Source organism: Elgaria multicarinata, chromosome 6, assembly GCF_023053635.1.
Source record: "Elgaria multicarinata webbii isolate HBS135686 ecotype San Diego chromosome 6, rElgMul1.1.pri, whole genome shotgun sequence".
Classification (NCBI taxonomy): Eukaryota; Metazoa; Chordata; class Lepidosauria; order Squamata; family Anguidae; genus Elgaria; species Elgaria multicarinata.
In genome coordinates, this window is record NC_086176.1 from 13,099,540 (window position 1) to 13,220,708 (window position 121,169).

Genomic DNA, 121,169 nt, shown 5'->3' on the forward strand with positions numbered 1-121,169 from the left:
ATTCAGCAGATAAATCTTTTCCCACCACTTCGCTTCACCTGCTTAATTCCTGTGCCTTGGACTGTTGCTAGGGTTACCAACTTTTCCATTTTTTTAAGTGGCTCCTGCTCCTAAGCCTTTTAACTGCAACCAGATCAGCTGCTGCAAAAAAGTTGGCCTGCTGGTTCCTGCAAATGAAGCTGCTGCAAAAGAAATAGGAGCAAACCAGGCTGTTTTCTCCTGGTCACTTGGCAACCCTAGTTGCTTTAAATGCCCAAGAGTAGGGCTGATAAACCTAGCAATCCTAGTTTGCCAGTCTGTCTTTGTATACTATCCCCTCTTGCAGCATGGCAACCCACCCACAAACCATGCTTTATGACTCACTTTCTTAAATTGTCAGGGATTATGTAAAACAGAAAAGGCAAGGAGGAGAAACAGCCTCTGATTTTGGCAGAAGGAGCATTGGGTTTTCTCTCTCTTTGGGTCAAGAATAATATTAGGAGAAAAGCCAATGATCAATGCGTACACATGATAACTTCCTTGTTCTCTGCTGTAACTAGGACAGCTTGAAGCAACATATTACCTGGTTTGCCTGTAAAAACAACCCAGAGTATGGACTGTTCCCTTACCCAGAATTTACCCATGATTTGTCAGCTGTATGAGCAGGCAAAATGCAGATTTCTCCACTTTCAATTCCTGAGGTGTTTGATTCCATCTTCCTTCACCTGTTCCCTCCATATATCCTAAATGTGGCACTGTAGTACTGGCACGTAGAGCAGCTGGGTGTTTTACCTCACTTGCCTGCCACCTCTGTAGTTTGGCAAAACAGCCCTTGGTTCTGGATTTGCATGTAATGACAACCCATAGTTTAAAAACCCCAAAAATTCACAAGCCAACAACCAACATGTGTTGATCATGGTTAACAAACCATGATTAACCCATAGTTCCAGGTTCACACATAACAACAACCCAGGATTCAACAACACATACTCAACCCATACCCCAGGTTGTTGATACATGCAAACCAGGTCATTGAGCAGCACCAGTGTAGCACTATGAGACCCAAGAGGTGTGGCCCCGGAACACTTATGAAAGCACACAGGATACCAGAAACAACTCCCCCAGCTCGTGCTAGACATAAACAGACTTTGAGCTTGGATGTCAGCCAAGCCAGCCCCAAAATTGCTGGAAATGTACGATCTGAAGTGGTCCAAAGCTTGTTGGGAATGCCTAGAAGTTCCTCATTTAACTAATTTTCAAGGTATTTCAATAAGTTCCTTATTTATTTATTTATTTATTCATTCACATTTTTATACTGCCCAATAGCCGAAGCTCCCTTGGCGGTTGTGTAAGCAAGATATTATTAATCAATATATTCTCTGGATTTGGATCACAGATACACAATTCTATACATCTCCTGAATTAGGAAAAGGAACCCCCAAAGGGTGGCAAACTTCCCTCCCTTCCCTGCTCTCCTGCCCTTTTAACAGCAAACTTGATACCCTGAGCTTTGAAGCAGGCAAAGTTTTCCTCCACCGTTTTTATCTCCATGCCTAGGAAAACTTCACCTGCTTAATTTCGGAGATGCCCTGGTTGCTCCTCGGAGAGGCCCCGCAGGAGGAGGAAGAGCAGGGCTGATCAAAGCCCCCCCAAGGTGGACAGTTCTAGGCGCAAAACTTCCCAGTTCGCCCTCCTCCGCCAGCAAGCATCCTCCTTACGCACCCTGGCATTGCCAGGGCCACAGGGCGGGGACCCGGCCGTTTGTGCCAGGCCATGAGCCAGGAGGCGTCCAGCTTACCTGGGGCAAACGACGCGCCTCTGCGTGTCCCCCCACCCCGTCTGCGGTGCCACCTCTCCCACCCACCCCGTTCCCAGCGGCCGGCAGGAGAGGAGGAAGCAGCAGCTATTTTTAGGCGCGCTGCTGGCTGTTGCGCCCGGCCGGTCCCCTTGTGGTGGCAGCAGCCGAATGTTTTGGCCAGATATGGCTTGAGCCGCTGCGGCGGGGGCTCTCGGGAATATACACGAGGGGTGGGGGAGAAGGAGAGGGGGGGGTCCCACAAGGCTCCCTCGCGCGCGTCGCCACCGCGCCCGCTTCCCTACCTGCTCCCGCGCCAGGCTGGGGCCCTGCTGCTGTCGGGAAGAAAGGGAGACGCGCGCCGCTCGGGAGACGCGCGCCCCGGAGAAGAGCCTGAAAGTTTACGCAGAAAGGAGAAGCGCGGGGGGCTCCCGCCCCCTCCCACCGCGGCTGTCACTCAGGCGGCCCGAGGGGACGGCGGACGGGAAGGCCGCCCACCCCCCGCTGCACCCAGCGACGCGCTCCCGCCCTGCCCTGCCCTGCCCTGCCCAAGCCGAGGCAAAGCGCGGGGGCGGCCGAGACAAGCCGGAGAGCTCGGGAAAGCCACCCAACGGCGTGTGGTCGAACTCTGCTGGAGGGTCCACGGCCGCGCAGTCCCGCCGGAGGAAGTGGGGTTGGGCTGTGACTAAGCTCATTACTTCAGCCCGATCCTGTCTTTACTTCAATAGGCCCTACGCTAGGGTGACCATATGAAAAGGAGGACAGGGCTCCTGTATCTTTAACAGTTGCATAGAAAAGGGAATTTCAGCAGGTGTCATTTGTAGATATGGAGAACCTGGTGAAATTCCCTCTTCATCACCACAGTTAAAGCAGCAGGTGCCCTGCCCTCTTTTAAATCTGGTCACTCTAGTATAGCTCCTGCACCTTTAACTGTTGTGATGAAGAGGGAATTTCACCAGGGTCTCCATATATACAAATACCTGCTGAAATTCCCTTTTCTATGCAACTGTTAAAGATACAGGAGCCCTGTCCTCCTTTTCATATGGTTACCCTAGCGTAGGGCCTATTTAAGTAAAGACAGGATCGGGCTGAAGTAATGGTCACCCTACCCTACGCTCCTCCTCTAAGTATGCAGAGCTGCCAAATTTAAACCAATTCCTATACCCGTTTGTTTCTCCTGTAAGGCCTCATCCGCACCGAGCAGGATATTCCACTATGAAAGCAGCATATAAAAGGCAGGAGCCACGCTATTGCTTTACAGCAGTATTGAAGTGCACTGACAACTGTTGGGGCCCATTGACTCATACTATACACCGCTTTCATCCCGCTATATCCGGCTTGGTGTGGCTCCCACCTTATATATACCACTTTCATAGTGCAATATCCTGCTTGGTGTAGATGAGGCCTATGGCCTAAGTGTTGTGTGAATAGGATTGCAGCCTTAGGGTTGTTGTATCCAACCTTAGCCCTACTCAGACTAATTAAAATGAATATGACTTAAGTTAGTCCCTTTCATTTTAATGGGTCGTATAGCTAGATAGATAGACATACTTAAAAGCGCTATATAAAGCTACAAACAGCCTACATAAGGTCAAGAATATTTTGTTTGTACATAATCATACTCCATCATATTCAGGTTTAGTACTGATCAGGTGGTGCTACCCAGGAATTAGGGAGGAACACAAATTTAGGTCCAAAGTCTCACTCTCCATTCTATTCATTTATTTGTGTCACTTTTCTACAAGCCAGGATACAGTCCCAGGCCATAGCTAGACCTAAGGTTTATCCTTGGATCATCCAGGGGTCAAACCTGTTCATCTAGGTGACACACAGGGGATCCAGTGCTCAGGTAGGGGCAAACCCTGGATGATCCCAGGATAAACCTTAGGTCTAGCTGTGGCCCTAGCCTGTGACAACTATTCTCAGGTATATAAGCGATATATAAAGCTAATATCACTAAATCAACTCTGAATAGGACTACCATTGGATAGAGTCCTTGGTTTGGAATCTGGAGTACAACATCTGCTGCCTGGAAGATGTTGACGTTATTTAGGGTGTAATCCTGTGCATGTTTAGATAGAAGTAAAGTCCTACAACTCCCAGCATTCTGCTGGCATGGAAATTTATAGCAGCATGAGCATGCAGAAACTTTAAAAGCAATGAAGGATTATTGTGAACCTAGGAAAAAAATAAGAACGTAAGAAGAGCCGTGCAGATCAGACCAAGGGTCCATCTATTCCAGCATTCAGTTCACATAGTGGCCAACCAGCTGTGGACGGAGACCCACAAGCAGGACATGAGTGCAAACAGCACCTTCTCTGGGTACCATGAAGACAAAATGCAGTGCCCACCAATTGTTGAATGCCCCTGCCAAATCCAATGGTCTGTGAACAAAAGGACATTTGTTGGAAGAAAAATGCTGCTGCGCAATATGAAGGACACTATTGTTGCTTATGAAGATTATCCCATAGAAGACAACACAGCTCCAGGATTACATGGGAGTGGATAATGTATTCCCTATGTGTCCCCCATCATCATCATAATTTATTTTTTACCCGCCTCTCCACTTGGATCAAGGAGGGGGCTTTGCCAGAGGATAGGCAGGCAGGAGCTAGTAAAAGGACACTGGGGACAAGGCAGTGTCTAAAAAAGCAGGGCTCCTCTTGTCACAGGCATCACCTCTTGTGATGCCTGTGACAAGTCTCAATGATGGTGGAAGGAGCAGGGCCACCCCAAGACATACTAGAGTGACCAGATACAAAAGAGGGTAAGGCTCCTGCAGCTTTTAACTGTTGTGATGAAAAGGGAATTTCACCAGGTGCTGCATACATACAAATGACACCTGCTGAAATTCCCTTTTCTGTATAACTGTTAAAGATACAGGAGCCTTGTCCTCCTTTTCACATGGTCACCATAGTTAAGAGAAATAGAAAGAAGCATTTCAACCTGTAAAACAGATACTAAGCGTCATCCGACCCGGGTGGGGGGATCATAGTCCCCTACTGTCACTTCTCCACCCCGGCTCCTGTCTCACAATACTTCCTCTTCACAGATAAGAAAGAGAAAGTAAACAAAGACCACATGGCCCATTCAGGGGCTATTTTTATCATGCCACTTTTCCTGCACATAGCAGGAAATGTTGGCACATTCCGTTCCCCCCCCCCCCCAAAAAAAAGTTGGATTTGGAGGATCTATGTTGTGGTGGCAAGGAGTGGGTGTTAACTGTTCTGGCGTAGCCCTCTCCTCTCTTGGCGTGAAATGAAACCCTTCCTCACAATTTCAGAAGTCTGCATCATTGGAGATCCGCCTCCCCACCCCATGAAAATCGGTATTGTCCCTGTAAAAGCAACAGTTATGCTTGTTTGTGTATACACTGGGAGAAGGGGATTGTGTTGAAGGGGGTTACACTTCTCTCCTGGGGCGTGTGTGTGTGTGTGTTGAATAGAAAGAGCTAAAAGTTTTCCAGGAGGCATGTGCAGAGCAGCCCCCATCCCACTGCTAAGCGCTGATTCTTTGCAAGTTCAGAAATATGCATCTTCAGAGGTCCACCTCCCGCAACCCCACGTGCAACTCAGTATTGTCCCTGTAAGAGCGTCTTTGCAGCTATGACCATGCTTCCCAGCCATGCAATTTCCCTCATGTCTGAAAACAACAGTAACACTTTTCTCGTATTAGGGGGATTAAATGGAAATGGGTTGCTTCTGCTCACATCCGTTGCACACACCCCTCCCCATTGCCCACCTGCTTAGGGCATTCCTGAAATTCGGAGCCGAGCAGGACAGGAGAAAACACTCCCAACTGATCCACGTCAGTACTGACATCAACGCTGCACTGCCCAACACCCGCTCACACAAAGCAGGACATAGTGTGATGGAAGGATTACATGGGGAAGTGATGGCGGTTTCATCACACGACCGCCATAAAAATCCTGTATTTTCCACATAGCAAAATAACACATGAAGGGGCAGGGGGGAAAGAGACATGAGACAACAACTGCATGGTGACGTCGACGTGTAAAGCTTGTGGGAAAACCAGTGACCAAACTGTGATGAGTGTAGTGTGGTGTAATGGCTAAAGTGTTGGACTGGGAGTCGGGAGATCCGGGTTCTAGTCCCCACTCAGCCATGGAAACCCACTGGGTGACTTTGGGCTAGTCACAGACTCTCAGCCCAACCAACATCACAGGGTGGTTGTGAGGATAAAATGGAGAGGAGGAGGAGGATTATGTATGCCACCTTGGGTTGCTTAGAGGAAAAAAGTGGGATATAAATACAAAATGCAATGATGATCGCACGAAAAAACGCCCATCTGAAGATGCCCGCTGTCTACTATGCTGCCATGATCCAGAAAATTCCTGTATGCTGAGTGGTGGTGGGAGGAATCAGCAGCCCTCCGAATTTGTTGGACTACAGTTCCCATAATCCTTGGTCATGCTGGTTGGGGCTGACGGGAGTTGGAGCGCAACCACAGATGGAGAGCCACAGGGTCCCCCATCCCTCCTGTCTGCAAGATAGACACACACAACTAATACGCTCGCAAAGTATATACACACCCAGAATGTATTTGCTTTTGTCTGCCTGCTACCGCCAATAAACTGTTTTGTTTTATCTTTTTATTTTTCTTTATACAGAATGTAGAATAAGAAAGTGCCAGCAGAACATCTGAAATTGTTTTCTCACACATGCCAGCAGTAAACATGGCAAAATGATGCCAACTCACAGCAGCAACAGCAGAACAGACAAAATTGTCATTATCGTAAGGTCAGCTACAGTAGTACAGCAAGGGCGGATCCACACTTAAGGTTCGGGACGCCCTGACGGCGCATTAGGGCGTCCCGAAATCGATAATGTGAACCCTACCTTAAGCGTTGCAAGAAGAGGCGGCGGAGGAGGAGGAGGAAGAGGAGGAGGCCGCCCCTCGCGGGGACGGGATAAAGAGTAAACTGCGCCCGGCGCCTTCGCCGGGCATTCAGCTGCCGCCCACCTACCCGCCGGCCTCCTTTTGCCGGCGAAAGAGTCACCCGGGGCCCACCCGGGTCGGAGAGCTCCGCGGAAGAATTTAGAAAATCATAGCAAGTATCCCACAAGAAGTATAACTTGGTCATCTTTGTCATCATGCAAGTCTCACTGCATCAGGGCCAGCTTTTCTACAGTTCATACTTCGTCGTCAGTGACTGTTCGCTGAGCCCAGGGAGACTATTGTGTATGCTCTGTAGGCCTACAGTATGGCTCCACTTCAGCAACGGAGCAGTCAGGCAAATCAGTGCTGCAGCTAATCCTTTGAATGAAACTCTGGTCTTTTTTTTTTTTTTTTTTTAATTTTTATTCATTTTCAACACTATATAAACATAGATAAACATTTCCAAAATATAACTGAAACTAACACAATAAGAAAAAAAAATACATCAAATATCTGCTGCATACATATTGAATAATTGTTGAGTACAAATATCAAAAACTATTACATATGCCTTATCACTCTACAACATCTTCATTCTTAACATAAATGTGCACCCCCCACCTCGGGATCATTCTTGAGTCCAAAATCTAATCATTTCTTCTGCTGGTGGTTTCCCACTTCCCTTAGTAAACACGAACACTAGGAACTGTTTCCAGATTCCTTCGAACTCATTTATTTTAGTTACGCCTTTTCTCCACTTAATATTACATGTCAGTTTATCATTAATGGCTATGTCCCATACTACTTTATACCATTCCTCAATAGAATATTCCCCTTGGATCTTCCAGTTCCTAGCTATCATCAATCGTGCTGCAACCAACAAACTCGATATCAGCTCTATAGTTCCTTTTCCACACTTTATATCTTCAAATAGTGACAGCAATGCTATTTTTGGTGTTTGTTCTATTTTCATTCCCACTATTTCTTCAATTTCTGAAAACACCATCTTCCATAATCTTTGTACATATTTGCATTGCCACCACATATGTAAATACGTTCCTTTTTCCCCACATCCTCTCCAACAATTTGCTGAATGTTGATCACTTATCTTATTCAATCTAACCGGGGTTAGGTACCACCTCCATAAAATTTTAAAATAATTCTCCGTTATTCTTACTGATAAACTTCTCAACACTCTTTGTTTCCATAGTCCCTCCCAGCTCTGTCGCCCTATTTGTATCTTCAAATCTGATTCCCAAATCATTTTCTCTGTATTCTCTCTAAACTCCTTTTCTAACAATATTTTATATATTTCACTCATTAATCCTTTTGAAACTATACTACTTCCTTTTCCTTTCTCCTTACTTACTACTAATTCTTCAAACCTCGTCATCTTTCTGCACATTCTATTATCTTTAATCCACTTTTTATTCCATTGCTCTAATTGACCATATTCTAGCCAAGATAGCTTCTTCTCCTTTAACAAATTTTCCATATCTTCTCTTGTTTTAATATCTCTTACCCAATCCTTTAATTTTATTTTATTTTTCTCTTTTAATATTTTACATAATCTACCCTTTAGATCCTCTGGGAAATTCTTTAACATTATTATCGGTGCTAAGGGAGAGTTGCTCGGAAGCAGCTTCCCTTTAAATTTACTCCAAATTTCCCATTGAGTCCTCAGGAGTGGATTATCTATACTTCCAACCCACTTTCTTCCTCCATCTTTAAAAAAAACATTCTCCAGATTCATCTCTACCTTACTTATAATTTTTTCTTCCATCCAATATAAATCTCCTACTCCCATAATTGCTTCTACAACATGTCTTAATCTATTTGCTACGTAGTATAATTTTATGTTTGGGAGACCCATTCCCCCCTTTTTTTGGCTTAGGTACCAATTATTTTTATTCACTCTTGCTCTCTTTTCTCCATTACAATATTTATTAATAATATTTTGCCAACTTTTTATCTCGGTTTCTGATATTTTTATAGGTAACATCCTAAATACAAAATTAATTTTAGCTAATATCTTCATTTTTATCAAAGCTATTCTCCCAAACCAAGATAAATTTAATCTTTTATATTTTTCCAATTTCTCTAGTACCTCCTTCTTTAACCTCGTTAAATTTTCCCTTTCTAAATTCTCTAGATTTTTTGTAATTTTAATTCCCAAATATTTAATCTCGTTCTTAACTTTCAATTCCATTCCCTTAACTTCCCAATCCTTTTCTTCCCTCTTAGTATAGTTAAACAACATCATCTCTGATTTAGACCAATTTATTTTTAACCCTGTAATTTCCTCAAATTCCCTCAACTGATATTTAATTCTTTCTAATTTTCTTAATGGATTCTTAATGGTCAATAAAGTATCATCCGCAAACATGTTTAGCTTTATTTCCCTTACCTCTCCAATTCCTTCTAATTCTTTATCCTCCCTTAGTGCCTTCGCCAAAACTTCTATAACCATTACAAAAAGGACCGGCGAGAGCGGACATCCTTGTCTTGTTCCTCTGGCTAGTCGTATCTTTTCAGTAAGTCCGTCATTTACCACCACTACCGCCGTATTTTGGGAATATAGCTGTTCTATTACATTTTTAAATTTATTTCCAAATCCCAATTTATCTATAATACTCTTTAATGCCTGCCAGCTCACACAATCAAAAGCTTTAAAAATATCTAATGCCATAATACCTGCCTTAATATTTGCTTTTTTTATTACATTTATTACATTTAAAACTCTACCCACTAAATTATGCATATGTCTTCCTACCACAAACCCACATTGATCTGCTCCTATATATTCTGCCAAGAATTTATTTAATCGTTTGGCCATAATAGATGTAAAAATTTTAGCATCTTGATTTATTAAAGAAATAGGTCTATAAGAATCGGGATTAGTCAAATCTTTATCTGGTTTTGGGATCAGAATTATCACTGAATGTTCCCATGATTCAGGTATCTTCTCTCCTGATAATATCCTATTATAAAGTTCCATTAATTTTGGAACTAGACAATCTTTGAAGACCTTATAATATTCTGGACCCAAACCATCTGCTCCTGGTGATTTACCCACTTTTAACTTATCAATAACCTCTTCAACTTCTCTTTGAGTTATTACTGACTCCATTAACTCCTTATATTCTGATTTTATTTCCTTCTTTATAAACCTTCCAATATACTCCTCCACCTTTTCTTGTTGAATGTCTTTACCCTTGTACAATTCCTGATAAAATTCCTGAAAAATTTTTATTTTAGCTTTCATTGCATGACAATAATTCCCTCGGCTATCTTTCAACGTTTCTATCCCATTCCTCCCTTTTTCTTTTTGTGTGAGCTTGGCAAGCAACCTCGAGTTCTTATCACTATTTTCAAAATATTCCCTTTTCATATACATTAAATTCTTTTGAATCTCTTCTATATTTAAATTTTCTAATTGTTTCTTCTTAGCTTGTATTTCCACTAATTTATATTTATCTTTACTTCGCCAATATCTTTCCTCCAAGTTTTTAATTTCTATCTCTAACTTTTCCTGTTCTGCACGTTGTTGTCTTTTTAAACTACATGTTTCTCTAATACAGATTCCTCTTGCTACAGCCTTCATGGTGTCCCAAATGACTGACTCAGCTGTTCCTCCTTTTTCATTAATTTCCCATGACTCCGACAGTTCCTTCCGAATTTTATCTACTATTTTATTGTATTTCAATATCTTTGTGTTCAACTTCCATCTATATGCCTCTTTATAATCTTTCTTAACTGTAAATTCTAAACTTAACAAGGCATGATCAGTTACTTTTATTACCCCCATTTCCATTTTACAAATCCTCGTTGCAAAGTCTTTTGAAACAAATATATGATCTATCCTGGAGTATGTATGATGAACTGGGGAAAAATATGAGAATCCAGGCCTATTCCCGTTAAGTAAGCGCCACGAATCTAAATAATCATTTTCTTTTATTAATTTATTCAATATAGTCATATTGTTTCTCTTTTCAACATTAGTGGGATTTGACCTGTCTCTTTTATTATCCATAACCATATTAAAATCCCCCGCTAATATAACATACCCCTCCTTAAATTCTTCTATTTCTTTAAACAACTTTATAAAAAACTCTCTATGCCTCTCATTTGGGGCATAAACATTAATCAAAGTATAGACCTTTCCCTCAATTTTACCTTTTAACATAAGATATCTACCCTTATCATCCTTTTTTACCTCTTCTAATGTAAACCCACTTTTTTTTGAAATCAAAGTGGCCACTCCATTTTTTTTTTATGTCCCTAATGACTTTTCATAATAGGCTAGCCACTTTAATTTTATCATATTCGAATTCTCGGAGCCTTGGTGTGTCTCTTGGATCATTATAATATCTGATCCCTCTTTATTAAGCATTTGTTCTATTCTCTTCCTTTTCACGACTGCCCCTAAACCTTTAACATTGAGTGTTGATACCTTTATCTTTTTATCCATAATCACCCTTTTGAAATCTCTTCCGATCCCTTGTGCTCAGCAGTTCAAACTTGCTTACATAAAAACACAAACTCCATACATAAAACCCCCACCCTCCTACCCCAATCCCTCCTCCCCTACCTTCCCCCCCTCCCCACCCCCCCACTCTAATCCCCCCCCCATATCCCCGTGAGTCTAGTACTCCAGCCATCTACTTTAAAGGGGGAGGGGGGAGGCAGTGCTGTGCCTGGCCGGCAGGTTTCTATATTAGCATTTTTATTTGCAATTATCTCCAAACATAATTAACAATTCTCTTACTCTCCAGATGTCCCAGCCTCATTCCCTCCCCCACCCACTCCAGCCCCATCTGCTTCCCCATCCAGACCCAGCCTCTTCAGCAAATCTTTACCTTGATCCAATGAGGTTACTCTGTGTTCCCTCCTCCCATATATAAATCTTAAAAAAAACCGGGTAACCCCATGCATAAGGAATTTCATTCTTCATTAATGTTTCCATTATTAGTTTAAGACTACTTCTCCAATTTAATGTACGTTGAGAAAGATCATTGTAAATTTACACTGGTTTGCCTTTATATTATATCTGATTCTTAAATCTCAATTCTTTCATAATTTGCTCTTTTTTATAATAATTACCAAATTTCACCAAAATGTCTCTTGCCCCTTTGTGGTTTTGCCCCCCCACACGATGGACTCGATCCGGATCCAATCCGTCTATTGATATATCGGCATCAGCTCCTTGAACCAGTTCACGATGATTTCTCTAAGATCTTCTCCCTGCGACTCCTTTAGCTGCTTTATTCAAAAAGTAGATCTACTAGATTAATCTTCCGAGGCAATCGATCACAGTACCCATTCTTTAAATTGTATATTAGTTGATTTCTCAAAAGCCTCTTATTCCTTCTGGTCCAAGTCCGCTTTAGCCTCTATCTTTTTGATCTTATCCGAATTTTCCACCTTTTTTATCCGCTAAATACACAATTAATGTCTAAATTCACTCATATGCTGATCCATTTTTTTAAAATATAACAATGTTATTTTCAGCTATAATGGGCCTGATCTCCATCAACGAGGGAGGGTTACTACCACTTTCTCCTCCTTCAGTCATATTTTTTCTTTATTTGGTATTGTATCCAAAGGGACTGGGTCTTTATCTTCCTCCTCTTGCTCAACTCCAGGGGCTGTCCTTTCCAGGAAGGAGAGGCATGCCAAATTATGATTTGAAAGTTCCTTTTTTTTTTTTTAATTTGAAGGTTTCTTATTTTTTTTTTCTTCTTTTTTTCTTTTTCTTTTTTTGTATATTAAGCTTTGCCCAACTTTTGATCTTTCTTTTAATGTTAGGCATGGGACTCTTCTGGGTAGGGCATAAATCTTAGAGTGTAACTCGCTTCCTTAGCAACTTATGCTGGCTTCTCTGTTATATATCAAACACTTCTTCTTCCTTCATGAGGGGGGGGAATATCCAGTTCACAACAGCATTCACTAGAGGGGATCAGTTTAATCATTCGCAGCCTCTCAGCTTCCCACATCTCCCTCACCGAATGCCGAATGCAGCTTCTTCCACCTTCTCTCCCCCCCTTCTCACCACGCCAATAAATCCAATCAACAACTTCCACCTTACAAAGCCAGCATTTCAATCTTTCCCATGTGAGATAAGAATGAAAGGTTATAACACAAATCAATGTCCAGCAAGCATAAATTCCTTCTTTTTAAACTGCGTCAGTGTTACTTTCGGTTTCGATAGTGTTGCCGTTTATACAGACATTGTATTAAATATCAATCATCTCACCTCCCTTCTTCAAATCTCTCAGCTTTTCCAGCTCCTGTGACTTTTATAATCATTTTCTGTCGTTTGCTCAAAGATTTATGCCCATTAGAAGAGAGATAATTGCTTTTTCCGGCAAACGCCGCTTAGAGCCTCAGAAGAAACCCGCCATTACTCAGGCGGCCAGCTCCGCCCCCTGAAACTCTGGTCTTGACTTTCTGATTCTCTGGAGACCAGGGTTGTTCAAAAGCGTGTAGAGCACCAGCCATCTTGTCTTGGCTTTGTGTGACACCCTGAAATCTACAAGAAGACACCAGCATTTTATTTCTAAGAAATACAGCATCATTCCCCCCGCCTTTTTTTTTTAAAAAAAAGCAGGATAGAATCTGCCTGAATATGTTGGGGGATCTGACTGGCCAGGGTGAAACACACACACCTTCCTCCATCCTGGCCAGCATTTAACAGAATTTTAATCAGTGCAAATAGTAGGTGAAGTTTTTTATGACACAGAAATTAACATAATTGCCTGATAATGTCAAAAAATCAAATTGCTATGAAAGGCATGAAGCAAAAGGCTGATAATTTTTTTTTTTAGTAGTGCTAAAAGTATGCACAGGCCTAAAGATTCTTTGTATTTCAGTTCGTTTCAGATATATGTGCGTCTCTGTGTATGCTGCCTGTTTATATGTTTGGATATAGATGGTTTTTATAATGTATCTTTAAGGTACACTGCCCAGAGAGCTTCAGCTATAGAATGGTAATGGTAATAAATTAATGCCTTTGTTTTTTGCTTCCCAGAATTAATATTAGTGCATTTTTTAACTTACTGTTCTTGGTTTGTTCATCGTCACCATCAAAATCTGATGTAAAGGAAGGAATTGCAAGCAGATATCAAGCAAGGTCTCTAGGACAGACACGCCTGGGATATGGTGAAAGTGCTAAGAGGAGAGAACCAATCAGCAAGCAGGCCCCTCTAAGGCCCGGCCACCATCCGCAGACTAGGGAGATTCTGAGGAGAAATTCCGGCTAGCCTTTCAATGGGGCTTTCTACAACTACAGGTGTAGAGGGAGGGAGAGGGGGCGATCCCGGACTTACCTGCTTCCGGGGTCGTCGTCCTCTGTTCACATGTCTGCGCGACATCCCTGGCGTGGCGCCCATTGTGGCTGCCATTTTGTTTTGTTTTTAAGATTGCATTCCAGTGAAAATTAAGGTAAAAACAAACAAAAAAATCTGTCCGTCCCCCGTCCCCCCGATGGGCACGGACCTCATGAAGTGCTCCGTGCCTCGTACCCATTTCCTGCCTCCTCGTGTTTACTGGCAAGGAGGTGGGACAAAGCTGGGATGGGTGCACACATTGTTTTTTTTAAAAAAATGTAGAGAAGCTCACAGCATTATTTTGTCAACCTGCTTGGGAAGGGTTTTGTGACATGGTTGGTGACAATAGGGGACCTCCCTCTTATTTATTAACTGGTGCCCTCCAGATGCTTCGGACTATAACTCCCATAACCCTGCAACCAGTCCTTCTGCTAGCTCTACATTTTATTTTTTATATCCACTTGCTTTATGTGAAGGAGACATGCGAAGACCTTTCCTAATGCTTGTTCTTTAGACAGTGAATAGTTAGTAATTCTGCCCTCCCAATCCTCCACCTCCCAAAGACTGCCTTCCCGCCGCCAAGGCTACTTCTTCCTCACTGTAAAATTTGGGGATGGGATACCACGGCACCATTGCTGATTTCGTCTACCAGTAATTTTCTTTCCTGACTGGAACGCACGAGGACACTTCAGGGATGGTTCAAACAGTATCAGAAATCGGATGTGTCATTTTTCTCCTGGGCAAAAAAGCAGTCCCACACTCTGAGCCAGTTTTTAGTTTGTTATATGTTAATTCAGCCTTTGGGAAATGGTTTTATATGTCTATGTGCATTACTAATATAAATTAATTATAATGTATCTAGTACTAGTCAATTTAGACTGCAATCCTATAGACACTTACTTACAGAGTAAGCCCTAATGATCCCAGCAGGGCTGACTTCTGATTACTTTTACAATCCCACTTACAGGAATCTGGCATGTTTTTGGGACAGTTCAGAATCCTTGGTTTCTAGGGAAACTAATCAAAGAATCATGGAATAGCAGAGTTGGAAGGGGCCTACAAGGCCATCGAGTCCAACCCCCTGCTCAATGCAGGAATCCACCCTAAAGCATCCCTGACAGATGGTTGTCCAGCTGCCTCTTGAAGGCCTCTAGTGTGGGAGAGCCCACAACCTCCCTAGGGAACTGGTTCCATTGTCATACTGCTCTACAGTCCTTTCATCTTCTACAAAGGAGGTTACTCCTTTATCTTACAGCTTGATTTGCAGGTTGGCTGTGGCAGCTCATCCTAACTAGGGTGACCATATGAAAAGGAGGACAGGGCTCCTGTATCTTTAACAGTAATATAGAAAAGGGAATTTCAGCAGGTGTGAATCGAAGAGGGTTCATCACAACACTTAAAGCTGCAGAAGCCCTGCCCTCTTTTGTATCTGGCCACTCTACTATAGCTAGTGTATAGGGTGGCCATATGAAAAGGAGGACAGGGCTCCTGTGTCTTTAACAGTTGCACAGAAAAGGGAATTTCAGCAGGTGTCATTTGTATATATGGAGAACCTGATGAAATTTTGTCTTAATCACAACAGTTAAAGGTGCAGGAGCTATACTAGAGTGACCAGATTTAAAAGAGGGCAGGGCACCTGCAGCTTTAACTGTTGTGATGAAGAGGAAATTTCCCCCGGTTCCCTATATATACAAATGACACCTGCTGAAATTCCCTTTTCTATGCAACTGTTAAAGATACAGGAGCCCTGTCCTCCTTTTCATATGGTCACCCTACTAGTGTAGCTTTAACTGTTGTGATGAAGAGAGAATTTCACCCTCTTCAATTGACAGCTGCTGAAATTCCCTTTTCTACATTACTGTTAAAGTTACAGGAGCCCTGTCCTCCTTTTCGTATGGTCACCCTAATCCTAACTCCTCTACGGTCAGGAGAACTTGTCACCAAACAATAGCAGATTACAAATTTCTTCCCATGACAGTGAAATGAAGCCAGTGAAATGAAGTCCACCCACATTCTCCATTCATGGTAGAATGCCTACAGTTTTACTGCTGTTGCTTTATAAAAGTAGCAGGGAGCCTAGTCCACATACGAATGCAGTGTGTCCCCGTGCTTTTATTCCTGCCCCTAGTTCTGCTTCAGTAGCTGTTTCACCTCTGCCTTGTAAATGTCATAGTAGCAACAAGCCCCTAAAATAATCGATAAATGCCCTGGCATTGCTAGCATGGCAGGAATACGCTAAATCTAGTGTAAAGCTCACTCTAAATCTTATTGGGATTTTTATTTATTTGTTTTTCAAATACTCAGCTCAGGGGCTTGGAACAGAACTATTAGCACAGTGGTAGAGCACATGCTTTACTCACAGAAAATCCCAGACTCAATTCATGGCAATTCTGTTAATGGAAATCATAACTGGGAAAGATTCGGCCTACGAAGATCCTGGAGACCCAATACTGGGCTCAAGAGACCAATAGTTTAACTCAAACTAAGGCTTCTTCAGATGCTTTCCTCAGAATATACTACCCAGTCAGCTCATTAATACAGCAAGCTGTTTATACTTTCCCCGAGGCCTCAATATTTAACAATAAATATTCATTCCCCAACAAGGTTGTAAATCAGAGGGTCAAAGTTCTTTTTACCAGATGTGGCATTTGGCAGACACTCTAGAAAATGAAGGGTATCTTCACTCCAAGCCAATTCACTGGTCTTGAAATCACTGAGCTCTGTTTTAATGTAAAAGAATTGTGGTTTGTTAATGGCAAGTTTAGACAAACCAGAGATAGAGATAGAGATAGATTCATTCCTGACTGCTAATGAAAATAAACACCCTCTTCCCCAACCCATGTCTGACACAACATTGCAAAGGGCAAGTAGAACGCCAAGCTCAAATTTACGATGCAAACTATTACGAGGTTTTAGTTGTTTGAAATATCCTCCATCCCACCCTGTTTAGAGGGAGAGAGGACCAAAAGGCCAGGTTTTAAAAACATGATGCTGTCGATTCTCCTGAACCTCTCAGTGGCTTTCAATATGTTGTCTGGGCTGGGAATTGGAGGCACTGTGTTGCAGTGGTTCCTCTCCTACTTGGACACCCAATTCCAGAAGGTGGCACCGGGGGATTTGTGCTCTGTGCCTTGGCAACTATGCCATGGGGTTCCACAGGGCTCTATTTTATCCCCTATGCTGTTCAACATCTGCATGAAAGCGCTGGGAGAGGTTATCTGGCAATGTGGCCTGAGGTGTATTCAGTATGCAGATGACACCCAGCCCCACCTCTCTTTTTCATCAAATGCAGGGTAGTCACTGGCTGTTCTGAATCGGTGCCTGGGCACAGTAATGGACTGGATGAGGGCCAACAAACAAACTCAATCCAGATAGGATGGGGGTACTGTTATTGAGTGGTTCGTCTGCCCGGCTAGGTGATGTTCAACCTGTTCTGGAGGGGGTTGCATTCCCCCTAAAAGATCAGGTCCATAGTTTGGGGGTGCTCTTGGACCCAGAACTGTCACTTGAGACACAGGTGGGCTCAGTGGCATGGAGCATCTTTTATCAATTTAGACTTATATACCAACTATGCCCTTATCTGGACAGAGATAGCCTAACTACAGTCATCCGTGCTCTGATAACCTGTCTGGATTATTGTAATGCTTTATACATAGTGCTGCCTTTGAAAACGGTCCAGAAACTCCAGCTGGTCCAAAACAGAGCAGCGAGATTGTTAATGGGGACTGGCCAATGAATCCCCATTACGCCAGTACTTTTTCAGCTGCAATGGATGCCAGTCCATGCCTGGGCCCAATGCAAAGTGATGGTATTAACATTCAAAGCCCTAAACAGCTTGGGGCCAGGTTATCTGAAGGATCGCTTCCTCCTCTATGGACCTACCTGGACCCTAAGATTGCCTTCAGGGGTCCTTCTCTGTGAAGTGGGTGGCTACCAGGAAGAGGGCCTTTTCTGCTGTGGCACCCCAGCTGAGGAATGTGTTCCCTAGAGAGGTTCACTTGGTGCTTATGTTGTACTCCTTTTGGTGCCAGGTGAAGACCTTTTTATTTGTCCAGTATTCTAGCTTCCAAGTCTTATAGCTCTGTTGTTTTAAATTTGCATTTTAAATCTCGGCATTGCTGCTAGGTTTTATTCTGTTTGTATTGTGGTTTTAGGCTTCCGTATTTTATATTTATGCTGTACCTTGTGTTTTAATTTTTATGGACTACCCAGAGAGCTTTGGCTATTGGAAGGTATCGAAATAAATAATTAAATAAATAAATTGAAGTGTTTTGAACTACATCTGTACCAAGTTTCAAGTTTCTGTGGGGGGAAGGAATTGCAAGTCAAAACAGGGACATGAAGTATAACCCAAACTTGGTTAAGGTTCTTCCACACTATCTTGAAACACCACATTTGGTTCTCATATGGTAGGCACGTAGCCTTCGTTCTGAATACTGTTAATGCCTGCAATCGGGACATGTAATGGTCAAAATATAGGACATCAGCTTATCTTTAAAATAGAGGCAGCACTCAGGGCTGGAACAAGCCAAGTTGTACATTTGATGAAACTGTAAGCGTCCCGTTGCCCCTTCACACTCTTGGATTGGAGGAGACCTGCAGTAATTTGGACTGGAGCCTTGGAGTGGAAGAAACCTGCATTGAGTTGACCTTCTTTACCAATACTGGAGCTGGACTCTTACTACTGCTCAACATCCCAGTTTGCCTCCTTATCGCTAGCACCTGTGGTACAATTTACCTGTTCCTGTTGGCTCAATAATGGCAACATCCACGGTGACTCTCTGCCGTTTTCGTTTCCTGTTTGCGCTATCAAGGATGTGGCAGAAGCAGACAAGGACGGGGTTTGTGTGGTAGTGGTCCAGGAACAGCATTTGAACCCAGATACTGAAGCCTGCAGTGATAAAAGGACCATTTCTTTGTTCACATCAAGTGTTGCTTCCTGTTTCCCCAGGGTTGAAGCCCAGAGTCATTTTGTGGCCAATGGATGGAAATGACAGGCTGTTCTGTCTGGAAAGCTCCACGTAAAGCTTTTGAGAACCCCTCCTGTAAAGCCTTCAGAGATCCCAGGCACTTACCACTATCGAATGATTCAAAGCCCATTGGCATTACCGGTCTGTCTATCCGTCCCACCAGCCAGGCTCCCAGGATGATGCTGTAGAACAGTCTCTTCAGGCAAGACATTAGGCCCACCACCACCGAGTGGAAGAATAAAAAGTAGCTGAAGTTCATGAAGGCTTTCCTGCAAGGAAGATATGTCCGAACTGAAACATTTCATACTAATTTCCCACTCCCCACAAATTTGGGGCAAAACGAGGTGAACATGTCATAGCTGTGGACTTAAGTATAAAGATTTATTCTATTTAGATTTGAAGACAGACGTCTCTGCAATCCAAGTGTGCTAAAATATTCAGGAATGCTTAGGATTCCTGCAGGTAGTTTAAGGAGCTATATCATTAAAAGTTGATATAAATTTTCCAGCTTATAATCTGCTTTGACTGTGAAACACTCCCATGCATCCTGCTTTAATTGTGCTTCTTAGCCAAAAGAACCGACGTATTTTACTACCCCTTTAAGAGTGAATCTTTTGTTGTTCTCTGAGCGGCCACTGGGGGCGCAGGAGGATGATTTGATACGTTTCAAGTACAAATTAAACAAATGCTTACATCTGCGTAAGTTTTAAAGATAAAGACATCAAAATTGGCACAGTAATAGATATTAAGAAGGGTTTTAAGCACACCAAATTTGAATCAGATTGGGTCATCCGTTGATTTTTAATGATTTTTTACATTTCTCCCCCTTAATCCCTTTTCCTGGTATGCAAAGGATCTTAGGAGCCCCACCGCCCGGGGTGTGATTTAGCTAACAACAACAACAATGACGACAGCTTTACGCTATGGGGATAATTCGAGGGAAACAGGTACGTGGGATGAAGCTAATAACCTCTGGTGGGCTGCCTTCCACCTCCTCTCAGATACAGGGATGGAAACACAGCGGAGGTGGGGCTCTTTCAAATAACCGAGGCCCAAATCGTTTGGAGTTGTAAAAGGTTAAGACCAACATGTTGGACAGTGCATTCCGACGCACTCTTACCTGGAAGTAAATCCCATTAAGCACAATAGAGCTTATTTCTGACTGAACAAGGATGGGACTGTTTCGTAAATGAATGCATGTGCAAATGAGTAATGCTAGCCTTGCCAAGGGCAGCAAATCTCAGCCTGCACAGTTTTATATTTGTTCATTTATTACATTTATATACCGCCCCATAGCCGAAGCTCTCTGGGCGGTTTTGCTAGGTATCCTTCAACGATGAGAGCCAGGAACTGGAAAAACCTTATTCAAGGAAATGCATAGCTGGAGGAGCATCACTTCTAGGCACTAACCTGTTACCAAGGGCCAAAGGCTTCTGCTTGTCTTTCGGCAAAATCTTTGGCTGAAGAAAAATCCGAGCGACAGCAATAAGCTCCACTTTCCCGATAACTGTGATGATGATGAAGGAAAGGCTAAGGGACAGAAGACAAAGAAAAAATACTGTTTCATAAGCAAAATAAAAGGAAGTGGTGGGAAAACCTATGAAAAACTTCTGAAGTGTGAAACTGGAGCTGTGTACACAGTTGTTTCCTGGACATGCACATTGCTTCTTTTGATCCTGGCATACAAGCATATCTTAGAAAAATCTCATCGACACGACATACCGCACAAGGATTTACAATGGCAGTCCGTCCACATCCACAGTACAGTCTTAAAAGCAGGCGGATGATGGAGACAACTGTCCAATGCTCCCCAGACCATAATGATGGGGCCTTTCGTTTAGTCCAGTTGGTCTCTAGCCAGGCTGCCTTGCAGGAAATGACAGTTGTTGTGTGACTGAGTGGCTTGCGTCTGTCTTCTAGCTTTGCCCAAAATTATCAACCTGGCAGCTTCTTAAAGGTAGGGAGAGCAAAGCTGTTCTTGTGACAGCTGGCACTTACATGACCGTTCCCCACTTGTTGAGAAGTTCCATCCACTCGCCGCGCTTCATGGGCAAAATCAAAATATACATAACGATCATCCCAAATACCCATTGCAGCAGATGTATGATCAGGTACCCTAGAAAAGGAGGGGGGAAAACACTGTCAACAAAAGGGGGGGAATGGGGCCCCATCCCCACCCCAATAACTTATGCCAAATGCCCACAAAACTGGAATACACATACCCCATACTGTATATGCAACTTCACAAGATATGAATTTTCCTAGTGCAACCTGTTGGTGTAAAACAATCAAAACGTATTTTTAATGCAGGAATCCCAGAAAAATAATGCAAAAATAAAACATACTGATGGGAATTGCAGTCCAACAACATCTGGAGGGCCAGAGGTTGCCCACCCCTGATTTCTGTCAATGTACTGAAGGCATGTGGGTCATGCAAGTGTTATATGTAGTTTACCCCAGCCCAGGATTTTCACAAGACCAACCAGCCTCTTCATGTTTTCATTTCAGAAGCGACTGATACCCATATTAGTTGCTTACAAAATCCTACTGTCTGGGGATTATTAATCTCCTGCATATCTCAGCCCTACTACAATATCCAGCCTGACTGCAGAGCAGGGATGGGCGGAAGATAGAACTTGATCTAACGGCTTTCATTTTTGAACATGTGAAGGAGCTGTGTGAATGGGCAGGGCTAGCACCACCACCCCTTGATCATGGGGGTTCCCACCCCCAGTCTGAAACCCGACATATAATGGAGCCACCCACCCTTCAAACTCAAGTTGATCATGTGTTGGCTTGGGAGCTTTACTGGTGGTCATCAAGAGGGCCCCATGCCTTCTGCAGCTCCTTCAGGTGTTCCTAGATGAACGCTTGAAGAACGCTACTGGTGCACCTAATTGCATGTGTTCTTCATAGCTCACCCAAATGCAAAATCACCCATATGTCGGGCAATATATCAGAGGGGTTGCGCACCGTCATAGCTTCTTATTCTCTTGCAAATAGTGAATACACAGATTTTGTATTTTTGATATCTGTCAAGCACCTCTCAGAATTATAGTTTTCATTGTAAGCTATGGAGTAAATTCTGAAGGCTTTCAGAAAATCATAATTTATCTTATGAAATGAAATTACTCCATGATGAACTCCATGCTTTCTGTCCATAATCACATTTTTTTTACTCTGCCTTTATATCTATTAATCTTGATTCTAACTCTAATAGAGGGGTGAAGCCTTAATTGGTCTTGGGACCAGATTGCCCCTCTGGACTGATATGGTTTGCTGGATGATGTCAAGAGGGGCAGGGCCCCCTCCACTGATACTGCCCCCACCCAACTTACTTTTCTCAGTGGAGAGAGAAGGGAATGGGCCCGGCTCCTCCAGGTGCCTGCCAAGTTGGGTGCCTTCTTTACCTACTGCACACTATCTGATTGGACCGGCATTGAGTGCGCAAAGGGACCCTTGGCTGGCACTTGGAGGAGTGGCTGTGTATCTCCTTTGGCACACAAAGGGGAATGCCTGCAGAGAGGAGGGTGGGGTTAAGAAGGAAGCCACTGTGGGCTGGAGGAGGAACCTCCATGGACCACATTCAGTCCACACGTTGGAGCTTCCCCCTCCGTGCTCTAGTGAAAAGAATGCAAGTTGATGGTTGACTCAAACAGAATCCAGGTCAGCAGTGGGACATTTTTCAAGGACATGGAGAGAAACTCACCACACTTTGAGAAGATGACACTGTAGAACATTTGGGCAGAAGGTAGTGCTTCTTCCCTGACCGCAATGACTTCATGTGTTTTCTAGAGTGTAAAGCATTTAAATGGTTTTTAAAAGATATTGGTTGCACTGAGACACATCAAAGCCCTCACACCCTTCATGCCCTCCTTTTCACTTCCTCTATGTCCATAAGGCACTGGATGGCGTGTCAGTCTCAAACTTAGTATCAGCAGTCAGATACCTTAAAAGTGGGGAAGGCAGCCTGCTGCCCTGCAGATGTTTTGGATTACAAGTCAAAGCCCCAGTCAGAATCAAAATGGATTAGGAATTGTGGAAGTTGTAGCCCAAAACATCTGAAGGATGCCAAATTGTCCGGATTGCCTACTCCACTTAAAGCATTAAAAAACATCAAAGCAGGAAGTGCACATCCATTGCCTAGGACCCCTTTGGGTGTGTGTGTGTGAAACACTTTAAAAATGGTTGCACTGGTACATATCCAAATCTTCCATGGCCTCCATCTCACTTCACTTAGAGCATTACTGCCCTCTTGGGGTAATAGTTGTGTGGCTGGATTTGTGTGCGTGCACATGGAGGAACAACTGCATTGTGAGACTAAATGAAAATCTTCATCCATTTGTTGAGATGGCAAAGGTCTTGAACCACAGGGTGGCAGAAAACGTATTGTTCTGTTGAATGGTCCTTTTGCAGGAAGTTGCCGCTGGGTTGCGTTCAGATGAAGATTTATTGTGGAATCACCATGGCTTGTTCATTCACATTTTATGGAGGATCCACACGACAGTGACGTCCATTTGTAATCCTCCGGTGTTTTCCCAGTGCTGTTTCAATCTTTTTCTTACAGGAAAAAGGCTGTCTTTTTTTAGAAGTACAGATGCGTAATGCCGTCTCCAGAGGCATAGATGCCCTTAGAGCTACTCTTCCGTCTTTTTTTTAAAGAAGTGTTGTTCTGAGGCAGGCAGCAACTCTCGAGCAAATGAATCTATCATAGCTTAGCTCACACTCAGGGCATGTCTACACCAGTGGGGTGGAGGGAGATGATCTCGCGATATGCTGATTGCGAGATCCTCCCCCTGAGTCTACACGCGGCACATGATGTCCCAGGAGGAAGAGGATGTCATGCCCATATTTTTTTTATCGGAAATGAGATCTATTTTCTGCCCACACCTAGCTTGCAGCAGAAGAACAATTATTTATTTGTGCCAGGTGCACAATTACAGTGCAGCTATTCTACAAAGGAAGAAAGTGATCAACCATGGAAAAATGGCTGGGTGAATTGATCTGGCAAGAACAAGGACTACCTTACCCCATAACATGTAGCCACATGGCTCGGAAGCTCTTAAAAAAACAGCAAGACATTGGAGGCAGGACTGGCCCAAGATGTTTTGCTGCCTGAGGTAGGGTGACCATATGAAAAGGAGGACAGGGCTCCTGTATCTTTAACAGTTGCATAGGAAAGGAAATTTCAGCAGATGTCATTTGTATATATGGAGACCCTGGTGAAATTCCCTCTTCATCACCACAGTTAAAACTGCAGGAGCTTTACTAGAGTGACCAGATTTAAAAGAGGGCAGGGCACAATGCAGCTTTAACTGCTGTGATGAAGAGAGAATTTCCCCAGATTCCCCATATATACAAATGACACCTGCTGAAATTCCCTTTTCTATGCAACTGTTAAAGATACAGGAGCCCTGTCCTCCTTTTCATATGGTCACTCTACCTGAGGAAAAGAACAAAATGTCGCCCCCTCCTGTTTCAGGTACAAAAGTTGACCAGACTGGCAGTTGGATCTTTCTTCGATACTAGCAATAGGATAGTGGCAATGGGACAGCACAAGAGCTTAGGGGTCAGAGGGCAGGCTGTGAGGCACACAGCTCTGTCTTCTATAAAGTGCTGGTTATCACCTTTAAAGCCCTACATAGTTTGGGTCCAGGCTACCTGCAGGATCGCCTTCTCCTGTACAATCCGCCCCGCACACGCAGGTCCTCTGGGAAGAATTTCCTTCAGCCAACCAAAACTAGGCTGACAGGTATTACCCAGAGGACCTTCTCTTCTGCTGCTCTCAGAATGTGGAATGGCCTGCCGGAGGAGATTCGTCAACTTGGCAGTCTTTTAACATTCAAGAAACCTATCAAGACTGATCTCTTCCAGCAGGCCTAGCCAGGGGGATTTTTAGGATGGTTTTAGGATGTTTTAACAATGTATATTATGTTCTTAATTCAGTTTTATGTATTTTATATTTGCTGTTCTTCCCCGCCTTGATCAAAATGGAGAGGCGGGGAAGAAATAATAATAATAATAATAATAATAATAATAATAATAATAATAATTCCACCCCCTCCCAAGATCTGCCTCCTAAGAAGAATAACTTACTCTGCCTGACTGGAGGAAATAGTAAGCAACAGAAAATAAGGAGTCAGAATGAAACTAGAAGAGCTGATGTAACATATGCCTGTTATTATAATGTATATGCTTATATTGTTAAGTTTAACCCAGGTAAGATAAAGTTAATAGTATGCCAGAGGGTGCGTGAAAGGTGAGAGGGGCTTATGTGTGTGAGGATTCCAGGGTTACATAAAGGGAGATCTGACAGTCAGATGGACAGGACTTAGGGACTGAAGAAACAACTTCTAGGACCAAGCATTGATTAATATTAATATATATCTTTGTATTGTGAATACATCTTTCTTTATTTTTTAGACTATAAACTCCCACATGTTAACTGATTTATTACATCACTATTCTTAAATCTATCTCCTTGTTATTTCTCCTGTAGTGGGTTGAGGGAACCAATAAGGCATATTGGACGTCTCTGGAACCCAGAGAGAGGGAGAGGGCTGAAACTTGGGTGTCAGTAGGGCAACTGATTCAGGTGAAAGCAGGCATTCCTGAGGGGTTTGCTTCTCAGCTTCTGAGGTAGAAACTGGAGGAGGAGGAGGAGGAGGAGGAGAAGGAGGAGGAGGCATCGTGGGCAGGAACATCACAGCCAGCAGACAGGCTGTTGGCAGATGGAGCAAAATGAAGGATCAGCTAGGAATCATAGTTACCTCCAAAACTGAAATGGTGGAGGGGTTGCCCATGCAAGTGGGAAGGGGGCGAAGGAGCACACAACCCCACAGGATACACCCAGACACCTAATTACGGTTTGACGATAATTAGGCACAGGGCCTCCATAATCCAAAGTACATCCATACCTGTAGCAGATTAAGATGTGAAACACATAAGTCATGCTTGTGACGAAGGAAATAACAGTGGTGAGAATCCAAACACCTGTGGAACAAGCAACCATCATATTTATTTAAAGATCTTTTTCTCCAGCCTCCACAATACCATCCTGAATGTAATCTAACTTCACACTCATTAGAAAATATAAAATGACCTACACACTCCACAAATACCTTTTCAGACTTTTTTTTTAACCAATGTGCATGGTAAGTATTACTAATGGACATCTAAATGTTTCTACCGTCTTGTCATTCTGAAATGCTGCAGCTTCATTCTTTAATAATTCAATTATAAGGATGTTACCAAGCTTTGAACTTGGACTTATATCTTCAGGACCATCCTTTTAGGGAAGATTTAGGCCTCATCTACACCAAGCAGGATATTGCCCTATGAAAGCAGTATATAAAAGGCAGGAGCCACACTACTGCTTTATGGCGATACTGAAATGCACTAACAACTGTTGGGGGCTCATTGACATGTACCATATACTGCTTTCATACCACTATATCCTGCTTGGTGTGGCTCCTGCCTTTTATATGGTATGAAAAGAGAGACTGGCTCTGGTGCTGTGTAGAATGAAAAGTCTTTTAAGGTATTGTCAAAAAATAAGATTTTTATTTAAAAGGTTCAAAAAGCTCAACCTTTCGGATGTCAATATTCTTCATCAGGAGCTACAATCAAAATATAATACAGATACCATATAAGTATACAAAAAACTACACTCATATTTAAAAGAATATAAAACATGATTTTTCTCAGAGGTTTTGTTGCTGTACTATAGTTTCTCAAGACTATTACATTATTTTCTTGCCTAGCATTATGTAATCAGTACCTTTTATCTGCTTATTGCTTTCTAGCTCTGCTAGATTATAGCACAGAGCATTCTTATGTAATTAGAAACGGGCACGTATCTAGGAAAGGAATTGCATCACATTGGTAATTCAAAAGACTTAATAACGGAAATAACGTTTAGAACAGTACAACGAAACCTCTGAGAAAAATCATGTTTTATATTCTTCTAAGTATGGGTGTTGTTTTTGGTATACTTATATGGTATCTGTATTATATTTTGATCGTAGCTCCTGATGAAGGATATTGACATCCAAAACATTGAGCTTTTTGAACCTTTTAAATAAAAATCTTATTTTTTGACAATACCATAAAAGACTTTTCATTCTACACAGCACCAGAGCCAGTCTCTCTTTTCATATCAGATAGTGGTGCTTTTTCTCCTTCCCCCCACGCCCTCACCTCCTGCCTTTTATATACCACTTTCATAGTGCAATATCCTGCTTGGTGTAGATAACCCAAAATAAAGGCCACACCACATGCCTTCAGATTTGGCCATGTTAAAGTGATAGGAGTTGTCAACATTCAAAGAAAGAACTTGCCCGTCTAAACAAGGAACACCTCCACTGGCAAAAACATCAGCATGAGAATAATGGCACCACATCTCAATGCTCATGACAACAGTTCTCATAGAACAGAAGTATAAACCAAATCACATACACTAACCATCTGGCTCCCGGCAATTTTTTCTCATCTATGCATACTATGGCATCCCTTGACTTGGCTTTGATTCAAATCTTAGGTTTATACGCTGGGCACTTATTGGGGCCAGTACAGGAGGAAAGAAGAGAACGGGAGACAAAACATGTAAATGTATATATTAAGAAAAGACCTGCATTCATACCTGTGACAAAGAGGAAAAAATACATTTTGGACTTAACTGTGAATTTCTCTTCTTCTCGAGGGAAGAAGGGCAGCCAGCATGGGGAAAGGTACTTCCTTCAGGGCCAGGAAGGAAGTATCCTGATTTGAATTGGCAGAGGAGAAAGAGGAGTTTCTCCCCAACTCCCCAGATAACTGAGATGAGAGCTGTTGCTAACAGTGAATTAAAATGTGGGCTGGGCGCTGGGGGATGACCGCAGACAGAAAAAAGCTGAGAATCATCAAGAAACATACAATGAGAACAAACTGCAGTCTTGAAAGTTAGGTGCGATGGAGAGGAAGTCAAGAATGCTCACCCTATTCACCCTCCCCAGTCCCAGGGCTTAAAATACAGAACTTCATAGAATCATAGAATAGTAGAGTTGGAAGGCTATAAGGGCTGTCGAGTCCAACCCCCTGCTCAATGCAGGAATCCACCTTCAAGCATCCCTGACAGATGGTTGAAGGCCTCTAGTGTGGGAGAGCCCACCACCTCCCTAGGTAACTGGTTCCATTGTCGTATTGCTCTAACAGTTAGGAACTTTTTCCTGATGTCCAGCCGGAATCTGGCTTCCTGTAACTTGAGCATCTATAGATGAAAAGGTACCAGCAAAGGAGTAACCTTCACTGCTTTCCTTCACTGAAAAAGTTAACACAGGTCAGTCCAGAAAGGGAGGAGGGCAGATAGTATGGGAATTCAAAAAGCAGGACGTCCTAGGAAGTCAATCTCCCTGAGGCAAACAACCCCTCCAAGGCCATTAGACCTCTGGAGCAGGACCGGGCAGATCTCAGACTTGCAACTTTAGGTTTTGTTTCTTACAGAAACACAGCAATTCACCAATTGGAGCGTGGTGTAAAATGCATGCACTTAGAAGAGTTAAAAGAATTCTGAGCCAGAGTAAAGTGTTCGGCACCTGAGCCAATCTGCCTTAGACTTTGGGGCCTCCTTCTGATATTCTACCAGCAGGGATTCTATTTCCCCTCCTCTCCACCCAAGGAAAAAGGGAATAGGACCCCTGTGGCAGCGATTAAGAGCATATTCCTTGTTAATAGTTGACCATACATGTTTTTGCCTACAATATCTATTGTGATCAGGATATTTCCATATGGTCACATTCTGTTAACAGAACGTTCAGAGAGTGAGTGAAAGGTCGGAGGATTCTGAGGTTTTAAAAAGGGTGAACTGACACAAATTCAGACAGGATTAGGGATTGAAGCAGTGTACATCTAGCAAGTGGGATTTTGTGATAATGGAAACCAATTAATCATATTGAGTGTCTCCTTTGACCCAGAGTAAAAGGGCTGAAGCTTTGTGTGTCAGTGGGGATAACTGACCAAAGTAGAACCAGACATCCTGAGGAGTTTTTCAGTTTCAACAAGGAGGAGCCGGGAAAAGGTGTAACCTGGGGGCAGGAACGTCACAGGCGGCTGCTCTGATCTTGGTGAAGAAGGAATTGTTTCCTCGCTTTATCTAGGGTGACCGTATGAAAAGGAGGGCAGGGCTCCTGTATCTTTAACAGTTGTACTGAAAAAGTAATTTCAGCAGGGGTCATTTGTATATATGGGGAACCTGGTGAAATTTCCTCATCACCACAGTTAAAGCTGCAGGTGCCCTGCCCTCTTTTAAATCTGGTCACTCTAGTATAGCTCCTGCACTTTAACTTTTGCGATGAAGAGGGAATTTCACCAGGTTCCCCATATATACAAATGACACCTGCTGAAATTTCCTTTTCAGTACAACTGTTAAAGATACAGGAGCCCTGTCCTCCTTTTCATAGGGTCACCCTACTTTACCTTCTTTTGTGGGTTTAAAGGGGGCAGGCTCAGCATAGGGAAAAGGCAAGCTGGGCTGGAGCCGCTTCATGTGATGAAAGCGGGAAGTTATCTGCGGAGCAGGGGGTGAAGCTCCTCCTCCTCTGTTTCAGGCTTGGATACTGCCATCCTGGCCCTGGAAGAGGGGCTCTTCCCATGCTGCCTTTCTTCCTTCAAGGAGAAAAAGGAAGGGTGTACAACAGCTACTGTGTGCTATCCACACCTTTTGTCTAGAGCAAGGATGGAGAACATGTGATCCTCCAGATGTTGTTGGACTGCAATTTCCATTATCCCCTCACAATTTTCTATGCTGCCTACGGCTGATGGGAGTTGCAGTCCAACGACATCTAGAGCAGCCTTCCCCAACCTTGTACCCTCCAGATGTGTTGGGACTGCAATTCCCATAATTCCTAGCCAGTAGGGCCATGGACCACATGTTCTCCATCCCTGGTCTAGGGACTATGTTGCTAAAAGCTTTCTCACCTTTTCTTCACATGCCAGCGTATCCCGATCACATACCAACATTATTTTAGATTTGGAATAACCTAAAATCATGTCTTTACCTTCTGCGACATTGCAAAATTCTTCCAAACTACTGAATAAATCAGTTTCATTCAAGCTTATGGGCAAATATAAAATTAATATCTCGCCTACAATAAATTCGGCCGCAGCAAACTGCAGGACAAAGGGAAGACAGAAACAATGGCAAGTTTGAATATCTCAAAAGAAAATGGTAGGATAAAACAACCTATTAAGTTCACCTGGTCTAAAATACAGTGAAATAGCTTTATATTTCTATATCTGGAAGTAATAAAGAAATTATTCAGAAATAATTGTGTCCCTCTAGATAGGAAGGAAGATATTTGCAGACTTCCTCAACCTCATGTCCTCCAGAAATGTTGAACTTATTAGATTGTAAGCCTATGCGGCAGGGTTTTGCTATTTACTGTTTTACTCTGTACAGCACCATGTACATTGATGGTGCTATATAAATAAATAAATAATAATAATAATAATAATAATAATAACTTCAATTCCCATCACCACCAACCTGCCATGGTCAGGGATGATGGAAACCGTAGTCTAAAACATCTGGAGGATGCCAAGCTGGAGATGGCTGTAATATAGGATGCTCTCTCAGCAGACACTGGGATATGCCCACATCATGCTATAGCCCATCATGGGTGACCAGCCACGCAGGGTGGGTTGTTGTGTGACTTGTTTGCTCCGTGATCCCTCTCAGTCATTTATTCAGTATCCCAGGTGAGCTGGCAGCAGACCCATCTTGTCTGCAGCCGTCCCCCTCCCTGACTCTGAGTGTGATCTTGATTGTGGTTCGAGCCCCCATTTTTGTGCAAAAATGAGACCAAGGTTTTTTTTTCCACTTCCCCAGGCCCAAGGAAATTTGCACTTTAAAAAACAACACTTCTTCAGTTTTCCGCAGATGCGCAACACCGAAAAGTCAAACGATGCTGGCCTGCTCCTCTTGGACCCATGTATGTTGCACTTGGCAAACATACCCGGAGGGGGGGGTGTAAGGGGCTAGCTTGTATTGAGTGCCCTTACCTGTAAAGACCCCTCAAGCCACTTTGTATTGCATCAGAGGTATTTTTGTTTGGGATATATCATTAAAAACTTGGGAGAAGTTTATTTATTTATTATTTATTTATTTATTTACAATATTTATATACCGCTCCCCATTGAAAATTTCAGAGCGGTGTACAAAACAAAATGAAAATAAAAACAGAATAAAACACTTAGATTTTCAAAGAAGCAAATACAGTGACTCATGGCTGGACATTAAAGAAAGGCTTCCTGGAATAATGATATTTTCAGGAGGCGTCGAAAGGAGTACAAAGTTGGCGCCTGCCTGACCTCCAGAGGCAGGGAATTCCACAGGAGGGGGGCCACCACGCTGAAGGCTCTGCCCCTGGTGGGCTCTAATCGGAGGATGGATCTAGGATGGATCCACCAGGAGCAGGCCCTCGGATGACCTCAGTGACCGGGCAGGTTGGTAGGGGAGAAGGCACTCTCTCAGGTATCCTGGTCCCAAGTTATTTAGGGCTTTGTACAAGAACCTTAAACCTGATTCCATGCACATCCGCTTTACCCTCAATAAATTAGAACTCCGTAATTTAAACGGGCTCCACCACACTGAAACTAGGTTCTAGCCGAGCAAGCTGCTGATTTGAGACCAATGACCAGTAGACACCACTTTTGGCACCCGCCGGGCTCCCTGCCTCTCCTGATTTTTATTTCATTTCTTAAGATTTGTTTTAATTTCACTTTTTAATAAACCACAGGACACTGGCATGCTGCAAAGTGAAGTCCTGCCCTCCAGCTCCATCTTTATTTGGGTTCAAATGCGTGGTTTTGTGTTTTGGAGCTCAGATCTCACCTCTACCTTGTATTTAGGATTTTGAGAAAGTTACTTTTATTTTAGTCTCCCCAGTTTGCCTTCTGAAAAACGGGTGCTTTCACCCAAGCATGTAGTCATTTATGAAAGAGCAAGCTGCCCCATGGAAGCCATTTTGTGAGAGTGCCTGCAGCATTCCCAAAATTCCAAATCTGCCCACCAAACCAAAAGGTTTGGGGACCCCAGACTTACCATATAAAGGCATATGATGACAAGCACAACTGTACTGATTATTCTGCTTGGGAATTTAAAGTAAGGGTCCCATTCATACAGCTTCCTCCAAATCCAGGATTTCTGAGCTGGCCTGTTGACACACAAACATATATAGCAGCTGGGTAACAATTAAAAAAAGGATGTTCCAAAGCCATGCTGATTGCTCTGAATAGTAGTGGAAGGAAGCCCATCTCCCTTCCTTCCTCAAAATTTCAGACACGCAGAGGAAGACTGCGATTCCTGTGTTTCCACAACATGACAACACACACTAAAAGTTGAGCATGGGTTGAGTGTGGATTGTCACTGAGCCATGGGTTGTTGTTAAACCATGGCTTCGGCTATTGGACGGTATAAAAATGCAATAAATAAATAAATAAATAAATAAATGGTTGTCCGAACCCAGTCATGCTAACAAACCATGTTTTGTAACCACAAACCCACAAAAATAACCCACAGTTCGTTGTGAACCGAGTTGTTTGTGGTTAACCATGGTTTATTAGCACAGCTGGGTTCACACAACACAACAACTCACAGTTCAACAACAGCCCACAGTTCAACAACAACCCACACCCAACCAAAACTTGACCAACCAAAAGTTCCTTAAATGTGGGTTGTTGTGTCGCGTGAACCCAGTCATTGTATGAACCAAACCTTCTTGTTGTGGATGTCTTTTGCTCTCTGTAAAGGGAGTGGCATATGAAAGGATAGCCATTAATCAGGAAACACAAATTGGGGACGGGGGAAGGATATTGGGGGTCAATGTGTTCCTTTTTTTTTTTTTTTTTACAAAATTACTTCTGCCTAGATTCTTCAGAGCAAGTAGAGCTGGCACAGCATTCACAAACCATGGAAACTCCTTCACCCAACCTTGTCATTCTATGGTGAATGAGCCTAAGGACTCTTCCCTGTGCTGGAGGAGGGCAGCGGGAGGAGCTTGCTCAGTTGGACACTGTCATCAGATCAGACATGAAGATATTCTGCAGTGTTCTCTTTCAACTGGAAAGGAAAAATGCCCCCAAACCAAAAATGATCCTCACTCCAATGGAGGCTTCCTCAACAAGTGCTGGACATACTGCGCCTGATGTCCCTCCATGAATGAAGCCTCCTCCTGCGTGGGTGAGAAGAGAACGGTCACGTACGATGCCAGGAATTCAACGTTACATTTGCAAGACTCAATGCTCGCTCAATCACAGTTCTAATTTAGGAAAAAAGATGTACTATATTTATTTATATATGTTAATTTTCCTTCTATTTGGATGTATCTGACATGTAGAGCACAAACATGGAAATTATATTTGACTTTGCTGGGTCATGTGGCTGACAGGAAAATCTGTGGGGTCAGCACAAGCGGCACAATATTGGGCGGTATAAAAATGTAATAAATAATAAATAAATAAATAAATAAATAAATTGTTCAGAACACAGCTGTGATCTGGGACAATTCTCACACTCCCATTGGTGCACTGTAGCACCTGGCTTGGAACCCGAGAAACTGTCATGGGGATGTGCCCTCAAACAAGGGTGGGTAGAAAGTCAATCTTCAAACGTTATGGAGCAACTCTCAGAAGCTTCTTCCACCATGGGCAATGGTCAGGAAACCTTGGAGTTGAAGTCCAAACCCTCTGGAGATAATTTCCTGCCCACCCCTGCCCTAAGATAAGGCAACCAAGCCAAATGAGGAAAAGTCAAGATGGCTTTGTAAGGTTTTAAAAAGAGGCAAAATAGGCATAAATGATTATCACGACAAAATACTCACATTGACAGGTTCTAGCCCACATCGAACTCTTAGTGCTTCCACAAAAATGACAAAGAATTGTCCCAGCAGGAAAAGCTGGCACACCAGGGAAGGCCAGACCAGAATGAATGTGCTATATCCTCCCACAACCTACACACAGAAAACAAATTTATCCACTAGCCTCCATACCCACTTTTGCTCTGCAAACTATGTTGCTACAAAAATAAGACGACGTGTACCTGTGAATCTGTCTACCGCCACAGTGCCAAGATCACGAAATCTAGATACCTGGAAAGCTGGCATGCATACTAAGACGACCCTAGGGGTGTGTACTTATGGGTTATTTTGTGTTTTAAATGCATTAATTGATTTTAATTAATTTTAATGTGTCCATGCTACAAAAGCTGCAGTAACATTTTCAGCCATTAGGGGCAGACATCCATAATTGGCACCTAACTTTACAGTCCATAGAGTTTGAAGTCAGGGAGATAGAAGGGGCTCTTCTACACCAAGCAAGATATTCCACTATGAAAGCGGTATATAAAAGGCAGGAGCCACACTGCTGCTTTATAGCGGTATTGAAGTACACTGCAGGATCTATACTACTGCTTTATAGTGGTACTGAAGTGTACTGACAACTGTTGGGGCCCATGACACCTCTACACCAGGCAGGATATAACACTATGAAAACAGTGTGTCAATGGGCCCCAACACTTGTCAGTGCACTTCAGTACCACTATAAAGCAGTAGTGTGACTCCTGCCTTTTATATACCACTTTCATACCACTTTCATTCTGGAATATCCTGCTTGGTGTAGATGAGCCCTTTGTGACAGGACAGAGTTATGTATTTGCCCCTTACTGTGGGACAGTCCCCCACCCAGAAATGGAGTGGGGAGACCCCTTTCTCATATATATCATTAACTAGATGGCTACTTCTCCATTTGCGCAGAGTCCTCAGGAGAGGGCCATTCACAGCAGAGAAATGTAAGGGGTGCTTAACTCTCTCCTTTAAGACTCTCTGGCCTTAGCTAGACCTAAGGTTTATCCCGGGATCGTCCCTGCCTGCTCCTGGGATATCCTGTGTGTCATTTACATGAACAGGGATGACCCCGGGACGATCCCGGGATAAACCTTAGGTCTAGCTAAGGCCTCTTATTCCCAGCAGGGGGTTTATCTGTTTCTGACATGTCAGAGAGAGAGGAAACTGTAAGGGTTAGATATGATTCACTGTTCAGTCTGTAAAAATGGGCTAACGTCCTCCCATTTCTAAGGACCGTTATCACATGTAGATACTGTTTATTGAGCTTCATTTCACCCCAGACACGAAATGTGCATCAGCATCGGAAAGACCCCTTCCTGAAACCCTGGAGAACCGTCACCAGTCCGTGTAGACAATACTGAGCTACGTGGACCCAGAGTCTGTCTTAGTACAAGGCAGCCTTTGCCAAGCAGGTCCCCTCCAGATGTGTCGGACCCCCTCTAGAGGATAACGGGAGACATAGTCCCACATGTCTGAAGGAATGCCAGGTTGGAGAAGGCTGGTACCAGGTAAACAGTGGGGAGCATAGCTGTAAACTGAAATCAGGTACGTGTGCATGAAACTGTAGACACTACACCCATTCTCGTTGCACATGTGGCTAGCAGTGAGGTGGGACGAACTGATGCATCGGAGAATTAGCAGGCACAATCCTACCCCTCTCTGTGCTCAATGAACATCTGGGGGGAAGGAGTGCCATGGGTGCAGCCCTCTAGATTGGCCCTCTCTACAGCCATCTCCCTTGGGTCCAGTGTCTACTTCCAGAAATGAAGGATCTCTCCATGGTGCTCTCTCGCCCTCTCAGATGAACACGCATGCACAGGCTTCTTCCACAGGCTGCAACCTTAAGTTTATATCACACTTTTTTGCGGGGGAGCTTAAGGCTACAGGCATGGAGGTTCACAGGTGGTTCCGCCATCCAGGCATGGACCAGACCCTGATCTGTTAAAGCTTTAGGAAGATTTTTGTATCTCGCATCTACTGACTAGGCCTTGAAGCCAAAAATGTCCATTATGAAACTACTGTAATTATCACATATACATGCACTTACGTCTTCCTCAGGGCACTGTGCAATGTCTATGACCATGACTGTCAACCTGCCAAAAAAAAACCAATAAAAATACTGGAGTTACTGTATTCCTAAGGTGGTGCCAGGAGCCGCAGAACATGCGCTTGTCCTTTTGTTATGCTAGACCTCCGGTGCAAAACCCCCACAGTCCTCAAACTGGATCCACATTAGTGCCCACTCAGTGTCCTCTCCACATCCTTGGCCAGGGATGCACAACCTTTTTGTCCTCAAGGGTTCCATGCAATGCTGGCTCAAGGCCACCTGCACACACAGACTAGCAATCCTGATACAGACGGCTTTTTCCTTGCCGCTAGCAAAGAAAATCTCCTGTCAGTCTCACCAGCAGCAGCACTCAGAGGGCAGGCGTCACAGAGCCCCAGAATACATTCTCAGAGGGCTACAGACTCCTTTCAGAAGGAAGTCACCATAGCGAATTCCCATCTGACAGGATGCTCACAGGGAAAGTGACTGATCACTGGGGAGAGGGGGATAATGAGTTTATTTTATTTATTTGGTACATTTATATCCCACTTTTTCCTCCAAGGAGGAAAAGTGAGGTAGGTTAGGCTGAGAGTTAGTGAGCTTCATTGCTGAATGGGGATTAGAACTAGGATCTCCAGAGTTTATTTATTTATTACATTTATATCTCGCCTTTTTTCCTCCAAGGAACCCAAGGTGGCATACATAATCCTCCTCTCCATATTATCCTCACAACAACAACCCTGTGAGGTAGGTTGGGCTGAGAGTCCGTGAAGTTACGGGCGTTTGGGAAGAGCCTTCCTATTCTTCTTGAGCGGACAATTGTCTTGCTTAGTTTGCATAGTTTTGCCTAGGGGGAAGTTTCCAAGAGATTAGACTCTCTTCAAGTAGAAGAGATGTTTGTTGCTTAATAAAAGCTTTATAGATTACTTAGCAAGCCTCGTAATTTGTGCTCATCAAAAGCAGGAGTTTTCTGAGAAACACAACAGCTTGTCCCCTCAAGAAGAATAGGAAGGCTCTTCCCAAACGCCCATAACTTCAGAGAACCTGGTGTGGAGGCAGGTTCTGACGCAATCCTAGTCGGACCGACTTTCTCACACCTTCCTTCCGCTCCATGCGTTTTAGCATCGGGATGCTCTCCTCTGGAAGAAAGCTCACTTCCCACTGAGTGTGTAGGATTTGGCCTTGAGGAGATAAGCTCTGGAGAGGGCTGACCCCCAGCTGGGGTATCGCCTGTGAGAGCTTCCTCCCCCACTGGTACAGGCTGGCTGGTGTTTTCTAGTTCTGAATCTGATTCTGATTGATTACCTGAAACACCTTCTCCCAAAACAGGGGCAGTAGGGTTAGACATGACACTCTCTATGCTCCCAGAAAGAGATTTTATTCCAGTATATGTGGTAATTTGCTTACCAATTCCAAGATCATTGCGTTATCCTCAGCACTGCCTTGTTGATGGTCAATGTAACTACTTTGCTTTTAAGTAATTTTCACTGTCTGTGGATTTCATTTCCTTCTAACCTTACTGCTCTCCCTCCCCTCCTGCCATAAACCATGTGTACCTATGCCTGCAAATTTAGAGCTTCTCTACATGAGTGATTTATTGCACGCTCATGATTGGCCACTCACAGAAGTTTGTGGGTCTTTTACGTGATGCCGTCAACCTCCTGTGCTTCCCCCCACTTATCTCACTTTTAAAAGGATTACAGATAACGCACTATTTAAAATTCTTGCAGGATATCGTATGATGTCCCCAGTGTGTAAATTTGGCATTGCACTATAATAAGACCATTAGATGACACTGTTTCATTTAACTTTATGGAGCACTGCCCAGAAGAGAGGTTTTCAATTACGAATCACGTGGTCACCATTGAACAGTGCACGCAGAAAGACCAGAGGAAAAAAAAGGCTGGTAAAAGTGCAGTTTTTTTCCTTAATGGAGAGACGCTCCTCGGATTACACTGATGAAGTGGACTCTAGTCCACCAAAGTTTATGCCATAATAAATGTATTAGTCCTTAAAGTGCCACAAGACTCTTGCTTGTTTTCACCACCAAACAACTATCCATCCACCCAAGCTCCTAGCTGCTTTTAAGCAGTAGCACATTATTTATTCTGGCAGCATCTGCTCTTCCCAAATAATAATAAAGGAGGTTCCTAAAAAAACTAAGTGCTGTCAATACAAACGACGACAGTATGGTATGTGATGGCACCTTCACATCCACAACAGCGTGGAGAAAATGTCCTCCTGTGAGTCTCCAGTGCTGTCTGACTCACATATTTTCTGGCTCATAATGCTCTTATCCCTGGCAGTTCTGATCCAGAAGGAAGTCCACAGTGCAACGCAAACCTCCCGAGAAGTTGCAGACATAGCAAGACAATGCTGTGAACCCTGAACCATTTTAACACTATTTGCTCTCTGGCAATAATCACTACGATGCACTTAGGTTCTCTTGGGAAGACATGCCTCCCACAATCCCTGCCATGCTCATGAGTATCATTAGCAAACCAGAATCCCCAATTCATCCTCTGCTCACCAGGCCGCTGTGTAAAGAAATCCTAGAGTGGCTCCAGTCATCATATAACTTGCCGAAAGGCAGACAAAGAAAGGGTATGAGGAAATGCCCACTTCCACGGCGATGAGGAGAACCCAGAATACTGAAGAAGAAGGAGAAGGAGAAGGAGGAGAAGGAGGAGGAGGAGGAGCTGTTCATTCTGTTCTCTGAGGCCCTTTCTACACCTAAGGATTATCCCAGGCAAATGGAGGGATTGTCCCTCTCTGCTCCCGGGATCCCCTGTGTGTCATTTGGATGCACAGGGATGATCCCGGGGGGAAAAGGCAGGTGTAGAAACGGCCTGAGAGTTTTAAATAATCCATAGTTACTCCACATTGAGGCCTAGCATTTACCATAGGATAGGGTGACCATATGTGAAGGAGGACAGGACTCCTGTATCTTTAACAGTTGCAAAGAAAAGGGAATTTCAGCAGGTGTCATTTGTATATATGGAGAACCCGGTGAAATTCCCTCTTCATCACCACAGTGAAAGCTGCAGGAGCTACACTAGAGTGACCAGATTTAAGAGAGGGCAGGGCACCTGCAGCTTTAACTGTTGTGATGAAGAGGGAATTTCACCAGGTTCTTCATATATACAAATGACACCTGCAGAAATTCCCTTTTCAATACAACCGTTAAAGATGCAGGAGCCCTGTCCTCCTTTTTATATGGTCACCCTACCATAGGATAGCTTACTGCCTGTCACTTGAAAAAGTTATTCCCTGAGAACTGGTCAAGGCTTCATTCTCACAGTTGCTAGGGAAAAGAAATATACAACCAATTAACTATGAGAAATAGCCGTACACTTGTGATAAGCTAGTATTTGTTACAATTACTCTTAGCTCAAAAGAATCAGGCATTCACAGTCAACACAGGCCCCTTGTTCCTGCCCAAACCCTACACCAATTGGAGCATACACCCTGGTACGAATTTACTCTAAGACTACAATTGGCATCTGAGCCCCTCCTCCAAGTGCTTCCCCTGGGGGAAATTCGGAGGTCAGAAATGAAGGAGAGGGCCTTCTCCGTGGCAGCACCCCCACAGTTGTTGAATGCTCTTCTCATTGAGGTCTGCCTGGCAGCAATTTCGTCATCCTTCTGCTGACAGATTAAAACTTTCCTCTACTTCAATGCATTTGATAGCATATGATAAGATCCTGAGATATATCCTTTTATTGTTGAGAGTTTTAAATTGTTTTGTATTTTTCCCCTATTATGTTTTAAATTGCCATTTTAAGTTTTCAATCTTTTGTAAACCACCCAGACAGTTTTTGGTTATTGGGCAGGAGAGAAATGTTAACAACAACAATCGCAACAATTTCTTCCCCCAAACCCTTCAAAATGGCAGTCATAATTTCCAAGGTTGAAGGTTTAGGGCTTCTGCACTACCACAAACACATAACTGTGGCCTTTAGGCTCCATGTGGTCCCTACAAGAAGGCCAAATAGATTCCTGCACTCTCTGATCAGATCATGGAGAAGGAGGAAGGTGAAGGATGAGGGGGAAAAGCAGCTCATCTTCATCTGTGGCACTGTTGGATAGATTTATTTATTTATTATTGCATTTATAGCCCGCCTTTTTTCCTGCAAGGAACCCAAGGCGGCATACATAATCCTCCTCCTCTCCATGTTATCCTCACAACAACAACCCTATGAGGTAGGTTGGGCTGAGAGTCTGTGACTGGCCCAAAGTCACCCAGTGGGTTTCCATGGCCGAGTGGGGACTAGAACCCGGATCTCCCGACTCCCAGTCTGACACTCTAGCCACTACACCACAGATGGCTGTTGATTGGTCCTTACTGAAACTGCAGCTTCCACCTGTGGGAGGCCACAGCCAGCCTCACCCTCATTACTGCAGGTAAGGGAAGAGGGCAGAAAGCTGGCTGTGTCAGTGACATGGCCAGGATAAAGGAAATGGGATTATTCTTTTTCTTTGGGGCAGGGAAAAGAGGGGAGGGGATTAATTGAGGGCAGGTGTGTGTGGTAAATTAATTGATGCTACCAGCAATCTAGGCCCAACCTACACAGCCGATTTAATGAGGAGAGAAAGCACATCAGGGTCGTTTGCAACAGACGATGCTTTTGCCAATCCATAACGCCAGTCCTTTTACAACTTCATTGGCTGCCAGTCCAGGTCCAGGCCCAATTCAAACTGCTGGTATTATTATTATTATTATTATTATTATTATTATTATTATTATTATTATTATTTATTTATTTATTTATTTATATAGCACCATCAATGTACATGGTGCTGTACAGAGTAAAACAGTAAATAGCAAGACCCTGCCGCATAGGCTTACAATCTAATAAAATCATAGTAGAACAATAAAGAGGGGAAGAGAATGCAAACAGGCACAGGGTAGGGTAAACAGGCACAGGGTAGGGTAAAACTAACAGTATAAAGTCCGAACAACATCAAGTTTTAAAAGCTTTAGGAAAAAGAAAAGTTTTTAGCTGAGCTTTAAAAGCTGCAATTGAACTTGTAGTTCTCAAATGTTCTGGAAGAGCGTTCCAGGCGTAAGGGGCAGCAGAAGAAAATGGACAAATCCGAGCAAGGGAAGTAGAGACCCTTGGGCAGGCGAGAAACATGGCATCAGAGGAGCGAAGAGCACGAGCGGGGCAATAGTGTGAGATGAGAGAGGAGAGATAGGAAGGAGCTAGACCGTGAAAAGCTTTGAAGGTCAACAGGAGAAGTTTATATTGGATTCTGAAGTGAATTGGAAGCCAATGAAGAGATTTCAGAAGTGGAGTAACATGGTTAGAGCGGCGAGCCAAGAAGATGATCTTCGCGGCAGAGTGGTGAACAGAAACCAACGGACTGATGTGAGAAGAAGGAAGGCCAGAGAGAAGAAGGTTGCAGTAGTCCAACCGAGAAATAACCAGTGCATGAACAAGCGTCTTGGCAGAAGAGACAGACAAAAATGATCGAATCCTGGCAATATTATACAGGAAAAAAACGACAGGATTTAGCTACTGCCTCAATATGAGGAATAAAGGAGAGCGAGGAATCAAATATAAAGCCAAGACTACGAGCTTCCTTGACTGGAGTAAGCGTGACATCATTGACAGTAAGAGAGAATGAGAGATGAGGAGAAGGTTTAGGAGGAAAAACAAGCAATTCAGTCTTCGCCATATTAAGTTTCAAACGACGATGAAGCAGCCAAGCTGAGATATCTGAAAGACATGCCGAGATACGATCGTGAACATCAGGAGAAAGTTCCGGAGATGAAAGATATAATTGAGTATCATCGGCATACAGGTGATATCGGAGGCCATGAGATTGAATGAGATTACCCAAGGGCAACATGTATAAAGAAAACAACAACGGCCCAAGCACCGAGCCTTGCGGAACCCCTACTGAAAGGGGAAAAGAGGAAGACGAGCTGCCATTAGCCAAAACGCTGAAAGAGCGACCCGCTAGATAGGAGGCAAACCAGTTATAGACAGAGCCACAAAGTCCAAGATCATGAAGGGAATCTAAGATCATGATCAACCGTGTCAAAGGCTGCAGTTAGATCAAGGAGAATAAGAACGGAATAAAGGCCTTTAGACTTGGCAGTAAGAAGATCATTGGTGATCTTAGTAAGGGCTGTTTCAGTGGAATGCAAAGGACGGAATCCAGATTGAAAAGGATCCAGAGCAGAGTTACTAGAAAGAAAATCAAGACAACGAGAGTAGACCACACGCTCCAGGATCTTTGAAACAAAGGGCAACAAAGAGACAGGTCGGTAGTTAGACAGAGATAGCCTATCAAGAGTAGGTTTCTTGAGAATAGGAGAGACTGTAGCATGTTTAAAAGCAGAAGGAAATGAACCAGAGGACAGGTATTGACATTCAAAGCCCTAAATGGTTTGGGGCCAGGTTATTTGTAGGAACACCTCCTCCCATATGTACCTGCCCGGACCTTAAGATCATCTACAGGGGCTCTTCTCCGTGAGCCCCTGCCAAAGCAGGTGGCTACTAGGAGGAGGGCTTTCTCCGCTGTGGCACCCCGGTTGTGGAATGAGCTCCCCAGAGAGGTTCGCCTGGCGCCTACACTGTACTCTTTTCGTTGCCAGCTGAAGACCTTTTTATTCTCTCAGTATTTTAACACTTAATTTGAACTTAAATTTAAATTTTACTGTTCTAACTCTGTATTTGAATCTTATATCAATTTTGCTGCGTGGTTTTATCCTGGTTGTACTTTTGATACTGTATTTTGTATCTGTGTTTTTAACCTGTTGGTAGTTTTATTATGGTTTTAATTTTTGTGAACTGCCCAGAGAGCTTCGGTTATTGGGCGGTATAAAAATGTAATAAATAAATAAATAATCACCCCACCATTTTTTACTGGAAAATGCACATTTTGGGGAAATAATTTTATTTCTGTGACCTGGAAGTGACTTAGTCCAGGGATGCGCTCCCCCCCCCCCCCGATGCCCTCTTTTTGGACACAGGCTTCTTCATGACTCCCTAGATGATGCTTACCCTTAGCCCAGTCAGGAAGTCCCTCTGGGAAGTAGTCTTGAATGAACAGGAACATTCACAAGTGTACAAAATTATGCATGGTATGGAGAATCTGGATAGGGAGATATTTTTCTCCCTCTCTCAAAATACTAGAATCCGGGGTCATCCCATGATGCTGATTGGTGGGAGATCCAGGACAAATAAAAGGAAGGACTTCTTCACAAAGCGCATAGTTAAATTATGGAACTCACTACCACAAGATGTAGTGATGGGCCACCAATTTGGATGGCTTTTAAAGGGGGTTGAATAAATTCCTGGAGGCGAAGGCTATCAATGGCTACTAGCCCTGATGGTTGTGTGCTATCTCCAGTATTCGAGGCAATAAGCTTGTATGCACCAGTTGCTGGGGAACATGGGTGGGAGGGTGCTGTTGCACCATGTCCTGCTTGTTCATCCCTGACCGATGGCTGGTTGGCCACTGTGTGAACAGAGTGCTGGACTAGATGGACCCTTGGTCTGATCCAGCATCAGGGCTCTTCTTATGTTCTTATTTACCCATTGAGAATCTGTAGCGTCTTTTTCCCATTGAAAAAATTGGAGCGGCACAGTTTCAAGCCTTCAGAATCGTGTATTTCCTGCTTTACCCCCATTGTGAGCCTGTAGCATCTGTTTCCCACTGAGAAAATCAGAGCTGCGCTGTTTCCTCTCTATTCACAGAATACAGCTCCATGCAATCAGGCAGGCTACTTCACGCGGGGCTTGACTCGTTCACAGAATGCAGGCTCTTTTAAGAGCAGTTTCACTACTCCAAAACTGGGCGCTTGGGCTCTGCTCTTTCATTTAACTTTGCACCATTTAGCGGTAGCGCAATCTCACGGCACCGTAGTTTCACCCTTGCACCACTCCGCAGCACTGCATTTTCACTCTTTCATTACTTTGCAGTTCCGTGCTTTTGTAATACAGCACCTGGTGATAGCCAGAATGGACTGTCATTTCTGTGGAGGAAGGAGGCTGACAGGAAGAGGTGTTGGTTACACCAAGGGGCTTGACGCCGTCATAGAATGCAGCCTCTTTTCTCCATTCACAAAAGTGCCATTTTAATCTTCAATCTTTCATATCCCAATGGTGGACGAGAGGGGAGAGGTGTGGGGTTAAACTATGGGGGCTTAATTCACCGCTTCCAATTAACTTCCCTGAGCAGGGGAGCATGGACATGGGCTGGGAACAAGCCTCTCTTATTGACATTCAGTTCTACTCTGCCCGCCCAACCCCAAGTACGGGGGTTTCAAGCGCTATGTGTGACCTGTGAAAAGTGGGTTTTTAGGTACAGTGTACTCTGCATTTTTGCTTCATGTGTCCTGAAAGAACAAAACCAATTTCATGATAATCTGGATAATACCCAGAAGCACATCTCATTCCGTTTTCATGTAGATGACTCCCTAGATAAGGCTTACCCGTAGCCCAGTCAGGAAGTCCCTCTGGGAAGTAGTCTTGAGTGAACAGGTACATCACTTTATCTGCAGTTACTCCGAACGCAAATCCAAGTGACCATCGGTTGTTGAATGAGCTGACAAAATCAAAGGGTCTGCAAAGTAATAAGTGAATCCTTAGGCCCCTGGGGAGCAATACTGAATCCATTAGAGTAGATATGGGCAACCTGTGGTCATCCGGACTGCAGTTCCCATGATCCCCTACCATTGGCCATGCTGGTTAGAGCTGATGGGAGTCACAGTTTCCCCACTCCTGCCTGAGAGAGTATGTTCCCCTTACTTCGAAACGATTAAAATAGCTTTTCATCACTAAACCTAGAAGAATAGATTGCTGTGGGAACTCTTTGATTCAGCCACTTTCCCACTCCAGGGTAAAACTCCACATTACAGCTGATGTGTACCGTTATGTATTGTTGCTCATGCTTCAAGTGCTGATTTTGAAACCCAAAAGGAAACCAGCAAGCTATTTGAGAAGAGCTGTGTAGAGGGGCCCAAAGAGTTGCTCCAGGTAAGGGTGATCATCCGGATGAAAGCCTTGTGGCAGCCAAAACAGCACTGTGTGTGAACATGGGGTGAAGGATGTCAGCACTGCCCATTCTTCCAAAAGGGATTCATCCAAGTTAGAATACACATTTCATGGCCAGGGGCCCAAACGCCAGAACTGGGTTGCATTTACTCTGCGACATCTTGTCTTGCCTGGCTTCAGGATCTTGGACAAGATGGCAAACTGGAGAACCCACTGGAGGAAACCTGCCCAGGACCATCGGAGAAGCACGCTCCCACCTGGCCTTTGCTATAACAGGATCCTGCAGCCAGCAAGAGCTTGGAAGCCGGCACACCAAGGCTCTGCTCAGTGCCAATGTGGTGGTTTCTCTTCCCCTGATAAAGCAGGAGGAGACTACTCTGTTTGGATGAGAAGGGCAGTGCCTTGAGTAGGGTGACCATATGAAAAGGAGGACTGGGCTCCTGTATCTTTAACAGTTGTATTGAAAAGGGAATTTCAGCAGGTGTCATTTCTATCCATTCAGCACCTGCTGAAATTCCCTCTTCATCACAACAGTTAAAGCTGCAGGAGCCCTGCCCTCCTGACCAGATGCAAAAGAGGGCAGGACACCTGTTGTGATGAAGAGGGAATTTCACCGGGTGCTGCAGGCATACAAACGACACCTGCTGAAATTCCCTTTTCTACACAACTGTTAAACATACAGGAGTCCTGTCCTCCTTTTCATATGGTCACCCTAACCTTGAGTAGGATGCCAAGTCTGTCCCTCCTGCAAACACAGAGGCACTTTCACCCAGAAAGGGGCCTACTTTTTACTTTGCTGTATTGATACATCTGTCTGTTTAGAGATGATTTAAAGCCGCAGCAGGAAAGGTATTCTCCAACTCACGTCAACATCCCGACACATCCACTGAGGCTGGGCAATTTTTCATCTAAACAACATCTTCTTGCTCTCTTTTCAAGGCAGGCCATAATTATGATGATGATGGCCTGCAAGTACAGAAGAAGAGCCAAGGGGGTAGTGAAGGCATCAATGAATCTTTAGAAACAAACGCAGAATAACCAGAGTCAACAATTCAGTTTGCTTCTGCACAAACTCCATAGTACTGTAGAATAGGTAATGCTGGAGAGGCAGGTAGATTATACACCACACCTCCAAACTGCCTTCAAACCTGGTGAGATTAGTGCTGCGACAGGCTAAACCAGAAATGTTGTGCTACAATTATTATGGAAGCTCTAACGATTGCTAAAATCTACCATTAAAATTCACATCCCCTCACAGTGGGGGGCAATGGCAGTGAATCTGAACACCAGCAAGTTTCTCCAAATGGGATTCATATGTCGAAGTGCGTGCTTTAAGTGATAAACCCCAAGCAAACAATAATTATCAGTCAGCTGGGCTACTTACTGATGGAACAAGTGAATAATGTAGAAAAGTCTCCATTTCAATTATTCCTGCACAAGTGCCATTTTGGGAGGGGTCGCTGGCCCTGTTAAAGAAACACAATGGCATATAAAGCATTTATGAGGTAGGTACAGACAGATTTAAGCACCCTCCTCAAACCTGTTCGCAAAAACATGCTCTTTTAAAGAACCATCTTTGTCTAGGGGGGAATCCGCACGTCGTTCTGAGATCGCTTCTAAGTGACCCTAGTGCGGCGTGAAAGCGAGCGTGTAACTTGCCTTTGGAAGAGCCAACGAAGAGACGTCCCTCCTGCCGCCGCCGCCGCCACCCAACTCCCTCCTCGCCGGCTGGGACGGAAAGCTCGGGGGAAGAAGGTGGGGTGGAGAGCTTCTTCCGCTCTCAACCCCGCCTTCTTCAGCCGAGCTCTCCTCGCCAGTCGGCAAGGAGGTCTGCGGGTGGCGGCGGCGGGGGGAAGGACGTCTCTTCATCGGCTCTTCAAAAGGCAAGTTACATGCTCGCTTTCACGCCGCACTGGGGTCGCTTAGAAGCGATCTCAGAACGACGTGCGGATTCCCCCCTAGGTCAGCCATCCCCAACTTTCAGCATGCCCCACCCAACCTAGAGCAAACTTCTGATAGCTGAAACACACTAAGGCCACAGCTAGACCTAAGGTTTATCCTGGGATCATCCAGGGTTCGCCCCTGCCTGAGCACTGGATCCCCTGTGTGTCACCTAGATGTACAGGTTTGACCCCTTATGGCCTTAGTTAGCCTGACATGACAACCCACCCTGGAGAACAAGCTATACAGTGGCTGAATTCGGATGACACACTAATCAAGGGGGGGGGGATGTAATAGGAGGAACATTGAAATCAACCGTTGATTAGCGTGTTATCCAAACTCAGACAGTGTGGTTTATTTGCGGAACAACCCAAGGTGAGCCTGACAGATGATCGAGGTTTCCATGAATTCCTCCTCCCTCATTCCCCTTCGGTCCTCCAGCTGTCTCCAATATGTATCCCAGGTGACTTTGTGGCAGAACCCCTCTTCTCTGCCTGTCCCATCCTCCTCCCCACTCCAATCGCCACCCGAGTTGTGTTCCCTGGTTGTTGTTGTTTTTGTGGGGGTGGGCTGCACATTTGCACATATGGGGATGGAATATTTGCTGTTGTTTTTATTTTTTCAACCTAGGAATTTGCATCATCATCATCATCATCATCATCATCATCATCATCATCTCTCTTTTCTCTCTAGTGGCGGTTTTTCTAGATGAACATGATGGGCTTTGCCAAGTCATGCTCTTTTACTGATTTAGCAATTTCCTGACAATTCAATATGTTTTAAGTATGGCTTCTTCCCCCAGTTACATTTCCTCCTACCCAGTCAGGCCTTGTAGGACAAAAGGGTTTCCATTTAGGAATTACAGTGTGTGTGTGTGTGTGTGTTCAAACTCTTTTACTCAGAGACACTGAGTTATAAGGTGCCCAGGCTGGAGGCAATTTAGACTGATCTCAAACACATAATACTCTGTGTGTGCATGTGTAACACAGGGTTGCAGTTTACATTAAAACCCAGCCCAAAGCAAATCACACTGTTACAGCTTTGCTATTCACATTAACCATGTCTCTATGGAGACCATGTCCTCAGCAGGGGTTTAATGGTGGCTTGTATGCAGCAATGTTGCAGACATACCAAGCAGACTACTTGGGTGTTAGTCCAGTGCTAATCTCAGGAACACTAAGGCTGCACTATATCCATTTGCCTGGGAACATGCCCTGTTGTACCCAATGGGTCTTACTGCTGCATTGATATGCATACGATAGGGTGACCATATGAAAAGGAGGACAGGGCTCCTGTATCTTTAACAGGTGTATTGAAAAGGGAATTTCAGCAGGTGTCATTTGTATATATGGGGAACCTGGTGAAATTTCCTCTTCATCACAACAGTTAAAGCTGCAGGTGCCCTGCCCTCTTTTAAATCTGGTCACTCTAGTATAGCTCCTGCACCTTTAACTGTTGTGATGAAGAGGGAATTTCACCAGGTTCTCCATATATACAAATGACACCTGCTGAAATTCCCTTTTCAATACACCTGTTAAAGATACAGGAGCCTCGTCCTCCTTTTCACCCTAGTATAGGATTGTCCTGTAAGAGGTTCTAACATATTTATTTATTACATATCTAATCTGCCAATAACTAATGTTTTCTGGGCAGATTACAAACAGTAAAGAAACTAAAATGCTGTAGAACAGTTAAAAACATAAAATGCAATACAAATATTTAATGCAATATAATGCAAAACAACAAACAGCACAGGAATTGATAAAACAGCCAACATAGAACTAGGTTTCTAAAATGCCTGGGAGAAAACAAAGGACTTTCTCTGGTGTCGAAAAAATAACAATATAGGCGCCAGGGGAGTTTATTCCATAAATGGGGTGTCACCACTGAGAAAGCACTGTAGGTCATGAACAAAACCGAAAGATGAGAAAATTCATGGTTGTATGTTTCACTACAGAGATCTGTGTGCATCAACTAGCCAGTTTCACTTAGTGGGACAAACGCAGTGTTTCCCAGGCTTCTGAAACATACCCAAACTGCTTTTTCTCTGAATTAAAAGAGGAGGCAAACTGCACTCTGACATCGTAAAACCTTTCCTTTTAGAGCAGGAGCCGGGACTTGCAATGATGGGAGTTGTAGTCAAACACTTTGGAGGGCACCAGGTTGGGGAAGGGCTGCTCTAAACCAAAAAAAGAGAAGTAGTGGCCCTAAGTTGTTCGTCATCAGTTTTCCACAACCCCACAGTCACCTCTGCATATCCTATTCTCCAGCCTGTCCTCATGGTTTATATCTGCTTTGGGAGAATGAGAATTTCACTGGTACTTTCTGCCTCCTTAGGGAGGAAGTGGTGTTAAAAGCTTATGAGCCTGAACTCCCAATTTCCCTGCTTTTTGGAGTTTGGTTGAGAACTGTAGAGCCTTTAACGATGTTTTGTAAACCGTAGGTTTTTTGTTTATTGAATAAAGTCATCTGGCCCTGAAGAAATTTCGATGTCACTGTAGTGGCAGATTCACATGAGGGTTCCAGTGCCCCATCTAGCCACATTTAATGTAATAGATGATGATGATGATGATGATGATGATGATGATTTATTACATTTATATACTGCCCCATAGCCGAAGCTCTCTGGGCGGTTTACAAAAGTTAAAAACACTGAACATTGAAAAGAAATATACAAAATTTAAAACCATAAAAAGCATAAAATACAAACAAAAACAGTCAATATCCATTTAAAAACAACTATTCTGGGGTCAGTTAAAGAACTCAGCATATGCTGTTAAATGCCTGGGAGAAAAGTCTTGACCCAGCGCCGAAAAGATAACAATGTTGGCGCCAGGCGAGCCTCATCAGGGGAGATCATTCCATAATTGAGGGGCCACCACTGAAAAGGCCCTCTCCCTTATTGCCATCCTCTGAGCTTCCCTCGGAGTAGCCACTCGGAGGAGGACCTTAGATATCGAGTGTAGTGTACAGGTAGGTTCATGCTGGGAGAGGCGTTCCATCAGGTATTGTGGTCCCAAGCCGTGTAAGGATTTATAGGTTAAAATCAGCACCTTGAATTGGGCTCGGAAACATACAAGTAGCCAATGCAAGTGGGCCATGATGATAATTTTGTGGATCCATTTCAGTCAATATGGCCTAATGACATAGACAATGTACTTGGGAGTCATGCAATCATCTATGTGTCCTTTTGATCCCTGTCCTTCATGGCTAATTTTCGCTAGCTGCTAGGGCTTGGCTGGGTGGCCCTAGGTGTGGTTAATGCCCCATTACGTGAAGGATTGCTGCCTGAAGCTTTGAAGGAGGTCTTTTACCAATGTCGTTGCTACACCAACTATGGCTGTTCCTGGATTATGATTTTAGCCACAGTGGTGCAGGTATTGGTAACCTCCATATTGGATTCTTGCAATGTGCTCTATGTACGGCTATTCTTGAGCTTGGTCTGGAAGCTGCAGCTGGTGTAGAACGCAGCGGCCGGGCTGCTAACTGTGGCCTCTTTCCACCAGCAAGCCACGCCTTTGCTAAAAGCACTGTACTTCTTAAACCTCATCTCTTCACATGGTGTGACCCAGCCACTTACGGTTGCAGCACACTGTAGAATGTGTGAGTTTATGGCTAATTGTGTTGTTTTTATTGTTATCTTTATTGCTGTTTTGATGCATTTTATGTTCACTGCTTTAATACTCCTATGAAAAGTGGTATATAGACATTTGAATAATAAATCAATAAATAACAAAATTACCGTATTTCTTCGATTCTAAGACGCCATCGATTGTAAGACGCACACTAATTTCAGTACCACCAACAGAAAGAAAGCTTTGATTCTAAGAAATAATAAACGAACCCGCGATTCTAAGACGCACACCCCGTTTTTAGAGATGTTTATATGGGGGAAAAGTGCATCTTCGAATCGAAGAAATACGTTACAAAGACCTGGACCACTATCCTAGACAGCTCTATGAACGGGTAGGGATGAATGTTGAAAACAACAGCAAGTGTTTTGATTCCCCCCTCCCCTTTACTTCCAAAAATCACTTTGCTGAACCGATTGAAAAGAAAAGTATTTATTTATTTATTTATTTATTACATTTTTATACCGCCCAATAGCCGAAGCTCTCTGGGCGGTTCACAAAAATTAAAACCACAGTAAAACACCCAACAGGTTAAAACACAATTACGAAATACAGTATAAAAAGCGCAACCAGGATAAAACCACACAGCAAAGTTGATATAGGATTAAAATACAGAGTTAAAACAGTAAAATTTAAATTTAAGTTAAAATTAAGTGTTAAAATACTGAGTGAATAAAAAGGTCTTCAGCTGGCGACGAAAGCAGTACAGTGTAGGCGCCAAGCGGACCTCTCTGGGGAGCTCGTTCCACAACCGGGGTGCCACAGCGGAGAAAGCCCTCCTCCTAGTAGCATGACTGACTATATTAGAAACATTTAAAACAAGTTGGGCTGCATGTGTGCTCCCCTCAGGCTGGGCATATGAAGATCTCATATGTTTCAGAAGTGACTAATGCATTCAGTCTGCAACAGCCCACCCCAACCTGACACGTTTCCTCAGTCCTCAGCTAGTATGAAGACAATCTCCACCATGGGATTGGAGTGGGGCAAGATGCTTCCAGATGTGGCTTTTATTGTGCAATCGCATCGCCTCACCGTTGCAATGTTACCAGCAACAGCAGGAGGAAGTCTAGCTGCCAGGTTTGCACGTAATGACAACCCTGAGTACAAGCTAAATTGTGGGTTGTCATTGACTCATGGCTTGTCATTATGTGCAAACCTTACACTATGGTTTAACTATGGGTTGCTAGCCACAAACAACCCACGGTTTGTTTTTGGGTTGTGAACTCTATGAAAGATATTACAGAACTGTGGAATTTGGATTCCCCCCCCCCCTCATGGAGCAATGTGGCTACCTTTGCTTTTGTAGTCTAATAAATGATATACATAATGGGACCTAACAATTTCATATGTAAAATGTCCATTCAGAGACATCCTTAAAACGCAATATCAGAGGTGTATGAATTTATTTTGAAAGTACGTAAAGGTGAATCTAGCCTCTGAAAAAGGAATGTAAAGCCCACTTTTTAAAAATCTGTTTATTGGGACAACTACCAAACAATAACAACCTGCACACTGGAAGATAAAAAGCCAAGTAACCAATTGACAAGAGGGAAATTAAATGTTCAGGATTAATCAGTCTGTAATTGAAATGAAAGATGTTATTAAACAATGGTGTTTTCAAAAGAAGAGAAACTAATCAGACTGCTATGCCTAAAGTTAACCAAGAACTGGAAGCAAGTAAACTGATTTTATTCCTATATATTTTATATTCTTTGGTTGAATATCAACGTGTGATCTTTTTTCTGGCTCATGTTTTGGTCGTAGTAATCAAAATTAAAGATTGGTTGTTTTATTATGGTTTTAATTTTTGTGAACCGTCCAGAGAGCTTCGGCTATTGGGCGGTATAAAAATGTAATAAATAAATAAATAAAATAAGAACATAAGAAGAGCCCTGATGCTGGATCAGACCAAGGGTCCATCTAGTCCAGCACTCTGTTCACACAGTGGCCAACCAGCCATCAGCACAGGGATGAACAAGCAGGACATGGTGCAACAGCACCCTCCCACCCATGTTCCACAGCAACGTGAATGATTAAGGGGATTAAATATAAGAACATAAAATAATTAAACCTCTAGATAATATTGCTATTTATTTTTTGATCCTTGGACAGTCTTAAGAAAACACTGATGGCCTTACAGTAATACAGCTTTAGGTGAATGAATTAATCTACATCCAAATGTAGGCCTGAATATCGGTAAATATTTTTTTAAAAATAGATATATTGATCAATAATTATTATTTATTAATACCATCCCACTATTCTACTGAGGCCTGGAGTACAGCAAAATCATAAAAATGCAAACAATTTCTAAAAGTAATAACAAACACAATCAATAGTAAAACAAAACAAAACTACTGTATCTACGATATCATATCACAGACGTTATATATATTACTGTTTTACTGCCTTGTCCTATATGACTAGGGTGACCATTTGAAAAGGAGGACAGGGCTCCTGTATCTTTAACAGTTGTGTTGAAAAAGGAATTTCAGCAGGTGTCCTTTGTATATATGGAGAACCTGGTGAAATATCCTCATCACAACAGCTAAAGCTGCAGGTGCCCTGCCCTCTTTTAAATCTGGTCACTCTAGTAAAGCTCCTGCAGCTTTAACTGTTGTGATGAAGAGGCAATTTCACCAGGTTCTCCATGTATACAAATGACACCTGCTGAAATTCCCTTTTCTATGCAACTGTTAAAGATACAGGAGCCCTGTCCTCCTTTTCATATGGTCACCCTATATATGACCATTAGCTGTTGTACAACCTCTCTTCTCCCAGGTTCTGCCCTCAGGGAAACCATAGTTTGCCGCCAAACGAGGGCTTCTCAAAACGAGTGATTTATGGCACGTTCCTGATTGGCCACTAACAGAAGTTTGTGGGTGATGTCATTAACAGCCATGCCATCTCCTGTAATTTGCTGTGTGGTTTTATCCTGGTTGTGCTTTTTATATTGTATTTTGCATTTGTGTTTTTAGATTGTTGGTTGTTTTTATGCTCTTCATGATTTTAATTTTTGTGAACCGCCCAGAGAACTTTGGCTATTGGGCGGTATAAAAAATGTAATAAATAAATAAATAAATAAATAACAACACACAAACTTGCCCTGTGTAAAGATGGCTCTCAGCTATAAATCTTCCACTAGATGGTGCTGTTTTATTGAGTTGAATGGAAGATGCAGAAAGCTCCATCAGACAAGCGTTTTATTTCTGGTTCCTGGGCACTCACGGATTTTCACAGGTCCCTTTCACACTGTCTGCCTCTCATGTGCCTCCCGCCCCTTCTAGCCTTCTTTGCGCCACAAAAAAAACCCACCCCAGTAAGTCCCAGTTATTTTAAAGACGGAAGTTGCCGCTATCTCCTGCTGTGTGCAGGAGAAACATTGTTGGATGTTTTATTATGTTCTTAATGGTTTTAATTTTTGTGAACCGCCCAGAGAGCTTCGGCTATTGGGCGGTATAAAAAAGTAATAAATAAATAAATAAATAAAAAGCAAAACTTTGGCCTGGAGATGATGGCAGTAATTTATTTATTTATTTATTACATTTCTATACCGCCCAATAGCCGGAGCTCTCTGGGCGGTTCAGTATATTGTGTGGGTTCGGGTAATCCAAGGCTTCTTTCAACGTGCAAATGCCCAGTTCATTATTTATTATTATTATTATTATTATTATTATTATTATTATTTATTTATATAGCACCATCAGTGTACATGGTGCTGTACAGAGTAAAACAGTAAATAGCAAGACCCTGCCGCATAGGCTTACAATCTAATAAAATCATAGTAAAACAATAAGGAGGGGAAGAGAATGCAAACAGGTACAGGGTAGGGTAAGCAGGCACAGGGTAGGGAAAAACTAACAGTAGAAAGTAACAGTAGAAGTCTGCACAACATCAAGTTTTAAAAGCTTTAGGAAAAAGAAAAGTTTTTAGTTGTGCTTTAAAAGCTGTGGTTGAACTTGTAGTTCTCAAATGTTCTGGAAGAGCGTTCCAGGCGTAAGGGGCAGCAGACGAAAATGGACGGAGCCGAGCAAGGGAAGTAGAGGCCCTTGGGCAGGCGAGAAACATGGCATCAGAGGAGCGAAGAGCACGAGCGGGGCAATAGTGTGAGATGAGAGAGGAGAGATAGGAAGGAGCTAGACCGTGAAAAGCTTTGAAGGTTAACAGGAGAAGTTTATATTGGATTCTGAAGTGAATTGGAAGCCAATGAAGAGATTTCAGAAGCGGAGTAACATGGTTAATATACTGACAGGGAAAGAAGATCTTTGCCATTATATTTGAGCACAGGTTATGCCAAAATAAGGCTTTGGCAGAGGCATGATTCTAGGGCATCTGGAGGGTGTGTGCTCATCTGACAAGGCTGTATGATGGCGGGGTGGTGGTGGCAAAGCTTATTCCAGGATGCAAAAATCCAGTGTGTTGGTCTGGGGGCATTAACGCCGTGTGCAAGTCCCTTACACAACACTGGGGGCTTCTTCTAGGGGACAGTCTCCACATGGCAAAGGTGTGTGAGAAAGGGGGTAGTTCTGCTCTTACTTGGGGCAGCAGAGGCATTCAAGCTAGTCCGATGGAGCTTATCGTATCATGCATGGAATTTTACAGGGGCGGGGGACACAATGGAGACATCACCTTCCAGTAATAACCTTCCTTCCCCTATTTTCCCAGCAGTTTTTCTCTTTTTTTCTTACCAGAGAAAAAAACCCTGCAAAACTGTTGAGGAAAACAAGAGGGAATAACTGCCCTGTGCATTTGAGTGTTAGCGCTAGGAGTAGGGTGACCATCTGAAAAGGAGGACAGGGCTCCTGTATCTTTAACAATTGTATAGAAAAGGGAATTTCAGCAGGTGTCATTTGTATATATGGAGAACCTGGTGAAATATCCTCATCACAACAGTTACAGCTGCAGGTGCCCTGCCCTCTTTTAAATCCGGTCACTCTAGTATAGCTCCTGCAGCTTTAACTGTGGTGATGAAGAGGGAATTTCACCAGGTTCTCCATATATAAAAATAACACCTGCTGAAATTCCCTTTTCAATACAACTGTTAAAGATACAGGAGCCCTGTCCTCCTTTTCATATGGTCACCCTAAGTAACAGTGACATCATCAATGTGTGTTGTGAGATCACCAGCATGTATTGTGACATCATGTCACTTCTGATAGCAGTTTAGATATTTTTTTGCTGAGGGAGGATAAACATTGCAGAGTTATATTGACTGTAACAGTCAGCTAATCTGACCCCAAATCACCTGGAGATGGGCTTCACTGGACCTTTACAAATAAAGTAGTGGAAATGTAACACAGGAGAAACAAGATGACAGCAAGCAAGTCGTAACAGGTATTTATTTAAATATCTTCTCCTGCAGCTTTAACTGTTGTGATGAAGAGGGAATTTCACCAGGTTCCCCATATATACAAATGACACCTGCTGAAATTCCCTTTTCTATGCAACTGCTAAAGATACAGGAGCCCTGTCCTCCTTTTCATATGGTCACCCTAGTAACGGAGGACACTTAGCAAGGCTACTGATCATATTGAAGTGGGCACTGCTCAATTGTAGAAGGCCTTTTCCCGTCCCCTGCTAACGAGTCCGGATTGGCGAAACGTCCTCGCGGATTTCCTCCTCCTCCTCCTCCTCCGCAGCAGCAACAGCCGCCCTCGCCGCGCCACGCCCAACCCCGTCGCCGGCGGAGCGGTTTGGCTGCTCCAACTTACCCACTACTTTCCTTGAAACGCCACATGGTCCTGCTTCACCAGCCTGGACTTCACCAGAAAAAACGATCGGGGAGGTAGGGAAGAGAAGAGAAGAGAAGAGAAGACGCCGCCGATCGCCCCGTTTAATTTGGGATCGGAGCCCAGCCCAACCCAACCCTTCCGCGCAAAGCCGTTACGCTTTCACCCTCCCTCCCACTGGCGCATCCTTCCTCTGCGTTCAGTAATCGCAGCCTGCCTCTCTCTCCCCTGAGCAGTCCGATCCAACCCTTTTAGAGATTTCGCTTCCCTACCAGATGCCCTCTGGGGAGAAGCCAAGAGAGATGACCTCCTTTAAAAAAGTGCCAGACTTTTTTGCGCCCTAAGCAAGGTGAGCTATTTTCACACGCACACTCAAAAAATGCCAACTTTGATTTTTAAGAACATATGTTTCCTGGAAAAAAATAAGCACAAAACTTGAAACTGCTAAATTTATTTTAAAGTTCAAGAAATACGTCATGCCAATTATAGCAAACAAATTGGAAAGGAACGTCTATGGGTCTAAAATGCATTATTTAACAGGAATATCACCTCCAAATCATCCCCCCCCCCAACTCACATGCGTGTGCACACACACACACACACACACACTCGGCATCGCTCACTCCAAACGAACACACACATGAACACATGCATTCGCTCAAAGACCCCATGCACCCCATTCACGTTCCAGAAGTCCGAACGTGGAGCCACCCATCCCAGCATCCCTGGCTTCACTTCAGCTGGATGGGCACGGGGCACCATCTCACCTGCCCAGGCTCAGCTGAATCCTCGGGCCAGCTCACAGCCAATGTGCGTGAGTGCTGCGCTATGCCTGCACCCCTCTTAGCTTGGCGCTCTAGGCGGCCACGTGAGTGGCCTCTATGGTAGCACCGGCCCTGCTCCTTTACATGTGGAGTCTTTTTAAAATATTAGTAGTAGTATTTTTTATTGTAAGTTTCAACGAAAACAAAAACAATAAAACAAATAAAATTTTAAAAATGCAAAAATACTTGTTTCAAATATTACAACATTTTACAAAAGAAAAAAAAGAAAAAGGCGTAAATCATACATAAACTTCAGTTATATATCCAAATGGAAGTCCATTTGTGAATGGAGCCTATATACCACTCTTTCAAATGTTGCTAGCGTTGTTAGGTGTTCACTCCATTGCATTATACGAGGTGAGCTTTTATCTTTCCAATGCTGTAGTATCAGTCTTTTAGGGGTCAAGAGAGCATGAAAAATCATTTACGCTGACCATGTGTTGCATTCCAAGAAGCAGGTACATAATTTAAAAGAACAAGTACATCAGAAAATATTAAAGAGCTTTCCAGTACAAAGTTTATGAGTCTGATAATTTCCTCCTAAAAGGAGGCAACTCTTGGGTATCTCCAGAACATATGAACAAAAGAAGCATTATCTGTATGACACCTCCAACAATTAGCCAAGTTAGACAAACGTTTGTTAAGGAGACATTGTTGTGTCCAATAGACCCAAACCAAACATTTTTTGTTGAATACAACATAACCGGAGGTCCATAGATTTATCAGATACCAACGCAAAAATGGCAGCCCATTGATTAAACTAAATAGGACATTCCAATTCCCTTTTCTACTCCTGCTGGAGCCCCTATGTATTGTATTTATTCATTGATAATAAGTATTTATAAACATGAATCATGGGCTGATCTACCTGGTCAGCTTCAATAAGCGTTTCCAACAGCAAAGGAGACTCCAAGGTAGTAAAAACCATGGGGCCGAATCTAAATTCTAACCAAGGTTACAATTGCAAGAGCAGTAGCAGGCAATTCGAATTTATCTTGCAAAGTGGAAAATAGCAAAAACTCATAATCAACTCTCAATAATTGATCCTCAGTGAACATCATTCTGTCTGTCCAGGTCCACCGCAAAACCATTTTCTAATTTTTAAATCTGGATTTCCCCATAAAGTCAATTTAGCATGGGAAAATGGGTCAAAATGTAATTGGCGTGACTGTCTCAAATATCATTCTGGATGGATTTCCAATTGAGTGGTATAAAACACTTCTCTATAAAAAGGACAGAGAATGTTTTATACCACTGAATTGGAAAGCCATCCAGACCAGGTGATTTCTCAGTGTTCGTATTCAGAATTGCATTCTACAGGAGTGGTCTGCGCATGTGAGATTTGGGTGTGTGAGTTGGAACGCATACATATTCCCCTCTTCAGCTCTTTTGCCCCAATGCATGGATAGTGGTGGTCCGGGCACGCAGGGAGGGATGTGACCAAAAGTGGTGTCAGCAAGCTCAGCTTTACTCTCTCTCCTGTTCACCTTCGATTCAGCAAACACAGGCCCAACTTCGGACCTACTTCGCCCCTTTCCCCAAAAACTTTCCAATATGGTATTCTGTCCAGTTATTCTCTCCTCCCCTTCAATCCCCTTTCCCCTCCATTTTCTCAGCTTTCAACCTACTCCACTTTCTGTATTGCACACTCCTTCTGTTCTGTCCCCATAGGAAGTGCATGATAGGAAGGCAATCTTTCAGTCTACTATGCCGCCATGTTCCAGAAAATTCCAGTATGCTGGTGTAGGGCAGCGGGAAACAGCAGTCCTCCAGATTTATTGGACTACAATTTCCATAATCCCATAATTCCCATAAATTTGTAATTTTGCATTGCTGCTGTTTTTATCTGGTTGAGCTTTTATATTGTATTTTATATTATGGTTTTATACTGTTGTTTTATACTTTGAATGGTTTTAATTTTTGTGAACCGCCCAGAGAGCTCCGGCTATTGGGCGGTATAGAAATGTAATAAATAAATAAATAAATAAAATAATCTGTGACCACTGGCCATGCTGGCTGGAGCTGATGGGATTTGGAGTACAACCACATCTGAAGGGCTAAGGGGTTCCTCACCCCAGCTGTCTGCCTTTGCAAGATGGACATATACAACTAATACACTAGAAAAGTATAAAGACACCCACAGTGTATTTGCGTGTCTGCCGACCACCACACACAGTAAACATGGCCAAGTGATGCCAACTCATATCCCATTTCAGTGAAATGTACAATCACAGAACAGACAAGATCGTCATTGTAGCCTGGGCAGAAGAAAACTCCCAAGCGTAGGAGGGGGAAAAAGAGGGCATTCTTCTGTGATCTTCAGAGACCATGCAGATCTAGCCAAAGGCAATGGCTTGTACACAATTGGTTAGCAATTCCAGCAGCCGGACAGCCAAACGTTTGGGATGGGGTGAAGGTGCAGACTCTCATGGCTTATAAAATACTGCAAATACAATAGACGTCAATTTAGAAAACCATATGAAGGAGAGGTCAGCAAATAGCCAGCTAGCTGGGCATTTTTGTCATCACGCGCACCTCGTAACATCAGGGCCAACAACTCCACAGTCCATATCCTGTAGTCCAATTGTTTGTGCTCTGAAGGATTTCTATATGGCTCCATTTCAGAGGCGGAACAAGTCAGGCAAATCCGTGCTGTGGCCAGTCTGTTGAAAACCCTGGCTTTAGCTTCCGGATTCTCTGGAGAGTGGGGTTGTTCAAAAGCGTGTAGAGCAGCAGCCATCTTGTCCTGGCTTTATGCGACACCCTGAAATCTAGAAGAAGACACCATTAAATTTCTAACTATCAGAGCATCCGCGTTGCCCAAATGTCTTCCCCTTTTTCATCACAGAACAAAGTGATTCAGTACCCAGAAAATGTATTAGAAATCGGTGTAATGTGGGGGCCGTCATGACAATGGTGTCCGGGAAAGCTGCCAATAGACCAGCTAATTGGACGGAGATACAGACGTGGGCAGCGTACCCAGACAAACTCCAAGAATTCAGCCACAAACTCAGCAACACACGGTGGAGTTTGTCTTTATCTGTGCTATGAAATAACACAGTTAACTCTTTAAAGTTCAATCAGGATACAAGGTCAACACAATCCGAAACAGGAGTCAAGAGCTTTCGCCAGGATGCTCAGTTAATCTCTGGCAAGTTCCTGTTGCTTCCCAGCTCTCTAAATACCCCTCCCTGGCAGCTACAGGTGTTCCCTATTGAGTTGGCGTCTAGTATAAATACGCAGAGATCTGCGCCAGGCTTCCTTTTCCACACTATGCTGTCTAAACAACTGTGCATGTAAGCTTGTTGTTTCTCCCTCTGTGTCTTCTGAATTGGCCAAGCTCCCTGCTGGTTTAATCACCGGCACACTGGTACTTGGCTCTGCTTCCCCTTCATTCTCTGAGTTGGCCCCACTGCCAGCTGGCACCAGTTCAGCAGCCGTGACACTAGCCTCTGCCTGGATCGGTTCTGCTTCCTCCTCCTCTGAGTCCATCCCCAGCAACTCTTCAGAGGGCCTAACAAATGGCACCTTGCCACTGCAAGCCCTCAAAACCCCGCACTTGCACTCCTGTGGGTTTGCCCCCACGCTAAGGAGCGAGTGTGGGGTTTGCGTCTGAAGGAGCCGCAGCCACACCCATGCACTACTGCACAACAGCATGTTGGTGCACGGGCGCCATGGTGCGTCCGCGCCTCTCCCAGTTTTTTTTTAAAAAACTTTTTTTACCTTTATGCGCTTCTCCGGCGTGTGCGTCCTTCTGTCCACGCCAGAGAAGCGCGGAGGCATTTCAACGGCCATTCGGCTTGCTAGACCGCCCCCTCCCCCCTGTCCAGGCTGATGGTGACCAATCAGGAGCAAGGCGACAGACACAAGACCTCATCCCACGTACCTGTTTCCCTCGACTTATCCCCTACAGCGCTAAGCTGTTGCCATTGTTGTTGTTGCTACCGGGCGGCTAGATCCTTTGCATATCAAGAAATGGGTTTAAGGGGGGAAATGTTAAAAAATAATTAAAAAATCAACGGATGACCCAATCCAATTCAAATTTGGTATGCTTAAAGCTCTCCTTAATATCTATTACTGTGCCAGTTTTGGTGTCTTTATCTTTAAAGTTTACGCAGATGTAAGCATTTGTTTAATTTTTCTTCAAATCCTGCTCCTGCGCCCCAGTGGCCGCTCGGAAAACAACAAATGATACGCTCGAAAACTAGTAGCAAAATATTGCACTTCTTTTAGTTAAGAAGCGCAATTAAAGCAGGATGCATGGGAGTACTTCACAATCAAAGCAGATTATAAGGTGGAAAACTTCGGAGTCCTTTGCACGCAATTTGCAGTGATTGCACAGTATAACACTGGTGTGATAAAGCTCACAGGTGAACTGACGTCGCCTTGCTCCACAGAAAATAGTAGGGGTGAGTCCCCAACTTTTTAAAATTGGATCTTCAGAGGAAAGTCCTGGGATGGCTTTGCAAAGGCTGTTGCGTCATATAAACGCCACAGCGCTACTGCAGACCCACCCCAGGGCTTTCCCCTTTTATAGACAACCCCGTGGTTGTACCAACTAGCCACACTTCTCAAGCTCCATCAAATTCCAACACCCTTCAAAGTTAGAATACAGACTGGATAAGGGAGAGATGTCTTTAAAAAGTAGGAGGGTATTTGGCTGAATACCAAAGGGGTCTGACCAGTCAGGGTGAAACACAATTATCCTGCCATGCATTTAACAAAACTTTAATTTGTGCAAATAGTAGGCAGAGCTTTTTATGGCACAGAAATGAACATAATTGCCTGATAATGTCTCCAAATCAAATTGTTATGGAAGGCATGGGGGTAGAAGCTCATAAAAAAAGAGTATGCAGTGGCTCAGAGACTCTTTGTATTATGTTTCAGTTTGAGTTAAATATGTGTGTGTCTCTGTGTATGCTGTCTGTTTATATGTTTATAAGTAGATGGATTTTATAATGTATTTTTACGGTTTTAATCTTTGCAAATTGCCCAGAGAGCTTCAGCTATTTGACAGTAAGGTTCTTCCACACCGTTATGAAATGTAACATTTGATAGACACATCGTAGTCACATCGTACTACAAATGTCTGCAACTGGGACATGTAATGGTCAAAGTGTAGGACATAAGTTTAGCTTTAAAACAGAGGCCAGCACTCGGGGCTGGAACAAGCCAAGTTGTACACGTGATGGAACTGTGAGTGTCCCATTGCCCCTTCACACACTTGAGTCAGCCTTACACCAATACTGGAGCTCGACCCCTCGACTTCCTGGCATCTCAGTATGCCCCATGACTGCTAGCACCTGTGTTACAGTTTACCTGTTTCCTTCAGCTCAATTATGGCAACATCCACAGTGGCTCTCTGCTGTTTTCTTTTCCGGTTTGCACTCTCAAGGAGGTAGCAGAAGCAGACAAGGATGGGGTTTGTGTGGTAGTGGTCCAGGTAGAGCATTTGAACCCAACTACTGAACCCTGCAGTGGAATAAGAATCATTACTTTGTGCACATCAACTACTGTTTTCTGTTCCCCCAGAGCTGAAGCCAGAAGGCTTCTTTAGATTAAGGGGAAATCATATTTCCTTACCAGGCTTGTGCTTCCTGCTTCTCTTGCACAATCGTAATGGGGCTGCATTGCACAGGTGGAGAGGGGTGACTGTGATGTCCAACTATGTAATGTCAGTTATGGTACAGGTTGGTATGTATATTTATGGTAATGTTGTTTATGTCCTTTGTGTAGAGTTAATAAGGTAAGTTAATTAAGGGGGAAGCGGGGAGAGAGAGTGAATGGAGTGCTGGTGTATGACTGGTGGAGAGCGTGAAGTGAGTGGGGTTTAACAGAGGGAGGAGTTAGATTAGACTAGGAACACATGAAACGTTAATTTCAAAGCCAGTGTGGCGTAGTGGCTAAAGTGTCGGACTGGGAGTCGGGAAATCTGGGTTCTAGTCCCCACTCAGCCATGGAAACCCACTGGGTAACTCTGGGCTGGTCACAGACTCTCAGCCCAACCCACCTCACAGGGTTGTTGTGAGGATAACATGGAGAGGAGGAGGAGGATTATGTATGCCACCTTGGGTTCCTTGCAGGAAAAAGGCGGGATATAAATGCAATAATAAATAAATAAAGTTGTTATTCAACACACAAATCTTCTTTACCTTCTAATGTGTAATTAATAAATTATAAGTTCTTTTGTTCACAGCATACAGTGTGGAAACTTTCATTACAAGTAGTCTCTTGGTGAGACCAAAGGTATTAAATAAAGGTTGTATGATGACAGTGATATTAAGGGAGAGGTCAAGCCTAGTGGGGAAAACAATTTTCGTTGGACTGGGTGTGAATGTGTATAAAGGGAACGGTTAAAATGTAATGAGAGACTCCTCTTTTACACAGCTCAAATGGACCCATAGTCTGAGAAGGATTCCCAAGGGGAATGACAGCAACCATGAGGTCTCTAATTGAAAACTTCCCCTCCTCTCCATCCTTATAGCATTGAATGGGACAGCACCCTCCAGTGGGTGCTTTGTAGTACAAGTTCCCCTGTAAACGGCAGAAAATCCTGAGATATTTCCGCAGAATAGGGTTATCACAGGTCTTGTTTTTAAACCGCATTACCGGGGGAAGGCATGGGAGAGGTGCAGGAGGTTGCTGAGATCGTCAAAAGGACCCATGAACTTCGATGAGTGGCCAGTCACGAGCCTGCCTTATTTCGTTCGTGTGAAGAAGCCCAGAGTCATTTCCTGGCCAATGGATGGAAATGACAGGCTGTTCTGTCTGGAAAGTTCCCCACAAAACTTTTGAGAACCCCTCCTGAAAAGCCTTCAGAGATTAAGGACTTACCCTTATCACACGATTCAAAGCCCATTGGCATTACCGGCGTGTCTATCCGTCCCACCAGCCAGGCTCCTAGAACGATGCTGCGGACCAGTCTCATCAGGCAAGACATCAGGCCCACCACCACCGAGTGGAAGAATAAAAAGTAGCTGAAGTTCATGAAGGCTTTCCTGCAAGGAAGATATGTCCGAAATGAACCATTTCACAGTGATTTATCCCCACCCTTTGCAAATTTTGGGGCAAAACAAGGTGAATTTGTTTTGGGACTGAACTAAACATAGTTGTGGACTTAAGCATAAAGATTCATTAAGTTTACATTTGAAAACAGATGTCTTTGCAATCAGAACATGCCAAAATATTCAGGAATGCTTACTGATTGTTCCTGGAAATAGTTTAAGGAGATAAATTACACCGGGAGCAAATTACAGTATTGACTGAGGCTTCAATTTCTTTAAGTTGAAGAAGCTTTTTTGTAGTTTTCCAGAAATAGGAAACTAAATTTATGTGGGGCGCTAGATGACCTGACCCCCTGTGGGCAGAATGATGCCACCCAGCACACTGGCCAGGGCAGCTACTCCTATTGGGTGAGGACAGGGTGGAGGAAGCCTCCTTTAGTCTCAACGGAAACAGCGAGTACCACGCTAAGGGACTCAACAGACACTTGCAAACGTGTGCAGCCGGCTTCGCTCCTGCTTGTCAATCCCCTGCGTGGTGAACGAGGAGGAGGAAAGTGCACTCAGACGGCACTTACAGGAACTACTGCAAGCAATGGCTGAATTTGCAGCCACCACAAGGGGATTCCTTTCCCTGCCTCCTTCCCAAGTCCCGGGTAGGCTCCACACCAGGGGGTGGAGCTTGGGGAAGGGAGTGGGTGGGGCCCATGGATCTCCCTGATCTTAGTCTCCTACTCTAACCACCGCACCACACTACTTGGTTTTATTGCCACCTGATCTGCAGTTCAGTGCTGCATCATTGACAGTGGATGTTTTAAAAGCAGCATATAATTATTTACCTTTCAGATTTATAGCCTGACTCTCAACAAAGAGATTCCTGGGGCAGTTAACAAGAAAACCCATTATGAAACAAAATAATGATAGATTTTAAAAAAAACCATTAGAGGAACTGCTTGTGTGGGCTGGCACCTTTGCCATGAGCCAGTTCCTGGGTCCACCTGCAGCTCCTTCCTTCCTCTCTGTCGGAAGGGATGAGGCCGGAACCTGGACTCTATCCCTGTTATAGGAGAACCTACGGCCCTGCTAGATATAATTAGACTACAACTCCCACAAGCCCTGGCCATGCTGGTGGAGCTGATGGGAGCTGGAAGTCCAACAACAGCTGGAGGGCCACAGTTTCACCACCTTTGCCTTCTTATCAAAGGCACTGCTAGGGCCAGCCCACCAGGCGCCCGTCCAGGCCCCACAGCCCTGAGGGCCTCCAAATACCACCCCCAACAGCCAGCCATACCACACCAGGAGAGGTGGGGCGCACTGTGGAGTACGGCGCCAGTCCCACCTGGCATCCTCATTTCCCCAGAGGGCCTCCTCACGTGGACCCAGAGGCGCTCTGGAAAACCACGGTGCCGGGTGCAACAACCGCAGCTTCGCTGTGCAGCGTGCCCAAACTCTTCCCTGGCTGGAGGGGGAAAGAAGGTGCTGCTGATTCTGAGTCTGTATGGGAAGGGGCAGAGAGTGACCTGGGGGAGACTGAGCAGAGACAGGGGAGAAGAAGCTCACTACAGAGCTTCCAGAGAAGATATTAAAATGCAGGACTGGAAACACAGCGGAGGTGGGGCTCTTTCAGATAACCGAGGCCCAAATTGCTTAGAGTTGTAAAAGTTAAGACCAACATGTTGGACAGTGCATTCCGACGCACTCTTACCTGGAAGTAAATCCCATTAAGCACAATAGAGCTTATTTCTGACTGAACATGCATGGGATTGTTTCGTAAACGAATGCATGTGCAAATGAGAAATGCTAGCCCTGCAAGGGCAGCAAATCTCCCCAGCCTGCACAGTTTTCCTAGGTATCCTTCAACGATGACAGCCATGCAGTGGGGGGGGGGGAAATATTCAAGGAATTGAAGAGCAGGAAGAGCATCACTTCTAGGCACTAACCTGTTATCAAGGGCCAAAGGCTTCTGCTTGTCATCCGGCGAAATCTTTGGCTGAAGAAAAAAACTAGCAGCAGCAATAATCTGGAGTTTCCTGATAACCATGATGATGATGAACGAAAGGCTACGGGATAGAGGGAAAAGGAAAATTACTGTTTTATAGCCAAAATAAAAAGAAATGGAGTAAAAGCCTACTGAAAGACTTTATAAGGAGACTTGGGAAATTCACTCTGGGAGCCCCAAGTCCTGTGCTTTTGCAGCTTGTGGCAGACTAATTCTTTCCAATGATCCATTTCTTTCGAAAGCTAGGATTGAAAGAAAATCTGGAAATGACAGAGAACTGTGGATTCAGCCAGAGCCTTCCATGCTTTTCTCCCTACAAGATTTCCTGCTGCCAAAGAGATCTGAAATGATGGAAACATCTGAAGTGGGAAACTGGAGTTGTGTACACAGTTGTTTCCTGGATATGCTTGTTCCTTCTTTGGATCCTGGCCTACAACCTTATCTTAAGAAATCTCATCCACTCAACATACCACACAAGTCCCACATCCGCAAGGCAGTGTTAAAATGCAGGCAGACAGTGGAGACAATTATCCAGTTCTCCCTGGTCCATAATGACGGGGGATTCAATTTCATCCAGTTGATCTCTAGCCAGGCTGCCTTGCAGGAAATGGCAGTTGTGTGACTGAATGGCATGGGCCTGTCTTCTGCCCATGACCCAAACTATCATCCTGGTGTCTTTTTAAAGGGAGAGAGAGCAAAGATGTTCTTGTGCACTTACACCACTGGGCCCCACTTGTCCAGAAGTTCTTGCCATTGACCGCGTGTCATGGGCAAAATCAAAATATACATAAGGGTCATCCCAAACACCCATTGCACCAGATGCATAATCAGGTAGCCTAGAAAAGGAAAGAAATGCAGTCAACCAAAGGGGGAGGGGAGATGGGACCCCACCCTAACTTCTGCTAAATGCCCAGAATACAGGTATTCACATACCCCATAGTATGTATGCAACTTGCCAAGAAATGTATTTTCCAACGGCTACCTGTTGGTGTAAAACAATCAAAACAGTTTTTTTTTAATGCAGGAATCCCAGAAACATAATACAAAACTAAAACACAGTCATCATAGCAACATTTAAGGGGAAAACTCAACATGACTGCAGCATACCTGTACATTAGAATCGGGTCACTGCAATTCCTTTCAAGGCGAGGGGATGGAATTTAAAGAGCAGGAGAAGATGGGGTGCTGAACCCGTCCTGCCACGAAACCGCTTTTCCACAGACATTTTTTCTCCAGGCGAGGCCCTGAGACTGGAAGGCTCTGCAGCAGAGATAAAAATGGCTGTGTAGAAGCAGTTTCCAAGGACAACGAGGAGGGGACGGTTCCATACCCAGCCCACCCTTGCTGCACCCAAACTTTGCCCCACCAGTTTGCTTTACCGAAACATTTGCACAATGCCCATTCATGGATTGGTTTTCTTCGTTTACTCACTGCATGTATATCAGGCGTGGGCAATTCGTGGCCCTTCAGCTGAGGTTGAATGACAACTCCCATTATCCCTAACCATTGGCTATGCTGGTTAGGGCTGATGGGAGTTGCAGTCCCAACTGGGTGGCACCAGGTTGGGAAAGCCTGTTCAACACCATCCCAAGGTCCAGATGGCAGCCTTTCATGGACCGGATTCTGCTTGTGGGTTGTGAGTTGTTGATCCCTAAATGAATCTATTCTGCTAATGGAACTTTCTCACCTGGAGGGTTGTCTTGTCTCCCCGAAAGCATGTTGGAGCATGCATTTTAGCAGTGGGTAGGGCCAGAGCCCAAAGTGGGTCACCTGCACTCTCTCACACAAGGTCTCCATTCACACACACACACACACACACACACACACACACACTCCCCAGCTGATTCATGCAGATCTGGTAAGGGGGGAGGTATCTTCATTGCCTCATGCCATGCTGAGTGGGGAGTTTCACCCTCTCCATCCAGGGTGCCACAATGAGGATGAAGACTAGGCCCTCTCCCTGCCTCTGCTGATCTGCACTGGATCAGCTATCAGCTCAGGAGCAGAGGGGTTCCAATATTCATCCCCATTGCAGGATGGGAAGTTTTAGACCTCTCCGTTCTGTGTGCCAGAGGATGAAGAGCTGGGCCTGAGATCAGGGAGGGAAGGGGCCATGGCCTTGGGGCCAGATTGGGACACCTCACAGGCTGCAGTTGGCCCACAGACCAGAGCTTTCCCATTCCTGGCTCTAGAGCAGCCTTCCTCAACCTGGGCTGCTCCAGATGTGTTGGACTACAACTCCCAGAATGCCCCAGCCAGCTGCTGGCTGGGGCATTCTGGGAGATGCAGTCCAACACATCTGGAGTGCCCCAAGTTGAGGAAGGCTGTTCTAGAGGTAATTCTCTTCCAGCAGATACTTGATCCAGAGGGAGAGGTGGATATTATTATTATTATTATTATTATTATTATTATTATTATTATTATTATTATTCCATTTACAAATGTAGGATGCCAGCTTGCTCACATCTAGCCATCTTTGTGAACAGGAAATACACCTACAATAGATGTGTGTTTATGTTAGGGGCGGGGACTGGATATTAATATCCCAGATGGCTGCTGACCCAAAAATAAATATAGTCTTCTAGTTACATCAATACTGAACCTCGGGCCTGTATCAAAACCTGTAATTCTTGGCACAAGGCACTTTTGTCATTGTTCCTCACAGTGAAAACTGTGTGAAAACTTCAGACTCTGGAAGAAACTGTGTATCTTGAACAAGCTTCCACCCCTACCTTACCTATTTTATATGGCTTATCAAAGGGACTAAGAAAGGCTCAAAGAATCTGGTTGACATATTGAACATTACAGATATAAAAGAGCTCTTTGCCATTCTTCTTGGAGATGTTGTTCCCAGGGTGCCCAGATTTCTGGCCATTTCCTTGCAGAGTATATTGTATTTATTTATTTATTTATTTATTTATTTTAAGGATGGATTGTGGGGTAAAACCAATTTCAATCAGTCCTGTCTTCAGTTTAAAACAAATTGGGGGGGGGGGAGGGAGGAATTCTTCTGGAGTTTGTAAATATATATATATAAAGGATGTTTCTAAAAATCCCAACCAAATGTGAAGAGTTCATTACTGGTTCTATATAAATAGCTGTGTAGGAAAATGCCCATCAAGCACTAGAAACCAGTTTCCAGCTCCAAACTGAATAACTTAAAATGGTGTGACTAGGTGCTGTCTAAGTGCTGTGCTGAACCATTTGTTTTGCCCCATGAAGTGGTGACATGCCAGACTGTCCATAATCTTTCAATTTAAAAGCTTGCGGTTGTTTCCCCAAATGCAAAGGTGTAAAGAGTCCATGAAGCCCACAATTATAGTGTATCAGGTCTTCCTGGCTGCCCCTTCCACCACTGGAAAGCAATGCATAGTGACTGGGTGGAAGAACCACAGTACGCCTCTTGCTTTGGCACTCAGTAATGATGTCATCAGATCCAGACTATGGGCTCGTCTACACCAAGCAGGATGTTTCACTATGAAAGTGGTATGAAACTGATTGTTTTATTGGGGTAACTGCTAGCTTCTTTTCCTCAATCTCTTTCCTCACTCCTTTTCCCTCCCCCAACCCTTCCCTGTCCCCAATGCTTAGCTTTTACTGACCAAGGCCTTACATGTTAGTCTTAGTGGTGTTAATAAACCTGCTTTGGTCTGTAATGTGTGTTTGTGCTTTATTCTTGGAACATCTGGCTCATCCCGGTTGTGGACAGGGCTAGGGAGGCGGGTTGCCTGGAAGTCTAGGACGTTTGGTCCAGGAGCCTACCTAGCAGGGACGTCAGGTGGACCCTGACTTCCATTACAGAAATAAAAAAAAAAGAAATACACTGAATTTAAACCTTCTTTACACCTGCTGCACACCATCCTGATTGGGCTGGCATGCAGTGCGCGAAGAGTCACTTGGCCAGTGATTGGAGGAGTGGCTGTGCATTCTCCTTCTGCACACACAAGGGAATGCAGAGAGTGGGTGGGGCTTAGGAGAGAAGCCACTGTGGGCTGGAGGGGGAAGCTCCATGGGCCACATTCAGTCCACAGGCCGGAGGTTCCTCCTCCGTGCTCTACTGAGAGGAATGCAAGTTGATGGTTGACTCAAAACAGAATCCAGTTAAGTAGTGGGGTATTTTTCAAGGACAAAAACTCACCACACACTGAGAAGATGTCACTGTAGAACATTTGGGCAGAAGGTAGTGCTTCTTCCCTGACCGCAATGACTTCATGTGTTTCCTAGGGTGTAAAGCATTTAAATGGTTTTTAAAAGATACTGGTTGCACTGAGACCCTGCATGGCCTCCATCCTACTTCCTACCCCTAACCCTAACGAACAGCCCTGATTGGAGGAAATAGTGGGCAAAGAGCAGAATGCAACAGAAAAGAAGGAGTCAGAATGAAAATAGAAGAAAGAGCCAATGTACAAGCTGGAGGAAAATGAAAGATCAGCTAGGAATCATAGGCTTCTATAATTTTATTTATTTATTGCATTTATATCCCACCTTTTTTCCTCCAAGGAACCTCCTCTCCATGTTATCCTCACAACAACAACCCTGTGAGGTAGGTTGGGCTGAGAGTCTGTGACTGGCCCAAAGTCACCCAGTGGGTTTCCATGGCCAAGTGGGGACTAGAAACCCAGATCTCCCGACTCCCAGTCCATCACCTTAGCCACTACACCACACTGGCTCTATAATCCAAACTATATCCATACCTGTAGCAGACTAAGATGTGAAACACATAACTGATGCATGTGACAGAGGAAACAGCAGTGGTGAGAATCCAAACACCTGTGGAACAAGCAACCATCATATTTATTTAGATATCTTTTCCCCTCTAGCCTCCACAATACCACCCGGACCACCCCACAAACATTTTTTCAGAATTTTTAAAAACATGTGCATTGTAAACATTACTAAACGGTCTTCTAAGTGTTTCTATTGTCTTATCACTCTGAAATGCTGCAACTTCTGTCTGTAATCATTCTGTTATAAGGACATTACCAAACTTCAAACCTGGGCTTGATTCCTCAGAACAATCTCCCCATGGAAGGTTTAGATTACCAAAAATATGCTATGCTAAAGCAGAAAGGGATGTCAACGTTCGAAGAAAGAACCTGCCCTAAAATCAGCAGCATGTGCATCAGAATGAGAATCATTCCACATCTCAACGCCAATGACAGTTGGAAACTCAGGCCCATAATCCAAATCACATACGCTTTCCGTCTGGCCCCTCATCTACACATACTACGGTATCTCTTGATTTGGCCTCTGAGGGCATGGCTACATGAAAGGGATGGAGGGGGATGATCTCGCGATATGATGATCCCAAGATCCTCCCCTTCAGTCTACACGTGGCGCGCGACATCCCAGGAGGACGGAGGATGTCGCGCCCGCCATTTTGTATTTTTTGTTGTTGTTTTGAAGCATGGGCACTCGAGTGCAAAAGTAAGTCTTTTTTAAAAAAAATTTTTACTCCTGCTCCCTCCACCCCACCCCCACGGAGCTCCTGAGGAGCTCCGCGCCCCATGCCCAGGTCCCGGATCCTTGCGGTTACTCTCGAAGAGCTGGGACGAAAATGTGACGCCCGGCCACATGTCCCACGGTCTCGGGATCATCCCAAAACTGTGAGAAAAGTCAGGATTAAAGGTAGGGCAATATCCCAGGGAAAGGGATCATCCCTTCCTGCTCCCGGGATCCCCTGTGTGTCATGTGGACGCACAGGGATGACCCCGGGACAATCTCCGGAATATCACCCTAGCTAGACATGCACTGTGCCTGGCCTTTCACTCAGATGTTAGGTTTATACGGCCTATAGCCAAGCTCAGGATCAACCTAGAGCAATTGGGAGCAGAAATGTAGGAGAAATGGAGTATTCCTACTCCGTAATTTTCCATTGGACACTTCCTCCTGGTAAAGGAGGAAGGAAGGAAGGGAGTGAGAGAGAGAACATGTGAATGTGTTTACTAAGAAAATACTTGCATGCATCCCTGTGAGAAAACGAAAAAGAGAAATTCTGGACTTATCTGTGAATTCCTCTTCTTCTCCAGGGAAAGAGGGCAGCTAGCATGGAGAAAGGTCCCTCCTCCACAGCCAGGAAGGAAGTCTCCTGAATTTAATTGGAGGAGGAACTTCTCCCCAGATAACAGATGACTGAGATGAGATCTGTTGCTAAATGGGGGTGGAGTAGGGGTCAGCTGACAGATAAATGCTGAGAGTCAAAAAGAAACATACAATGAGAACGAACTGGAATCTTGAAATTTAGGTAGTATGGAGAGGAAGTCTAGAATTGGTCAACCTACCCCACCGCACCCCTCTGCAGTCCAGGGCCCTAAAATATAGAAATTGAGCATCCATAGAGGAAAAGATACCAGTGAAGGATGAATCTAGCTGTGCTCCTTCACTCAGGAATTTAACAGGTCAGTCCAGAATTTCCTTTTCTCCTCTATAGGGGAGGAGGGCAGATAGTATGAGGCATTCATAAAGCAGTACCATATTTCTACGATTGTAAGATGCCATCGGTTGTAAGATGCACACTAATTTCAGTACCACCACCACCAACAAAAAAACCCTAAGACACACCCGCGATTCTAAGACGCACCCCATTTTTAGAGATGTTTATATGGGGGGAAAAGTGTGTCTTAGAATTGAAGAAATATGGTATATCCTGTGAAGTCATCTCCCTAGGTAAATAACCCCTCCAACGGCATTACATTTATGGACATTGGATCCTCTCGAACAGGAGTGGTCAGATTTCAGATTTGTGACTTCAGTTTTTGCTTCTTACTAAAACACAGAGATCCATCAACATGAGCCTACTGCAAAACACAGAGAATTAAAGAATTCTGAGCACAGGACTTTCCCCCACCTGAGCACCAGAACTAAATGGAGCTCATACACAAATCCACTGCTGCTCAGCTTACCCTAACCTTTCATCATTTCAGCAATATCACTGATGTTGTGTTGTTGCTATTATTAAACAACTGGGAGCCAGAAATCCTTGCTGACCTGAAAATCACCCCGAGATCTACCATTTGATCCAGTTCTACCATCTGCCCACCTCTTCTCCAGAGGACTCAGGCCATAGCTAGACCTAAGGTTTATCACTGGATCGTCCAGGGGTCAAACCTGTTCATCTAGGTGACACACAGGGGATCCAGTGTTCAGGCAGGGGCGAACCCTGGATGATCCCAGGATAAACCTTAGGTTTAGCTGTGGCCTTAGTGACCAAACACTATTTCAGCTGAGGCAAAGGAGACTATTTTGCAATGCCTGTTGGAGAAGGCATGCAGCTGGCCACCTGCATATCTCCTCCAGTGTTCCCAGAGGACCACAGAGGTAGCATCTCTCAGAGTGGGCAGATATGCCTTCTGGAACTGACATATTCTTGCCCAAGGTGGACTTTCTGAAAATGATGGACTAGTCCTTCGGCAAGGCATTTGATGGCTTTGCAGACACCCAGGGTATGCCATTCTTTCAAGGGAGAAGACAGTCATGGGCAAAATGAGATTAGGACACGCTCTTGAACTCTGTAGAGGAATAAACGGATTTTGGGAATAAAAGATGGATCAGGCCTGAGAATACATTTTTCTTTTCGAAAGATGCATAGCCCTTTTTCAACTGACAGTGCTCCCAATCTAGATACACAGCATGCCAAGGTGACCACCATCAAGTCAACCATTATCAAGGTCAGGAACCTGAGAATGGAGGAGCCTAGATGTTCACATGGAGGATCACACTGAGATTCCAGGTTGGGACTCTGCGGACGGGAGGATTCACAATTAAAACTGCCCCTGAGAACCTTCAAATGTTAGGACTGGGCGTGGCAGAAGGAGTGGTCAAGTCTCCTGGAATACTGAGAATAGCCAAAATCTGTCGGTGCAAAGGGTTGGGATTAAGTATCTATGACTTGAGACAAATAAGAATATTTAGCAGATCTATGGCACCAGTACATGATGATCTTCAAGGTTGTGCCATAAACTCTGTTATCGAGGAACATCTGGAGTAGAAGGTGTATCTCTGCAGAACAGTCTTGGGAATGCTACATCAGTCTCCAAGCAGTTAAGCACACTATCTATGGGTTGCGATGGGCTGCTGGACCTTGAGAGAGAAGGTCTAGGGCTTTTGCATGTCAGGGCCCAGTAGGGCCAGAGGCAAATGGAGTAATCCAAACTGACCAGTGGTCAAAAATCCAAACAATAGACACAGATGAAGTGGTCTAGGACAGGCTAAAAGGCAAGTTCCAAAAAAGGGAGGCAAAGGCATGGGGTAAGACAAGACAAGGCAGAAGGAATCTTTTTGGCATTTTCTTTCATGGACAAGTTGCTCATATTAAAAAAAACCAAGCTAAGAGCAGCAGCCAGGCACCTCTCCATCGTGCCTGGGTCCAGCTCCAGCTGAGAGCCCCGTCCCTCCTGCTGCCAACTGTCACTGCTGAACTTTGCAAGTAAGAATGTAGTGCCTGAATTTGCTTTTCTTTCCTCCTCCTCCTCCTCCCTCCCAATCCCCTTTCCTTTTGCGTCATGTTTTTTAGATTGTAAGCCTGTGGGCAGGGACTGTCAAGAAATATTTTTGTAAGCCGCTGTGAGAGCCTTTTTTGGCTGAAGGGCAAGATAAAAATGCTTAAATAAATAAATAAATAAATAAGAGCAACAATTATATAAGGCATCCATCTGTTTGGGTCAGCAGTACCAATTTTGGCCATTACGTGGATGGCACAGCAATGCAGCAGACTTCCGCAATAGTGGGCTAATGAGGAATACCAGCTTGTCCTGCCTGGAAGCTTGCATGTTGCACCTAGCAAACATACAGGATTGCAGTTGAGGATAACATGTTAATCCTCACCACCCATTTTTCGGAGTGCCCGCAGTTTCCCGTCTCCTTCAAGATTTCTGAAACCACTTTTAGTTTGACAGTGGCCAAACCAGAAGTAGCTTCAGTGATATTTTCCGAGAAGTAGGGTGGGCATCTAGTTTCATATGAAGCAGAGGGGAGGCTGGCATGGGAAGGGGTGGGCTAGGTTGAGGACCCCTACAAGGGTGCAATTCTCGCTTAAAAGCACAGGCAGCCCATTGGGAAAAGGGTAATTCTAAGCATTCCCCCCACCAAAATTACCCACTTCCTACCTGGATCCCCTGTGTTCCCTCTCTTCCTGAGGAAGGCGACTGGAGCTACCAAAATCTTGGTGAAGACCCTGAGAGCTGAAGAGAGGCTAAAGGATAAGACACAGAACTAGATTTGTTAGTTCCCATTACTCAAACGGAGGAACTTGCAAGAATTCCGTAAGATGGGGATGAACAGATACATTTGATGAGATCCATTGAAGCCAAGTGCTTCCCTTTTTAGAGAAAGAACTGAACTGACCAAAGGGTCTACTTGTGAAACACATGCTAACTAGGTTATGGTTGATATGCTTGAGATCGAAAATGGATCACTTTTCAATGAAAACTGTGGAAGAATCTAGGACTCATCTCTGCAATAGCAACCACTTTAATTAACTTGATTTCCTGAAGGTGGAGATCCACTCTTGTTTAGCAACATTGCTAACCGTGGATACTGGTAATTTCCTTTTGGCAATTTCTGGAAGTCCAGGAACACCATTTGCTGGATCCACTGATCACTGGTTAGGATCCTCCAAGCATCTGTGAATTCTGTGTGGTGACTGCAGACGAAGATATCCGTGTTGGTGGAGAGATGATAGTCATATGGAGTTGGGTATTTTGTTGGAGAATTCGAAACAAATTTGGGCTTTCTCAATATTTCTCTGTCTGAGCATGAAGTCTCTAGCGAGCTCCCCAAGGATGAAGAGGGCTCAAAGGACTGAAAGGAATGGGGTTGCTTGGCCTTCTTTCCCTCTTCCCTTGCTGCATTAGGCTAAGTTTTCTTTCTGTCTTCTGTTTCCACCAAATTACCCCCAGAAGGTCTCCAAACAGCTTTAAAAGGAGCATGTGCCAGTTTGGTTTTTGACCTGGCATCCCCCCTCAGCTGTGGAATCAGTTTCCATCTAGTGATGTCAAAGGCCAAGGAGCACACCTTGCCCTGTGGAGGTTCCAACAAGGCCTGTGGCAGAAAAGCTGCAATGAGGGAGATCCAGCAGAGATAGTCCCTGATTCCTTTGTCAAGGTTATTCTTTTCCAAACCTTTGTGAAAGCAGCCCTGGCAAGGACAGAGGCAGTGAATGAGGCCCCAAGGGCCATAATCAAAACCTTAAAGCATCTTTCCTCAACCTAGGTGGGAAAGGCAACCTTAAAGTCTCTGTGCAGTGCTCATCTCCATCTGAAGGAAAAATGCAAACGGTACAGCAGCCACCTCAAGACTGAATAGACAGGTCTTGCATAGTATCCTCTGGAAAGAGCTAAAACCTGTCCTAGGAGCAACGGTGGGACTCGGCTTTAGCTTTAGTCCATTACCAAGCGATGCCACAGTTTTGTCTAGAGCAAGAATAGAGAAAGCGTGCTTCTCTAGATGCTGTTGGGTTGCCACTCCCATTATCCCTCACCATTTTCTATGCTGCCTGGGGCTGATGGGTTTTGCAGTCCAATGACATCTACAGCAGCCTCCCCCAATCTGGCACCCTCCAGATGAGTTGGGACTGCAACTCCCATAATTCCCAGCTGGCATGGCCACAGGCCCCATGTTCCCAATCCCTGGTCTAGGGACTATCTTGCTAAAACCATTCTCACCGGTTCTTCCTATGCCAGTGTTCTCCCAACACATAACAACGTTATTTCAGATTTAGAATAATATATTTAAAAAAAAAACATGTTTCTACCTTGTGTGACATTAACAAATTCTTCCAGAGAACTGGATAAATGAGACATTTCTAAGACGGTCATCATTCTGAGCATCGGTAAAATGAAAATCTTGACACAAAGAAATTCGAATGCAACAAACTGGAGAACAAAGACAAGACAACAAAGATGGCAAGTTTGAATAGCGCAAAAGGAAATGAGAAGATAAAACAAGGTGTTAAGATTGCCCGGGATAAAAGATAACACGTCTATATCTGGAAGTAGTAAAGAAAATATTCAGAAACAACTGTGTCTCTCTACTGAATGATATAAAGATAGTAACAGCCTTTCCCAAACTGATGCCCTCCAGACCTTTTGGACTTCAATTTGTATTACCATCAGCCAGCCATCGTCAATTTTATTTATTTATTAATTTATTATTGCATTCATATCCCGCCTTTTTTCCTCCAATGAACCCAAGGAGGCGTACAACCTCCTCCTCTCCATTTTATCCCCACAACAACAGCCCTGTGAGGTAGGTTGGGCTGAGAGTTTGTGACTGGCCCAAAGTCACCCAGAGGGTTTCCATGGCCAAGTGGGGACTAGAACCTGGATCTCCTGACTCCCAGTCCAACACCTTAGCCACTACACCACACTGGGTCTCGCCAGTGGTCAGGGATACATCTGGAGGATACCAAGCTGGGGATGGCTGTATTATAGGCTGGTCTCAGCAGACACAGTCTTTAATAGGTAAAATTAATACCACTAGTGCAGTAATTTAATACCTTTAGTGAGAAAATATATAATTTGTTTTAAGAACAAGAGGAAGGCGTGTTGCAGCAGTTTTTTTGGGGGGGTTTACATTGTTATAAACTTGGGGGAAGTTAAATAATAGAAGAATTTCAGGTACATCCTCCTTAGCTTCAGTAATCAGACCTCCGTTATTTAATCTGCCCTCCAACACATTGATCCTAGGTTCTAGCCAAACAGCTGATCTGAGACCAGACAGTGCTCAGGCCAGCTGGCTCTCAGTTCAGGTAAAGTGATTATTAGAATACTTTCAGTTCAGCAGCAGATGCATCAGCAGTTGTTTTGACCAATAACTCTCATCAGCCCAAGATAGCATAGATAATGAGTAATGATGGGAGATGTAGGCCAAAACATCTGCAGGGCCACAAGCTGCCGACTCCTGCTGTAAGACAAGCAAGAATAATGTCATTGCTCAGAGAATCATGTCATGCAACTCCTTTATTTACCACTGGAGCCTCCAACGTGGTGCCCACGGGCCCCAATGGGCCCATAGACACCTCTCTCGGCACCTGCCAGGCTCCCTGCCCTGACAAATTTTAATTTTATTTCTTCAAATTTGTTCTAATTACACTTTTAGAAAAACCACGGGAGACTTGCATAGTGCAAAGTGAAGTGCTGTCTTCCAGCGCCATCTTTATTTGGGTTCAAATGAGTGGTTTTGTGCTCTGGAGCTCAGCCCCACCTCTGCCTTGCACTTAGGGTCTTGAAAAAGTTACTTTTACTTTAGTCTCTCCATTCTGACCAAATGTGGTAGCCATTTTATAAATGTGCCCATTAACCCAAAAAGTTTGGGGACCCCTTACTTACCATATACAGGCACATGATGACAAGGACAACCGTACTGATTATTCTGCTTGGGAATTTAAAGTAAGGGTCCCATTCATACAACAGCCTCTGAATCCAGGATTTCTGAGATGGCCTTTTGGTAGACAAAAATATATAGCAGCTGGGTGACAATAAAAAAAAGGATGTTCCAAAGCCATGCTGATTGCTCTGAATAGTAGTGGAAGAGAGCCCATCTCCCTTCCTTCTTCGTAATTGCAGAAATGCAGAGGAAGACTGGCATTCCTGTCTTTCCTCAATGGTTGGGTTCACACAACATGACAACCCACACTAAAGGCTAAGTATGGGTTGTCATTAAATCGTGGGTTGTTACCATAACATGCATCTTTATTGCGATCCATAGATCCATGAAAGAATCGTGGGTTGTTGTTGAATCATGCGTTCTTGTGTTGTGTAAACCCATGGGGTATTATTATTATTATTATTATTATTATTATTATTATTATTTTATAATAGTTTTTATTCTTTTCAATACTTAAACATACATCAATACAATAACAAAAAACCAACATAATACATAAATATTGAGTAACCTTAATAACATATTTTCTAATTAAAATGTTAACACAATCATACTTAACATAAAAGTGCATCCCCACCCCACCCCGGGATCTATTCCTGTTTCCAAAATCTCATTGTTTCTTCTGGAGGTGGTTTCCCACTCCCCTTAGATAAAACATATTCTAGGAACTGTTTCCATATTCCCTCAAAATCATTCGTTTTTATTATTCCTCTTCTCACTTTTATATTACATGTTAATTTATCATTAATAGCAATGTCCCAAATCTCTTTATACCAATCTTTTATATGGTAGTCCCCTTGAACCTTCCAGTTCCTAGATATCATTAACCTTGCTGCCGTCAGCAAATTCGTTATCAATTCTTTTGTCTCTTTATTACAATTTAATTCTCCATGTAATGATAACAATGCCACTATAGGTGTCTCTTCAATCAAACCCATGGTTTGTTAACCACAAACAACCACCGAAGAGAACCTATGGTTTGCTGTCGGGTTGTGAACTGAGTTGTTCGTGGTTAACAAAGCAATGATGGAGTGGAGAATTAACAAGAATGCACGCTTTTCCTGTGCTCATGAAGATGAGGCCTGGGTTCATACAACACAACAACCCACAGTTTAACAACAACCCACACCCAACCCATACTTGACCTTAAATGTGGATTGTTGTGTTACGTGAACCCAGTTATTGTGTGAACCAAACCTTCTTGTTGTGGATGTTTTTTGCTCTCTGTAAAGGGAGTGGCATATGAAAGGATAGCCATTAATCAGGAAACACAAATTGGGGACGGGGAAGGATATTAGGGGTCAATGTGTTCCTTTTTTTTACAAAACTACTTCTGCCTAGATTCTTCAGAGCAAGTAGAGCTGGCCCAGCATTCACAAACAATGGAAACTCCTTCACCCAACCTTGTCATTCTGTGGTGAATGAGACCTTAGTTAGACCTACCTCATAGTCCACGACGGAGGAGGGAAGGTCTCGCCTTGTGATTAACGTGAGATCCCTCCTCTGTTTACATGTGAGGCACAACGACCTCAGGAGGAGAAGTGTTGCGCCCGCCATTTTTTTTAAAGACACAGGAGTGCATAAATGCTCGTGTGCTGAAGGTAAGTTTTTTTTTTTAATTTTAATTACTTTTCCCGCTCTTCTCACCCTACCCCCGATGGGTGCAGTGCTCCTGAGGAGTGCTGCGCCCCATGCGCGGCTCCCAGCTCCGTGTGAGGAATTGCGCGGAGCCAGGTCAAACTGTGGCAACAGGCCACACATTCCGCGGTCTCGGGCTCAAGCCGGGACTGTGGAAAAAGTGGGCCCAAAGGGGAGGGCGAGATCCCGGAGCAAGGAAGGGATCATCCCTCCCTGTTCCCGGGATCCCCTGTGCATCATGTGGACGCACAGGGACGATCCCAGGTTTCGCCCGGTCTAGCTAAGGCCTCAGTCTAAGGACTCTTCCCTGTGGTATGTGTGAGCAGAGCTTGCTCAGTTGGGGGTTGTCATCAGGTCTGACATGAAAATATTCTGCAGTGTCTCTTTCAACTGGAAAGGAAAAATGCCCCCAAAACAAAAAATGATCCTCACTCCAATGGAGGCTTCCTCAACAAGTGCTGGACATACTGTGCCTCATGTCCCTCCATAAATGAAGTTTCCTCCTGTGTGTGGGAGAACAGAATGGTCAGGTACGATCCCAGGAATTCAACTTTACATTTGCAAGACTCGATGCTCCCTCAATCACACAGTTCTAATTTAGGGAAAAAAGATGTACTATATTTATTTATAGATTTTCATTTTACTTCTATTTCGGTGCCTCTAAAATGCACAGCGCAAACATGCCAATTAGATTAGTCTTTGCTGGTCCACATGGCTGACAGGAAGCGCTGCAAGACCAGCACAAGCATTGTAATATGCCTGGACGCCTCCCTGCTCAGAGCACCGCAATGATTTAGGACAATTCTTACACTTCCATTGGAGCACTTGGAACCTGATCAACTGTCATGGGGATGTGCCCTAATACAGGGATGATCAGAAGGTAGATTGCCAGATACTTTCGACTTCAATTCTCAAAAGCCCCAGCTAGCATAGCCAATGGTCAGGAATCATTGGAGTTGAAGTCCAAAACATCTGGAGATCTACTTCCTGCCCACACCTAAGATAAGGGGAATCAAGCCAAACAAGGAATGGTGAGGATGGAATAGTTTGATGGGAAGGAACCACTGGCTTCATCCAGACAAGGCTTTTATCTTGACTTTGCCCTGCCTCATTCACAAAATTTTAGGGTGCAGGGGTCTAGAAGACCTCATCTTCCATGTGTAATCCTCCCAAGTTTCCTCACTGCTTCCTCCATCTTTTTTTCTTATCGCAGAAAATCCATTTTGGGGGGGGGGGGAATTGAATTCCTGTACAATGCCCTCTGACTGCTAGCACTAAATGCTGAGTCCTTATTTGAAATTAATAGCAGTTATACAAAAGTACATTTTGTATAGCAATTTTAGTTCAATGTATAATCAGGAAATCCTTGGAGAAACTGGCAAAGAAGCTTCCAGGAAACTCTTCTGCGGTGTTAAAAAAAAAATAGAGGGAGCAAGGAGGAGTAAGGGGTGGGCGGGGTGACATTAGATTTTGGGAGATGACTGTTAAATCTTCCCAAAAATATTTTATGCCAGATTTGGAATGTTCCTAAAATTGCTGACTTTAAACAGAGAAAGGCCAAAAAAGCAGATGGGAAATGGATAATATTGCAGGAGCTGTGCTTGTTTTGTATAACACTGTGCTAATCTTCAAAATCCTCACTGTCCTTTTTAGGTCAGTTGCTGAGGTCCAATTTTATTTATTTGGGATGCAACTCAGTCTTCTTTTCTTTTCTTTACAATATCCCCCCTTTGAAGTATAGCACAGAATCTTAAATGGTTTGGGCAAGGTTTGAAAAAGAGGTATAATAAAGGTTAGCACAAAATACTCACATTTACGGGACCTAGCCCACATCGAACTCTTAGTGCTGCCACAAAAATGACAAAGAATCGTCCGAGCAGGAAAAGATGGCAAACCAGGGAAGGCCAGATCAGAATGGTGTTGCTATATTCTCCCACAACCTATGCAGAGAAAGCAAGTTTATCCAAGGCACTTGCACACTAGCCACCATACTCTCTCATACTCTGCAAACTATGTTTCTATAAGGCATACTGAGGGGACCCTAGGGGTGTGCACTTCTGAGGAGGGGGTGGACCGGTGAGTAGAACGGTGGCCAGAACACCCACGCTGCCTTCCGCGTGGGGATTAGCCACTGCCACTCCAAAGCAGCAAAATTGCAGGGTTTTTGAGGAAGTGGTGGCAACCTGGCACCATCAAGGCAGCCCCAGGGCATCAGTTCCACAGGCCACAACCTTATGTCTATATCTCACTTTTCTTATGGGGAGCTGAAGGCCACAGGCATGGGGGTTCACAGGTGGTTCCACCATCCAGGCATGGACCAGACCCTGAACTGTTAAGCTTTAGTAAGATTTTTGTATCTTGCATCTACTGACTAGGCCTTGAAGCCAAAAAAGTCCATCATGAAACTACTCTAATAATCACATATATATGCACTTACGTCTCCCTCAGGGCACTGTGCAATGTCTGTGACCATGATTGTCACCCTGCCAAAACAACAACAAAGGGGAAATACTGGAGTTATTGAGTCCCTAAGATGTTAGTAGGAGCCACAGTATATGCGCGTGTCCTTTTGTTATGCCAGACCTGTGGTGCAAAATCTCCATCTCACACAGTCCTCAAACTACCACCCACACAGAGTCTTCTCAATATTCTAAGCCAGGGATGCACCGCCTTTTTGGCCCCAAGGGCTACATGCAATGGTGGCTCAAGGCCACCTGCACACAAATGCCCACAGAGCCAAGCAATCCTGATACCGGTCGCTTTTTTTCTTGCTGCTAGCAAGGAAATGTCCTATCAATCTCACCAACTGCCCTCCTGTGTCAGAGGGCAGGAGACACAGAGTCCTAGAATACACTGTGGCTTCCATTCTGAGGTTAGAGCTTCCACTCAGAACGAAGTCACCACAGCAACTTCCCTTCTAAGAGGATGCTCACAGGGAAAGTGGATGATCATGGTGTGTGTGTGTGTGTGTGTGTGTAATTGGCAGTGGTAGTGGAGGGAGGGAGAATTTATTTATTACATTCCCACTTTTCCTTCAAAAGCCAAAGAGGGAGTACATGATCCCCTACCTCTCCATTTTATCCTCACAACCACCCTGTGAGGTAGGTTAGGCTGAGAGTCAGCGAGCTTCATTGCTGAGTGGGGACTAGAACCTGATCACCTGAGTCCTGGTCCAGCACTATTATCAGTACACCACATGAAGGACGAGTCTATACCAGCCATTTATTCCAGGATAATATCAAAGTCATCTCTACCAGGCCACATGACGCACAGCTGAGGCCGCTGTGATCTCAGGTCTACCCCTCAGTCATTCAGGCTTATCGCTGACTGCTTTTGTAGCAGGTTTTTTTTTGGCTGGTGTGCTCCTCCTTTGCAAAGCTGTTGCTCTTTGGTGTGAGATCCTGGCTCAGCCAACCTGCTGTCAGGGGCGTGAACATGGGTATTGGCTAGGGTGACCATATGAAAAGGAGGACAGGGCTCCTGTATCTTTGACAGTTGTACTGAAAAGGGAATTTTAGCAGGAGTCATTTGTATATATGGGGAACCTGGGGAAATTTCCTCTTCATCACACCTGTTAAAGCTGCAGGTGCCCTGCCCTCTTTTAAATCTGGCCACTCTAGTATAGCTCCTGCACCTTTAACTGCTGTGAAGAAGAGAGAATTTCACCAGGTTTTCCATATGTCCAAATGACACCTGCTGAAATTCCCTTTTCTATGCAACTGTTAAAGATACAGGAGCCCTGTCCTCCTTTTCATAGGGTCACCCTGTATTGGCGCATTTCATTGCCGAGGTGTTTTTTAATTTTTTTAAACAAGTCTCTGCACAGGAGCACATTTTCAACACAGTACCTATCCTCTGTTGTGTTGCTGTGTATTTGCACTGGTGCACATCTCTCAGGAGTTATAAAAAAAATAATAACTCTGTGCCCCGTACCCTTCTGACTAGTCCTGCACACTTCTGCCAATACACATTTGGAACTGTCGTAACAAGGCACACGTTCTCTTGCAACGGCTCTCCTATTATTGTTGTTGTTGTTGTTGTTGTTGTTGTTGTTATTCATTACATTTGCATCCTGCTTTTTTTCCTCCAAGGAACCCAAGGCAATGTACATAATCCGCCTCCTCTCCATTTTATCCTCACAACAACAACCCTGTGAGGTAGGTTGGGCTGAGAGCCTGTGACTAGCCCAAAGTCACCGAGTGGGTTTCCATGGCTGAGTGGGGACTAGAACCCGGATCTCCCAGACTCCCAGTCCAACACCTTAGCTACTAGACCACACTGGCTTTAATCGTGGGAAACGTGGGTGGTGTGTACCCTGTGAGAGCCGCTGGGAACCCTCACGATCAGCAAAAGGGCTGTAGGCGTAGATTCTGACTCTCACCAGAAGTGACAGGACTGGCAGCAGTGAAACTTGTAGTAGCTGCAACTACTACCGCAGTAAAGCAACGATCACGACGCTGCCCTTAGGTTTTCTCGTGCAATCCCGTTATCAGACTAGTATCAGCAATAAATCCTCTGCTCACCAGGCTGCCGTGTAAAGAAATCCTAACGTGGCTCCCGTAATCACATAACTTGTTGAAAGGCAGGCAAAGAAAGGGTACGAGGAAATGCCCACTTCCATGGCTATGAAGAGAATCCAGAATACTGCAAAAAAGATAAAATGTGTTCTGTTCTCTGACAGTTTTAAATAAACCACAGCTACGCCGTATTGAGGCCTAGCATTTTCCATAGGATACCTCATTGTCCAGCACTTGAAAAAGTTAAGCCCTGAGGACTGATAAATGCTGTTTCACCTTCAAGGCTTTATTCTCACAGTTGTTTGGGAGAAGAAATAGAATCATAGAATAGCAGAGTTGGAAGGGGGCTACAAGGCCATCGAGTCCAACCCCCTGCTCAATGCAGGAATCCACCCTAAAGCATCCCTGACAGATGCTTGTCCAGCTGCCTCTTGAATGCCTCTAGTGTGGGAGAGCCCACAACCTCCCTAGGTAACTGATTCCATTGTCGTACTGCTCTAACAGTCAGGAAGTATGTCCTATGGAGATGGTCAGAGGCTGATGATTATCCAATGCAGGGCAGCTGGAACATGGATGAGACCCCCACTTCTGTGTGTGGTAAATTAACTGAGGCATGGAAATCAACTAAAGAGGAAGAGTTTGGGGAGGATATGGATGTTAAATTAATTGGGATTGGGGGTGGTGAAATGAATCTAAACAAATTTATTTGGGGTGGGATTTGTGTGGGAAATTAACTGGTTTGGTTTCTGTAAAATGGCTGTTGTGTTGTAGCAGCAAATGTGAGAACAAAAATGCTGTTGGGGGCCCTTGCCGCACCGATGACCTTGGGCAATTCACTCATCTTTATCTGGTCCCATGGTGGGCAGCCTTTGGGGCTTGGGGGTTTCATTGGCTTTCACAGAACCCTTCAGGACTGCACAAGTGAGTGAGGCCACAACACACACAACACACACATCACACACACACACACACACACACACACACACACGCATAGCGTATCGCTCAGAAGGGGGATAGGCTTTAAACTCCATCCCGCACCCTCACCGGCAATAATCTGGATTGCTGGTTCCCTGCTGCTATTAATTATGCTTACTCTTCGCCCAGTGAGGAAGTCCATGTGGCTGGTAGTTTTGAATAAACAGGAACATCACTTTATCTGCAGTAACTCCGAACGCAAATCCAAGTGACCATCGGTTGCTGAATGAGCTGACAAAATCAAAGGGTCTGCAAAGTAATAAATGAATCCTTAGGACTCTGGGGAACAAGAGTGAATCCTTTAGAGTAGTTATGAGCAACCTGTGGCCATCTGGATGTTGTTGGACTGCAATTCCCATGATCTCTTATGATTGGCCATGCTGTGTTGACCTGATGGGAGTTGCAGTCCAGCACCATCCAGAGAGGCCTGAGTTTCCCCACTCCTGCGTTGAGAGAGTATGTTCCCTTTAGTGATAGTTTTTCATCACTAAACCTAGAAGAATAGATTGCTGTGGGAACTCTTTGATTCAGTCACTTTCCCACTCCAGGGTAAAACTCCACACTACAGCTGATGTGTACCGTTATGTATTATTGCTCATGCTTCAAGGGGCTACAACTGCTGATTTTGAAACCAAAAAGGAAAATAGCAAGCTATTTGAGAAGAGCTTTGCAGAGGGGCTCAAAGAGCTGCTCCAGGTAAGGGTGATTATCCGGATGAAACAGTCAAAACAGCACTGTGGCCATAGCTAGACCTAAGGTTTATCCCTGGATCATCCAGGGGTCAAACCTGTTCATCTAGGTGACACACAGGGGATCCAGTGCTCAGGCAGGGGCGAACCCTGGATGATCCCAGGATAAACCTTAGGTCTAGCTGTGGCCTGTGTGTAACCATGGGGTGAAGGATGTCAGCACTGTCACCTTCCCATTCTTCCAAAATGGATTCATCCAAGTTAGAATACACATTTCGTAGCCGGGGGCCCAAACGCCAGAACTGGATTGCATTAACTCTGCAACATCTTGTCTTGCATGGCTTCAGGATCTTGGACAAGATGGCAAACTGGAGAACCCACTGGAGGAAACCTGCCCAGGACCATTGGAGAAGCACGCTCCCACCTGGCCTTTGCTATAACAGGATCCTGCAGCCAGCAAGAGCTTGGGAGCTGGCACACCAAGGCTCTGCTCCATGCCAATGTGGTGGTTTCTCTTCCCCTGATAAAGCAGGAGGAGACTACTCTGTTTGGATGAGAAGGGCAGTGCCTTGAGTAGGATGCCAAGTTTGTCCCTCCTGCAAACACTGGTCCCATTCGGAAGACACCTTAAATCATGGTGAATAAGGCTTTTTGCCTTATTCACCATGGTTAAGGCTGTGGTTTAAAGTGTCTTCTGAACAGTGCTGTTGTGACAAATCTGGAAAGTTGCCTACTTTCACCTGGGGATTGTCCTTACTGGATTGGTGCACTTGTCTTTTTAGACATGATTTAAAGCTGCAGCAGGAAAGGTATTTTCCAACTTACATCAGTACCCCAACACGTCCATTGAGGCTGAGCAATTTTTCATCTAAATAACATCTTCTTGCTCTCTCTTCAAGGCAGGCCAGGATTATAATGATGATGATCTGCAAGTAAAATAGTGTCAAGAGGGTTGGGAACTCAGAGACTTCAGAAACGAATGCAAAATAAGGAGACCCAACAATTCAAATCTGGAAGTGTCCCACTAGCCCAGAGGATCCTCCAACGCACTGTTCTCCAGATGTATTTGACTACAACTCCCATCTTCCCCAGCCATAGTTTCATATAATTTTTATCTGGAAAATGTAGGAGAACAGTGTACAGTGGTATAGTTTTGCTTATGCACAAACTCCATAGCACTGTAGAATAAATAAAGTTGTAGGGGCCAGTAGATAATGGACTATACACTACAACTGCAAACCACCTTCAAACTAGGTGAGATTAATGCTACAGCAAACTGAATCAGAAATGTTGTGCTACAATTATGAAAGCTCCAAAAATTGCTAAAACCCACCATTAAGACATACATCCACACACAATGTTTGGGAGCCTGTAGACGTGAGCAAACATGCTCAGCTCCTGACTGCTTGCTCACTTCCAGTGCACGAAACAACCCAGGAATGCTCCCTCCCTGGTTTGTTCTTTATGATGTCTGAACTCAGAAATCTGGGTTATTAAGGGATAAGCTGTATAATATGATACATGGAAGGCTCAATATTTTACGTTGTCAATGTCCTATTTAAAAGTTTATGCATATTGATTTTATTATTCATTATATAAAAAAATAAAGCTTGCATTTTGAAAGTGTAGGTAACAGTCCAATCTGTGATTGGAACCCACCCATCCCTATTGAAAATATAGAGAAAAGGGGGGCAGGGAGGTGAATACCACTTCACCCATGGGGCCACTACCACCACTTGCCCTCTGGGAAGGATCCCAGGAGAGACAGGGAATACCACCCAGAGCCTGTTCCCAAAAGGCCACCTTTCACCATCTGCCCTTTGTGGAAGATCCTGATCACTATGGGATGGGGAAATCACTTTTTTTTTAAAAAAAAAAAATGTTACTTGTTACTGATTTTATTAATGTTACTTGAAAGCTAACTCAGAAGGATTTGTAATCCGAAAAGCGGGATATAAATAATTTTAATTAATAGTAAATGAATTAATTAATGAAACCAAGCATAACTGAAGGACATGAAGAGATATCAAATTTCCACATCATTCCATGCGAAGGCTGGCTTGTTCTGTGGTTGAATGCTGGCCTCTTTTATGAGGTAAAATTCATGCCACACATTTCTATTGTTCGATGAAAGAATGTCTCGTTTTTAGACTTTTTTTGTACCGTGATTCAGAATTTTAACTCTTGCTGAAGGAAATATTGTGAGTAAAATTTAAGACCCCTTATTTCCTGGGAAAGATGCAGGAATCTCCAGAATTTTCTAGTTAATTCAGGGGCTTAGACTACACATTATTATTATTATTATTATTATTATTGTTGTTGTTGTTGTTGTTGTTGTTGTTATTATATCCCGCCTTTTTTCCTCCAAGGAACCCAAGGCGGCGTACATAATCTTCCTCCTCTCCATTTTATCCTCACAACAACAACCCTGTGAGGTGGTTTGGGCTGAGTGTCTGTGACTGGCCCAAAGTCACCCAGTGGGTTTCCATGGCTGAGTGGGGACTAGAACCCGGATCTCCCGACTCCCAGTCCAACACTTTAGCCACTACACCACACTGGCTCTCATATACCAAATCCCTAGGAGGCGTGGAAACACTCTAATAATTTTAATAGTTGTATCAGTTTCTCATTCTGTCATTTTGGACCTTTGGTAATCAGAAGTTGAGAAAAGCAGACTAGTCATTTTCTCTGTGTGACAGTGATTTGGGAGAAGCATCCAGTGAATCTGAATAACAGCAAGTTTCCCCTTATCCCAAATGAGGTTCATAGGTCTAGAGGTTCATGTGTTAACTGTTAAACACTAAGTAGTCAATAATTATCAGACCGCCTACTTACTGATGGTGCAACTGAATAATGTAGAAAAGACTCCATTTCTACTGCACCTTCACAAGTGTCATTTAGTAAGAAGTTTAAGAACCTGTTAAAAAAACACACACACAAAGCCAGACAACAAATTAATGAGATAGTTATAGATAGATTTCAGCAACCTCAAAACTGTTCGCAAAAAGCTGCTCTTTTAAAGAACCATCTCTGCTAGGAATGTCTAGACCAACGTTCCCTAACCTGACTCACCAACAACTCCCAGCATGCACCAGCCAATATATCTCGAAGGCATCATGTTGGAAAAGGCTAAGCTAAAGTAAAAGTCTGATAGCTGAAGCACACTGACTCCCACTGAAATAGCAAGCTCCCTACAACCAAGAACCAAGAATAGCAAATACAACACTACAGAAAACCCCCCACATCATACAAACAATAAAATTGAGAAGCAATGAACTAAAAAAATAAGCAGAACCAATAGAATCAGTTAAAATGCCTGGACAAATAAAAACATCTTGACCTGGCACCAAAAAGATTGTAATGTTAAGACCAGTTGAATTCCCGTAGATTTCCAAATATTAAGATTCTGAGGTGATAAATTCGTCCATGGACAGTCTTGGTGGATTGTGAAATGCCACCTTCCTTCTCAACATAATACCTGGCAGCTAGGCAAGGAAACAGAGAAAGTGACAATGGACCCGCAGAACCCTGTCTCTTGTGGGCCAAGAAACTACCATGCAGGTCTCCTCAATGTCTAGCAGGGGCGGAGAGTGTGTGGCCTTCCAGATGTTGTGGGACTACAATTTCCCTCTGCTCTAGCCAGCATAGCTAATTGTGAGATGTGAGGTGAATTGCAGTCCCACAACATCTGCAGGGCCACACGTGATGTATAGAAATATGGAGGTAAACACGCAGGTGAGCCCTTCGTTTAAGCACTGAACCAGGTGCCACAGAGTTGAAGTCAGAAGCAGAGCAAGAAGCTCCAGGACTGGCAGGGAAGGCCAACTTCCTTATAGAGAACGCTCTGATGATGAAGTTTGGGGGGACCCAGAAGGAGAGCCTGAAGCAGGGACCCAGGGCCTGATTCCTGTTTGCCATGGTTAATGCCTCCATGCCCACAGCAGATGATGCCTTCACGGCTCTCTATCGGTATGAGCATCAGCGACTGTTCATCATCCTGTATGACGGACTCTCTTATAATGCCCCGATTGGACACAATTTGGCACCTTTCAGCAGCGTTGGACTACAACTCCCACCATCCCCAAATGACTAGGGATGGTGGGGGTTGTAATCCAACACCACTAAGGGGCGCCAAGTTGGGGAAGGCGGCTATACAGCCAGGCAGAATGAAAAAGCTTTCTTGTCCTTGGAGTCTGGCCATTCCCATAAGCTGTCTAAAGTGCTGTAAGGTGAAACTCCCACACCCGATGGTAGGAGTTCTACCCGTCGCACGCAGGGTACAAATGAATGCCAGCAAGGCCTAAGGTGGCTCCCGTGCCTTCTGTATACCCAGTTAAGACTTCCTGCTGCCTTTATTTTCAGATCTGTATTAACTAGTACCTCAGTCAGCAGCAGTCAACAAGCCGCACAAACAACCGCTATTCAACACGCTGCCAATTTGGAACCCAGGGTTGCAGATTACATTGAAGCCCAGCCCCAAACTACATTGTTACAGCTCTGTTATTCACACTAACCAGGGCAAGATCTACACTACTGCTTATAACGGTTTATAATGGTTATGACAACTGTTCAGGCCCAGGACACATCACATATACAGTTTTCATACAATTTTAAAAGTGTTATATCCTCCTTGGTGTAGATCGGCCCCAGGTCTCTATGGGGGCCATCAGGGGTTTAACCGTGGTTTGTATACAGCAACATATAAAGCCAGGCTATTTTCGTGCTATTCTGGTGCTTATCTCAGGAACCTTGAGGCTGCAGTCTTATACCCATTTACCTGTGAGTAAGCCCTGTTGTATTCAATGGGACTTACTGCTGTGTTCAATATGTATAGGATAGGAATGCCCTGTAAGAGGTATGAGTCTCCAACGTATTTATTTAGTTATTACATTTCTAATCTGCTCAATAACTAATGTTCTCTGGGTGGATTACAAACAGTTAAAACACTAAAATGCCATAGAACAGTTAAAAATATACAATACAATACAATACAATACAATACAATACAAATATTTAATACAATATAATGCAAAACAACAAACAGCACAAGAATTGATAAAACAGCCATAAAAATCTAGAACTAAGGGCCTTGCTAGACGAGGCCTTAGCGCGCTTTGAGACCCGTTTTCCCTGCTGTGCGTCCAGATGACGCACAGGGGAATCCGGGCCCAGGCTGCACTGAGGCCTCCTCTAATGCGCCATAAGCGAAGTTTCTTATGGCAGCACTGAGGCCTCAGGCCAGAGCTGCGAAACGTCTAGGAAGGTCCATGGCTTTTTGCATCAACTAGCAGGCCAAACCCTGTGTTTCCCATACTTCTGACAGATAGCCAATATGCTTTATTTTTCTGAATTAAAAGTGGAGGCACACTTCATTCTGACGCCCTAAAAGCTTTACTTTTAGAGAGGGGGGGCTTGTGGCCCTCCAGATGTTTGTTCCATTCTAACTCCTATCAGTCCAACCTAATCGTTAAGAATGAAGAGAGTTAAAGTATGGTGACCAGATGAAAAGGAGGACAGGGCTCCTGTATCTTTAACAGTTGTATTGAAAATGGAATTTCAGCAGGTGTCATTTGTATATATGGAGAACCTGGGGAAATTTCCTCTTCATCCAACAGTTAAAGCTGCAGGTGCCCTGTCCTCTTTTAAATCTGGTCACTCTAGTATAGCTGCAGTATAGCTCCTGCAGCTTTAACTGTTGTGATGAAGAGGAAATTTCACAATGTGTGACATGCATACAAATGACACCTGCTGAAATTCCCTTTTCTATGCAACTGTTAAAGATACAGGAGCCCTGTCCTCCTTTTCATATGGTCACCCTAGTTAAAGCCAGCAACCCGAATCAAGCTCGGAAGCATATAGGCCATAGCTAGACCTAAGGTTTATCCCTGGATCGTCCAGGGGTCAAACCTGTTCATCTAGGTGACACACAGGGGATCCAGTGCTCAAGCAGGGGCGAACCCTGGATGATCCCAGGATAAACCTTCGGTCTAGCTGTGGCCATAGGCAGCCAGTCCAAGTGGGTCAGAGTCAGTCTTTTATGCTTGGATCTTCTAGTCCCTGTTATCAATCTGGTTGCCACATTTTGCAGAAGCTGCATCTTCTGAACCATCTTCAAAGGCAGCCTCATGTACAATGCATTGCAGTAATAGCAGGGGGACTTACGGTTTTCAAGTCCATTGAGAACAGGCAAACACTTCCTTTTTATATGTATAGAGAGAAGATTAAATCATCTGGAGGTACTGTTGAAGGATTGTTCTTATAGGTCTTAAATTTAGTGCTAAGGTCAAACCAGCCGTTAGATCTGAATTATTTGGTCAATGATTTCCTTATATTTTTAGTTGATTGAGGATCTTTTAGCTCCTTAACCAGTAGATTATAGTGGTTTAGAATTCCATGGGAAGGATTCACTGTGAGAATGGAGCAGCAAATCATGAATAAAATATCACTTGTAGCATCAGGATATCAAAATTGGATAAGTAATTAATGAAAGAATGTGAATTCCATACTGCAATATTCGAGATGGGAAGAGAAATCTCCTTGGGAATTAGGAAGTCAATTCATATGCTCTGGGAGAGATTCCATTGTCGACGTTGGGTGCCTGAGCTTTACTGTGGCGACATGTTTAATCAAATGGAGTGCATTTGAATCCGGACTCCTCTGTGCATGTGAAGAGTGGTGGCATGGTGGGTGGGCTGGTGTCCATACAAAGCCAAATGTTCATTGCAATTGTCATATTCCATGAGTAGAGCAAATTGGGGCATCAGGTCACTTTGGTATATCAGCATATCTGTAGCTTTTATTTTATTACATTTATATCACACCTTTTCTCCTCCAAGGAACCCAAGGCAGTGTTCATAATTCTCCCCCACCCCCATGTTGTCCTCACAACAACAATCCTGTGAGGTAGGTCCAAAGTTACCGAATGAGCTGCCATGGCAGAATGGGGACTAGAACCTGGATCTCCTGATTCCCAGTCCAATCCACTAGCCACTACACCACCCTGGCTTTAATGGTGTTTGTGATAGTAGACTACAGCTACCTTTGTGAGGTATCTCACTATCGAAAGAGTTCAGATCACTTTGCTGAATATCTGTCATTTGCAGTAGGGCCACTGCCACACTAGTTTTTCCAATTGGAGTAGGAATTTGTTTGCTGATGGCACTATTTTAATAAGTAGGGTCCTGCTGCAAGACATGTTCTCTTAGAGATTCAACAATAGCACTTAGGGTGGCCAAGCAGGTTTTTCCCATCTGATGTTGAGTTCAGTGAGGCACATCTGATCCATAATAGAAGGGGTGCGGTCAAACAATTTAAGAAAGCAAGTGTTTATCCATTTGTCTACTGTAGGCAGATGGGTAGGTCAATAGCTATATCAGAAAAAAAAGCAGCGAGGAATAATCTGAAACCACTACCAGAAGGGCTTTCGTTTTAAATAACATGTGGATTACAGGTTTTTCAAATGTAATCAGAAGCCCCTTTCGATCAAATTTAGAGGGAAGCCAGTCTATGACCCTTTTCAGATGACACACAAAAAACCATGGTGGTCAAGCATTTTTAGCTACATATCACAGCTTAGCGTGTCATGTGAACCATTCCTAACCATGGTGGCTACATAACCACAGTTTAAACACCCTCACTGACCATTTTCTGCAAAAGGGTAAGCAGTTTGAACAGGGCCATTAAGGCCTTAGCTAGACCTAAGGTTTATCCCAGGTTCGTCCTGGGGTCATCCCTGTTCATGTAAATGACACACAGGGGATCCCAGGAGCAGGCAGGGATGACCCCGGGAAGATCCCCGGGATAAACCTTAGGTCTAGCTAAGGCCTAAGTGTTAAGTGTACAATGTGAAACTAGCATTTTAGCAATTGACTCAGAGATTATGACAGCCCCACACATGGTCCATCTCTTCCTATTGGCTCTGATCAGGGCAATTTGGAGCAGCATCTGTGATGTTTGCAGAATCTGGGCACAACTAGATCTGTTCAGGTTTCTGTCATCTGTCCTTGGAGTCAGGGGATATCCAGACTTTGGGCTCATCTACACCAAGCAGGATATTCCACTATGAAAGTGGTATGAATGTGGTATATAAAAGGCAGGAGCCACACTAATGCTTTATAGTGGTACTGAAGTGCACTGACAACAGTTGGGATTCATGACACATCTAAACTAAGCAGGATATAACACTATGAAAGTAGTATGAAAGTGGTATATGGTATGTGTCAATGGGCCCCAACAGTTGTCAGTGCACTTCAGTTCCACTATAAAGCAGTAGTGTGGCTCCTACCTATTATATGCCGCTTTCATAGTGCAATATCCTGCTTGGTGTAGATGAACCCTTTGAGGCAAAGATTTCCTCAGTCTCAAAGAAACTAATTTGGTGGCCAGAACCTGCAGATTTTGAATATGAGTCTGTGGGCTGATCCCAACTTGAGAGTGGGATTTTAGAAGCCCCTTGAGGGCCTCCCCAAGAATATCCATCTTGTTGCAAATTGCCTATAGTTTATTAATGAAATCTATATGAGTTTGAGCAGTATAAAGGTAGTCGTTTCTGAAAAAGAGTCTTTTAGGAGAGTCAAGGCACTGCTCAAAGGGGGTGGGGGTCATTTTCCAAACCCACAGAAGAGACTTCAAACGGGTCAGGGGGAAGAGTGGTCTGGCCTACCAATGAGGGAGGAGAGTTGAGTTCTAATGCTGAACATCTGTTTCTGTAGTAAGAGTGACAGGTTTACTTATGGAGCAGCTGACTATTAAAAGGTCATCAGTCCTTAATTATTTGGCTGCCTTGGAGAAGGATTGCAGTCCTGGGTTTGTTCTTCTTTGTTTTTGATTGCCCATTCCTGATTATTCAAGGTTCTAAATATAAAACGTTACTTGAGCTCTTCTGCTCTCCTGACCTGTTCTGTTCCGAACCCTCCGCCTGCAGCTTTGCAACCAAGCAAGAGGCCAACTTGGAAAAAGCAGGGGCGGCCTGGGAGCTGCTGTTGTACTGCTGCCCAAACACACATTGGAAGAAAATACTAAAAACATTTCAGCTGATAAGAGGGACATTAAATGTTTGGGTTTAATCAGCCTGCAATCAAAAGGTGGTGTTAAACAATGGTATTTTGGGGAAAAAAGAGAAATTAATCTGACCGTTAGAGAAACTTTGATTTTTTTAAAGGTTGGTGTGGGACAACCACAAAAGCATCCAAATAAATGTATAATTAGTTTTGTTGCTTTTTATAAATTACTATGCCTATTATCATGGGGAGACCTCCCAATATTAAAGCTCCAAAGTTCTCAAAACAACTTAAAAAAGGCTAAACTCTCCAGAGGGGTTGCTGTGTTTTTTGCTCTTGCAGCAAAATTAACACTTACAGCACCTTAAAGACCAATACATTTAAATGGCATAAGCCTGTACTCCAATTACTGAGCAAAAAGTTAAGTAGACTAGAGGCAGAAGTTTTGGACTTCAACTCCCAGAAGCCCCTGCCAGCATGGCCAATGGATTGGAATGCTTGGAGTTGGGAGTTCAAAACAAATGAGGCTGTAGTCCTAAATACAGAAGGCTTTACATCTGAATAAGTATGCATAGGTTTGTGTTGTAAAACCACAGGATTAATGACATTTCTTCCATTTAATTGTTCTTTGAACTACCATCTGAATTAACATAAAATACTAGTCACTTAGAATGAGGTTACCATAACAGCTTGGGAACATGCATTGCCAAAGTACTACATAGAATTCAGTGTTTCTTCGGTCTTTTGAAAGGGGTCATTAATTTGGTGAACTGATTTCATTACTATATAATTAATATTTTCGGTTTGAATATCAATGTGTGATCTTTTCTCTGTGTGTGTTTTGGTTGTAGTAACCAAAATTAGAGATAACCGAATCATTAGGGGATTAAATGTAAGAACATAAAATCGTTAAAACTATAGAAAGCGTTGCTGTTTCATTTTTTGATCCGTTGACTCTAAGAAATCATTGACTGTCTTACATTAATCCAGCTTCATGTGAACAAATGAATCTATATCCAAATCATAGGCCTGAATATTGGTAAACATTTTGAAATAAAAGAGACGTTGATCAATGATTATTATTTATTAATAGCATCCTGCTCTTCTGCCCAGACCCAGTGTACAGCATAATCATAAAACCATATCAATGTAATCATAAAAATACAATTTCTAGAAATAATAACAAAAACATACAATGCAATCAACAGTAAAAAGAAAAAAGAAGTAACTACCATATCTACCATATATATATATATATATATATATATATATATATATATATCTGTAACATAAGTAAACATAATCAGTTTATATTGATGCTACAGATTATTATTCAGAAACTAGAATGTACACTTGAGCCATAATACACCTCCCCCCCAGTAGAATGCAAGTTTCAGTTATAACTTAGAAAAGGAGTAAAAAATAGCCAAAGGCAAGGGTGGAACCAAGTAATCTTCAACAATAATATTATTAGTAAAAGTTTTATTAAAGTGCCAGGTGCCTCCGCGTTTCGAGTCTCTTTTCCCTACATATCTCACTTCTTCCTGTATCATGCTAGCCTAGCAGCTTCTGCAGACAACTGCACTAACGTTATAAAGCCCTGAGGAAGAACACAACCGCGTTCGAAACGCGTAGGCACCTGGCACTTTAATAAAACTTTTACTAATAATATTATTGTTGAAGATTACTTGATTCCACCCTTGCCTTTGGTTATTTTTTACCCCCCCTACGGGGTTTTCCTTGCTTTCGCACTTATATCTTAGAAAGCCCTAATACGCTTAGAGTCACCTTAAGTGACTCATTAGTTGTCCTAAACCCTTCCTTCTCCCTCAGGCACGCAATAGTTTGCCACCAAACCAGTACTGGAAACTCATTTCAAAACATGGTCTCCAATTCTGATTTGGAGGAAAACTAGGATTTATTTTAATATGTGGATTTAAACACTCTGGGATCCATTGTTGATAAAGGATGGTTTCCAGAAATAGAAATATATACATAAATATAAACAAATAAGCCTAGCCCCCCCTTTTCCAAGTTTAGCCCCATGCCTCCCCCCGCCCCCGAAAAAGTCTCCACATGGCAAGGGTGTGTGCGCAAGGGAGTAGTCCAGCTCTTACTTGGGGGAGCAAAGGCATTCAAGCCCCAGTTCCTTGTTCTGGCTGCTTAAACATTTCTGTGTGCAATAATACAAAACCAACATTAGTCTCATGATTTAACTGAGCTCTGTGAACCTTGGTTTAAAATGCATAGGACCAGAACTCATCTTTCCAAAAAAAACTGTAGCTCAGTCCCATTTTTCCTCTACCAAGTAAAGTACAGGACACTTCCAGACGGAGGGTTCCAGGTGCTATCAATCAGAAAGCATTCTGGCTTTTCTTCCTGAACAGATTCTTTTCAGGGTAAGAAGAAAGACAGAAGCAGTGGTGGGAAAACACAGAAGCATTACAAGTAGGAGAGGAAGAAGTTTGGATGCCCTCTGCTCCCAAGGCTGGGGTGTGGGGAGGGGAAAGAAACTTCATCTGGAAGGACACAGAGGCTGTAAGATTTCCCCCCTCTTTTAGCAAAGTACTTCCAGATGGATCTCATACAACTACTCTGACTTTTTCTCCTTCACTGATTTTCTATGGTAAGAATAAAAATGGAAGAAGCTGTGGGAAAAGATGGGAGGATTAGAAGAGCCACTGTGGTGTAGTGGCTAAAGTGTTGGACTGGGAGTCAGGAGAACCGAGTTCTAGTCCCCACTCGGCCATGGAAACCCACCGGGTGACTTTGGGCCAGTCACAGGCTCTCAGCCCAACCTACCTCACAGGGTTGTTGTTGTGAGGATAAAATGGAGAGGAGGAGAATTATGTACGCCTATATAAATGCGATAATAATAAATAAAATAAGTTCATGGACTGCTCTGGAACACCTGTAAAATTCTGGGCATGAGGCAGAGCCACAGCAGAGTAAAAGCAGGGCAAGTTCCTTATCTGACCCTTTCTCTCTTGCTGGGTGCTTCCAGAGAAGGCTTCTAGTATGCCATCGCCCTGCCCCATTCAAAGAATTTTACGGGGCTGGGGGGGCAGTGGCGACGACATCATCTCCCATTAATAACCTTCTCCTATTTCCCACCAATTTCTATCTTTTTTTTTTCCTGACGAGAAAAAGCAAACAAACTCTTGTTACGAAAAATAAGAGGGAACAACAGCTGCCCTGTGACATCTGAGTGGTAGCACTAGGAGCCCCCCTCTTTTCTATACACCCCTATTTATAATCCTCCTTTTTGAGGAGGAGAGAACAGGTGGAGGAGGAAGAGGAAGAAGAGAGTTTTTGAATGGGGGCAAAGGCAGGCTAGGAAAGGGCGAAGCGCTCATTCCCTCGCGCAGAAGCGCACCAACAAACACCGGGAGAGATGAGCCACGGCCCGGCCCGTTTGGGCTGCTTTCGACGGAGAGTCTCCAGGGCAACGTGTCCGCCGTCTCCCTGGCATCCTCCAGCAAGTTCATTCCAACGCGGCCCACGCAGGCCCCGGTCTCCCCAGGTCCCCATTCCCCCAAACCGCCCCTCTCCAAAGACGCGTCGCCCTCCTGCGTTCCCTGCGAACAGGCTTCGACGTCGCCACAGTCCGGAAGGGCGGGTCGGCGCCGTGGCAGCCCTCGACCCTCCGCGCCAAAGCCCGGCGGCGGCGGCGCAGTGTAGCCGCTCCGCATCTTACCCGAAGTCATCTTCGGAGTCGTTCATGGTTCTGCTTCGCAGAGGAGGAGATCAGGGGGTGGCTGGGAAGGGAAGACGCCGCCTTTCGTCCAACTGAATTGGGGAGCCCAGACGCACCGCTCCGCGCAAAGCCGTTGCGCTTTACGCCGGGCCTCCTTCCCACGGGGGCCTCGCTCCCTCTCCCCTGCCAAGCGGAAGGAGTCAACAGGGCGGCATCTTCGACGAAAGCGCCCTACTCCTCCTCCTCCCTCCGCCTGCAAAGGGGGGGGGTCGTGCTTCTATCCCCCAAAATCTTTGTCCCTCCCACCCCCTCCAACCCACCGGGGGAGGGAGGGGGTTGCTAGCTCTTCTCTGGGCGGACACCCAAGAGAAACAGCAGAACACCCCTTCTTGGCCCCTATAGCTGCCAGCTAAAACCATTCAAATGAATCATCCGTTATCCATAGCTCATCCCCAACAATGATACTTCCCTGCAACAGGCTTTGGTACATTATATGGTACCTCACAGGGTGGTGGTTGTGAGGATAACATGGGAGAGGAGGAGGAGTATGTACGCCGCCTTGGGTTCCTTGGAGGGAAAAAAGCGGGATATAAATGTAATTAATAAATGGTAGAGTGACCATGGCCATAGCTAGACCTAAGGTTTATCCCAGGATTGTCCTGGGGTCAAACCTGTTCATCTAAGTGCCACACAGGGCATCCAGTGCTCAGGCAGGGATGAACCTGGGATGATCCTGGGATAAACCTTAGGTCTAGCTACAGCCTAAATGGAAAAGGAAGACAGGGCTCTTTAGCGGTTGTCCCAAAAAAAAAAAGGCCGTTGGTATGCCTGCAGCACCTGGTGAAATTCCCTCTTCATCACAACAGTGAAAGCTGCAGGAGCCCTGCCCCCTTTTGTATCTGGCCGCTCTAGCTATATTGTTGTGAAGTTTAACTGTTGCAATGAAGAGGGAATTTCACCAGGCGCTGCATGCATACAAATGAGACCTGCTGAAATTCTCTTTTCTATACAACTGTTAAAAGATTCAGGAGCCCTGTCCTTGTTTCCATATGGTCACTCTACCCTAAACAACCCAGTACACTATAATCAAAGTCCAACAACCCATTGCTTTTTAAACCAATTGATTGTCATTACATGTCAACCAGTTCTGTGTTGGTTTTGCTGCAACAGACTAACATCACTACCCTTTTAAAATTAGCTTCTTTTTAAAGGACTTTTTGTTGTTGCATTGATTGGCTATGGGCTTTATTATTTCTGCAGCTGTTAAATTCATTCTTGTCATGGGCAGCTTCCACTATTTAAAAATCAAAGGAAGCAACAGAAAAACAGGAAGCAGTGAAAGGTAACAGAATGTTCATTCCATTATTGCAAAGACATCAAAAGGAATTCTCTAAAAAAGAAAACAATGAGAATTGTAAGTCACAAATCCTCTGATGCCTACCAAGAAAAACACCAGATTATTCCATTGTATATTCATGTGATAGAAATGCTCCTTGATTAATTGCATACGAAGTGGACACAATGGCTGATTTGCACTTAACATTAACAGAATGACCATGAAAAGGACAGGGCTCCTATATCTTTAACAGTTGTGTAGAAAAGGGAATTTCAGCAGGTTTCATTTGTATGCCTGCAGCACCCGGTGAAATTCCCTCTTCATCACAACAGTTAAAGCTGCAGGAGCCCTAACTAGAGTGACCAGATACAAAAGTGGGCAGGGTTTGAGATGGCGGTGCCAACATACAAGAAAAATTAAACAATTGGTGTGTCAGTATCGAGAACACCCTCTCTCAAGTTGCCACATTCAAATCCCTGGCAAATGTGGCACCATCAAGAGGACATCCCAACTAGATCTTAATAAATGAGCACCATACTCCCTATTTCCAACCCACAGTGTCAATCCTAACGCCACTGAGAGATCAAAGAGAATCAACAGGGTCACCCTGCTCCTGTCTCTCTCCCAATAAAGATCATCCAATACAGATAATCCATCCATTAAGGCTGATTCAGTCCCAAACCAGGTCTGAACTCAGACTGGAAAGGCTCTAGATAGAACCTTGTGACACCACACAGACCAGAATCCAAGGGATAGGATAGTCGTCTCTCAGCACCACTTTCTTTTTAAGAGACCTGAAAGTTGTTTGAAAGGGTGGCAGTTGCTCATGGTGTATACTACTATTCCAGTTTCCCCTCTGACAAAATGGTGGTGCAGGTTTTTCAAAATCCTGCAAAACCTGTTTAAACAGAGGCTACAGTAGAAAAAACAACCACTGCATACACTAACAAACCTAAAGTTTCTCAAACCACTTTCAATTCACTGTCTCCAAAGTTCTCCACTTACACAATCCACACCATTAACAATCTTGTACACCTCTGCTGCATCTTCCTTCAATGTCTTTGTTGAACTAAAAACCGGTATATAAATTATCTTGCTGCCTTAATGATTGTATTAATTAGGGTGACTACATGAAAAGGAGGACAGGGCTCTTGTATCTTTAACAGCTGCATAGAAAAGGGAATTTCAGCAGGTGTCATTTGTATATATGGAGAACCTGGTGAAATTCCCTCTTCATCACAACAGTTAAAGCTGCAGGAGCTATACTAGAGTGACCAGATTTAAAAGAGGGCAGGGCACCTGCAGCTTTAACTGTTGTGATGAAGAGGGAATTTCACCAGGTTCTCCATATATAAAAATAACACCTGCTGAAACTCCCTTTTCAATACAACTGTTAAAGATACAGGAGCCCTGTCCTCCTTTTCTTATGGTCACCCTAAGTAACGGTGACATCATCAATGTGTGTTGTGAGATCACCAGCATGTATTGTGACATCATGTCACTTCTCATAGCAGTTTAGATTTTTTTTGCTGAGGGAGGATAAACATTGCAGAGTTATATCGACTGTAACAGTCAGCTAATCTGATCCCAAATTACCTGGAGATGGGCTTCACTGGACCCTTACAAATAAAGTAGTGGAAATGTAACACAGGAGAAACAAGATGACAGCAAGCAAGTCGTAACAGGTATTTATTTAAATATCTTCCCATACGCTCACGGTGACATCTGAACTAGTATTTCTCCCATTTACTTTTTGTAGTGCAACTAGCCCTTCTTCCATTTATGTCCTGTAGAGGGAGCAAGGTAAATGGGGATCAATTAAATCTCTAAATGATTTGCAGTAGATGAACAAGGATTTTTACCCCCAATTGATTAACAACCAAAATGACTCCCTCCTCCCATACCCTAAATTCTATTGCTGAAATGAAGAAAGTTGGGGTAAGCAGAACTTTATTTTGTGTAGAAAGACAGTGAGTTTTGTTCAGTTCTGGTACTCAAAACAAATTCCTGAGACCAGGAGTTTTTAAATTCTAAGTATATTTCTTTTGCTCCAGCTCCAGTTGATATACCTCTAGGATCTAGTAAAAAAAACACAAAATGGCTTCCACAAGCCATTTAATGATAGAATATCTACTTTGCATGCAGAAGGTCCCAGGTCCAATTTCTAAACAATTCCATTAAAAAGGTAGCAGGTAGCAGAACTGGAAAAGATCCAGTGCTCCAAACAGAGTAGATGCATCCTGATGGACCAATGGTCTGATTCAGTGTTAGGAAGCTAATGCAGTCTCAGAGATTTTTATTTTTATTTCATTGCATCTGTAGAACTAGTCAAGTAAAGCGATTCCATAGAGTAAAACTGTTATTTTGACTTCCTGAGTGCTGAGAGACCAGGGTTATTTAGAATGTTATATAGCAGCAGGCAGCCATCTCATCCTGGATTTGTTTGATACCCTAAAATCTAAAATAAAGCAAGGCATCAGTGTTAAATATCTATATCAACTGAGTCCAAACCCCTGCCCCTTGATGGCGCAGAGAGCAGGTAGTTGTTAGGATCAAGCTTGTTCTCCCTAGTGTGGGGAAAGGGTTTTTTTGGGGGGGCGGGGTGTCAATCAGACTCAGAATCTAAAGAAGAAGGACCAGAAATTTACCAGCCAACATAGGAAGTGGGGCAGAGGGAGATTCTACAAGACACTTCAGGAGTCAAGGATGAATCTTCCTAGGAGCTTATCGACGAGAATGCAGACTGCTCAGAGACCATCCCACCTCCACTCTTGGGAACTTAGCCCCTGTCTGAGGGAAGGGAATATCAGAGTTGGCAAATCCTAGAGTCAAGCAGGCAGAGTTGAGAGGAGGTGCGAGGAGGTCCCTGAGACCCTAGGCTATTGGGCAGTATAGACATGAAATAAATAATTAAGAATTGCACTGTAACTTTCCCTCCCCCTGCAAATAATATCTCATGAAGTGGCAAGTTTTGTAGTTTTTTTCTTTTGCTATTGTTTTTATTGCATTACAATATAACCAAAGTACAAAAGAAGGGCAAAGCATTAGAAATCCCCAGAAATCAGACACCACTTGCTCCCCAAATGAAACCCCCACCTCCAGTAATTCAATCTTTGGTTGTTACAAAGTCAGTGAAAAATGCCCATGCCTCCATATACCAGTTTAAATATCTCAGTTAAGAGAAACAGAAAGAAGCATTTCCACTTGCAAAACCGATATTGCTAAGTCATCTTTTACGGGAATGTTAGAACCCTTAAAAGCAAATGTTGAGAACAGGAAACATGAATTGGGTGGGTGTCTTCATGGTTTTCGGGTGTGTGTGTGTGTGTTGGCGTCTGTGCTGTATTGTGCTGTCATTTGTGACATACATATGACATCACGGCCAGTACACTTCTAACCAACCACTTCTGCTTGGAAAAGCCGCAGCATCAGAGAGCCCTTTTACTCTGTTCTTTTTAGTGAAAGCAGCTCCCTCTCGCTTGCTCTGCAATGTGCCCCTGTATCTCCGCATTAAATGCTGGGGGTGCCCGTGGCCTGGTTGTGACCTGAGCTGACCCTTTTCCCATTCACTCCTTTCCCAAGTATTCCCATTGAGAGCCATCTATGCAATCGCCTATTACTGCATTAATTTGGTTCTCTGACGTAGTTCACAACTCTGCACAGCTGTGTTAATTTGGTTCTCTGATGTGGTGCTAGGGCTTGGTGCAATAAGTTTTGGAGTGGGGTTTATTTGTGCCGGTGGGGTGCTCTCATGGTGAGTAGGGTGACCATATGAAAAGGAGGACAGGGCTCCTGTACCTTTAACAGTTGTAGAGAAAAGGGATTTTCAGCAGGTGTCATTTGTATGCATACAGCATCTGGTGAATTTCCTTCTTCATCACAATAGTTAAAGCTGCAGGTGCCTCTTCTCTTTTGTATCTGGTCAAGAGGGCAGGACTCCTGCAGCTTTAACTGTTGTGATGAAGAGGGAATTTCACCAGGTTCTCCATATATACAAATGACACCTGCTGAAATTTCCTTTTCTATGTAACAGTTAAAGATACAGGAGCCCTGTCCTACTTTTCATATGGTCACCCTAATGGTGAGCCAGTATTGTGACTTAGTTACTCCCCATTCCTATTCATAAAACTGTGACAGAGGAGCAGGTAACAAGCCTCTCTCCTTGATGACATTGGTTCTATCCTCCACCCCATCCCCCACCCCAGAAGTATGCTTTTTCCGGCACTGAAAAGCTGGGGTTTAGGGACGTCTGGCTGTTGTGTAACACCGACGGAATACAGCCAATTTCGGCTTACTGCAGAGAATAACAACAAAGCATGCTCCTCTTGTCCTTGTGAAGATGAGGGCTTGTTTTCCCCCCAAGCGGCCTTTGCCTTTCAGAGAAACAGCAATGCCAATGGTTTAGCAGATGACCGTAAATGTTTCCTTATCGTGGTCCAGTCCTTTTATTATCCAATTTAATGTTTGATCTTGCAATTAAAAAGGGGAAAGGAGGTCAGACTGGACCCCAGGAGTGTAAAAGATACCAGACATTAATTTAATTGTTCTCTTCACTTCAGCTCCTGTTGGCCCTCTTTGATTTGGCAAGCATAGGCTGGCTTTGAACCAGCATTTAACAGCATTTTAACAGCATTTAACAACGTTAAGTTTGTTTTTAATGGACCCCAGAATTGTTGTTTTTAAATGGATACTGTTGTTTTTATACTGTTTTTATGTTTTTTAAATTTTTGTATACTTTTAATGTTTACTATTTTTAATTGTTGTAAACTGCCCAGAGAGCTTCGGCTGTGGAGCAGGATAAAAATTTAATAAATAAATAAATAAATAAATAAATAAACCTACTTCAGTATATTGTTCTCTTCAGAAAATTCCTGTATGCTTAGTTGTACGGGGAGGAATTGGTAGCCCTCCAGATTGGTTGGTATACAGTTCCAGTAATGCCTGACCACTGGCCATGCTGGCTGGGGTTGATAGGAATTTGAGTACAACTACATCTGGATGGCCAGAGGGTTCCCAACCCTGCTGTCAGCCTTTGCAAGATGGACACATAAAACTAATACGCTGGCAAAGTATACACACCCACCCACAATGGATTTGCTTTTGTCTGCTCACTCCCACCAATCAATTATTTTGATTGACAACAGAAATGATGTCATTTTTATTCTGCATTAAACAGAAATTGTTTTCTCAAACACACCAACAGTAAACATGGCAAAATGATGCCAACTTCAGGGAATTGTACAGCAGCAGAACAATTCACTGAAATTCACAATTTCAGTGATTGTACAGCAGCAGAACAGACAAGATGTCCATTGTCGTAAGGACAATTCCACCAGTACAGCAAGACCGGCTTCAGAGACACCTGTTTACTAATGCAGACATTTTGAGAACAAATGATCTGGTAGCACCTTTGGAATCACGCAAATTTCAGCTCCAGATCATGAGTTTGGGAACCCAATTCCAGCAGCCAGACAGCCAAATGTTTGGGACATTTGATGGGGGTAGGTAGGGAGTTTCATGGCCTACAAAATACTGCGAATACAACAGACATAAATTTAGAACACCAGATGAAGATCAGCAAGTATCCCACAAGAAGTATAACTTTTGGTCATCTTTGTCATCATGCACATCTCACTGCATCAGGGCCAGCTTTTCTACAGTTCATACTTCGCCGTCAGTGACTGTTCGCTGAGCCCAGGTGGGCTATTGTGTATGCTCTGTGGGCCTACAGTATGGCTCCACTTCCGCAACGGAGCAGTCAGGCAAATCAGTGCTGAGGCTAATCCATTGAATGAAACCCTGGTCTTGACTTCCTGATTCTCTGGAGACCAGGGTTGTTCAAAAGCGTGTAGAGCACCAGCCATCTTGTCTTGGCTTTGCGTGACACCCTGAAATCTACAAGAAGACACATTTCTAACATACACACCACATTACCCAAGTGTTTTTCCCTTGTTCATTACAGAACAATGAAGTGATTGAACACCCATAGAATGTATTAGAAATTAGTGTAATGTGGTTGTAACAACTAGTCACACCTGTCAAACTCAATTACGTACCAACACCCTTCAGACAGGGTGAATACAGACAGGTTAAGGGTCTGTAAGGTTAAGGTTTATATGTTTGTACATAGATGGTTTTATATAATTTATTTTTTAAGGTTTTGATTTTTGTAAACTGTCCAGAGAGCTTTGGCTATTGGGCTGTATGGAAATGTAATAAATAAATGAGTTTGTCTCTTGCTGTCCCAGACTCAATATAAGTACATTTCTGAACTTCCTGTTCTTGGAATGGCGTGCTTGCATTTTGATGATGATGATTTTTATTTCAAAAAGTAAAGTTTGGGGAAAGAATCACAAATAGATATCAAGCCGGGTCTCTAAGACAGACACCCCTGAGATCCACTGAGAATGCTGAGAGGAGAGAGCCAATCAGCAAGCAGGCCCCTGAAGGCCCGGCCACTGTCCGCTGCCTAGAGAGATTCTGAGGGCAAATTCCGGCTGGCCTTTCAGTGATGTTGAGAGGATTATGTACGCCGCCTTGGGTTCCTTGGAGGAAAAAAGGTGGGATATAAATGCAACAATAATAAATAAAAAATCAAGGGCAAGTATCAACTTCTCCATCTGTCCCAATGCTTCTTCCCAAGGCTACCCTCAACTCACTGTAAAAATTCTTAGTAAAAATTCTTTACGTGGGTCCCAAACAATCCACACTGAAAACTTCCCATCCTTGTCCACAATAGGGGAAGGGAGGGGGAAGAGATGCATGATTCGTCTCCCCCCCCCACCTCCCCATTCTCCCAGAAAGAGGTTTAATCCCACTATTTCTGTTAACTTGCTTACCAATGCCAGGATCACTGAGTTATCCCCAACACTGCTTTCTTAATGGTCATTGTAACTATTTTGCTTTTACGTAAATGTCACTGTAATTTTCCCTCTGACTTCGCTATTCTCCCTTCCCAATTCATGTGTACATATGCCTGCAAATTTCAGGATTACACTGATGAGCTGAGCTCTACTTCATCAAAGTTTTCGACATAATAAATGTGTTAGGCTGCCACAAGACTCTTGCTCGTTTTCACCACCAAACAATTGCCCATCCACCTCATTGTGGACAGCCACACAAGCTCCTAGCTGCTTTTAAAGCAGTAGCACATTATGTATTCTGGCAGCATCTGCTCTTCCCAAATAATAATAAGGGGATGTCCCTAAAAACTAAGGCCTTAGCTAGACCTACCTGGTCTAGCGGCACGAAGGGGTGAAGATCTCGCGATATTTTTATCGCGAGATCTCCCCCTCTGTTCACACGTGGCGTGTGCCGACCTCAGAGGGAGAGGCATTGCGCCCGCCATTTTTTTTCTTAAATGGGAAGATGTGCACAAGCGTTTGTGCGCAAAAGGTAAAGGTGTTTAAAAAAAAAAAAAAAAAACACAACCCTGCTCCCCCACCCCACTCCCGATGGTCGCAGTGCTCCTGAGGAGCTCTGCACCCCGTTTGCAGGTCCTGGCTCCTCGTGAGGAACAGGGACAAACTGTGACGCCTGGCCACACATTCTTGGGGTCCGCCCTGGACTGCAGAAAAACCGGGTTCAAAGGGTAGGGCGAGATCCCTCCCTGATCCCGGGATCATGTGAACGCACAGGGACGATCCCGGGGATCGCCCCGGGATTTCGCCCTGTCTAGGTAAGGCCTTAGTGCTGTCAACACAATCAAGGATGATTAGATATGTGATGATGCTTCTCATCCCCCAAAGTGTAGAGAAAGTGGAGGAGCGACTGTCCTGCTGCGAGTGCTGTCTGACCCACATATCCCTGGTAGTTCTGATCCAGAAGGAAGTCCACAGTGCAACGTAAACCTCCTGAGAAGTTGCAGACATAACCAGGCAATAGTGAACCCTGAACCATTTAAACATTATTTGCTCTCTGGCAATGCCCCTAGGTTCGCTCATGATGAGATGCCTCCCACAATCCCGGCCATGCCCGTGAGTATCATTATCAAATCAGAATCCCTGATTAATCCTCTGCTCACCAGGCCAATGTATCAAGAAATCCTAGTGTGGCTCCCGTAATCACATCCAGAACACTGCAAAAAGATAGCATGTGTTTATCCTGTTCTCCAACCATATTCTATTCTCCAACCATATTAAATAAAATGTAGCCTGACACCAACGCTGTCGTCCTTAAAGGTTAAAGTGATTAAAGATTAAAACTTTCCCTGAGTCCCAGACATTCAATAGCATATGATGAGGTTTTAACTGGTCCTGAGATTTTATTGTTGGGTGTTTAAAATAGTTTTGTAAATGCTTTTTTAATATAATGTTGTGTTTTTAAGATTTTAATCTTTTGTAAACAATAATAATAATAATAATAATAATAATAATAATAATAATAATAATAGGAAAAAAGAGAAAAATATAAACCACTGGCCATGGAAGTTTAAAGAAATATGGCCACAGGAAAAGGTTACAATTATTCTGTTAGTCACATCACTCACCGGCCTTAGCTAGACCTACTGGTTAGCCTGCGATGGAGGGGGGAAGATCTCACGATGTGTTTATCGTGAGCTCCCTCTTCTGTTTACATGTGTAGCACAATGACCTCAGAAGGAGAGGTGTTGCGCCCGCCATTTTTTTTATCTTAAAGGGGCAGCACCACACGAACGCTCGTGTGCAAACAGTAAGTAATTTTTAAAATTTAAATTACTTTCCCCACTCCCCCCACCGTACCCCCGATGGGCACAGCACTCCTGAGGAGTGCTGCGCCCTGTGAGCGGCGCCCAGCTCCTTGCGAGGAATCACGCGGAGCCGGGTCAACCCGCGGCACCCGGCCACACGTTCCACGGTCTTGGGCTCAGCCCGGGATTGCGAAAAAAACGGGGAGGGCGAGATCCCGGGGGCAAGGGAGGGATCATCCCTCCCTGATCCTGGGATCCCCTGTGTGTCATGTGGATGCACAGGGATGATTCCGGGGATCACCCCAGGATAAAGCCCCGTCTGGCTATGACCACCGGCATCACATCAAAACTTTTTAGAGGAAACCTTAAGAAACTGGGCCAACTAAAATACATCCACACCAACATCCAGAAAGCAGTCATACTTAAAACATGTCCAATAGTCAGGAAATTTCTGAATCAGTAAAAGACAGCATGACTTGGCAAAGCCCATCATGTTCATCTAGAAAAACCACCACTAGCAAGGAAAGAGAGATGAATTACTATTATTATTTAAGGTGACCAACTGTCCAGTTTTGCCCAGACAGGCCCAGAAACCAGGTGGCCAAACCAGGGTCCAGGGGGAAATTTAAAAATTTATTCAAAGGTTTGGGAAAGCTGCGCCATCCATGCCCCTCCCACGCAACCATCCGGGCCAAGATGGTTGCGCCGGCCAAGAAAAGGCTCAGATCGACATGCGGCCGGGGTGGGTGGCTGGGCCTCGAAGGCCACATTTCCCCCAGCTACAGCCCACCATTCCCAGCTTCATGGAGGCCACCCGCCTTCCTCTCTGCCGCAGGTCAATTACATTTAGATACTGCCCCATAGCCGAAGCTCTCTGGGCGGTTTAGAAAGATTAAAAAGATTGGATTAAAAAGACTGAACATTAAAAATCAATATACCAAATTTAAAAACATAAAAAAGTTAACATTTAAAACAAATTTTAAACACTCCGCTATTTAGTCTTAAGTTATACTCCATGGTTTTTTTCAGCCCGTGCTTCTCATGCATTGTATTCCGCTTTTTCAGTGCCCAAAATTCAATCTAAGATATTGCTTTCAACAAAATGACTAACCAACAGGGCACCTTACCTTTTGTTCTTAATATTGCTCAGATGTTCCCCTCCCTGTTTTGTTAGAGGTTTAGCTGCTTTGCCCACAAAGATCTTGTTGCGCTTACACTGGGTAGGCAAATTGCTGTAGAGTATATGTTTTTGATTGGAAGGAGCTATAAATTCAGTAACTTTAGCCATATACCTGCAGCAACCGCAGTGTCCACATGGCTGAAGTCCCTTGGGCATGGTTGCATCTAGTAAAATGATAGACAAGTGACAGTCCTGATGTTCACTAAATTCATTTCTCACCAGTATGTTTCTTTTATTTCTGGTTCTTCGGAAATAATTTATGGGTTTGTCCTGGCAACCTAATATATGCTGTGTTATGTGCCAATTGGTTTTTTTAAAATGCTTCCTTGGAAATTATTTAATTGAACATTAACCTATAGTTCACCCAGTTTGGAAGTGTCCTATTATGCTGTCACAAATGGTCAGCTCATGTCGTTTGAGCTACCTTGTTGAAATTTTGAGTTGCTATTCTCTGTCTCTCAGTTGTATGGCTAGTGTACAGGATTCCTGCCTAAAGTCCATTTCACTGGAGCGGTTGTTTTTAAGACTTAAACTAATATGGGAGATTGCCCCTTACTGGAAACTATCAAATCTCAACCATGGACAGACATCTGAGGGTTCCCTATAGATGGAGGTGGTTAGTTGTTCATCATCCTTTCTCACTTTTAGATCTAAAAAGTGGACTTTTAAAGTATTGTAGTGCCTGTCAAATTTGATGTTCTTGTCCACAGACTGTACCCATGCAACAAAACTGTGTAGCTCCCCCTCATTTCCCCTTCCAGATAGTAAATACACCGTCAATATACCTTCACCGAACTAGACATTGTTGAGTAAATTGCCCCTCAGGCGACACAAGTTCCCTCTCAAATTCTGTCATGTATACATTGACCACCGCTGGGGCCATGGGACATTCCATGGCAACTCCCTTGGTTTGCCAGTAAAAACAGTTGTTGAATTTGAAATAGTTCTGGGTGAGAGCTATTTCTGAGAGAGAGAGAGAGAGAGAGAGAGAGAGAGAGAGAGAGAGAGAGAGATTGGCAAATGAGTGGGAGGATGTTTTTCTGCTCTCCTGTCTAACGTCTGAATGTATTATCCTTGGGGCATCTTCCTGTGATATATTGTTAAAAAGGGGTCTTACATCCATGGTTATCAAGATGTCCCGCTCTTCTATATTTATGGATTCTATTTTATTGATACAAAGAGTATAAAAGGTTTTTAAAAAATGATTTACAAACTGACATGGCACCTGTGACATTGCCAAGGTAAGGGAAATGGCAGTATTCTTGGAGGTTGGGGAAGGGAAACAGAGGGAGAATTTAATTGAACAGGGTATGTCTATGTAGTAAATTAACTGAGGTATGGAAATCAATTGAAAGGATAGTTGCAACGCCACCACCTCACACACAAGGCTTTGACGTGCACACCTCCCTCAGGCTAAGCACCACCACTTAAATACCTGAGGAAGAGGTAAAAAGAAAAGTATAACCTTTCCCTTATAGCAGAGGGAAAAGGTAAGGAGATTTGGAAAAGGCTTTTCTGTGAATATAGCAGGCTGAAGGTTTAATGTAAGGTGTTTATTCATGAACTAACAGAGCAGGAGACACAGCCAAACTGACACGGGGTTTTATGGTAGCAAAATAAAGAAAATGTTTATTGTTGTTTAAAGTTCTTAGTTCCTTCAAATTCTATTCCAGTCTTGCCTATTCTTAAGAATACTGGTAGTAACAAATCTAATAATAACAATCCTTAGTCCCTATGATTTTATTTTCACTCACTCCTCACACAACTCCTGACAAGAAATCACTCAGCTAAACACATCTACTCTCCAAACCCAATCACCAACCAAACCCCTCAAATCACTCAGCTCCCCCATATACTTCCCCCCTTTCCACAGCATCACCAGCCACAGCCACTCAGTCCGTACTTTCTAGACATACTCACCCAGAGATACCTAAGGGAATAGAAATGTGGGAAACGCCACAATAGTGCTTTGGCAAGATGGGGATGTTAAATTAATTGGGGTGGGGGGCAGGATAAAATCAATCAAAAAGGACTTTATTTGAGGTGGGATCTAGTTGAGAAATTAACTGGTTTGACTTCTGTAAAATAGCTCTTGTGTTGTAGCTGCAAATGCAGGGGGGGGGGTGAGTGTTGCTTGGGGCCCTGGCCACACCTCTGATCTTGGGCGATTCACTCATCTTTATCTGGTCCTATAGCGGGCACCCTTTTGGACTTGTGGGTTTCATTGGCCCTACAGAACCCTTCAGGACTGCATAAGTGAGTGAGGCCACAACACGCACATCACATACCCAAACATTCACACACCACAGACACTCCCCCATTCGCACACACAGACGAAGTATTACTCAGAGGTGGAAAAGAGTTTAACCACCACCCCCATCCACTGACACCATAGTTATCTAGGTGGCTGTTTCCTACTGCTATTAGCTGTGCTCACCCTTAGCCCGATCAGGAAGTCCATTTGGGAAGTAGTCTTGAGTAAACAGGAACATCACTTTATCTGCAGTAACTCCAAACGCAAATCCAAGTGACCATCGGTTGCTGAATGAGCTGACAAAATCAAAGGGTCTGCAAAGTAATAAGTGAATCCTTAGGACTCTGGGGAACAAGAGTGAATCCTTTAGAGTGGTTATAAGCAACCTGTGGTCATCCATATGTTTTAGGACTGCAGTTCCCATGATCCCTTATCATTGGCCATCCTGGGTAGAGTTGATGAGAACTGCAGTCCAGCATTATTCGGAGAGCCACAAATTCCCCCACTCTGGCATGAGGGAGTACGTTCCCCTTACTTCAGAACGATTAAAATAGTTTTTCATCACGAAACCCAGAAGAATAGTTTGTTGTGGAAATGCTGACTCAACCACTTCACTACTTCTAGGCAAAACCCCACACTACAGCTTTTGTATTGTTGCTCATGGTGCAAGAGGCTACAGCTGCTGCATTTGAAACCAAAAAAGAGCTACTCTGGTTAGGAAGAAAAATAGCAAGCTATTAGGGGCCCAAAGAGGTGCACCGGCTAAGGCTGAACCAGTTTAAGGCCTTGCGCCAACCAAAACTACTGAGTGTGGACACAGGTCAAAAGATGTCAGCACTGCCACCTTCCCATTCTTCGGAAATGGGTTCTTCCAAGCTAGACACACGCATTTGATGGCCAGGGGACCAAACACCACTGGAGGTTGCAGCCCCTGCCTCCCGGAAAGAACTCCACGGCAAAAGGGCTGATGTTCCAGTGCTTTGTTTTCTTTTCTCCTCTCTCCCCAGTCCTACGCAAGCTTCTGCGTCCACGGCTCTCGCTCTCCTGGGTTGAACCAGAGTCTGGCTATTATGGATTCACACGCCCTCTGACGTTTCACACATTAATATACGGGCACTCTCGTGAACTTGAAACAGCCCAATTGTCACACCAAGGATCTCTGACTGACCCTGACGTGCGCACACACACATCACATCACATCTTATGTTGCTGGTGGCTCCTTCTTTGCCAGAACTATGTTACATATACCCTGCAACATCTTCGTCTTGTCCTGGCTTCAGGACCTTGGATAAGATGACATCCTGCAGAACCCACCAGAAGAAATCCGCCCAGGAACATCTTCGAAGCAGTCTCCCCACCACCCCAACTTTGACATTACCAGGATCCTGGAACCAGCAGAGCTTGGGAGCCTGCACACAAAGGCTCTGCCCAGTGCCAGTATAGATATTTATCTTCCCCTGATACAGCAGGAGGAGACTGATCTGTTTGGATGGGAAGAGCAGTACCTTGAGTAGGATGTTACGTCTGTCCCTCCTGCAACCAAAGAGACAGATCTGGAAAGGTGACTACTTTCACCCTTCCTAGACTGATACATTTGTCTTTTTTTACAAGTGATTTACAGCTGCAGCAGGAAAGGTATTCTCCAACTCATGTCAACACCCCAAAACATCCACTGAGGCTGGGCAATTTTTCATCTAAACAACATCTTCTTGTTTTCTTTTCAAGGCAGGCCATAATTATAATGATGACGATCTGCAAGTAGAGAAGAAGAGCTAAGAGGGTAGTGAAGGCACCGAAGTCTTCAAAAAATAACGCAGGACCTGAAACCAGGTGAGCTTAGTGCTACAACAGGCAGAACCAGAAACGTTGTGTTAGAGTTATGATAGAAAGTCCAAAAACTGATTAAAAAGCACACACCATTAAAACATGTCCTCACAAAACGGCTGGGTTCGGATGGAAAGTGGGGCAAAGAAGCCATGCAGCTTCTTTTCCCTGCCCCGCGCCTGCCATTTCCCTAATTATTCTCACCGTGGCATGGGTTGTCATGTCATCTGGTGAGGTGTGCAGTGGGGGTGGCTTCCAAACTATCCCATAATCCAAGACTTGTTGTTACAGGGTGGTTTGGAAGCCACTCCTGCCACGCACCTCGACAGGTTCTGACGACACGACAACCTGCACCAAAGCAAGGGTAATTAGGGAAATGGTGGGTACGCAAGTGGCATATGTGGGGCAGGGGAAAGAAGGCACAGTGCCTTCTTTTCCTCCACTGATCATACAGATCCAGTCAATGCCTGGGTTCACACAACACGATAACCCATGTTCAAGCATTGTAGTTGAACTGTGGATTGTTGCCGTTGAAATATGGGTTATCATGTTTTTTCAACCCACTCGTGATAACAATATATGGTGAGCGACCCAAAGATCACAACCCAACTTTCTCCCCCTAAAATAGAAAGCTCCTTACAATATTTCGTATATATTTTTTTCTTTTAAAAATGTCTAAATCCAAACAGATTCGAAGGCAGTATGCAAGGCATAAAAGTTCATTGTAGCAGATACAATACTAAAGAAAAAACACACCCCAAAACATCCATCATTCAAACAGTAAAATTGAGAGGCAATGAATTATAAAAACAAACAGAGGCAATGTCATCAGTTAAAATGCCTGGACAAATAAAACCATAACCAGTTTGGATTCTGAATTCAGAAATTTATCCATAGGCAGCAACTTGTGTGCCAGTGTTGGAAATAGAACACTAGACTAGATGGACTTCAGACAAGGTATAATAAAAATCTGCCCCATCATATCAAGGTCGAAACACGCAGCTCCCGTTCAGTCCGGTAGGAGAGAGCAATAACTGGACTTTTTCTGGGTTTTTTTTTGCAGCACAACAAAGGCCAGAAGGGGCGGTCTGATGGAACTTTCAGTGTTTGCCCCATATTGTTTTTAAAAGCCCAGGGGGAAAGGTGGACTCTCCCTAGAGGTGTGGTGGTAAATTTTGAAGTGGAAGCACTTATCCAAAAATGCAGGCAGCAGCTGTGTTGATCCTAGCAACCAATCAGTTCTAACAGTTTTACTCTCCAACAGGAAAAGGTCTTTGTTAAGCTAATGAGTCTTAATTGCCCATTCAAGATCAAGCCACTCCAAAACACTTGGCACTGCGTCAGGGAACAATATATTGTTGCTGGGAAAATGTGAGGATTGCAGCTAAGCTCCAAGGGAAATCTGATTGGTGGGGGGTGGCAGATGACCTCACAGTCTCTGCTGGTAAACCGCGGCTGCATCCCAGCATAAGCTGGCTCCACTACATCAATGCTGGTTCCCCACCATATGGCATCTTTGTGTTTTGCTCGTAATATCACATACATGTTTGAACACATGTGGTCCATCCAGGGCTGGCATCAGGGGTCAGCATGCTCATTATATGAAGTGATTTTTTAAAAAAATGGTGGCTGCAATGCCACCACCTCACACGCAAGGCTTTGACGCGCACACCTCCCTCAGGCTAAGCACCACCACTTAAATACTTGAGGAAAAAGAAAAGTATAACCTTTCCCTTCTAGCGGAGGGAATTGGAAAAGGCTTTTCTGTGAATATAGCAGGGTGTGTGTGTCCATCGGACAAGGCTGTATGATGGCGGGGGTGGGCAAAGCTTATTCCAGGATGCAAAAAACCAGTGTGTTGGTCTGGGGGCATTATGCCGTGTGAAAGTCCCTTACACAACATTGCAGTTGGAGGCCAAAGATAATCCTGGGGCCTCTTGTAGAGGACAGTCGAGGGTGTGTGAGCAAGGGAGCAGTCCAGCTTTTACTTGGGGGAGCAGAGGCATTTAAGCCCCAGTTCCTTGTTCCGGCTGCTTAAACATTTCTGTGCTCAATAATACAGAACCAACATCAGTCTCATGATTTAACTGAGCTCTGTGAGCCTCGCTTTGAAATGCAAACTTATCCTTCCCACAAAGCCTTTGGTTCAGTCCCATTTTTCCTCTACCAAGTGAACGAAGTCCGTAGCCAAGCTGAAGTCCTCTTAAATGAAATAATAGCACATCCCGCCCCCATTTACTTCTGCCTGCCCTTTAAGTTGGAAAAGCACCCCAGACAGAGGGCACTTCCAGACGGAGGGCTCCTGGTGCTATCAGTCAGAAAGCATTCTGGCTTTTCTTCCTGAACAGATTCTTTTCTGGTCAGAAGAGAGACAGAAGCAGTGGTGGGAAAATGCAGGAGAGTTATGAGTGGCAGATGCTAGGTCTCTAAAGGACGAAGGGCACCAAACAAACAAACGAAACCCTCATCTAGAAGGACAGCAGAGACTGAAAGACTTTTTCTCTTTTGGCCGCCTGCTTTCAGATGGAGGGCTCCCATCACGACCTGTTAAAAGAACTCATGCAGGTATTCTGTCTTTTTCCTCCTTCACTGATTTTCTGTGGTAAGAAGACAGGACAAAACAGAGTAGGAGCATGAGCCGACGTCTGCTCTGGCCCCCCTGTAAAATTCTGTGAATGTGGAATGACCATGGCAGAATACGTGCAAAGAAAGTGCCTTTTAACATGCTCTTCCACCTTTCCCGTATTTCCCACCAGTTTTTCCGGGGGGAGAGGGGGGGCGGTTCTTAAAAAAACAAAAATCAAAAAGCGGCACCATGCCTTTTGAGCGTTAGCGCCAGGAGCCCTCCGTCTGGAACTCCCATTTCTCTTCTAGACACACCTACACGCAATTCTTCTTGAGTCGGAGGAGAACAGGGAGGAGGCGAAGGAGGAGGAGAAGGGGCAAACCGTGTTAGGAAAGGGGGAAGCGCTCTCCCCTCCGCCGGCCAGATCCAACGTGCTGCGCGCCCTCCAACAAACACCGGGAGGGGTCGCTCATAGTCCCGGCCAGTTTGGGCCTCAAATCACTTTCTCTTCGTCAGGGAGCTTCCAAGACCACGGGTGTCCGCCGTGTCCTTCGCATCGTCCAACAACTTTGTTCCAAGGTGAGCCCACGCAGGCCTGGGTCTCCCCGTCCCCCCCATTCCCAAAAACGCCCCGCTCCAAAGGCGGCACCCCAAGATGCGTCTCCCTTCTCCGTTCCTTGCTAACGGACTCCACAAGTCGCCACAGGACTGGCGAAACGTTCTAGAAGGTTTGCGCCCTGGTCGCGCCACGCCGTAGCCCCACGGCGGCGGAGCGGTTGGGCTGCGCCAACATCCCCACTATCTTCTCCGTAGCTCTCCATGGCTCTGCTTCACCAGCTTCAGCTTGGACTTCGCCGGAGGAGAAGATCGGGGTGGGAAGGGAAGACGCCGCCGATGGTCACCCTCCTGAACTGGGGGTCGGAGCTCAGCCCCACTCTTCCGCGCAAAGTCGTTGCGCTCTACGCCCGGCCTCCTTGCGACTGGCGCATCCTTCCTCCGCAATCAGTTTCGCACCCTGCGCAGCGCGCCCTGCAAAGCGGAAAGAATGAACAGGGCGGCACCAGCCTCTTTGGAGAAAGCGGCGCTCCCTCCTCTTTCCTCCGCCCGCAGGGGTTGCTTAGAAAGTTGCTTCTGTTCCCCAGCGGGGCAGGCGGCCAAGTCGGTGTACCGCTGCCAGCCCAGCCTCCCTACGACAGGACAGGCACAGGAGAACCAACCGAACGCCGCTTCTTGGCACCCAGCCCAAACCACTCAAAAGTATCCCCAGTGATCTACAGCGCGTCCCGAACCATGATTACTTCCCTCCCCCAGGCCTTGGGCAGGAGGCTGGTAGGTGCATGTGGACAGCCCTCCAGCCTACGACAGCGACTCATCACCGGCAAAACATGCATAACGGACGTACAGACCCAAGCCTGGGGCCTACTCAGAATCCCACTCTGTCCCCATGTACTCTGGCAACGCTGCTGCAGTCATCCACAACATCAGGGGTTCATACACCTGCTTATCTTCTAATGTAATATTTGCCAGCAATGCCCTGCATTCTACCTCGGACAAACAGGTTGGACGAACAGACACAAATCTAACAGAAGAAATGGCAATTTTCAAACTTCCCTGGACACAGTGTCAGGGTCATTAAAATGGCCATTCTTGAACAAAGGAACTTCAAATACTGATTTTAGTGGGGAAACAGCTGAGCTATTTTTCACTGCCATCTCCTGTTGGTTTAACAGGGACGAAGAATATTTTTGAAAATCACACTGATCAGCTCACCGATGTAAGGATGTCTTATGTGATCATCCAACAATTGTTTTGTAAATGTTAATAAGGTCATTATCCCTATCTATACTTCCTATATTTCATTTCCTTCTGTCTTCACTTTATTCAATGCTTTCCCTCCCCACATTTGTATCCCAGCTTCACTCATCATCTTTAGTCCACAAAAGCTCATGCCAGAATACATTTGTTAGTCTTTAAAGTGCCACAAGATTATGGCTCTGTTTGCGCCTACGGCCATTCCACCCTGAACACGCCCGATCTCATCAGATCTTGGAAGCTAAGCAGGGTTGGGCCTGGTTAGTACTTGACTCCGTTTTCATGGAATGACAACCCATCAGTTTAAAAACCTCTGGATAGTGCAACACTCCCTGCAGTGTGCCTATCTTTCACCCTTTTACGACACAATACCATGATTGGCTCTTTTGTAGGTTGTGGAGCATAGAGCTGGGTTGTTTAGGGGCTAAACCATCCAGTGGTTAACCAATGGTTTAGTCCAGAGCTTTCCAAACTTTTCATGTTGGTGACACACTTTTTAGACATGCATCATTTAGACATGTATCGACACAGTAATTCAATTTTACTAGCATACCGGAGGTTAAACTAACCCCTTCTAAGAGATGCGGACACATACATAAATTGTAATAACAAAATGTATGGGGATACAACTTATCACATGAAAACCTTTCGTTTATATTTTTAAAAATATATGATTTGCAAGATAACATACATTTCCAAGACTTTTCACACTGAACCAATTTTGTCGAGCTGTGATCGAGCGGTGGTTAAGACAGTGTACTATCAAAAAACTGGACCCATGGAATTTCTCGAATGCATCACTTCAGGTGCAGCCGCATCACCAGAAGTGACACGGAATCAGCTGTTTCGACCGGATTATGCATACTGCACATGCGCAGTACCTGTATGATCCCTCGACCATGGTGTGCATACACGGATACGACAGAAGGGGAATATACTAGTTCACCATACTAATCGGCACCTTTGCTGCGTAAAAATGCATGTGAATTGGTATTGCTTTTTTCACAGAATCAGAGATTTCTCGTTACGTTCACGTGACACACCTACACACTGCAGCTGACACACTAATGTGTCGCGACACACAGTTTGGAAAGCTCTGGTTTAGTCCCTAATCAACCCAGTGGTCCGGGTTTGCACATCATTCTCCACAACCTACACGCAACCGATTGCTTTTTAAACCAATGAGTTGCTATGTGCGAACTAGTTCTCTGTTGGTTTCCTTGCAACAGACTAACTTGGCTATCTTTTTGGAATGTACTTTCTTTAAGGAGTTTTTGTTGTGTTGTTGTTGCATTGGTGGGTTATGGGCCTTATTATTTCTGCAACTGTTAAATTCATTCTTGTCAAGAGGGCAGCTTCCCCCTTGACTGTTCAAAAATCAAGGGAAGCAACAGAAAAATGGGAAGCAGGAACAGAATGTCCGTTCCCAGAATGTGCAAAGGCATCAAAAGGAATCCTCTGAAAAGGAAAAACATGAGAATTGTAAATCATAAAGCTCCTCTAATGCTTACCATGAATGATGCCAGTTTATTCCATTGTATAATGCTTCATGTGATAGAAATGCTCCTTGATTTATTGCAGCCAGCAGCTCACACCCATACCAACAGCAGACACAATGGCCTGGTTCCAATAGTATGAGTTGGTGAATTCTGGGTTGTCATGATGTGAGAACATGGCTGCACTAACAAACCACCATTTATTAACAAAAAACAACCAAGAAAGAAAACCCATGGTTTGTTGGGTTGGGAACATGTAACAACAACCATGGATTGTTGTTACATGTAAACTAAAACCATAGCTTGTTCATGGATTGTTTCATCAGGCTACAGAGGCAATGGGCACATCATCATCATCATCATCATCATCATCATCATCATCTCTCTACATGACAATACAACAGTGATGCAAGCCATTTGGGATACAGGGAGGAAGCATTTGCTAGACAACCTCTGGGTAGTGCAAGAAACCACAGGTTAAATACACAATGAATTAGCATTATGTGCAAGCCAGACCAATCTGTCTCAATTGGTACAGGCCACAATTAAGATGAGAGCTGAGTTTGTGTGTATATATATATAATGGATGTCAGATAGAGCATTCACTTGTTACAGATTTAATCCATGCATAACTCCAAGCACTATAGAATAAAACAGATTATCTAGATCCATTTCAATCAGGCTTCAGACCTGGTTTTAGAACGGAAACAGCCTTGGTCGCCCCGTGGGGATGACCTTTGCCGGGAGAGGGACAGAGGGAGTGCAACCCCGTTGATTCTCTTGGACCTTTCAGCAGCTTTCGATATCGACCATGGTATCCTTCTGGTTAGGTTGTCTGGGCTGGGAGTTGGAGGCACTGTGTTGCAGTGGTTCCGCTCCTTCTTGGATGGCAGATTCCAGAAGGTGGTGCTGGGGGTTATTGCTCTGTGTCATGGCATTTAGGCCGTGGGGTTCCACAGGGCTCTATTTTATCCCCTATGCCTTTCAACATCTACATGAAACTGCTGGGGAAGGTTACCTAGAGATGTGGGCTGAGGTGTCATCTATATGCGGATGTCACCCAGCTCTACCTCTCCTTTTCATCAAACCTAGGTGAGGCAGTG

At 44.1% G+C, this 121,169-nt stretch overlaps 2 protein-coding genes across 2 annotated transcripts; both read right to left on the reverse strand.

Moving 5' to 3' along the window:
- Window positions 1–13,080: 13,080 nt before the first annotated feature.
- Window positions 13,081–50,396, reverse strand: LOC134400156 (stimulated by retinoic acid gene 6 protein-like). Its single transcript, XM_063128445.1, has 17 exons — window positions 50,270–50,396; window positions 48,878–48,893; window positions 46,290–46,371; window positions 45,771–45,871; window positions 44,344–44,474; window positions 38,425–38,545; window positions 35,895–35,940; window positions 33,827–33,955; window positions 33,108–33,178; window positions 32,050–32,161; window positions 29,925–30,116; window positions 21,194–21,242; window positions 20,970–21,087; window positions 20,382–20,501; window positions 19,077–19,240; window positions 18,740–18,892; window positions 13,081–13,205 (listed from the first exon to the last, which is right to left on the reverse strand). Exons 1-17 carry the CDS (start codon window positions 50,394–50,396, stop codon window positions 13,081–13,083), a joined length of 1,857 nt encoding a protein of 618 aa, XP_062984515.1.
- Window positions 50,397–59,668: 9,272 nt separating this feature from the next.
- Window positions 59,669–98,940, reverse strand: LOC134400157 (stimulated by retinoic acid gene 6 protein-like). The gene is made up of 16 exons (XM_063128447.1): window positions 98,610–98,940; window positions 89,713–89,719; window positions 89,070–89,151; window positions 87,060–87,160; window positions 85,664–85,794; window positions 84,577–84,697; window positions 82,491–82,536; window positions 76,782–76,902; window positions 70,726–70,801; window positions 70,170–70,251; window positions 66,965–67,013; window positions 66,750–66,867; window positions 65,973–66,092; window positions 63,866–64,029; window positions 62,351–62,503; window positions 59,669–59,802 (listed from the first exon to the last, which is right to left on the reverse strand). The coding sequence occupies exons 1-16, from the start codon at window positions 98,938–98,940 to the stop codon at window positions 59,669–59,671; spliced, it is 1,836 nt and encodes a 611-aa protein (XP_062984517.1).
- Between the last annotated feature and the right edge of the window lie 22,229 nt (window positions 98,941–121,169).

Excerpts from the sequence above, each read along its gene's own strand:
- LOC134400157 (XM_063128447.1), bottom strand. The coding sequence starts at position 98,940 with ATGACTTCGGGTAAGATGCGGAGCGGCTACACTGCGCCGCCGCCGCCG. Across the intron at positions 67,014-70,169 it reads TGACATCTTCTCAGTGTGTG|GTAGCCGTTGGAAAATACAT; the intron begins GTGAGTTTTTGT and ends TTACACCAACAG. Across the intron at positions 62,504-63,865 it reads CTTTGAATCGTGTGATAAGG|GGTTCAGTAGTTGGGTTCAA; the intron begins GTAAGTCCTTAA and ends ATTCCACTGCAG.
- LOC134400156 (XM_063128445.1), bottom strand. The coding sequence starts at position 50,396 with ATGAGGTTTAAGAAGTACAGTGCTTTTAGCAAAGGCGTGGCTTGCTGG. Across the intron at positions 35,941-38,424 it reads TTTCTTTACACAGCGGCCTG|GTTGACAGTCATGGTCATAG; the intron begins GTGAGCAGAGGA and ends TTTTTTTGGCAG. Across the intron at positions 33,179-33,826 it reads GTGGGCTAGAACCTGTCAAT|GAGGAGGCTTCATTCATGGA; the intron begins GTGAGTATTTTG and ends TCACCCACGCAG.